This window comes from Lates calcarifer, linkage group LG10, assembly GCF_001640805.2.
Source record: "Lates calcarifer isolate ASB-BC8 linkage group LG10, TLL_Latcal_v3, whole genome shotgun sequence".
NCBI lineage: Eukaryota > Metazoa > Chordata > Actinopteri > Centropomidae > Lates > Lates calcarifer.
The window spans coordinates 21,506,278-21,649,528 of record NC_066842.1 but is presented as its reverse complement, the minus strand read 5'-3'; the positions used below and the strand labels follow the sequence as shown (position 1 = coordinate 21,649,528).

The 143,251-nt window shown below is 40.1% G+C and overlaps 8 protein-coding genes and 3 non-coding genes across 21 annotated transcripts in view; 6 read left to right on the top strand and 5 right to left on the bottom strand.

Annotated features, from left to right (window-relative positions):
• Window positions 1-8,963, bottom strand: part of znf423 (zinc finger protein 423) — a 144,566-nt gene extending 135,603 nt beyond the window's left edge. The window contains exon 1 of one of the 3 annotated variants that reach the window (XM_051073570.1): window positions 7,658-8,963. In XM_051073570.1, the coding sequence (XP_050929527.1) occupies window positions 7,658-7,697 (40 nt within the window). In that variant the 5' untranslated portion in view covers window positions 7,698-8,963. The remainder of the gene's footprint in view (window positions 1-7,657) is intronic. The other 2 variants (XM_018703549.2, XM_018703550.2) reach the window with 2 other exon arrangements.
• A 16,678-nt stretch (window positions 8,964-25,641) lies between these two features.
• si:ch211-216l23.2 (uncharacterized protein LOC565061 homolog) lies at window positions 25,642-37,198 on the bottom strand. Its single transcript, XM_018703523.2, has 9 exons — window positions 36,991-37,198; window positions 36,725-36,811; window positions 35,439-35,512; window positions 34,888-35,011; window positions 31,341-31,540; window positions 29,338-29,616; window positions 29,007-29,174; window positions 28,346-28,588; window positions 25,642-28,146 (listed from the first exon to the last, which is right to left on the bottom strand). Exons 1-9 carry the CDS (start codon window positions 37,050-37,052, stop codon window positions 28,109-28,111), a joined length of 1,275 nt encoding a protein of 424 aa, XP_018559039.1. The 5' UTR covers window positions 37,053-37,198; the 3' UTR covers window positions 25,642-28,108.
• Window positions 37,199-38,156: 958 nt separating this feature from the next.
• On the top strand, window positions 38,157-61,857 carry cnot1 (CCR4-NOT transcription complex, subunit 1). Its single transcript, XM_018703520.2, is given in 50 exon segments — window positions 38,157-38,312; window positions 39,929-40,225; window positions 40,352-40,459; window positions 42,161-42,259; window positions 42,523-42,591; window positions 42,757-42,811; window positions 44,225-44,428; window positions 44,599-44,767; window positions 45,169-45,295; window positions 45,639-45,749; window positions 45,994-46,164; window positions 46,347-46,474; window positions 46,842-47,082; window positions 47,242-47,361; window positions 47,729-47,851; window positions 47,992-48,143; window positions 48,391-48,541; window positions 48,792-49,005; window positions 49,415-49,540; window positions 50,052-50,176; window positions 50,316-50,602; window positions 50,687-50,765; window positions 50,906-51,151; window positions 51,277-51,417; window positions 51,518-51,697; window positions 51,970-52,086; window positions 52,193-52,303; window positions 52,471-52,548; window positions 52,922-53,099; window positions 53,605-53,738; window positions 54,255-54,551; window positions 54,680-54,820; window positions 55,207-55,311; window positions 55,516-55,635; window positions 55,956-56,150; window positions 56,269-56,411; window positions 56,544-56,652; window positions 56,865-57,034; window positions 57,212-57,443; window positions 57,539-57,682; window positions 57,684-57,788; window positions 58,265-58,428; window positions 58,606-58,723; window positions 58,856-58,957; window positions 59,270-59,443; window positions 59,603-59,752; window positions 59,865-60,045; window positions 60,364-60,496; window positions 60,608-60,742; window positions 60,924-61,857. Coding segments are annotated over 49 exon segments (7,143 nt in total). The 5' UTR covers window positions 38,157-38,312; window positions 39,929-40,123; the 3' UTR covers window positions 61,003-61,857.
• Window positions 61,858-62,573: 716 nt separating this feature from the next.
• Window positions 62,574-66,713, bottom strand: setd6 (SET domain containing 6, protein lysine methyltransferase). Its single transcript, XM_018703521.2, has 9 exons — window positions 66,568-66,713; window positions 66,034-66,114; window positions 65,615-65,759; window positions 65,389-65,530; window positions 65,059-65,253; window positions 64,757-64,898; window positions 64,368-64,548; window positions 63,239-63,375; window positions 62,574-63,112 (listed from the first exon to the last, which is right to left on the bottom strand). The coding sequence occupies exons 1-9, from the start codon at window positions 66,592-66,594 to the stop codon at window positions 62,774-62,776; spliced, it is 1,389 nt and encodes a 462-aa protein (XP_018559037.1). The 5' UTR covers window positions 66,595-66,713; the 3' UTR covers window positions 62,574-62,773.
• A 576-nt stretch (window positions 66,714-67,289) lies between these two features.
• Window positions 67,290-67,361, top strand: trnap-ugg (transfer RNA proline (anticodon UGG)). The gene has a single exon. It is a non-coding gene; the product is annotated as a tRNA-Pro (tRNA).
• A 1,106-nt stretch (window positions 67,362-68,467) lies between these two features.
• trnap-agg (transfer RNA proline (anticodon AGG)) lies at window positions 68,468-68,539 on the top strand. The gene has a single exon. It is a non-coding gene; the product is annotated as a tRNA-Pro (tRNA).
• Window positions 68,540-71,110: 2,571 nt separating this feature from the next.
• Window positions 71,111-71,182, top strand: trnap-agg (transfer RNA proline (anticodon AGG)). Its single transcript has one exon. It is a non-coding gene; the product is annotated as a tRNA-Pro (tRNA).
• A 1,278-nt stretch (window positions 71,183-72,460) lies between these two features.
• On the top strand, window positions 72,461-81,462 carry bbs2 (Bardet-Biedl syndrome 2). 3 transcript variants are annotated; one of them, XM_018703553.2, is made up of 19 exons: window positions 72,461-72,569; window positions 72,850-72,934; window positions 73,118-73,252; window positions 73,469-73,696; window positions 73,868-73,993; window positions 74,306-74,368; window positions 74,544-74,621; window positions 74,873-74,977; window positions 75,333-75,419; window positions 75,581-75,716; window positions 76,041-76,180; window positions 76,424-76,553; window positions 76,649-76,820; window positions 77,464-77,593; window positions 77,779-77,898; window positions 78,400-78,537; window positions 78,641-78,753; window positions 79,048-79,196; window positions 80,209-81,462. In XM_018703553.2, the coding sequence occupies exons 2-19, from the start codon at window positions 72,926-72,928 to the stop codon at window positions 80,313-80,315; spliced, it is 2,166 nt and encodes a 721-aa protein (XP_018559069.1). In that variant the 5' UTR covers window positions 72,461-72,569; window positions 72,850-72,925; the 3' UTR covers window positions 80,316-81,462. The 3 variants fall into 3 exon arrangements, with proteins under 3 accessions (XP_018559069.1, XP_018559073.1, XP_018559070.1); XM_018703557.2 differs by lacking the exon at window positions 72,850-72,934 and having other exon boundaries at window positions 73,131-73,252; XM_018703554.2 differs by lacking the exon at window positions 72,850-72,934.
• A 1,440-nt stretch (window positions 81,463-82,902) lies between these two features.
• Window positions 82,903-88,682, top strand: b3gnt9 (UDP-GlcNAc:betaGal beta-1,3-N-acetylglucosaminyltransferase 9). 2 transcript variants are annotated; one of them, XM_018703559.2, is made up of 7 exons: window positions 82,903-83,197; window positions 83,936-84,360; window positions 84,470-84,589; window positions 85,390-85,749; window positions 86,041-86,282; window positions 86,374-86,629; window positions 86,721-88,682. In XM_018703559.2, exons 2-7 carry the CDS (start codon window positions 84,253-84,255, stop codon window positions 87,063-87,065), a joined length of 1,431 nt encoding a protein of 476 aa, XP_018559075.1. In that variant the 5' UTR covers window positions 82,903-83,197; window positions 83,936-84,252; the 3' UTR covers window positions 87,066-88,682. The 2 variants fall into 2 exon arrangements, with proteins under 2 accessions (XP_018559075.1, XP_018559074.1); XM_018703558.2 differs by having other exon boundaries at window positions 82,906-83,197; window positions 85,387-85,749.
• A 3,107-nt stretch (window positions 88,683-91,789) lies between these two features.
• Window positions 91,790-103,557, bottom strand: phaf1 (phagosome assembly factor 1). Of its 3 annotated transcripts, XR_001963973.2 has the most exons (17): window positions 102,247-103,557; window positions 101,977-102,059; window positions 101,397-101,480; window positions 100,975-101,018; window positions 100,538-100,617; window positions 100,345-100,439; window positions 98,585-98,682; window positions 98,155-98,267; window positions 97,754-97,890; window positions 97,378-97,461; window positions 96,479-96,561; window positions 96,276-96,319; window positions 96,091-96,140; window positions 95,151-95,209; window positions 94,898-94,970; window positions 93,781-94,421; window positions 91,790-93,548 (listed from the first exon to the last, which is right to left on the bottom strand). XR_001963973.2 is itself a non-coding variant. In XM_018703560.2 (16 exons), the coding sequence occupies exons 1-16, from the start codon at window positions 102,308-102,310 to the stop codon at window positions 94,326-94,328; spliced, it is 1,287 nt and encodes a 428-aa protein (XP_018559076.1). In that variant the 5' UTR covers window positions 102,311-103,557; the 3' UTR covers window positions 91,790-94,325. The 3 variants fall into 3 exon arrangements, 2 of the variants coding, with proteins under 2 accessions (XP_018559076.1, XP_018559077.1); XM_018703560.2 differs by having other exon boundaries at window positions 91,790-94,421; XM_018703561.2 differs by having other exon boundaries at window positions 91,790-94,421; window positions 98,585-98,649; window positions 102,247-103,556.
• A 665-nt stretch (window positions 103,558-104,222) lies between these two features.
• Window positions 104,223-138,780, bottom strand: cbfb (core-binding factor subunit beta). 4 transcript variants are annotated; one of them, XM_018703576.2, is made up of 7 exons: window positions 138,172-138,764; window positions 137,475-137,561; window positions 131,267-131,383; window positions 116,109-116,225; window positions 115,750-115,845; window positions 114,217-114,282; window positions 104,223-108,715 (listed from the first exon to the last, which is right to left on the bottom strand). In XM_018703576.2, exons 1-6 carry the CDS (start codon window positions 138,247-138,249, stop codon window positions 114,253-114,255), a joined length of 525 nt encoding a protein of 174 aa, XP_018559092.1. In that variant the 5' UTR covers window positions 138,250-138,764; the 3' UTR covers window positions 104,223-108,715; window positions 114,217-114,252. The 4 variants fall into 4 exon arrangements, with proteins under 4 accessions (XP_018559092.1, XP_018559091.1, XP_018559090.1 ...); XM_018703575.2 differs by having other exon boundaries at window positions 104,223-108,720; window positions 138,172-138,760; XM_018703574.2 differs by lacking the exon at window positions 114,217-114,282 and having other exon boundaries at window positions 138,172-138,780.
• Window positions 138,781-143,251: the final 4,471 nt, after the last annotated feature.

Here is a 143,251-nt window from a genome sequence, read left to right as displayed (position 1 = left end):
TCTGGACACACAGATGAATCCGCACACACGCGCACACACACACAAACACACTCCATATAATAAAAACCTAACCAAGCCTACCAGATGATATGACCTTTTCCTATCCATTATTTCAAACAAAGCAAAATTTTCCCGACTAAACCTGATGAAGGGTGGTTGTTAATCTGGATTTATCAAGTCAACACCATTAACCAATGTTGGTTGATTTCCCACAGTGTCACACAAGCTTTCAATCATCAAAAAGATCACTTAATAGCCAGATGCCAAACTTACATGCACTACATTGAATAACCAGTGAAACAGAAATGTATTTCAGCCATAAACATGCAGTTGTTTCTACCTTTCTGATCACTTAATGAACATCAGAAGTTTCCTTAACACTCACATTGTCCTCAGTGACCGAAAATGTACCTTCATGTGTGTGTGTGTGTGTGTGTGTAGCAGGATTTGTTGTTGTGCATGACATTCAATAATAGCAAGAAGAAAAAAGTATACGGAATACAAAGGGCAACGGGAGGGTTAAGGTGTTGAGGGAAAAAGAAAGTGAACTCTGGTGAAAAACCTTAAGTTCTTCCCTAAGAATTCCAGCCAAACCTAACAGTGTATATTTGACTGCACTCTCCTCTTTTCAATAGGCCTTTTTCATAGCATGTGACTGAAGCACAGGTGTTACCAACACCATATTGGCTCCATTGTGTTCAAGTGCCCCAGTAAACTATGATAGTGTGAGAAAACCTGCACTACACGGGACCTTGAAACTAAGACAGCTGAATGGAATTCAGCCATCATAAATGTTATTATTTACACCTGTGCTTTTTCCCTGTCTCCAGTGAATAGAGGCATATTCTACTTGGTTACATTCTACTCACTGAGCCTTCAATTGTGCAGTAATTTGGTTCTAATTGAGAGCAGATCAACATGACTCCTGCTCCATTCGATGCATGGTACTGCTGGGCTCCACCAATCACCAATTACATTAGCTTGTTTTGTCCTATTAAAAAAAACAACTACCAAAAACTCAAATCCACCCCCTGCTGAAGAGTCAATGGAATTTCTAACAAAGCTTTCAGAAAGCCATTTAATGGTTCAGCAAGTCTTAATGCAAAGCCAATACAAGCCCTTATAAATGAGGTGCTCGATGTGAGTGTACACACACTGATTGTGCTATTGCTAACACTATTTATAGCTGCACAAACAGAAACAAAATAAGCTGTCAATTTCTAGTATTAATAAAAGCAAAAGGACATTTATGGTGCCTTTAAATGCTTATGCACTCAGATGTACCTGCAAAAAAACGTATTGTTGTCTTCAAGTAATCCAAGCCACATGTGTAGTGGTTCTGAGTTTTATAAGAGCCAGTCGTACTATGAAAGTCTCTGTGCGCTGCCAAAGGGTGACATTAAAACTGATCTAATGGTAAAGCCAGATGGGGAGAGAGAGGCAGAGAGAGAAAGAAAAATAGAAAGGAGAGTGAGAAAGGGGAAGAGAAATGAGAGATTAACTGTACTCCACTATACACACCACACAATCTCTCATACTGCTGCTGCTGTCAGATACTGGGATAATACTAGGTTCCACAGCACTTATTATGAACAAAAATAACAAGTGCACTTGGACCTGCCGTCATCATCCCTGCACACATCGTCCAGCAATTGGCACTGGTCAATTTTATTTTGCCTTCGTAGAAGAATCATAAGTAGATTCAGCAACCATCAAACTGGCTTGTAACTTGATGACATTTCCCAGTACAATTAATTTTTACCCACATTTGGCGGGTTGGCGGTTGTTAATTTCAAGTCTTGAGCAGTTAATTGACAATAACTTTAACTCCAGGCAATGAATAATTAATATCCCAGAGTCTCTTATTACATTTAAATCACATACTTACATGAAATACCGTTTAGCCCTAGCCAGTGAAAAAGTTAGACAGTGTAGAGTACAGCCGAAATGATTAGTCCATTATTTGATTAATCAAGCAACAAAATCTGCAGCTATTTTTATTAGAAATTTAATTTCCTTTTCGTACATTAAAATAAACTGAATGTCTCTAGATAATAGACTGTTGGTCACAAAAAAAGCAAGCTGGTAAGCTGTGAATGACAATTTTCACTATTTTCTTACGTTTTTAAGAGCAAATGATGACTCAATCAGCAGACAACTGTCAGCAGATTAACTGATAATGAAAATAATCTTCCTGTAGCTTTTTCTGCTTCGTAACAACAACAAAGTTTGACATTTTTTCAATTTCTAAAACAATAAGCACAAAACTAAGAAAAAATAAAAGATTAAGGTGACTGCCATATTGCTAAATTAGTACAGTGGATAGATAGCAACACAATTTCCCTTTTAAAAAAATCATCATTCTTTCTCATCTCATTCCCAATGTTGTTGTATTGCTGTATTTCAGAACAACAAAAGTACAACGTAGAAGTCAACAAAATAACTTTTTCAGTCAGGAAATATCCAAATAAGTATCTGATCAAGTCAAGTTTTTGTATTTCACAGTTTTCAGTGATGGGAACAATTTGGTCAAAAGTAAAGCAGTTTAAGGGTGAAGACTGAGCTGAAAAAAAAAAAAGAAAAAAAACACACAATTCTTTCCTGAGTACAGGAGCATGTCACTGCACCTGGTCTGGTCGGTGAAAAGTGAGAGATACAAACAGAGGAAGCGAAGGATGTAGAAAGGAGGAGATTGAGTGGAAATTATGCTATTAGTCCAGAAGAGCTCGGCTCAACACACACCAACAGTAAACTCAACCTCCCCCTCTCTCCCTCTTGGTCAAAGGACTCACTTGGCTCCACTAACCATAAACAACACTCTAAACAAACCAAATAAATGCTAAAAAGTAAGTGCTCCTTCCTTTCTCCCTGCTCCAATCTTCCCTGCCCCCCCCCTCTCCATTTCCTTGTCATATGCGCTCAACTCCCGTTTAATGTCCTGCAAATGAAGCGGATTTATTAATGTGTAATTAAGTAATAATCATCACTACATAATGCATGAGAGACTCAAGGGGCTAAGAGCTAAGAGAGAGAGAGAGAGGGAGGGAGAGGGAGAGAGAGAGAGAGAGAGAGAGAGAGAGAAAGAGAGAGAGGAGAGATAGGAGACAGCGAGGCTGCCAGAGCAGACAGAGAAGGAGATTTTTGCTGCCTCGCCTCACTAAAGACACACATTAAAAACGGATTAATCCACTGAAATAATAGTTTGATAAGAGAGAAGCCGCGCTCTCTCGTTTCTTCCTCCTGCTCGCCCCCTCCTTTTCTCTCACCCCATCAGCTAGTTTCATGGCCAATCATCGTGCCATTAGTCCATGTTCAATTAACAGACTGAAATTAGTCAAGTCCCCCTACTGTTAACAAGACCTAATCACTGTAAAGGCTAGACTGGTCAAGTAATTCCATCAGAAGAACTCAGCTGCAGTGGTGAAACATGCATGAGCAGTAATATGAGGACCAATGCTGCTGTTTGTCATAGTTTTGATAGGGATTTTATATTGTTATATAGTTTCATTAAATGGGCATATATAAATATGAAAGTACCAACTCAGTAACCTTAAATTGTACTGAATTAGGAATGAATTGATACTGTCACGAATGAGTGCAATATTTTTCAGTTATTACTCTATCCATCCTTTATTTTTTACCTTATTGAAAACTACAATCAAAAAGGAAGCTGTACAGAACTGCATTTGCAGCCTTTATAAAATGTGAACAAATGGCAAAAAGTAAAACAGACCCTGAAAAAGAAGGACTTTTGTCTGTGAAATCACAACAAACTTGCAATAATTTATTAATATTACTTCACCATTTGCAAACAGCTTCAGTACTGTACAAATGACAGTACTCTTCATCACCTGTACATCATGCTGATAGAAAAAGTCAAGATGGCGGCGCGTCCAGACGCAGCGGCCCAGCGCTCTTCACAGTATTTTCATTGTTTTGGAACAGTGACAATAAAGACTATTCTATTCTATTCTATTCTATTCTATTCTATTCTAATCTATTCTATTTATAAAATCATAACTTCTATTCATTAATATAAACTGTTATTTGTAGCAAAACAAGGTTACTGGTTAGAAGGTTAATTATGCTGTAATTTGGGTCTGAAGTTGAGTCAACTCAACTCAACAACCAAAGGTTTGACTGAGTGGGTAACGTCTCTGATCTCCCTGTTCAGATAAATTGGGACAAATTCATGTGACAATAAAACATCCACATATCATCCATTAGCTATTTATTTCATTTCCAGAAAAAAAACTCTTCTTTCCGGGCCGGGACCGCTCAGAGTCAGTGCAAATCTACAGCAGGAAATGGACGAGGTGGGACTTTGTGCTTGTTTGTGATTGTTTTAGCATGCCTGGCTGGCCAGTAAGCCTGTGAGCAAGCCAGCCAGTCAGAGTTGGGTGAGCAGGTGAAAGACGGAAGAACATGAAAACACAGATAATCCCCCGGCGACGCTCACCTCGTCCTGGCCTCCATCACTCCCTCCCCCTCTGCCCACTCACCTGCTATGTGCCACTGCACTGCCCCCAAACACCTTTCCTCTCTCTACCCTTTGCCCTTCACTCGCTCTTTCTCCTCCATCTCTATCTGCCTCTCCTACCACCCTCTCTCCATCTTCCCCCAGTGCCAACTCTTGCCAAGCTGTCAGAGGGGCAAGGTGTGGAGGGGAGATAGCAACACGCATGTACACACACAGATGCATGAGTACACATATACAAAGCACACGGTGCTTATGCAAGCTAGACCACAAGGGCTATGTTACCTTTGCTGCACACACACAGAGTGGTGGTCGTCTGCCTCAGCTTTGCTTCGCTCTGCTTCGCTTGGCTGCCTGACTAAAGCTAAGCTCTGGTTATCCAGGCTGCTGCTTAGTGTGTCACTAAGGCAGCCTGGTCTCAAACACACAGAGAGGTACACAAGGCATGCATGTCCATGATGCATGCAAACACCAATGTAAGAATGTAGATCTTGCAAGCATAAGCATGCACACGCGTACACACACACTGACAGAGCAGCGACAGAGCAGCAGTGGGCAAATTCATTGGTCCACAGCAGCTGATCTGTTCACTGACAAAGTGCACCGAGCATTAACAACACTACAGCAGGAGGAAAAACAATCACATTCAACCACATCATTCAAATCAGTTCAACTAGATATTCATACAACATCACTCGACTGCTGAAACAGCAAGCAGACTGATAGTCGATTAGGTGATTTACAAAATTTGTCTGATTTAAGAACTTATCATACATTTGCTGGTTACAGCTTCAAAAACGTGAGGATCATCTTGCTTTTTCCCGTTTCAGATATTTATAAATTGAATGCTGTTTTTGTGTATTTTATACTGTTGGTCAAACAATTTAGAGACAACAATTCAGACTCTGATAAAAACCTGAATCAAAAACAACAGTTGCAGTCCTTCACTAAAGAATGTATTTCCATTTCCCATTATTTGCTGTCAAAAGCAATGGGCCTCCAAACATTGTGGCCATGGGTAAATGATCTATTCATTTTTATTCACACAGAAACAACAAATATGAGAAATACAGCCTGAAAATGTGCCAACATACCAAAAGTAAAAACATTTTCACTCAACTGATAACTGTGACAATTTCTAGGTCATTTTCTGATCCTGTTAGCTGAACACGAGATTAACAAATACTGCCAGTGCCGGCGTTAATCAATATCACGTTATCTACAAGAAAACAGACATGTTGCCATTTGTTCATGTGTACATCCATCAACACCTTTACAGTTTATTTCGTGGCTAATTTCATTTTAATGTCTAAGAGTGTAAAGAAAGAAGGGAAACTGTGGTGGTAACAGATTGTGACGTAAAATCCTAACTCAACCCAAGACAACAAGTAAGATGTAGATGCATCACAGTCCATATCATCAAAATGATTTACAAACTAGGATGCTTGCCAAAACTAGTTTCAGTTTCAGAGAGTCTCTTTTAGTTCCCCTAAAATTGTTATTGCCTGTTGTTATTGGCTGCAATATGTAGTTGATCTTTTCACTCCAATTCAAATTTTATTACAGATATAAAGACGAGCTGTGTCAACTAAAAACTGAAACCGGCCTTACAGTAGATTCCTGAGGAGGCTGTGGAATCTGTAGGTTACCACATCACTCACAATCACATCCTCTTTCCTGGACTGAACTGAGAAACGACTGTTCCGTAAACTTGTCAGTTCCCTGTACATATACCAAAGCCCACAGTAATAGATGTTACAATCACAAAGTTATCCCCAAGTGAAGACCATAACACACATCATCAGTATTTCATATGTGGCATGTACATAGCCTCCTACTACAGATAAAATGAATCCCACACCATCTCAGACGAAACAGCCCTAAACTTCATAACTTGCAGGAGAAGGTGAAATCCTGCAGTGAGGATCATGCTGCTAATCAAACCAACCACCCAGTCTGAATCACTGTCAGAAATCTGCTTTTTCCCAGTGAGTCACACAGAGAGAAAGCCTATATGGTGGGGGGAAAAGGAGGAGGGGGTGGCAACCACATGGTCAGCTCGTCCCGTTGCCCATCTGGGTCCCATAAAGGAAACATGGAGGCCAAGGCCACCACATGCCCTCATGCATGATGCCCACTCACCCATGCACAGCAATGAATACTATTTTATGGGAATGGAAACTGAGGCTTCATTTTGCAAGGATAATACATTTATTTTTGAATATAGGGATTTTTAGAAATCCTTCAAACAATTTGTACTTTAAGGAATAGTATCTGTCACTTCTGTGCTCAACCTTTCAGGCCACTGTTTTAGAAAGGGTTTTTTTTTCCCTCTTCCTCTTTTTTTTTTCTTTTTAGAAAAAGGAAAATGTCCAGATATAAATATTCTAAAATATCAGATCAAATGCATGTGGGCCTAAGTAGCCTACAACCTGGCAGTGTGCCTTTCTTAAATTGAGGGGGATTTCAACATTTGGGCTTTAAATCAAATTGTTCGTTGTTTTGGTGTAAAAAGAAATGTGAGGGACTCGAAAGACGTAGGAGTGGGGGCTAAGTTGACTTGATGGGGTCAGACAGTCAAATTTACTACAACAAAGCAGCAGTGTGCAGTTTAGGACAAGTGAAATAAATCACAACAGGGGAATAATCCAGATTACACTGGCCCATTAACCAGGTGAATTACAAGTTGCTCCAAAGCACAATCCAGCAATCCGAAACGCGACACAACAGTGTAACATCTTTCCTGCTCTGACAGTGTGGCAGCTAATTGAAAACAATTAGCCAGCGGACACAGAAATCACACTGTAGCTCTTTGAAAGCTTGTTTCTGACGATGATGTGATTATTTGAAACAATAAAAGGCAGTAAAATTAAACTATATGATTAGTTTTACATTTTAACCGTCTTAAACAGTGTCGTGACCAATTACAAACAATTAGTGACCCAAAACTAAAAGTGACCTTATGCACTAATTTTTAAGGTGAGACACTGATTTACCTTTGTTGTAAAACTATACAGAGAGAGCCTGCAACCCCCTGGGAGGAAATAAAATTAAATTAACTAACACAATGCACCAGAGTTGGGCATGAAATCTTGGTCATGGCTTTAGTCGTTGGTTTCATTCCTTACCCCTGACTTAAGTGTCCGTTCACACGAGGCACAAAAATAAATAGTTTCTTACCTTTAACGGAGCGCGGTTTGGCCTGTTTTCGTCTAGACATCTCTGGTCTCGAACTGCTTTTTAAATTTTTATTCTCTAATTGTTTTGTTCCGTTCCGTATTTTCGGCTAACCATACAAGCGAACACAGTCGGGTTATCTTTCCTCCTCCTCCACTTCGCTGCTGCTTCTTCGCCTGTTGCAATGCGGCAGCTTGAGTCTCTGAGTGGGGAAACGGCCGTTAGTCCAACGACAACAAACCAAACACACCGGGAGTGAAGCGGCTCGGAGGCGACAACTCGGCTCTTCTGGTGCGTTTTCTTCTTCGCTGGACGCTTTGGCTAGCACAACCTGTAGAATAAACGGAAACAACTTCCCGTTGGTGTTCCCTTCTTCTTCGTTACAGCGTGCCGCGACGCCAACAGCTTCGCTTTTTATGTTTCTTCTCTTTCCCCCTGCACGCGTTCTGCTTCTCCCGTGCAGCCTGGGCGCTCGTGCAGCTCCGACTTCTTCCAGCACTGGCGGAGCGGAGCGCGAGCTGCCAGCCACGCGCGCGGCAAACACCTGAGCAGGTCCCGCGCGGTATTAAGTAAAAGTGACAGCGGCACCGTCCGAATGCGAGGTGGCGGTGCCACAGCGGTACGTGACGGTCCAGGTGAGGAGAGGCGACGGAGAATGTTTTGGGAAATTGCTTTCGAAATGAAACGTGGTTTCTTCCCTCGCGCTCCTGGCTTCTTCGTTGGGCTTTTTTTTAGTTTATCGAAACTATTTCAGTCTGTTTGGTTTTCCTTTTCCCTCCTGGAAAGCGGCACCGATCCGAACCGACCAGCCTTCTATGTTCCGTCCCGCTATTCTACACTAGGCAGTGGTGGTGGTGGTGGTCTGGTGGCATGGACATTGCGCTCTTCCCCTGCATCTCCACCCCGAGGGGAATACTGCTTTTACTACCCACGCTTTCTTTTTGTTAATATTTCCCAATGCCCTACCGGTGGTATTAATAGCAGCCTAATATTTCTACCAGTCTAACCCTTCGCTAGCCTCTGTCTCCCTGCTTTTTCTTTGTCCTGACTCTGGCTACCAGTCTCCCTCCTCCTCCTCTGCCTGCCTCTGCTGGCGGGGCTGCGGCGCAGACACACATAATAAAGCCAAGGCAGGCAGTGCTTGGCTGGAAATGTAGCCGCGTCCCAGCAGGGGGATGTGAGAGAAGGGTCCCGGCGGGGGAGCGCTCTGATCCCGCAGGGAGCAGCTCGGCACAGCCCGGGTTGGCTGAGGCAGAGAGGCAGGAGAGAGGCAGGCAGGGCTGATGAAGAGAGAGAGAGGGGAGGCAGGGGGAGAGTTAGGCAACAGCGCCCAGCTGTGGCCGACTGGCACAACTACAACAGGGATTCAGAGAATACAGAGGGAAGAGACAGAGGGAAAATGTGGGTCGGATTGAAGTGGGATGTGGAGGAGGTTCTATAGGTTAAAGTGTGTAATCAGCAGCTCTGACAGTTGACTCAACAGTGATTGAGCGATTATGTTAAGAGGTGTTGCGGTATCTAGTTGTGAATACAGATACTGCTCAGCTGTGGAGGATGGTGCTATCAGCCAGAAACCAGTGTCACTATCTGTTATTCTCAAACTGCAGCAGCACATGACAAGATAGTGTTTTCTATCTCCGCATTAAACATTTTTCTAGGGTCTCTGCATTTAATAGCACATTCCTCTCATGTATGGTTTTACTTTGGCCAATCACAGACCATCTGAGGCCATGACTGAAAGTGATCTTCCATGCGTGTGTATCTAAACACATCTTTGATTTATACACAACAATGCAATGGCTGTGAATGAAAATACTGTGTGATGAGTGGACAGAGGACACAGACTATTTGGTGGTAAGCAGTAAAGATCTGCCACAACATACCTGGAGTTACAGTAGAGTTTAAGGAGGTCTTCAAATCTCTTAGCCCCCTATTTACAGTAGTTTCACACCAGTACCTGATGGAAACAAATTTTTTCTCAGAGTTTTGTTTTGACTGCTTGATGGGAATTCATCCAGAAGTTGTGCAGCTGTTGAAATGTCCATGTTGTTGCAGTTTGATGGTTACAAACTGAGTTCGAATCAAAGCTATCTTTCTCTTCTAGTGCCTGTGTTGTACTGGGCTTGGCAAGCTGTGGAACATAACTTCACCAGATTTGACCTCATAGCTGTGGTCAACCTTCAACCTAAGTTTATTTGAGGGTCACTTGTATCACTAACAAAGTATGTGTTTCAGCAGAGCAGCCATTAGTGTTCTTTTCTACAAAAAATAGGCAAGTGAGTTTCAGTGTTTTGGTTCCAATATAGGTTTTTGTGATTTAAACAAGAAATGGTTCACATTTGTCTTATAATTTAACAATATAAAGACCTTCCAAACTGCAGATATTCTTCATTTAATATTGTTACATATCCTGCACAGAAAAAGTGTTTTAGTAACAAAATGTTTTATAGGGACACTGAGCGATGTATGAAAGCCTGCAGGCCAGTTCTTCTCTCTCACCACCATCCCAGTGCAGGTATGAGTTTGAATTTGATGTTTTGCCCCTAACACATTTTTATATTTAGAATCTTAATCCAGAAATTCAAACAAAGATTTAAGGTAGGAATTACAATGCCCAGCTTCCAGGAAAGAAAGACATGGAATCACCTGGCAATGGTTCCTTCCTTCCATAAAATTTCTTCACAGTATTTTGGAATGTCAGACATTTTTAACTTGAACTGCTCCCTTTTTTCTTTTTTCTTTTTTTTTGGGGGGGGGGGGGGGGGGGGGGGTGTCCGTCATGTCACTTATTTGTGTTGGATTGATTTCTTATGACAGTTTCTGACAGGATTAGTTTAAGCCTATTCATTTTGGGGGAGCAGAACCTATCCGTGGGTAATGAATATTTTACACCCTTTAGATTGAGACCACATGAAACCTCTGTTTCCATCCAGTCATGAGCATACAAGAGCATAGACCTTTGTGTTGCAGCAATGTAGCATCAAAGGTTTAAAATCTGTTGAGCCATTTCCTAAAAAATATTTCTGTGTGTCCTCCATTGCCCTTTTCTGTGGTGCTTTTTTTTTTCTTTTAAGTACTGCCTTCGCATTGCAGGGCACTTTCTTTCACAGTGAAAATAAATCGTTTGACTTACTGTATAAACATAATTCAATTAACCACACAAAAGTGTGTGTGCACATGGTCATGCATGTGTGTCCATAAGTGTGTGTGTGTGTGTGTGTGTGTGTGTGTCTTCTTCAAAGTTCCTTTATTTCCAGTAAAGAAAAGAGGGACACGTCTGTGTACAATATAAAGCAAACAAAGAGGGAAAAAATGAAAATCACTGGGTGCTTTGTTCTTCACTCTCTGCTCCAACTGAGCGCTCTCTGACCGCAGCTGAGCTTTTCCATGCCCCCACCCCCCACCCCCACCCCCCTCTCTCTCTCTCTGTCTCTCAGACTTTCCCTCTGCTCTGTCTCTCTCTCTCTCTGGTTGTCATGGATAACTGGGTAACGTGGAGCTCCCTGTGCTGACCAGCAGGACCACTACCCTCCGCAGATTGACGCTCCCTGCCCCCCACCCCACCGCGTCCTCCCGCGGAGAGACAGAGCAGCCTTCAAGATTGACCCCCCGCCAGGGTTTGGGAAAGTGGGGGGCTCTTGTCTCTGCGCCCTCCCCTTATCCCCCACCCCACCCCTCATGTCTCCCTCTGCCTCACCCTCCAACCTTCACCTCTCCCTGCCTATGAAATGAGTGCACGCCAGGAAACCCGTGTGTGCATTTATGGGTATGTGTGTCTGTGTGTGTGTGTCTGTGTGCGTGCCTGCATAGCTCCCCCAGTGTGACTGCCGCTGGCATAGAGGGGCAAAACCCCTCACTCAGTGGTTGGTCCCTCCCCCACCCCTGTCCCCCCTCCTTGTTTCTGCCGGTAAATACAAAGAGTGGGAAAAAAGCCCACATTACAAGCTCCTTAAGGGTCAAGGACAGGCCCCACTCTGAATAGCTTCTAAGAGTCGTATTGTTGAATCACATAGCTAGCGATTACACCCTCTGTCATCTCTGCGCGGATTTGGCTTTTTTATACACACAACAAGAGAACATCAAGTAGCAGCCACTGAATAAGTCGGCCAACAGACATGCAGTGGGAACTGATACAGACAGGACATCAATGGAATAAAACAGGGGCAGATGTAGAATTACAGCCCCAAAAATGGGGATTTGGCTTAAAGATTTCATACCTTAACAGCAGTCGTTTTTACAGTGATGTGGAATGTGAAAGCACTGAGATTATGACACAGAAAATAAGGTGCTGCTGTGGTGAGACTGTCTCACTAAAAAAAAAACACCTTTGATCCACACATGCATACAGTAATGCCACCATGTCTCATGAATTTAACAAGCGTTATCTAAACTCTGTTACCACAGACTCAGGGAGACTATTAGTAGTAATACCACTGAATCAATCAGAACCACTGTTCAGTGGATATTATATATAGGGGTTTTGTTTTCATGATATATGCATTAGACGTGGGGTATAACTCAACTGAGTCACATGTTATCTGATGTCCAGAAACATAGGTGTCATTACTGGAGCATGTGTTAGCTGGGTTTGAAGAACTTGAATTTTTTCTAACACAACTAACACACAAAGTATTTCTGTTTCTTTAGTGCTCTTACATGAAAGATTCTAGTAAGATACACATTACTGTAAAGACATCCAAGTCGCAAACTTGAGGTTCAGCATCTCCCTCAACTGTATGAAAATCAAAGTTAACAGTAATTGTGGAAAACTGCAAGAATCCTCTGCACTACCAATTAATGAAAAGGGCCTCATCAGCAGATGTATTTCTCCTGAGTGGGACTGAAATATTTAGTGAATAATTCAAGCTATCTACCATTAAAGCTATTAACTTTCATGGCAAATTGGGTGATACTGTGGTTAAGTGTTGCTGTGCATTTGCCTTTGTGTGAAGCTGTGTATATAATTTCTGTTTTTACTGTTCAATTTGTCCATGATTATAATTAAATGCTGTCATTTCTTTTTTTTTCTTTCCAAGTAGTTGTCAGGAAGGCATGGGAATTTTTATACTTAGTTGTCAATAAAGAGCATTCCATTCCATTCTAATTGGGGATGTTTGCCCAAGCAAAATCCTACACCTACATTAAATGTATCTTCCTCAAATAGAAAATTGTCAGCAATACAGCTTCCAATGACACTGTTTATTTTGAAGTTAGTAATATACCTCATACCTTCAACAGAGTACAAATGAGATACATAAAAAACAAAACAGCAACCTTGTTGCCTTTGACTTATGGCATATTCACATTAACCTTGGAAAATAGCTTTTGTGTGCACACAGCAATGGAGGCATTCTGGTGTGTTGTGATGAGGGTGCATAGAAAGTTTTGTTGACCCGAGCTGTGCTGACCTTTGTGGGTGCAGTCAGTGTCTGTTGGCCACAACCTCAACTAAAAGATGGATGAATTACTACTTAGTTGTGTTTCTGAATTCCCAGAACTGTGCAATAACAAAGTAGTCCTCGTGTACAGACAAGACAAAAAACATTTTCACTCAGTGAAATATCAGCATGTAGATGCACCAACTGGGTTTATTGCAAAACACTTTTTGAGTCCCTCAAACACGCTGCAACCAACATCAGCACTGTAGCTATGGTGATGCCATTTGGCACAACACTATCATGTCTAACGCAGTGGTAAATACCATACTGACCAACATGCAGCACAAGTCTCTTGTGCCTTTGTAGTGTGCATATGCCCTTCCCAGTTATTTCTAGACAGCTGAAATTCAGATTAAAGGATGAAAAAAAGATGTAATCAAATGTGTCAAATGTTTTTGAAATCTGGTATTTCACCCCCATTTTTGTTTTTATTGGCTAGCTTGTTTCTCATTGTTATTGAACATTGCCATTAACTATTAAAGTCATTATGAGGGATTAACTGTTTTACCTTGACACCACACTGTAGTTGTATCAACAAATCCCAACAATTGATGTATCCTACTAACAAGTATTGTGTATGTTTCCAAAATCTGACAGCTGAGGTATAGAGGACCAATGTTGTCCAAGAACTATTAAAAAAAACATCATTGAGCCACACTGTTACACTGGGTGACATGTTTTTTCAATACAAAAAATATGGGCACTGTAGTTTATTTATAAACAGCTCCATTTTCACAGTGTCTGGAAAGGAGTTTCTTTAAGGCAGAGGCCACTGCACATGCACAGGAACATTGCTCATAATGTAAACCACTGCCAGTTTTTCTTTGCCTCTTCAACAAGCACTAAGTTGGAGTGTTCTGTATGTAGTTGTGTGAATGTGAGACAACATGACTTCTTGTTGGATCCTGTGTAATGCTGTCAGTTTATTGAATTGAATGCTCTTTATTGTCATTATACTAAAAGTACAACGAGATTGGAGTTGAGATTATGTTGTCCACCCCAAAGAAACATGACACATGAGAGTACATACTCTCCCATTTTGCAGCTCTTCGAGTACAGGCTTCAGAATGTCCCATATATTCATTTTCATTTTATCGACCAGACTCTGTCAAAGATGTAAAAATTTCTCAAAAAACTTTTGTCCAAACTTATAAGTGTTATGAGATGTAGCTCAACAAGGTAGTTGCTACTCTTTAGAGAATGTGAAATCTCCATTATTAGCCTGTGGAGCTGTTTCTGAATAAACAACAGTGACCATATTTTCTGTAATGAAGAAACATGTCAGTGAGTGTGGCTCACTAAAGTGTTTTTAATAGTTTTTGGGACAACAGTGGTGCTCCATGGCACAGAGGAATAAACTAAATAAAAGATGCATTCATTGTTGGGTTTGGTCTTTTCATGGGATTTGTTGACAAAAAAAAATGCTCATCTGGTACGTATTAGCTCATTTGCTTTCAGACTGACCCTCATACAAACTAGTCATTTTCAAGCATACCCCAGTCTTTAACCATCTACATGTTACACCATAATCACTAAGGTGAAAAGAAACCGTTGTCAGCTGGAGAGGAGCTGGGTGCTTGAGAGAGTTACCAGGGGACTGTAGATACGGTCAATATGGGCAGATGACAATTAGAAGACAGATGGGCAGAGTTTTTCAAGAGAATAACCAAATGGCAGGGATAGGTGCAGTTGTTCATGGAGGTAGCCTAGAGGGCAGTGACATAAGCCTGGATGTTGTGTGCAGGACAAGGGACAGCTAGGGGGACAAGCTGGGGAAGGCAAGCAGTGGGCTAGTTGATTCAGATGCTGGTTGGAGGCTAGCAGAACAAACACTGGCAGAGGGGTAGCTGGTTGGAGGAGAGCAGGTCCGAGGCCAGCCAACTGGGGAGCAAGCTGGAGGAACAGAATCTGGAGCCAACTGAGATACAGGCTTGAGGCTTGCTGACTGGGAAGCAGGCTGGAGTTTAGCAGGCCCAGAACCAAACAGAGGGCTAGCTGGTGAACTATGAGGTTGCTCTAAATAGGTGCTAAAAGAATCTATGGAAACACTGGAGGTATGCAGGCCAAAACTGGAAGATGCATAGGTGACATCTTCAAGAACAGAACAAAATCTGGAGCAGGAAGAATGCCATTTTGTGGGCTAACTCAAGGTCCCGCTTCCAGAAGTACATTAGGAAGCTTGGCTCTTCCTTTGAGAAGATGTCTTTATTGACACCAAAATCATCCCTGGAAAATTGCCAAGCTGATGAGTCCTGAGAGCTGAAGACTGAGTCTATACAGATAAGATCATACTTTCAGAGTTCAAGTAAGAATAGAAGGCCCAAATGCAGACACCCAGGCAGACATGTTCAGTTAGTCTTTTAATGGAAGGAGAATAATAGGCTATAGTAATAGGCTTAAATATATTTCAGACCCAAAAAAGTCTCAAGAGACAAGACAGGTGGGCAGGTTAAAAACAGGTCTTCGGTTAAAAAGGTTGAACAGGAAACAGGAACAAGAAGAGGAGCAGGTCTCAGTCAGGATAGAGGGAGCATTATGACAAGCCTAAGGTTTAAGCAACATAAATGATTTGGCAGAGGACATGTGGAAATGAGCTGACAGTGCTAATGGGAAATGGGAACAGGGGTGCAAGTGGGCAGGCAAGGTCAGGTGACTGGGTCAGATGACTGGGACAGGTGGTTGGATGGAGAATGGCTGAAGAATGCTGTACCTGAGGGAAGTGAGAAATAAGAAGGGGCCAAATTGAGCATATTTATCAGGGATAAGTTATTTCTGTTTCAGGTAATTGAAAACTGCAAGTCAGCACTGTGAGAAAATTATTTCAATTGTTCTTTTGTCTCTGGTTGGAGGTGGTGGACCCAAGCCTCATCCATGGTTATGAACTGCTGAAGAAATCCACCTCAAAAATGGCAAGATTGTTCCTTGACATATTGTACAGAATCTGCTTCTCATCAGGCCTTAGGAGTATCAAGACCCAACAAGCCGACATCTTGGTTATTTGGAGTTTGTTGTAACTGCATGGACACGTTTCCAGGAGATACCCAACTCTATGGCACAGCACCTTTGTTTTATTTGTCAGTCTGTCAAGATCATCTCATGGATCTTGTCAGTGGTGTGTGTGCTATCAGTGACGGGGTCATCTTCTCGGCTCTCTCTGTCACATGTTGCAGCGCCCATGGTGCTACCATGTCCTTGTGGATCTCCTTGACTGATAAGCCTTTGGAACCATGGTAGCGGATGACTGCTCACAGGGTGATGTTATCCATTCACTCCATTTAAAACTTGCAATTTTAAATGGCCCGAAACAAAAATACTGCATAGGTTATTAACTTCAAATTTTCTGCATGATCACTCAAAGAGTTGAACTGCATTTGCTTGAAACAAGAGCTGTATAACTTATCTGTTTGTACATTAGGCCATAAACTTATCAATCAATCCTTATAAGGCCCATTGCAGTAAAACAGCTGGCATCAGGGTTTGGAAGTGTACAGAGTGATGTACACCTATTAAAGCAACTATGTAACAACAGGGCAGTGAAATGTGAATGATTATAACAGTGTCACATTTTTGTCATTGGTCACATGACACTGTGAGCATGAGTGTTAGCATCCTCAGCAAACATTAGATCCATTGGAAGCTGATCCTGCTAAGTGCAGAGTCAGGGTCACACACTGCTGAGAGCTGACTGCAGGGTCTCCACATCAGTGTGAACCTGCAGAATAACTGCACAGGTTTAGTCACTCCTTTTCTCTTTTGTTCACACACACACACACACACACACACACACACACACACACACGTCTCCATCTCACTGGTATCAAAGCCTGACATTCCTAAAGTGAGCAGGTAGCACAGTATATTCTCCATGCCCTCACAAAGCACTTCTGAACATTGGTCCATTGTGCCGCTTGCGTGTCTGCCACTTGCGGATAGAGTTCATGTTATATTTATGTAGCCTAAAGCACACTCTCTCCCTATCTTCCTTTATCATTCTCTCCGTTCCTCCCTCCCCATCTCTCTCTCCGTGTCCTCTGCTGTGTTGAACTCTCGCCAGCTCCACTAGGTCTTCCCTCTGCAGACAACAATGTTCCATCTCGTTGCTTTTGCCCTAGATATCAGCTATTTTTACATGGAATAATTAGACATAACTGATTTAAATACTGCAAAGCCACATTCTTTTGTCTCCACTTAATGTGGGCTGGGTGCACAAAGATGTAAAGTGCATCTGTGTGTGTACATAGCTGTGTGTGTTCTGAAGTGACTGCTAGTTTTTATGCTGACTTCTGTAGTGGTATGGGCATAAGGTATGGTGATCTTATGCATTACTCCAAACTTATGTGAATTTAGATTTTGAGGATTTGTGCATGCATATGGTGTACCCACAAATCCACAAATGTGCGTATGTATGCATGAGTGATTGTGTGTACTCACAGGGGGCGGTAGCAAGTGGTGTGTGTGTGTGTGTGTGTGTGTGTGTGTGTGTGTGTGTGTGCGCATGCATGTGTGTGTGCCTGTGTGTGTGTGTGTGTGTGTGTGTGTGTGTGTGTGCCAGTGTGTGTGTAGGCTGCATCTGAAAGTAAGAACAAGGGAGAACATTTAGCCTGCGGTTACTTATTAATAAATATTCAGTGTGGAGACACAGGGAAAAGATCAACATTATTTTTAATATTTGTTTTGAGCATTTGTTAAGCCTGTTATTTTATACCCAGTCTCACCTGCCAACCGCAAGGTCTTTGTGGAGGTATTAGTCTCTGTTTGTGTGTGTGTGTGTGTATATGTGTGTGTGTGAGAGAGAGAGAGTGAGAGAAAGAGAAAGGGAGAGAGGGGAGACTGGCTGTTACAGGATTCCAGCTGTCTGAAGTCTCTATAGAAACAAAATATGATGGTAATGATGATGATGTTGTTGTTGATGATGATGATGATGGTTGTGGTGATTAGGATTTTGCTGATGAAGACACTGATTTGACTTTGAGAATGATCACTATTTTAATCTTTGTGGTTATTGTTGGTATCGTTATGATGATGACACTGTTTGTGATGATGACTGCGATGATAATGATGAATGTCTTATAGATGAGGGATGGTACCATTTGAGAAATAACTGAGTTGTGGTATCTATTGCTGATGTGGTGGACAGTTTCTTTGGCAACGTGGGCAAATAAAGGCTCAAGGTATCAACTAAATGAAGTGAGATTAATTTAAATTTTATTTACAAAGTTAGCTTCACTTCATTTGTTTTAACATCTAATCTAATCTATCTAATTACAGAGTATGTGCCTGAACATGGTACATCTGGTGGCTCACTGTGGTGCCTAGCTGTCAGGCCTGAGTCACTGAGTCTCAGCTTTTGAAATGTTGTTGTCATAAAGGTGATGCTCTATTTAGGGTTTTTTTAAAAAGTCAAAATTTATGTGATAACCTCAGGAGAAGAAGAGAAGTAATAGAAATAGAAGCAAAAGTTAACACTGGTGTTGCTTTTCAGTTCTGGAGACAGCTATTGGTGAGTAAAGAAATGTTGTTGAGTTTGATGTTGAACCTTGCAATGTTTCGTCTAGACTGGTAAGTAAACAGCTAATATCGGCTATGTAGCGGTAGTAAAACTTACATATAGTGCCTATTGTGACCGGTGGGATTAAATGAGTTAAGTATCAGGTCTCTGGCAAATAAATTAATTGTAATCTTAAGTGTGGTTAGTTCACTAATGATACAGAAATTTACATAACATTTCTCTTTTCTATATACCAGCATAGGAAGCATGATAGACAAGTTCAACATATCGTCATAATATTTTATTTTTATATTTTATTGTGGCCCGCCCCCACTTCAGAAACCGAACACACACCATTGGCCATCATCTCACACACATTTCTTCAATTTAAGACAATAAGTCTGCTGAGTTCCTTGGTTCAGCCAAAGGAATTACGAAACCATTTCTTTATGTTAGTTTTGAACAAAAGTGAGAAATTGTGTGTGTGTGTGTGTGTGTATGTGTGTGTGTAGTGAGTGTGTATGCATACACAGCACACAACGACACATCTATATTCCTGTGTGTGTGTCTCCATATCCCAGGGTTCTGCCTGTCTCAGTCATATGGGGTTGTTGAAAAGAAACAGTGGCACCGTGACAGCACTAGAGCAAAAACCAAATTGACGTTCTTTCGTTCTCTTTTTTCTTCGTATTCTCCCTTCTCATTGAGTGCTCGGCTCCGAACAATGCCACATTTCCCCCAACAATCTCTCTCTGTGGGGAACCCTCCCCCTTCTTCCTAATTTCCCTCCACCTAAACAGAAAAGAGCCCTGTTAAAGAGCATCATTAGTGCCAGGCCATTTTTTTGTTTTCGTACTCTCGGAAGAAAGAGGAAGTGTTATCTGTGGCGGACAAACTTAACCCAATTAAGATCTGGTGGGGCGTAGGGGCTTGGCTCAGGACACAGCTGGGGCTGCCAGCTTGCCAACCAGGCACACAGCCAGACAGTCAGCCAGACAACCAGCCAGGCAGGCAGGCAAGTAGCCAGCCGCCCACTCAGTCAGCCAGTCAAACAGTCAGCCAGCCAGGAAACCAACCAGCTGCCTACTCAGTACACCCAGCAGCCTGGCAGTCAGACAGCTAACCAGCCAACAAACCAGCCTGCCAAACAGTTAGCCACGCATTCTGTCAGGTAGCCAGCCCATCAGACAGCCAGCCTCTTTACCCTATGAGGGGATTTTGACTTCTGTTTAAATAACTGGTTTTGCAGTATTCTTGTTGACAGCAAATAATCTCAGCAGTATTGTGTACACAGTGTGTGTACAGTGTATGCTTGTATACGTCAGTGCCAACTCTTTGCAGGAACAAGAAGAGCTGGTGAGGAAGCATGGGCACTGAAGTATATAAATTAGGTTACTGGACAATGTGACACAATAACAATTATCATATCATTTTTCAGTTACCTTTGTGTTTGTGTGTTTGTTGCTATGTCAATCATAGATTTTAAAATATCCTGCATTTGTGTGACTTTTATTAACCTGTTCTAAGTAACTGAGTTAGTGGTCACTATAGTCATCCCTCTGCCCCAACTGGCTGTGAAGCAATTTCTTCATAGAGTCAGCTGCTCTATAGAAACCACACTATGAAGAAATCAGTTGAAGCTAATATGAGGCTTCAGCAGTGTAAGCCAAATGGTGGTGGCATCTTGGTTTATTGTCAGTGTTCAGTGTCTTGGCCTTGACTACCTGGGATTATCGCTTACTGGGTTCAGCAAGAAATGTCCAGGAACGAGAAGAGGAAAGTTTCTAAGAATGACACCTTGCTGAACTGCCAAATCCTCAAATTAACTTTGGTTTAACTTTGGAATTAATTTTTGCTTAGTTTAGGGACTGTGGATATTTTCATTATTTCTGTGTTCAGACTGAAAACATGACTTGTATTTCTATACATTTTGGGAGCATATTGTTTGAACATAATTGAGGGAAAAGTACAGAACATTATTCCAGCTGCAGCTGTTCTATTCTTCATCATGACAATTGCAGGTAAACAGCAGAAATACATTAACCAGGCCAATGTTACAAAGTAATCTGAGCTAGCACACATTTGACTGGCCAGCCCAGAAACTCTCTGGATGATGATGTGTTGTGGCAAAAGTTGTGCCAGTTCTTCAGCAGTTTGTGTTGGTGGGGGCGTATGGCTTCAGGTACTGGTCAAATATCAGACACCAAAACAAGTAGAGAGGTTTATAATATTACTGGAGCGATTTTACAACTCCAAAAACTTATCATAGTGGCTTTTTTTTTTTTTTTCTTTTGAGGCAATCACAAAGAAATTCAGCATTCCTGTTACAAAGCAACAAGATAGACTAAAATAATCTAAGATATACTTGAAAAATCTGAACCCTATCTTTTAACTGACAGTGGATTAAATATTAAGTCCCCATGTCAAATATTCTGACTTTAATATAATATATTATATCACAAAGGTCTGAGATATGTGCTCTTCACAGTGCTCTTCATTCATCTTTCTGGACCTCTGGTAGCGTTAAATGTTAACACATTTCTTTAAAGGCTCATGGAGGCTTAGAGGGCTAAAGTGAATTTTACTGTATGTGCTAATTGCAAAATTAACCAAAGGACAAAAGACCCCTTGTAATATGCAAATGTGGATTGAGACTGAGACATCATCACCCCATACATGAGAGTGTATGCCCCACATACATGCAGACACACACACACACACACACACACACACACACACATACAGCAGCATATTTCAAAATCATCAAACCTTCTTCCCCTGGTGCCACACCTCACTACTGGCACACACACAAACATGCTCACCCCATGATCCTTACACAAGTGCCAGATACACACTCCAACAGCCAAACATGTTGATAATTAGAGCCTTGTTATTGGAAGGTGTTATCACAACAATTAACACCCTAATGTGTGTATGCATGTGTGTGTGTGATGACAGTGATGGGAGGGAAGGTGCTGGTTGTCATATGTGTGTGTGGTTGCGCATGTGAGTATGTGTAAGCCTTCATGTGATGCTGTGTGATGAGGAAGTGTGTGTGCATTCCATTAATTCAACCATGCAGGCCCAGTACACACACACACACACACACACACACACACACACACACACACACACACACACACACACACACACACACACACAGTAAGGGTTCAATGTAACAATGAAACAGTTTCTCATTTGATGAAGTTCCTGTGAATTCTGACACAACAGCAGCAGGAAGAGGTGGAGTGATAGATTCTGATTGATATCCAGTGGAGAGCAGAGAAGGGGGAGGACATTTGGCTGGTGGGCGGGGGGCAAGGAGAAGAGGAGATGATAGGTAAAAAGAGGGAGAACAACAAGGGAGTGGGAGATGACAGAGGAAAGTCAGGGTGTAAGAGAGATTTTTTTTAACTGTGTATTTTAATCACATATTGGCACTGTTTTCTATTTACCCTGTTTTTGCTTTAATGATTCGAGACTTGCAATAAAGACGATGAAAACAGCAAATAAATGACTTGACTCGAGAGCCAAGGGAGTGGAGGAGGTATGACAGAGGGATGGGGGTTCAGGCAGAGGTGGGAAAACAGGAGGAACAGTGTTGAAAAGATGGGGAGGTAGAGGAGTGTGTGTGTGGGGGAGAGATTTAATGTATTCAAACTGTGGTTTATGGTTTATGAAGCTTTAAGATTTTTGTTTTTAGTCCATATTTTTACACCTTAAGTAAAAGTGAATTTCAGAATGGGAGAATTGCCTTGTGGCTTTTAGTCATTTACATTCCTGTCTGTTTACAGTTCCTGCATTTCTCTAGTGTTTAATGTCACTGACGGCTTGTAATAGTTTAAAGATATATTCATTTTTCAAAGTAATTTTTTGTAGGTTTTTGTATTGATTGTTTGATTGGTGATTGTTTATCAGGTTAGAAAAAAATCTGTGGAATTTTAGGAACTAGTTTAAAGTCTTTTATCATCTCCATATTAAAGTTCCACTAGCAGTAGTTTTGAATTCATGTCATTTTTTTAATAACCTTTGGAAGCACTGTCAACACTCATGATCATGCCAGCAGTCATTACTATATTCGCATTCACATTCACATTAGTCACCTGAAGAAATTTTACTCTCATACCAATGACAAGAAGAAAGCAAGAAAAAAATTTGCTGTAATAGCCTAGTGTGTATGTGTGTGCTTCTGTGAGAGTGTGTGTGCCTCTATGTTTTATTTTTTACTCCACTACTGTTATTTGATAACTTTAGTTACTACAACAAATTCATTAGGATTTATAACCATAGGTTAAGACAATACTTTACTGGAGGAAATTCACAAGCAGTATATAAAGTAACAATTACTCCCAACTTCACCACCTGCAATACTGAAGTGATATACACATTAATGCATCCATAATTAATAATCAATAATCTGGTGATATGATGTAATACATTATTCCGGAATGAACCTTTCTGCAAAACGAGTGCCTCTGTAAATAAGAGATTTCAGTTTTTAATTTTTTTTTTTTTAGTTCATGTTTTTACTTCGTCATAATGATCATTGAGTGTAGACTGAGGACAAATTTTTTTATCAGTTAAAATCAAATCTACAACACACCAATGTGTGACAAAAGTGAAGGGGTCTCAGTACTTCCTGAAGCCACTGTATATCTACAGTACGTGACTAGTAAAACAGATAAAACATTTGCATGATCCTAAAACTACAACTACTTGGCCAATGAAATCATTTTAGAAGTGACTGTCTCTTGTAGACATTCCTGTAAAAGCAAGAAAAATACTTCAGTAAGATACTTAAAATATGAACTTAAGATACTTGAACACCAACAGTATGCTGCTGTTTTTCTGCACATAAACAACTTTCACATACAACACACAGTGTCCAATCAAAGTGTGTGTGTGTGTGTGTGTGTGTAGGCTGGTGTAATGAGGTGGAGACGGTTGTCCATTACTTCCTGAGTTGATGGGCTCCTCGCAGCAGTGCACCCACAGTTGGAAGAGAGGAGGAGGAGAATACCAGACACATTCAGGCATATTCACCCTCTGTGTGTTTGTATGACTGCGTCTCAGACTATACAGCAGTTTTCAAAGGAGAACTTATTAATTGCTTTTTATACAGAAAAACACATTAAAGTGGTATTAATTTAAACTATATGACTAGAAAACAAAAAACACCTGGATAGAAATGTACAAGAGGAATGCTGTTTGTATTAGATTTGAAGGAGTTTCGTACAAGAGTGCCACAGTTCCTCAGGATGCCTGAGTTTACTTGTTTCCTAACTGGGGTTTGCAGACCCGGCTAACCCACACTACATGCATCAATGTGGAGCATATTTTGCATTTTCTTCCTGTACAGTTTGCTAACAGCATAAATCAGATGATCCAGGTGAAACCAACCTAACATTCTCAACACAGAACGAGCATTTGTGAAGCAGGGCACTCGTTTGTAAAATACAAAGACCAGTTTTGCTGCACACACAATACAAAGGCTTCTAGAACTAAATAAGCCTCATAGAGCTGATTAAAGAAAGTGGAGTCAGATTTACCATAAGATTACATACTTCATGATTAACAAACATTAAAGATATTTTTGTATGGTATAAAAAAAAATATGTGTGAAGATTTTCTACTTGTGAAAAATTACCTCGATTATACACTGTGAGCAAGGACTATAGGTATGTCTACCACACTAGCACTTTTTGGCATTTGTTATATAACTGCAAACAGTTTAGTGGAATGTATTTCTGTAGCATGGGTAGTACTGCTTACTCCAGTCAGGTCACAGGAAGGCAGTCTTTGTAAATACTGAGAGCAAGTATGGTAAGAACTAAAAAATCCTAATAGGCTGAGGACTTTAATTTCCATGTGTGCGCAGCTGTAATTCTGTCCCACTGGTGTATGAGGAAAAAGAGCAGGTGTATGCTGCCATCTAGAGTTTAAAAGGCAATACTTCATCCCAGAAGCCTTTTTCTACACCTGGTCAGGGCTATAACCTGCAAACTCACACGGGACACATACTTCAGTATGTTCTTTGTGTTGTTTTTTTTTAACAGTACGGTGTTGTAGAATTACTATTACTAACTGCTTTTGCACATAGTATTTTTCCACCTCAGCAGATGGGAGGAGTTCTTGGCTTCACAAGATCATGAAATTAACTTTCAGAAATATATGTCTTTAGATGAAAATCTAAATTATGAGAGAGATCAGTGAGTTTAGTATCCTGAATCCTCAGGTGTGTGCTGGTGCTTCACTCTCACAGGTGCTCTTAATTAGGTCAGTGTGAGGGTGCACAGGCCAAGGTTAACTAACAAGTGTCTGAGCCTCTGTAGTTTGGTTGAACCTGTTGAGGAAGATAAAACTTTCTCATTCTTTCTTTGTTTTCATCCACACAACCTCTAAAACTCTATAGAAACTGAAGGTCCCACACACGTTTTCACTTACTGTCCATGGCTGGACCTCTTCTCAGGACTGTGTGAGCATGTGTTTGATGGACACTTTCTTCACTGTTCTGTTTCTTTAACTTACCTACTTACCTACCCTGAATCAGCTGGGTTTCTGTGTAGAGTTTGCATGTCCTACCTGCACCTGCATGGGTTCCCTCTAGGTACTCCAACTTCGTCCAGTCCAACTGCAGATTAGATTAATTGGAGACTCTAAATTCCCTGGAGGTGTGAATGTGAGCTTCAGTGGTTGTCTGTCTGACTGGCCACCGGTCCAGGGTGTACCCCACCTCTCATCCAATGTCAGGGCCAGTGTGTGTAATCAGACCCAGCTGCTGTTTAGTCAACTTAGTATTGAAGAGTACATCATGAAGTCAAAGGAACATTTCAGACAAATCTGCAGCTTAGTGAAAAGTGTAAAAAAGATAAAAAGGCCATTTCCATGCCACTGAATGTGGAATATGAAATCGGTCTGGTTTCATCTCTCTAACTAAATTAGATTAACTCGTCTGAATTTTTTACTCTGACTCTGACTGTCTTTCTGTTGCTGAACATCCTGACAACTTTCCGCAGTGATTAAGTGCTGTAATACGTCAGTCAGTGTTCACAAGGGGTGTGTATACTTAAAATTATTAGATTTTTATTCCTTATGGTTAATTCTCTTTTGAATAAAAGAAAAACTACAGAAACACTCATCAAATCAAAACAACATTAACACTGCTGCACATCAAAGAAAATATGACAACTAATCCACAGTGCAAAGTTGTTGAACATTTACAATTTATATTTTTTTTTTTAAAAAAGAGAGAGAATACAGGATTTCAACAATATCTACAAAACAGAAGAAAATGTTGAGCAGTTTAAAAGAAAAGTCTTTCCTCACAAATGACTGCTTGTTGCGGAACCTGTGATCTTTCACGTTTTGATGGTTAAAACAAAACATGGAAGGCTTCCCAAATGGTTCCATAGCACGGGAAATAAAATCTTGCAATCAACACATTCAAGATTTCAAAGAGGATTTCTCACAAACATTAGTACATAAAGTACAAGCTGTGATTCACTTGGTAACTGGATTGGTGCCTTATCTGAACTCTACAAATGCCATGTGAGAGTATTGCAAATGAAGGTTAACAACCAAACCAGAATATGCTACAAATTCTAGCAATGAGTCAAAATGTGTAAAACCAATCAACAGCACAGAGCCAAAACATTTACAGTATTTAATTGTTTGTAATGGAGAAAACCAGTTTTTTTCCCTGAATTACAATAAGCACAGTTGAATGTGATTATCTCCTAACATATAATCAGAATTTTGAAGTGGAGCTTTCCTGTACATTTTGTATCAAAATGGTCATCAGAATTAGACGTCCTAACTGTGAAGACAACACCAATTTGTTCACTTGGTTTTTGCAAGAATATATAAAGAGATGGCAAGCATTTCAAGCTGCCTCTTATGCTTTCATGTAACACAAAATGTCTCTTTTAAATCTGGGTGACAAAATAATGGTTAGAAAAAGATGTCAGAACAAGCATGCTTTAACTGCCAAGGTATATAGTAGTTTTTTGTTCTTCGTGTCACTACTCTCACTTGAACAAAGTATGAAAAACATCGTAAGGAAATACATCGTGAATATGTTTAGAAAGACGGCACACAGGAAGTGAAACTGAATGTAATAAATAAGAGGATTTGTCATAAAAGCAGCCAAAAGATGTGTATGAAACTTTAGAATGAGAACTATTGTACAAAACTCCTTCAGACAGTTTACCTCTACTTCTGTCAAAAATAACATTAGATATAAATAAAATAGAATTTGAGCAAAAAATACAGCTTATAAACACAAACTTTGAATTAGTTGATGTATTTCTCTCCTTAAGAACGCCTTGTGAAATTTTAAGCACCATCTTGAAACACCCTTTACAGCATGTAGGCTACTTGCTATATTCATGATATACAGAAAAAATAAAAGACCTGATACCATCATATTACCACTAACACCCTTTGCCGTTTTGTCACTTTACATGTAAACCAGCTGTTGCATTGTTTTCCTGTTTTTCTTATGCATTCAGCTTACAAAGCGAGATGTTCAACGTTTATCCTGTGCAGCATGTCACATTGTGGAGTCTAAAAAGGCAAACTGGAAGCATAGAACACAATTTTTAAGGGCTGACTGAGTGAGAAGTGTAGCACATCATAAAGAGAAAAAAAGTTGGACGTTAACAAATTATCAATCACAGGAATACTCTGTGCAAACCTCTGTCAATCCATCCACAATAATACAATGATAGCAAGGTGCGATCAAAAAGTTCAGAGACTGTTTCTGTTGCAAATGAACACAGGGCGGCACAGTAAGAAGCATGCAGCAGGTGCGTTACATTTTATGATCAACATTGGCACCGGTGTTACACCTGTTTTTGTGACTACTTGCAGGTGCGCATTTCACCATGGAGCAGAAGCAGTACTGTGTCAAAGTCTGCAAGGATCTCCATCAGCACGCCCGACATGACCCAACCTTCATGTCCAAAGAGAGCTGTGTCTACAGCTTTGACCCAGATATCAAATACCAGCCTCTGCAGTGGAAGAGTCCGCACTCTCAAAGACTGAAGAGGGATCATCAGGTCATGAGTGTGGCGAAGAGAATGCCTCTTGTTTTCTTTGATATTCATGGGGACGTGCACGGTGAATTTGTCCTCCAGGATTAGACAGTCGGTGTTGAGTTCTACTGCACTGCTCTGAGATGTCTGAGGGGGGACATCTGGTGCAAATGACCTGAACTGTAGCGTGATGGCCACCGGGTGCTCCATCATAATGAGCCGCTCACAGCGTGTTGAAAACATGCAGGCCTAAATCAGGTATGATTTTTACTTCTTATAAGCACAGTCTCAGAACCTTTTTGCACCTTGTATCTAACATTAACAGCTATCATTTCTATCTCACTGAATGTGGTTTTCTACTTATGCAGGGGCCAGGAGTCATCTCTTCCAGAGTTAGGTGAAATGGCACACTGCTAGCACTTGTAGCCTGTTACAATGTGTGTGTGTGTGCATGTGTCTGTGTGCGTTTGTATGTGCATGTCTCTGTCATTTCTTAGTGTCGGGGGCCACTTGGTCGTGGAAGAGGGGGACCTGATCAGAGGAAGAGAGGAGGAAAAGAGGAAAAATTAAAATTACACATACATATAACATCATGTTAAAATGAAATTTTCTTTGTGTGTAACCACTATCTTGTTTTAATTCATTATATATATATATATATATATATATATATATATATATATACAAAAAAAAACAAAAAAACTATTTCCAGTCAAAAGAAAAAACCCACCTGGAGCAGAGAGAAGTGGAGGGCGAGAACTCTTTAGGGAAGGAGGGGTTCCTCTAATACCATGAGGGCCTCTGGGGCCTGGATGGTACGGAGGATGGGGTAGTAGGGGCCCACGAGGCACAGTGGGGGCACCGTAGGGGCTGTGTGAGGATGGGGGGCCTCGTGAAGTTGGGAGTCCTAGTGATGGACCAGGAGGCCGATGCAAAGAAAGCAGTGGAGGAGGTTTGGTTTTGGGATAAGAACCTATAAAAAAAAGGAAAACAAGAAGACATGACAGATCATATGTATGCATGCATGCATGTTATTTACATGCATGAGAAGTCAGTTGCTTTCCAAAGGTAAAGCCCCATTACCTAGTACAGGAAGAGATTTTTCTTTAAAAAGTACAGAAAAGGAACCACTGGAACCATGATGGAACCATGATGGAACCATGTGAAAGGTGTAATCGGAGATGGATATCTGACAGTACAACTGGAATTAATTTAAATGCCTCTGACACTAGTGCAAAGAATATAATGTACAAGGTACTAGGAGTCTGAAAACAGGGTGGACAGAGTTGGTTTTCTTTTGGTTTTCAGGTATGTGGTTCCTACACCCTTGACTGTTTTTTTGATTCTTTTTTCTGAAATTTTCAAGCAAGTAGTTGAGTCTGCAGTCCCACCTGGTGAAGGCAAGAGAGGTGCAGGTGAAGGTGGGGAGTGGTCCACCATGGGTCCGCCACCACCTGCAGACTGAGGTTGAGGGGGTCCAGGTGGAGTAGGGAGCAGAGGAGGTGGTTTCCCCAGTCCTGGCGGTAACATGTTCCCTCTCTCCCCCTCAATGTTGGAGGCTGGAGAGAGCGAAAGAAATAAAAATGACATCACAAATGGGAGGGAGGATATGACCCAAAGGGAGAGAGCAGGAGAGGATATCAGGTGAACGATGCAATCAGTAATGCTGACACGGCACCAGTCCTAGCTTTTCTAGGCACTACAGCGTAGTCAGCATCTCACCTTGTATGTGTTCCTGCCGGGAACGGACATATTCCGAGATGGTTTCCAGCTCCTCGGAGTAGAGATGCACCCCTTCAGCTAATAGTGAGAGGAGCTGGCGTGTTTCAGAGGGAACACTGTAGCGTTCAATCTTTTCTCGATCTAGAAAGTCATCCAGCAGCTGTGATGCCTGTGCTGCAATGTCTGCGGGGTCCCTCGGTGGGCGCTCTTTGACGAGTCCGCGACTGTACTCTGCTGCAACAAAGTCCATGGCCTGGTCTTTGGGCATGTTGCGATGGACTGGGAGGGAAGGGAAGGGTTAACAGTGAGTTGACAGGGGACTGAAGTGGGAGAAAGAGGTGAAACAAGACAAACCTAAATCTGTAGAAGCTATAAAATCAGGGAGTTCTTATGGGTCACTCAGGTCATACCGAGAAGCATCTTGCTTAATGTGATTTTGGGATCAGCAAATACACCTGATAAACTGATACTTTGGTAAGTGGCACTTTTAATAGTTGCTTTTAAATGTGAGTTGTGGTTTGTTGAAAAAGGAGGTGGCAGTGAGGGGCATGCAATTTGTGTAAAGATGTACATTTATCAGTAACTTTATTGAATTATATTTCTGGACATAACATTTTTATGTGCATTCAGATGTGATGCCAAAGCACAATGGAACTTTAGATGATCTGTGTATTTAAATGATCTAAAATAAATCGTTTCTTTATTGTATTTGCTTTAGGACATGCAGTCATTGATTTTATTTTTGCTTGAGCAGAACAAACTGAAATGTATTTAGGTTATTTTTTGGTTTTCTTTTTTGTTATTGTGAGCAACACAGAACAGAATCATCAAAGAACAATTATATCACTTCGATGTTCATGCTTTATATAATGCATATCCTTCTCCGTATTGTGCAGATTTGTTTGTGCGTGGTATGTGATTTAAAAAATATCAGTTTTTATTGTAATAATTGTAGCAGGGCTGCATAGCTCTGCAAGCTATTTGTTCATTTGGTTTTTGAACTATGCAGATATGGTATAAATATTGACTATATCACTGTTTCACAATGTGAATTTCACAAAAGTTTCATATTGGGTCAGCCTAATTCAAGGGAAATTACACTTTAGTACAACCAAAGTTTTATTTTTGTAGCTTAGACCATCTGTTCTATTGCTTATGACAACAATGTACTCTGAGAACATGGTAATACTGCTAAAAATAGTTCCAACACAGCAACATGCACGAGCAGCCAGATGATCATACAGACTGTAAACATGACAACATTTTGCCCAGATTAGCATCTACTGATAATCCCTTATTAAACAGATGAACTGTGAATGAACAATACAATAGTCTGTCTCATTATGACACCATTTTCTTTATTTTCTCTTGCAAGTAGTTTGACTAACCCAAGGGTTTGTTTACAGTCTGACCGCTTACATCTGTTGCTTTTTTGGACACATTTTTTGCAATGCCACCGTTTTCAGAGAGCTCTGCAATTACTTTTGGGACTTCGAATGTTAACTGTTAAAAGTGATGACCTGCACTGCAAAAATATAAAGCAAGTTGTAAAAACACATAATTTTCCTTGGACACACATACTTTTCTACCTTCAGACTTTATTTAGTTTGTTAAATATGTAATGCTATGTAATGCTGGCCAGAGGATAGTCTAGCCAAGATGTGGACATTATGTGCATTGAAATAATAATGTGTGGATTTGATTGACTTGAGATGACTTTTAAATAATGAATATAAATGTTTTAGCCACAGAGACCATTTTATAACTGGTGAGTGAAGAATTGCAGCTTTAGAAATCTATATGTTGACGTTTTAATGGCAGTATTTCCTGTTTTAGTTTGATTTACACAAAATCGGCACTAGATTTTGTGTTCAAGGATGATGTATAGTAAAACAAAACGTAAACCGTATTAGACCGTTGAACTGAGTCTAGAAGAGGGGATGGAGGGCTGTAACTGAGGTGGTCTGGGTAAACTTGAAGGAATACGAGGGGTACGAACTTACTTTTGAGGGATTCTGAGAATATGATAACAGTGCAGGAGGACAGAGCTATGTTTGTCTGCTCCACCAGAATACATAACGGGGAGCCGTCTGCTCGGACATCCTGCAGGGCCCGGGTCAGGCCTGATTCCGCCTGAAGGTAGAGCATTTCCACTGACAGGCCACGCTCCTGCAAGCACTGGCTTAGCGATTTGGGGTAATCCCTTTGAGAGGAAGAGAAACACTTTGTTAACTTGACATTTCTATATTAACTGACTCAACTGGCATGTAGAGCAACCTAAATTATATCGCTGAGAGGAACAGAAGGTTATTTCTTAATTTAAAATGTGCTTTTCCAACAAAAACGTTCCCACGAGTCATCATTCCTTTTGGTGTTGGATTCCGTGTGTATGGATCTTTGATTAGGCAGGAGCAGGTGTAGCATTACATAGAGCTTTGGGTGGCACTAACACAAGTTTTTGGATCTCACATAGATGTGTTGTGTTAAGTGTTGTAATATGCGTTTAAGTAATATATCAGGTAAAACAGTGGTTTTATTTGTACGGCAGATTTAGTAGAATTCATTTTAAACTTGTGAAAAAACTGTCCTTATGTCAAAGGAAAAAGCTACACCAAAACTTTATTAAACTTTTTTACCAGCCATAGCAACTACTGGCAGTTTGCATTTTTCAGACCACTCTGCTGAATGATGGTGGTTGATATAGTTGCAGTGAGATGTCTGGATCTGGGTGAGTTAGGTGTCATTTTACTTTATACCTTTCTAAAGCATCAATGATAAATGTCTTTTTTTTTTTTTTTAATTCCCAGTGAATCATGGAGGAAGAGCTTCTTTCCAGACTCAAACTTTGCTCCAACATTCAACCATATATTTGCAGATCTGTGAAGAAGCATAGGCACCAGTGGTGGTAGATATAGGAAGCTGTCCACTGACAAAGCAGGAGGCAAAGCAGTTTGAGAAAAAATGGGTAAACAGCCATATTTAATCAGAAATGTGAGTGTTTGGAATGTACCAACCTCCAGAGGGACAGAGGTAAAGAGATTTATGTTGCAGTGGAGTGGCTTGAGAAGTTTCTCTGAATGGATCACTACTGGAATTCATTGTTAGTGAAAAGCATCTGAGCAGACGACAGCTACTTACAGCTATAGCTACAGAGGTTTTCAAGGAGGTTATTGCTTTACAACCTGCAATACATTTAATATTGCAGTTGCGACTGCAGTTGCAGATACCACTCTTTAATGGCACATAACTTTGAGTATTAGTTAATGGATAATTTTTCCCATAGTTACAAATAGCCTTTGAATAAATGCAATGTGGGAAAATCATGCTGGCACCAGAATAAAATTTGACATCTGTGACAGCATGAAACATATTTGAGACAATAATTGGAGTCCAAGCATAATATGCTTTTAAAAAGGGGGAAAAGAGGAAAAGAAACATTGAACATGAATTTACAGCAAACAAATGATTTAAATCCAGTGAACACAGCTTGTTATTATACATGTATATTCTCAGCTAAAAAGTATAATGAGTATTTGTTCTTGTGCTGCTACAACCCAAGTTAGGGTGCTGGTTAGTTAGCAACTCTAACTGTGTCACAGCAACATGCAGACATGCAGGCACAGCTGCCATATTTGGCACAGCTCCATAGTTGCCACCTGTGTGCGAGTATCTTGTGCATGAATTACATTTTGATATTGCATTGTGCAGTGAGTGTAAATGTTTTATGTGCTTCGACCACTACTGCTTGCCTACTACAGAAAATGCTTTGTGTAATGGGGCGGGGAGGGGGGCAGATTTATTTGTAGATGTTTGTTTATGAGCTCTGTGTAGTATCCACTGCTGAACAGCCAAAACAACAACTCAGATTATTTTTTATCATTAAAAAACATTTGACTTGTGTAGCATGTCACTGGTATGGGACAACAGCAGCTTTTGATGAAATAAAGTTATTAGTGAGAATTTGCGATTCAAGTTGTATTTGATGTGTACAGTGAACATGAATGTTATGTAATGACATTTCAATGAGTGGCTGTATTATAGAACTTTGACAAGGGGTGTGTGTGTGTGTGTGTGTGTGTGTGTGTGTGTGTGTGTGTGAGTGTGTGTGTTTGACACTGCTGGAGACATATCACTTACTTTGAAACTGCATTAAAACAGTAGCTTAGATTACATTTTAGAAATGAATATTAGCTTATTCATGATAGCTTCATGGAAAGTGATTTCCCTGAAAGTTTGACAACTGTTAAACCATAGTGTAACTGCATGATACAGAACATTTTCATTTATAAAGAGGAGGTTATAAAAGTCAGTGCTGACAGCACACTAAAACACAGCTCTCAGTGTTCATAGTGTCTTTATGTGTGAGCCACAAATGGTAGACTGAAATGTGCCTCTTAAAACAAAAGTGGTGCAGAAATAAAAACTGCTTATTAAATGAAGTGGGTGAATTTTTGATCTGATGTTTGTGGTGTCTCTCTTTATTGGTGTCTTTCTGGCAAAATATGCTCCTGATGATACCAGGACCACAGAAAGATAGAGGTTTTATTTTTTTTGTTTTTTGGAAAAAAAAAACAGTCTCAAACTGGTTTAAAAAGATTTAAAAACATTTAAGGAAAACAGCATGAATCGTTAAAAATTACTGTTGTGAGGGAGAGAGAAACAGGGACCTTGATAGTGATCATACATCAAAACTAATGTGACCAGCATAATCATTTCACACAATACAGAAAGAAAACTGAGCTTGTCAAGACTTTCAAAAGGTTAACCTGGGCCCCTTTTCTTTGTCATTGTCTTTGTCGTTATGACTGATGACGATTTTCCACCTCATTGTATAGCTTGCATACCTGAGGATCACTGCGATTATTGCTGTCAAATGTACTTACACACAGGGTCAACTGGTTACGTTGAACAGTTGAGTTCAACAAGTTCAAAACTGCTAGCCAACTGCTGCCTGTAGTAGGGCACTACTCCCATAACAACTACCTATTGATGAGACAATCCTTATTAATGACTCAGTAGTCTGACTACACCAATTCAGGACGTAGCCATGATAAGGGAGATACTGATTACCAATTAAATATACAACAAACACAAAGATTAATTCAAATCTTGGCAGATGTCAGGCACAACTGGATAGCGCTTTATCGTGTCAGGGATGATCTTAACCAAAACTCATAAAATGTTGATGGCCTTACCTTAACCTGGACTCTTTAATCATCAGAAAAATGGCATGAGGTATCCCCCATTCAAGACAACAAGCACTTGCGTATAGCTGCTCTTAAAGGCCCTATCCATCACAAATGCCAGTAAAACCAGAGAATCGGGGTGAGTCACTCCAGCCAAGTCTCAACAGGAAGAGTGTGTGTTGCATAAACACTTGAGCCCAAATACAAAAACCAAATGTTCTGACCAACTGACCCTGCCCAAATGATATCCATCAGTCTTGTCTCATTGACAGTCCGGTATAAACTACAACACTCTGCATGTAAAAGTCCCCAAATTTCCACCTCAGCTGCTTGTTCATTTTTATTATATTTTACAAGTACTCACAGGCACTGGTTGGTGACAGAGAGGACCACGCAGTCGGGCGGCTTCCTCTCCTCCTGAACCTGTCTGTAGAACCTCTGATACAGGGCTTTACGTCTGTCTGCTGGAGTGCAGCCCTCTGGCTTGGCTGCAGGTTTGAGGATGGTGACAGAGTTGGGAAGTAAATGGAGAGACAGAGTGGAGAGAACAGAAAATAAAGGAGAGAGGGAAATATGCAGATAGAGAAATAATATTTTTGGTTAATTCACAATTGCACTACTCATAATGAAATGGTATTTTAGCATTTAATGCTTTTTGTGTAAAGTGGATACTGGTGTGCAGCGTAACATGAGAGGAGTTATCTAAGAGTGTAAACCAATCAGATATCAGTTATTGAACAAATGTATTTCTGTTTGATTTTAGATTCAGTGACACAATTACAAAGGATGTATTTCATATTTACACTGATTATAGGTTGGTGTCATATACTCATATTAAAAAAGCACAGAAAAAAACAATTCACAGGTCCAGACTTCTTGTGTGTTTTTAAAGAACATATTTTAAAAACATCTCACCAGTTGGCTGATGCTTGTATGTCTCATATTTTGCACTTCCACTGAAGTTTTGCATTTGCTCTAGTTCTTCATAACTGAAAGAAAAGAGGTAAACAGGTGCATCTTTAACACTACATTGTAATGCAGAAGGAATTCCTATGACATTGAATCACTAGGTCATTCTACTTGATAACTTGATATGATTAAAGATGTCATAAACACTTATAGATAGATATCAACATCTGCAGCTATAGCAGTCAGGAGTGAATTGCTGAAATATGTGGGTTTCTCAAGGCGGTCCCAACCTAACTGCTGCAACAAGCAAAGGACACAAAGACTCTCCTACAAAAAAATGTTTTCAAGCTGTGATATCTGCCAAAGTTTAGCAGGGTGAACAAACATATTGCACATGCCACAATTAGCATTTAATTTTTTTAAGTTCATGGAAGTAAAAGTAACATTTACATTTGAATAAAGGCTCATTCTTTAACCTGTGTGCTGCAGGGGAGGCACTTACCTCTTCTAACTTCAGAAATAATGTTATTTGCCCAGGGCTGGCCAAACCTTTGCATACAACATTATAATGTAACACAACCCGTTAAAAGTATCAGAAACATTTTATTAATATAGTGTTATTCATTTAAACCATCAGACCCAGTTTTTACTAACTTGTATTTCAAATAGAAAGGCTAGGGTTCAATATCATTATTTTTCTCTGAGGCAGTTACAGGAATAGTTTGTCTTAGATTTAACCCAAAATAATAACACATAACTCAACTAGAAACAACTTTAAGTGGAAATGTTCCTTTAGTTAAAAATGTTCCAATTAAACTGTCCACAGTGAGGTCAGGAGCCTATCTTAAATGATAATGACATTAGCTCTGGAAAGACCTGTTGTTGGTTAGCTGTTCAGATATTATTTGCTGATTTATTGGGGGTTAACACTTACAAAAAACCCCAGTCACATGCATTTTCTTTATAGGGTTGTCAGCTGAAGAAACACTTTGAACTTGTTTTGACTGTGTTCACGACCCCAGCATGTTATGATCTTCCGTTGTTGTCTTGAACTGCGCTGCGTGATAACACATTTAAAACAATGTATTGTGCTTTCGACCTTGTTTAAATACATCAGAGTCATTGTTGAAAACAAATTATTAAGAAAGAGTCGCCTCAACAGCGAAGGTGTCTACTCAATCACTGTAACTGGATTATAGTCAGTTATACACTAACTACTACACAAAAACTGCACATGAATGCCAGTTGTCAGAGATAGTGGCTTTGAATGATGTGAATGTTGAGACTTGTACCTGTCCAGGGCATCCTTGAGCTCTTCGGTCCTCTCCTCCCTGGTGGGATAAGGAGCTGGTCTCCGATACAGACGGAGCTGTTGAGCACTGCACAACACAATTGGTTTTTTTCAGGGTCGTGTCAATGTAGCTAACATTTAGTAATGTTAAGTGATTAAAAGAGAAAAGATATCGGGTAGTGAAACCCACACAGTTTTGTGTTGTGGCTGCTGCCTAGCATGCTAGCTGCTAATGCTACACTTGCAACAGTAGACCGCACGGCTTACCTTCCATTGGGGTTAGCTGGTGGCCGCCGGGCAGCTGCAGATGATTTCGCCCAAGACGACATGTTATCTGCACTGCAGCTTCACCGAAATAAACCTAAACTTTTAATCGCAGGGGGAGGAAATATTTTCCCCTAGCGTTACTCCACCAGTGCCCCCACTACACCCTCCCTGCGCCGGAGGAGGAGTTCTTCTTCTGGCAGCTACTGGTCTGACTATGGTCTGACTGTGTAATACCGCCACCTACTGGTCTGGGATGTTAATGGTAAATTAAAATCGAAACAAAATTGACGGCTCTAAGGTTTTTGTTCTGTTTTTTTTTACCCAAAACACACTGTCTTCTGGGGATTATGTATAAGACATAATCTTGCTGACTGTGGGTACCTGTGGTATCATCTCCCTTACGAGGATTTATAGAATAAGAATTAAAACACTGGCCCACCACAGGTGATATATCCAACTCTTCTGTGAGGCAAGCAGGGCAGTTTTTCTGCATATTTACACGAGGTTTAAAAAACAAACTGTGTCACAAGAACACTATCCTCTTTTTTATCGTGTAGTGTTCATGTGTTGTCAAGTCTGTGATGGATGCCTTTGCGCAGAGAGCATGATGTCTGCGTGTAATTTGAATTGGGTGTATCGATGTACATAATTGAAGCAGGGGATCAGGACGTATACATGATCTGTGTATCAAAAAAATCAAAGTCCACATGTATCACGTAAAAAATGTAATCATGTTTGAATTATTATTTAAGTATATTATTATTTCGTAACTATAATTACACTTAATAACTAGCCCTGATTCACGTGGTATAATATAATATAATATAATATAATATAATATAATATAATATAATATAATATAATATAATATAATATAATAATGCATAAACATCACGTACAAATCTATATTTACAAATATACCCTTAACATCAGGGTTATATTCAGGATAATGGAACAAAAAAACACACGTTATTTTTTCCTGTTTATAATACGAAACAACAAAAAGGCGATCTACAAAGAACAAAAAAGGACTAAAACCTCAATGAATAAATGTCGGCTTTGCCAACCCCCAGTAAACCTCAAAAGGAAGAGGAATAGGTGGCAGTAAGCTTGGACCAGGTGTCTACTGGCGAGTACCTTGGTGTGTCGCGCGGATAAGCTCACGCACTCGTCTCGACCCGTGAGCGCGCCGCGGCAGTGACAGTCGCCATTTTATTTTGAAAATCAAACAGAACTGGAGGCACAGCGACCCTACTATTTCGTCAAGTTTGATGTGAGAAACAAGAAGGGATGAACATCTAAATTACTTTCTTGGAAGCACGGTGAGATTTGTAATATATTTAGTAAACAACCGTCGACATCTTTATATGTTATACATAAGTAACGATATTAATACGGAGGATGGCCGTTAGCCACCAGCGCGGGGTAGGTGTATTTGCTGAAGTGCAGCTGTCATATTGGTCACATCAAGAAAGTAAGAAATCTTTAATTTAGCCTCATTTCTCGGGTAGTGTTGGTATTTTCTGTTAATATATTTGTTAAATTGTCACTGGAGTCAATGTTGCCCCTGACTGGGTGTAACGTTTATGCGTCGTTGCGAGACAGCAATTGCAACTATAACGTTAGCGATTCCACAGACTAGTCGGATCCCGTAGAAATAAGCTAACGTTAACAAGGCTCATGCTAATGTTAGCTGGCAAGATCGCGCAAAACCCATCCGCAGTACTCGCGGCCTTCAGGCTCACGGCCAAGGCATGTGTAAATATTCCTAGCTCTTAATAATTGATTGGTAAGTATTGTGGCCGTTAAAAATTCTAAACAGCACATTATTAATTGGTATTGCCAATTCATATACGCCAACTTGAAGAAGGCTCATGTTGCTAATGTTAGCTTCACGTTAATGCTAATTTGATAGCATTAGCTCGTAGCCAACAGGGAGTTGGTAAGAGGTTAACGTTAGGTATTGACCAGGAGCAAAATATACCGATTAGTAGACATATTGAAGTGGAGAAAATCCCACAGTGAGCGTTTACAGATCCTACGGTTAATGTTAACGCTAGCTAAATTATTCAGCGGACATGGTGGCTAACGTTAACTTAAACTTCTCCCTAGCAAGTGTTTACCAGCGTCATGGTGATGTTAGCTTGGGTTAGCTAAGTGACCCCGCTTGCCAGAGTATGGTCCCCGAAATGCTACATTTGATTTAAATCCATTAATTAACTTAGTCACACAGCGTTAAGATATCTGATAAGAAAATGACCCGTCTTAACGCTCCGTAACACACCAGATTGCTAGCGAGTACTTAACTGTCAAGATTTGCTAACTTCAATTAGCTTGCTCTTTGTTTCAGTGGGTAATTTCTCAGTTTCTGTCCATTACTCATTAGGAATTCCTGTTCAGTTGCTCTTAATACCACGTTCTATCGTACTGGTTGATAAAACTGCCGTCGGGATTATGCTTTTGTTAGCAGAGAAGTTGGTTAGTTTGGAGAGAAACTTAACTAGCTTTCAGTCAGTGTGCCAGGTATTAGGGTATAGTCGAGGCCTAGTACGGGCTACTGGCACGACGAGTTTATATTAAGTCTACAATATCTCCCTGAAGATAGCATACTTAGCCGCAAAGCTTTAACTTATACTGACCGTATTTAATAATGTATTTGCACATAAATGTCCGGGTAGAAGACTAAAATGCGTTTCACTGCACGTCCTGGTCTGCCATGCACGTAGGCCTCAAAGCCTGTCACAATATTTTGAGTTGTCAATGGATGGATACTGCCCTGCATGAGTGTAAGACATAACAAGTCTAACATACAGCATAACAAGTTTAGTGCAGTTTATAATATAATTGCTCTGTTTTTCTTGCTTTTCTATTTGTTGCTGTTGTGAAATGGTTTTATGCTTGTATAAAGTCATTTTAAACTTTTGTTGTTTCTTTACAGATGCTGGACTTGATTTTATGCTGAAGGACTCTACCTAACACTGGGAGCCGCTGATCGGAAAACCCATTTGGAAGCCGACTTTTTTCACACCTTTTTGGGGGGGGGGAGCAGAAGTAACCTATCACTGAAGTGACTAAAGGGGAATAATGGTGATTTTGCGCCGTGCTCGGCCGCCTGCTTCCGCCCCAACCAGCAATGAATCTTGACTCGCTCTCGCTGGCTTTGTCTCAAATCAGCTATCTGGTGGACAATTTAACAAAGAAAAACTACCGAGCCAGCCAGCAAGAAATACAGCATGTAAGTGGCATCAAAGACATCAAGTACATTTTCTGACAACAGAGATCTTCTAGTTTATTGATATGAAGTGTCTGGAAATAGCTCCTTGTATCTGAATATACTGATGTGTTCCCTGTGCTCTCTCAGATTGTAAATCGTCACGGTCCTGAGGCAGACAGGCATCTACTACGCTGTCTCTTCTCCCATGTGGATTTCAGTGGCGATGGTAAAAGCAGTGGCAAGGACTTTCACCAGGTAATTTTTGATGAGAAACACACTGATAATTTCTTGTCTCTTTTTTTTTTTTTTAAAACTCAGATTCTTGTTAGTTGTGTTGGTGCAGAAACTAATATAGTTTTTATTTAGCAAGAAAAAAAGTTTTTTCAGGGGCAGAATTTATTATTCAGTTTCTTTTACCATTTATTATTAAGGATATTTGCAGAGCCAGGCAACTGAAAATGCATTAATGTAAGGTTTAAGCATTTGTAAATGAGCACTACCTAAGAGGATACATAAGGCTAACTTCTTTAAAGTAATGATAAGTGAATGATTCCTAAAAGGAAATATCATCCATAAATCCCAGAGTTTATGTAATAGATACCACCCATAATAAATATGGTTACAGTTAACTAAATAAATACTATAAAAAGTTCTGATTTTGCTCTGAGGACTCCTAGGAGTATTTACAGAATATTGAAACATTTTGGTGTAATTGCAATCCTTGAATGAAACAGTCGGCAAGCAAACGTTTGTCTTTTAATATTGAAGATATTCATAGAACTATTTTTACTTCAACATATCAGCTGCGATAGTTTCACATCTCCTTCTTTCATAAGTGTGACAGTTTCAGATGAGATGGGATGAAGCAACTGCCACTAGGCAGGTCTTCTGAAATCAACCATTGATTTTAAAAAATGTTAACTAAATGAATTATATTATCACAATACTTTTTTTTGTTTTGCATTTGCAGCAAACTTTGTGAATTTATTATTGCTAGTTGAAATTTAACATGGCCTTCATGCTAAAATTTTCCAAGGCCATGTATAGACAAGTATGAATGAAATTACAAGAAGTTCTCATTTGCCAGCAAAATATGGTAGAAACAAAGTATGGCTGTGCGTTATTGCGCTAATGGCTGCAGCATTAGCGATTAGCTCAACCCTGATATGTGAGACATCACAGAGTTAGACAGACCTCTTCATTTCTCATTAACTCCGCTGTAGTTGTGCTGTTGTCAGTACAAGTATTCACTGTGTATTTAAAATACAGCTCTCAGACAAAATCTGATAGATTGGACATGTACTGAGACACTTTATTTTGGTGAGGTGGTTGTTATTCAAGTGGGATTACTTAATTTCTCTGACGGAGTCATCCCAAAGGGATCAATAAAGTCTAGTCTAAGTCTAAGGATTCATTTGCCATCCAACATTTCAACACTTCATGCCATGATTGGCCAGCTGTGCTGAAGTGAGAGAGAAGCGTCTCTCTCTAATCTTTTTTATTTGGTACACAACTATTTGTGGCACTTTTCACATGAACAACTAAGTGCAACATTATGAGTGTCTGAAAATGTATGTAGTTATCCCTGTTGGTATCAGCCCCTCTCTGTGACAGCTGTTTTTGCACTCCCTACCCTTACTAAAAGTCAGTGAAACTTTAAAAGTTACTGAAATAATAATAAAAAAAGGCTGTTGGTATTAGAATACTAGTTAAAAAAAACACACACACACACACACACACAGCTCGCTCGGGCCAGCTTATTCCTTCTTTGGGACAGTCTTGACAATAATTTTCCACATTATGCTCATGGTAGAATTTTCATGGTTGGTTAGACGTGATTTAATACTGCATGTTATTTCTTATCGAAACTTACTGTCTTATTTTGCTCTTCACCTGCTTCTGTTCTCTTTACTCTCTTCTTCTCCTCGGTATGTTTTGCTTTTCAACTTGCCCAAGACACAGTTTCTGATCCAGGAGTGTGTGTCGCTGATATCAAAGCCAAACTTTATCTCTACTCTGTGTTACGCCATTGACAATCCTCTGCACTACCAGAAGGTAAGGAGCAGATGTGAGAATTTCAGTATTATCAGTGCAGTAACTTGAATGGATATCAACCCTTACTGAAAGGATGATTCTGAGTTTAGAGAAGACATATTCCTAAACACAAGCAACTGTTTTAAATGTATTTATAGGTTACAATTAGCTAGATCAGACATCTCAATTAGAAATGGAAATGGCATCTACAGAAATATTGCAGGTGTGTACGAATAGGACAAAATAAAATATTTACAGTTCATGTTCATTAAATTGCCTTTCAGAGTTTGAAGCCGTCGGCCCACTTATTCACTCAACTGAGTAAAGTTCTTAAGCTCAGCAAGGTCCAAGAGGTAAGCCAACTCTGCAGTGGGTTTCATTAATTACCTAAGGGGACAATGGTCATGGTTTACAAATATTGATTGTCTACTGTCGTATGTTTGTGCTCAAGACTCTCCATCCAAAATGAAGAAACAGAATTTAGAATTTCTCTGTCATTTTTTTCATTTATTTCCCAGGTCATATTTGGCCTTGCTTTGCTCAACTCCAGCAACACAGACCTTCGCGGCTTTGGTAAGTAGTTCTGGTAGACCCTGATACATTTAAACCTGTAGCAAACATGAGTGCACATCTGAGTAGTAAGTAGGGCTGGGCAATAAAGGAAAAAATCATATCAAGATATGATTTTTCATATCTGTTGATAACAATATATATTACAGCATAAATCAAATCACCATATCTGTTGAAGTTAAAGTTTCCTTTTACTCCTAATTGAGATGTGAAGATACCATAAGGTCAATTTTAGGGCTGCCCCCTAAATGTTGAATGTTTGATGCATCAGCCGGGAAGACCCTGATTCAACTCACAGAATGTCAGTGGATGAGTTGTTACACTTTTTTTTTAGCTGCCTCACAGTTCACACACAGCAATGCAGGAGCAAAAGAGCAACAGGCTATAAACTTTAAATAAAAACCAGATCTTGTCTTAAAATGACCAAACCCCAAAACTAACTGTGGAGTTAGATACCTCACGAAAATCACAGAGTGACCGCGTGTTGCAGGCAGTGTGAGTTACTCAGATTTTTTTCCGCTCCGGTGTTGGGTGGAATGAGTTCTATTGGCGTTGTTATCAACCATGTCTTATGTCTATCGAGGAAAAGCTATATTGTGACATATATCATCATCGTTTTATCACCCAGCCCTAGTACTAAGTTATCAGAACAATTTCCATTTTGCCAATAAATCCTTTTAAGGTAAAACACTACAAAACAACTTCCAAGCCCATTTAGTGGGAAGATTTCTTGGCAGAAATATGAAAAGCATATAAACCTCCTTTTTGTCCCCACACAAAAGCCTCGGATGTTCCACATGTCCTTGTTGTGTGGTATTCATTTGAATTATTTGAACACAATATTCTTTTATGTTCACTATGGCCAATTTAGCAGTCTTTAATTATTAAATTTATTTTTGATATGGAGTGTTTGTGATCACCAGTTAGCACCAACAACAAAAGATAGACTGAAATAAATAAATAGTATGGATGTTGTTAAATTTTTTAAGTGTACTGTGGTGTTAAACCACTAGCCATAATAATTCATCTGAATTTTTAAAAATCAAAAATATGCATTGAGGGTTCCTAACATCCCATCCCATCCCAACAATAAGGTATGTGGACCATTTTCCACACACCCATTAAGACACTGAAAATGGTACTGTGTCAAAAGTAGTTTAAATGTCATGAGCCATAGTTTAAATGCTGTTTAGAATAAAGTCTATAGTGTTTAACGATTTTTCAGAGATTGTGCTTGAAATTCATCAAAGACTTGGACAGACATGCAGTGTCTATGCATGCGGACAAGTGGTGTGTTAGTGAAGTTGTTTTTAAATGACCACATCACTTTATTAATAGCAGTGTTAGGAACAACAAAATTGTGTCAGAAAAGCAAATTGGTGTTGTCTTAACTAGTTGTTTTTGTCTGTTTCTCAGCTGCACAATTCATCAAACAGAAACTTCCGGACCTCCTGCGGTCATACGTTGACGCTGATCTTGGAGGAAACCAGGAAGGTGGCTTCCAAGACATTGCCATAGAGGTCTTGCACCTGCTGCTCTCCCATCTACTGTTTGGCCAGAAGGGAGCCAGTGGGGTAGGGCAAGAGCAGATTGACGCCTTCCTCAAGACACTTTGCCGAGGTATGGGGGGATCAAAACAGATTTGTTGCAACCAACCTAGTTATATCTTGAAGCATAAATATATTTGCAATTGAACAATATGGCTTTGGCAGGCTATATAGAACTCAGATTCTGTTCTGTGTTCTGTGTTGCTATGCCACATTTGTTTACTTATTTTTGTGTTGTTTCAGATTTCCCCCAGGAGCGCTGCCCTGTGGTGCTCGCACCACTGCTGTACCCTGAAAAACGGGACATTCTCATGGACAGGATCCTACCAGACTCGGGGGAGTTAGCTAAGACCATGATGGAGAGTTCTCTTGCAGAATTCATGCAAGAAGTTGGCTATGGCTTCTGTGCTAGGTAAATTTATGTAAAAATTCAACTACAACTAATGCATTCATAATATATTTTAAAATGGTCCTGTTTCTACACATCCATTAAATATAATGCCAGTGAATGCAGAGTATTCACTTGAAAGACCATTTATGGTCTCAGACTAGGCAACAGTTGGCTGCCAGGGTGCTACTGCATGCATAGTATATGACTGAGACACTGAATACATATCACAGGCACCGTTTAGTTTTGCCGTGTAACAGATCTGGTCACATGAGAAACATGAAAATATTTTTACTAACATGTTTTGCAGCAGTATAAGTTGTAAAAAAAATTTTAGCAAAATCTGGTCTCATTCTTAATAGAATTTATAGTTTAATAGATTTGAATTGATATTGTAGTCAACACTGACCTGTTTGTCTCCCTAGTGTGGATGAGTGCAGAAACATAATCCTCCAGTATGGGGTGAGAGAGGTGACGGCCAGCCAGGTGGCCAGGGTCCTGGGCATGATGGCTCGTACACACTCTGGCCTAACTGATGGCATCCCACTACAGGTGAGTTGCTTATGGAGGAGCCATGGACTGCCAAAAGTCTAAGGTCACTTTGACTGTTATAGTTTGGAAAAATATACTATAAAAGGAGTAGGAAATGGGTTCTTATGGAGATTGACACAAGCAGCTCAGATTTAAACATATAGTAAATGTACAGGATATAAAATTATAACTTTCACTTAAGAGAGACTAAAGACTAATGACTGTGTAAAATGAAAATGACTCAGTGTTGCTGACATTTGATACAATAGTTGTAAAAAAATATTGGTTACTGTTTGTATGAATGTACTGGTGTCTTAACATTTCAGCACACCAAAGCTTAAATGTTCTGTGTTTTCTTTTACAGTCCATCTCTGCTCCAGGCAGTGGTATCTGGAGTGATGGTAAGGATAAGAACGATGGCTCGCAGGCTCACACATGGAATGTTGAGGTTCTCATTGACGTTGTCAAAGAAGTGGTAAGTGACTTTTAGCAAGTTCAGTTTATTTCAAATTGTTTGCCATAACTTTGGCTGCGTAATGTTTATTATTTTCTGCATACTACCACAGACAGCACCCCAACACTGGCATTTTATAGAATCACTCTGGGATTGCATTTTTTCAAATTCTGCATCAGTATACAAGATAACACATACATTAGCTCTGATTACTTTCAGAAGCGACTGAGGTTTCACTTCAGTTTTTTTTTTATCTGTACCCCAGAATCCCAACCTAAACTTCAAAGAGGTGACGTACGAACTGGACCATCCTGGCTTTATAATCCGGGACAGTAAAGGCCTGCAAATAGTGGTGTACGGCATTCAGAGGGGGTTGGGCATGGAAGTCTTCCCTGTCGATCTCATCTATCGGCCATGGAAACATGCTGAGGGACAGGTAACTGACTAATGTTTGATCCAGCAGAATGATTATAAGTGTTTAATTGTTGTGGCAAATTTGGGAATAATTAGCTGCCAAAAATAAGAGTAAAGATAAAATGGTAATTATGTCAATAAAGGAACTGTGCAGTTTGCAAAGTAGTTTAGTAAAATGTCTAATTGCTTTGTTTCTCTCTTCAGCTTTCGTTTATTCAGCACTCCCTGATGAGCCCAGAAGTGTTCTGTTTTGCTGACTACCCTTGCCACAATGTGGCCACTGACATTCTTAAGGCCCCACCAGAGGATGACAACCGGGAGATTGCCACATGGTATGGAGCTTATAGCTTGGCCACTGTGTAGTAGGGTTTAGTAGTTGCAGACTTATTACTGTGTTTAGACTTTGTTGCCATCACTGTCAACATTTATTTGTTGTTTCTTTACATTTTAATTCAGCTGCACATTTAAAGCAATGCTTCATTCAGCACAGTCTTCATATCCTGTAATGTGATAGTAAATACCCACATTATTAAGCAGGATGTCCCACAGCCTGTTGTAGTAGAGCCACAGTTTGATCCACTGAATATGATTCAGTCTTTGAGCTATTACTTCACTTTAAATGACATACGATTTGCTGCTGGTTTGAACCTTTGATTGCCAGTATAATATGTTTGACTGAGTGTCACTAACTCTTTACAGGAAAAGCCTGGACCTGGTTGAGAGCCTGCTCAGGCTGTCTGAGGTGGGCCAGTACGAGCAGGTGAAGCAGCTGTTTAGCTTCCCAATCAAGCACTGCCCAGACATGTTGGTGTTGGCATTACTGCAGATCTCCACCTCCTGGCACACACTGCGCCATGAACTCATCTCCACCCTAATGCCCATCTTTCTGGGCAACCACCCCAACTCTGCCATTATCCTGCACTACGCCTGGCATGGACAGGTTGGTGCTGGATTCTGTCTTACTGTTAATGAAGAAGTCATGTTTTTTTCTGTTTTCCCCTGGTATTTTGATTATTTGTTGTCTTATTTGCTCAATAAGTTTTGTGTTTTTGCATCTATTATGTACTTCCCAATAAAATCCCGATGTTTCTTTTTCCAGGGACAGTCTCCCTCCATCCGTCAGCTAATAATGCATTCTATGGCTGAGTGGTACATGAGAGGGGAGCAGTATGACCAAGCCAAGCTGTCTCGCATCCTGGATGTGGCCCAGGACTTGAAGGTTTGCCAGAATAGACTAAACAATCATTGACATGAAGACCACTTTGAATTTTCAGTATGAAGTAGAGCAGTCAGCAAATGGCAGCAGAGCACATGGGACTGATTTGTTCCTCTGTGTTTTTTATGATTTATTATTTTTAAGCAGCATTTCATTAGAAAACAAAGCATAGGGACATAACGTGTGTCCTGTGCGGAGAAAAATATATATATATTAAAAAAAGACATTGACAAGTGAGGTTCTGAGATACTTCTTATTCTCAGAGTTAATAGTAATTAATAATAAATGTATGATATTGAATTTGGGCTATCGTTAATTGTTGGTATGTTTTTCATGATGCTCAGTACCTACATATGTTTCTTTTCTCTAGTCTCTATCGATGCTGCTGAATGGTACTCCATTTGCCTTTGTTATTGACCTTGCTGCACTTGCCTCTCGCCGTGAATACCTCAAACTTGATAAATGGCTGACTGACAAAATCAGAGAGCATGGGGTATGTCTTTTGATTTGAGTGTAGTTATTACCAAAAAGCAGTATGGATTTTTGATTACTTGTTCATGTCATTTTATTTTAAGCATATTACCCTGAGAACATTGTATTTTACAATAATTTTATGTTATGTCCATGCATCAGGAACCTTTTATCCAGGCGTGTGTGACATTCCTGAAGAGGCGATGTCCATCTATTATGGGGGGTCTGGCCCCAGACAAGGACCAGCCCAAAAGCGCCCAGCTGCCTCCAGAGACCTTAGCCACCATGCTGGCCTGCCTGCAGTCCTGTGCTGGGTGAGAGCCGATTTACCCTAGTGTGCTTGGTGTTTTTAAATAACTGTTTGTTGACCCTCTGAATGAATGTCCAAAAATGTCAGCGCTGGTCAAAATGAAGCATTGGTTATATTTGATAGTGTTTTGACCGTACAAGACTAACAATCTTGAGGAGTTTGTATATAACTTGACTGAGACAGACACCACTCTTACTTTTCCATACAGTGATAACCTTTTAACTTAATGAATTTTTTTACTTCTTCCTCAGGAGTGTGTCCCAGGAGTTGTCGGAGACGATCCTGACCATGGTTGCCAACTGCAGCAATGTAATGAATAAAGCCCGGCAGCCACCACCAGGGGTAATGCCAAAGGGACGTGCCCCCAGCACCAGCAGCCTAGATGCCATCTCACCTGTACAGGTATCCTCATATGAAAGCCAAATCATGACTCCACGTGCAAACTTTGAAATGCCTTTTTAATGTTAGAAGTCACTGTCAACACAACTCATGTGTATTTTGTACTTGCTTAAAAACATAAAATATAACTGATTATTGTAATAGTTCTGTTATATGTCCTTGGTTTTGTAAAACATCTGTGGAGATCATGGATATGTTGCTTGAACATTAGCAGGTTTGTACCAGTGACTCTTCCTCTCTTGCTCTTCTCTAGATGGACCCTCTGTCTGGCATGGGTTCCTTGAACTTGGGGGGCACAGCCACCTCCCACACTCAGAGCATGCAGGGTTTTCCTACTTCACTGAGTTCAGCTTTTAGTAATCCCCAGTCCCCAGCAAAGGCTTTCCCACCTCTCTCCAACCCCAACCCCAGCACACCATTTGGGGGCATTGGCAGCCTGTCCTCGCAGCTCCCTGGTATGGACTCTGGTACTATGCTATTTGATTATCTTCTTTTATTGCAAACAAATGTTTATACTAAACACTCTATACTATACTGTCATAGCCATTTTAAAGAATCTTTGGATTCAGTAAGAAATGAGACTGGAATAATTAGTTGCATTACATTTGTAGTTAGTTACACTAAATATTGATGTAAATATAACGTATACAGTAAACCTAAGGAAACTGTGGCATAGCTTGGTTTAGCCTAATAACTTTGTATCATGTGAACTTCAGTCAAAAGCCACCAGGAAAACATTTTGTAAACAAACAAATTTTGCAGAACATCATTTACATCATCAGTACTTATATTGCATAATATAATGCACAAAGGGTAGCAGTTCGGAAGATGAAGTAGGTACGGATTAAAATGATTTGAATGTTGTTTTACTTCTAGGTCCCTTGGGCTCCGGCATTGGTTCTGGTATTGGCTCTAGTCTGGGGATGCCAACAGTAAGCACCGATCCCTTTGGCACCAGGAAGATGAGCACACCAGGCCTGAATCCACCTACCTTTCAGCAGAGTAAGATGAAGGCCTGTAAGTGGTGGTGGTAGTGGTGTGACTGAGAGCCCCGCCTTGCGCTGCTCAGCACTGTATTTCCTCTGCAATTGTTAAGATTATCATCCTGATTTGCAAATTTGTTTGTATTACACCTTTGTGTGCTACACCAGTGCCGTTTTCAAGATTCAATTTCAACATTTTGTGCACTTCTAGGTGGCTTTCATTTCATGCCATACAACTTAGACTTAACTGCCATGCAAACTTTATCATAGAGGAAATACAGATCAGTCTTCCATTCCTTGTCTGCTTATGCTGACTGCCCCACTTTGGTGTCAAATGTCTACTTTTTAAGCATCAAAAAGAGTTCTAACCTGCCTTGATCAGTTAGAAACCTTTTAGGTGCCTTATGCATCACTTGATTGTACAATAATTTTCATAAATGTGTGAATTACTTGGCACAATCTGCACCATTGGTAGAAAACTACATTCAAGTAAATGAAAAACTAAGAGCCTTTTTCCTCTCTCCTCCCAGCTGACCTTTCTCAGGTGTGGCCTGAGGCAAATCAGCACTTTAGTAAGGAGATAGATGACGAAGCCAACAGTTACTTCCAGCGCATCTACAACCATCCTCCTCACCCAACTATGTCTGTGGATGAAGTATGTATCAATATTATTAATTTGCTCCTTAACAAAATACAGACTAACCCAAGAAAAATTGATCAGTTCTTTTCATCCATATTCTAAATAATGTTGCTGCTCTTCAGACTCCCTCATCTCTCACTACATTATTGTCTAGGTACTGGAGATGCTGCAGAGGTTCAAGGATTCAACCATTAAGCGGGAGCGAGAGGTGTTCAATTGCATGCTTCGGAACTTGTTTGAGGAATACCGGTTCTTCCCCCAGTACCCAGACAAGGAGCTGCACATCACTGCCTGCCTTTTTGGTGGAATTATCGAAAAGGGTCTTGTCACTTACATGGCCCTTGGCTTGGCCCTCCGATATGTCCTTGAAGCCTTAAGAAAACCCTATGGATCCAAAATGTATTACTTTGGGATTGCTGCCCTAGATAGGTTTAAAAACAGGTAATGACATGTTTTCTTTTGTAAAGTGAGTATTAAAACAATAACGGTCAACTTGTGTCAAGCTAATATATCTTATGTTTGTAGACTAAAGGACTACCCTCAGTATTGTCAACACCTGGCTTCAATTGCCCACTTCTTGCAGTTCCCCCACCATTTACAAGAGGTAATCAGGTTTCCTTAATTTATTTTTGTTGACCATTTTTAAACTCTTAGTTTGTCCTGGCTCTGACTTCGGAACAGGCATCCCACATACAGATAAATTAAATCTCTCGCTCTGCACCTTCAAATATCCTGTGTGTGCAGTATATCGAGTATGGCCAACAGTCACGGGACCCTCCGGTGAAGATGCAAGGCTCCATCACAACACCTGGCAGTTTGGCACTGGCACAAGTTCAGGCTCAGGCCCAGTCGCAGCAACCCGGTGGCCCCAAACCCCCACAGCCTGGTCAGCCCAGCACCCTTGTCACCACCACAACAACTACAACCACAGCAGCTAAGACCACCACCATTACAAGACCAACACCCAGCAGTTTCAAGAAGGATGTGCCTGTGAGTTTGACTGATGACCCAGCAAGCTAATATGTTTCTTGTCAATGCTTTACTATTGGTTGTTTTTTCTACATGGATTTAGACACCAGTTTCAAAGGTGTAATTGTCCTTGTTCTTACCTGCAGCCCTCCATAAACACGACCAATATTGACACTCTGCTGGTGGCCACTGACCAAACAGAAAGGATTGTAGAGCCTCCAGAGAATGTCCAGGAGAAGATTGCTTTCATCTTCAACAACCTCTCTCAGTCCAACATGACACAGAAGGTAAAGGGACACTGACAAAACATTGTGTATATCAATAGTCCAATAAGCTTTTTTGTAGTTTGGGTAGTAGGGTTTGTTAAACCATAACTGCTTTTCTCAGGTTGAAGAGTTGAAAGAGACAGTGAAGGAGGAGTTTATGCCCTGGGTGTCTCAGTACCTGGTGATGAAGCGTGTCAGCATTGAGCCCAACTTCCACAGTCTGTACTCCAACTTTTTGGATACTCTCAAGAACCCCGAGTTTGTCAAGATGGTCCTCAATGAGACTTACAGGAATATCAAGGTAAAACAGCTGGGGATACAATGGTAATTTTAGGTTTCCAAAATCTAAAGAAGTGCAAACATTTTTTTATTATTTGCCACACGTTATACTTTGCCTAGAGAGGCATTTCACACTTGAGTCTCCCACATTGTACATCTGTCTTTCTACTATCAAGTCTTAAGACACCTCATTACCATGCCAGATAATTGTTTTTTGTTCTTACTTGCCACAGCACTGCTGAAAAAAAGATTGTACTGACATTTCCCTCCCATCTATTTGTTTTTTTTTTTCAGGTTCTCTTGACCTCAGACAAGGCAGCTGCCAATTTCTCTGATCGCTCCCTGCTGAAGAATCTGGGCCACTGGTTGGGCATGATTACACTGGCCAAAAACAAGCCTATCCTCTATACAGTAAGAATTTGTAATAAGTTTGTTCACTCTGTGGTATCATTATGTGTTGAGGCTCCTGTCAGGTTTTTCAGCTGGCTATATGTATTTTTTTTTCTCCTTTCCTCAGGATCTGGAAGTCAAGTCTCTGCTACTGGAAGCCTATGTGAAAGGCCAGCAGGAGCTACTTTATGTGGTTCCCTTTGTGGCCAAAGTTTTGGAATCCAGTCTACGGAGCATGGTGAGCAGCGCAGGTGTAGGCAAAAGGCAGACAAAAATACCTTTTATTTATTTATGTATTTTTTTTGTCAAACGGTAAATAAAGGTGGCTAAAATGTATCTGATTTCACATGATGATCCCTGTTCTCTTTAATGTGATTTCAACTAATGTGTGTGTCTTTGCTGTAGGTTTTCAGGCCACAGAACCCCTGGACCATGGCCATAATGAATGTCCTTGCTGAGCTTCATCAGGAACATGATCTTAAGGTAATGGAATACTCTTCCTAGTTTCCACTTAAACCCAAGCAGCACTTAGACTTATAGTATAACTTATACTCTTATACTATTAGAGTATAAGTGCAGTCCATTGAAGCCATTGTAAATGTTAGGTTAGGTGACAAATATGCACTGGTCTTGCTACATAAAAGTATTTAACTTGATGAATATAACGCAGCCTTATCCAAAAATAACTATTTAATCTCAAAGTAAATAGATTTAAACCTGTTTGTGATTATGATATGTTTACCGGTAACTACAAAAGGACCTGGTGAAAGGTAAAAAATAAATAAATAAATAAATGAAAAATGTATCAGTGACAAGTGTGACATGTTTGCTCAGATTGTTCTCTTGTGTATTGCAGCTCAACTTGAAGTTTGAGATTGAAGTTCTGTGCAAGAACCTGTCTTTGGACATCAATGACCTGAAGCCAGGAAACCTGCTAAAGGACAAGGAGAAGCTAAAGAGCCTGGAGGAGCAGCTGTCTGCACCAAAGAAAGAGGCAAAGCCCCCAGAGGAGATGCTACCAGTCTCTACCACAGGTGGATGCTCCATATTTGTTCATTTTTGTGATGTTCGCCTTAACCTACACCTACATCTAAAATATGAAAGTACACAGACACCGTTTGCCTTTATGTGTTATAATAAGGTGCCTAGGTGTTCTATATTTAGCTGTGGTTAGGGAATATTACCCCATGTGAAAACAAAACTGCAGTTAAGACTCTCCCCTTACAAATAATTGAAGAAATTAACCATCACCCTTCCAAAACTACTTGACTCAGTGGGAAGAACTTACATTCATCTTTATTAGATTTGATTTTGAACATGAGGTATATAATTTCATGTATCGGTATGCTTTGATTATTATTACAATATTAATTTTAGCTGTATCACCTACCCCTGTTTTGTCAAATCAGATCTGTGTTTTGCTCTGTGAATTGTTGCATATTTGCTTTCTGTTGATGTTGTTTGAACAGTCTGCTTTTTCTTGTGATTTTAATCAAATAAGCGTTTTGTGACCAACAGGAGACTTTGTTCCATTTGCAGCTCCTCCCTCAACCCCAGCTGCCACCACCACAACTTGCACAACCACCGGGCCTCCAACCCCACAGTTCAGTTATCACGACATCAATGTGTATGCCTTGGCTGGCCTGGCCCCACACATCAATATAAATGTCAATGTAAGTATTAAGCACTGAGCATTGAGCATTGAGCAAACCATCTTTGTCAAGATCACTCCAGAATTTACTTAATATAGGTGTCGGACCAAGGAAAAACATATGGTTCAGGTTACAAGAAGAAGCATCTTTCACATTGGTCTGCAGTATTTGGGTAGATCTCTGATTTAGGAAGATGAAAATTGTAACCTTGCATAAAGTGTGCTGTAACATACTCTGTACACAGCCTCATCTCCTAAATCTACTCTCAACTCCTGCTCCCAAACAGTTCAACATCACATCAGTCACATCAATATGTGCTTCCTATCCCACAAAAAGGTGGCAATGATTTGGTCCACAGATTTTAAAAAGTTTGGGCAAACACAAAGGAATACATAAAAATGAGAGGAGAACTCTAGAAGTCATTCATTTTTGCTCCATTAATTTCACTTTTTTTTTTTTTTTTTTTTTTTTTTTACTTTTTGAACATAATTTATCACTCAACTTTTGTCTCATGCCTCCTCCATTCTCTCTCTTCAGATCCCTCTGCTACAGGCACATCCACAGTTGAAGCAGTGTGTACGGCAATCAGTAGAGCGGGCTGTGCAGGAGCTAGTGCATCCTGTGGTTGATCGCTCTATCAAAATCGCCATGACAACATGCGAGCAGATCATCAGGAAGGACTTTGCTCTGGACTCGGAGGAGTCCCGCATGCGTGTCGCTGCCCACCACATGATGAGGAACCTGACTGCCGGCATGGCCATGATCACCTGCCGTGAGCCCCTGCTCATGAGTATTGCCACCAACCTTAAGAACAGCTTTGCCGCTGCTCTTAGGGTAAGCTGAACACCTACGTAAACACTTCCGTTCTTAATTGCTTGTGTTCCACAAGATAGAGAGAGAGCTTTCTTTTCCTGTGCATCATCCCTGTTTCTTCAAATTTCTTAAACTCTTTATTCTCTCAGGCACCAACCCCCCAGCAAAGGGAAATGATGGAAGAGGCTGCAGCCCGGATTGCTCAAGACAACTGTGAATTGGCTTGCTGCTTCATTCAGAAAACAGCTGTGGAGAAGGCTGGCCCTGAAATGGACAAGAGACTAGCCACGGTGAGACTTTAAGAAGACTAGCACAACAGCTCTAAATATAAATGCATTTCTGATGCATGAACTGTTGCTAGTGTAAAAATGGATTAAGCCATTTTCATAAGGTCAAGGTCAAAGGGACATTTGTCTTCTGATGTCTGGTAACTCCAACTACTTCAGAACTATTCATGTTGCTCTTGATTGGGCACTTTGGATTTTTATTGTTACCCAGACTAAAGAAAATACTGGCATACCTCTGCTTCAGAAGTGGACTATTCTGTTATGATGCAAGTGTAAATTGTAATTTTGGCTCATCTTTTGTGTTATTCAGTTTTACATAAATGTTTTTAATATATTTTACTTAAAAGGTAAAGTCTCAAATTTCTTTATCTGTTTTCTGCTCTTATTAGGAGTTTGAGCTGCGGAAGCATGCGCGCCAAGAGGGACGACGTTACTGTGATCCTGTTGTTCTGACTTACCAAGCTGAACGTATGCCTGAGCAGATCAGACTCAAGGTAAGATCACTGTAACATCCAGTCATGCAAGTATCAGGGGGAAAAAAAGTCATTTTTGATTCAGCCTATGCTAGTTGCAGCTTAAGACATGTCATTATTTCTTGTCAACACAGTTACTGGGTCTGTCCAATAGGATGACGATGATTCAGTGTCATCAGTTGGTGGATACAGAATTTAGTAACAAACTGCATGTCTGTGTTGCAGGTGGGAGGAGTGGACCCTAAGCAACTGGCTGTGTATGAGGAGTTTGCCAGGAACGTTCCAGGTTTCTTACCTAGTAATGATCTCTCACAACCCACTGGTTTCTTGGCTCAGCCCATGAAGGTGAGTTATTTATTTTTTTCTGTGATTCCCAAAACAAAACTTAAGAGCTAAAAAGATTTGGAGAGGAAAGTTTGAAAGGTCCTACTGTGCTAATTGAAAAAGAATTATGAATGTTTGTCTATCTCTGATTTGTACCAAAAGCAAAAAGATTACCCTAGATAATTTTTGTTGGTCTTACAATACAATATGTAAAAATCTAAAACCGCCAACACTTAACTAGATGGTACTTGTGACAGTGTCAGGAGATTTTGGTCACAGCTTGGTATTGTCATTTTAAACCGACAGAACTTAATTGCACCTCTCTATATCTCTGTTTACAGCAACAGGCATGGGCCACAGATGATGTGGCTCAAATCTATGATAAGTGCATGGCAGACTTGGAGCAACATCTTCATGCCATCCCTCCCACTCTTGCCATGAACCCTCTTACCCAGGCCTTGCGCAGCCTGTTGGAGGCTGTGGCTTTGGCTAGGAACTCCAGGGATGGCATCGCTGCACTTGGCCTGCTGCAGAAGGTAGGAGAGTTATTTTTTCATTGCAGTGAACGAAAAATAAGAAATAGAATAACAGGCAAGGTCTAGGATTAATTTGTGTTAGCCTGTGTTTTACTAAGTTGGTTTCTCCATTTCCCAGGCTGTGGAAGGTCTTCTAGATGCTACCAGTGGGGCTGATGCTGACTTGCTGCTCCGCTACAGAGAATGCCACCTGCTGGTCCTTAAAGCCCTGCAGGATGGACGTGCCTATGGACCACAGTGGTGCAATAAGCAGATCACCAGGTGAATTAGAACACTTTTGACTTGATATTGTTATATTCACTGTGATGTTTTACATAAGGTGGCTCCATAAATGGGATATTCTGTAGTACATAATACGTGAGTCTAATTTGCTTGCTGGGTTTGTGTTTACAGGTGTCTGATTGAATGCCGTGATGAGTACAAATACAACGTAGAGGCAGTGGAGCTTCTGATCAGGAACCATCTTGTGAACATGCAGCAGTATGACCTGCACCTGGCACAGGTACACACAGTACATAGTGTCATCAGTTAGCATGAGTTACTAGTTTGTTTTCTACTTATATTTCATTTTGGGGCTTGGTACTGTTGGTACACAAAAATGATGACGATGCATAAGAGATGTGTGATTCAGTTGCTCATTTGATTGTTACTTTGATTGCAAAGTAAAGCCTCAAGTGCCATCACTTAGTAATGTCAATTTTTGTTTTCTTCCAGTCAATGGAAAATGGATTGCACTACATGGCAGTAGCATTTGCCATGCAGTTGGTGAAGCTGCTGCTGGTGGATGAACGCAGTGTCAGCCATGTCACAGAGGCTGACCTCTTTCACACAATTGAGACTTTAATGAGGACCTGTGCACACTCCAGAGCCAACGCACCTGAGGGGTAAAGAACTACTACAATGTTAAAACAATAAAATGTTTTCATTTGTTGTGTCTGTATATGCTTGACATATTGTGCTTATGGTTTTATTGTAGATTTTCTGCCATGCATAAACCCTTTTATTTGCTGCATTCAATAATATTTTAAAAATAACTCTGTGCTTTTTTTCCTTGTCCTCAGTCTTCCCCAGCTTATGGATGTTGTTCGCTCCAACTATGAAGCCATGATTGACCGGGCCCACGGTGGACCCAACTTTATGATGCACTCTGGGATTTCACAGGCCTCAGAATATGATGATCCCCCAGGCCTGAGGGAGAAGGCAGAGTACCTCTTGAGGGAATGGGTGAATCTGTATCACTCAGCTGCTGCTGGCAGGGATAGCACTAAAGCCTTCTCTGCCTTTGTTGGCCAGGTAAACGCTTATTTATCAGTTAAGTAGAAATGCTCAAAAACCATGGCATTTGTTCCTCACATTTACCTCCTGTCCCCCCTCTTTTCTCTCTCCAGATGCACCAGCAAGGCATCTTGAAGACAGATGACCTGATCACAAGATTCTTCAGGCTGTGCACAGAAATGTGTGTGGAGATAAGCTACCGGGCACAGGCAGAGCAACAGCACAACCCAGCAGCCAGTGCAGCCATCATTCGAGCCAAAGTGTTACCACAACCTAGATGCCTTTGTTAGGCTCATAGCCTTGCTGGTCAAACACTCTGGAGAGGCCACTAACACAGTGACAAAAATCAACCTCCTCAACAAGGTACAGCAGCATGACATAATATACGTAATGTTTATCTGTTACACAAAAGTAACAAGTATAAACTGAGGAGAGATAGTCTAAAATGCAATAAATGAGGGATGTGTGATGTATGAGGGAGCTTCAAAAAGTTTGTGGAAAAAGGACAGTTGGAAAAAACAGTTTAAGTTATGATGTTTATTTTTGTGTTGCAACATGCATTTAAGGGTTCATGTTAGAACATGTTATGACACGTTAGTACAAGAACGTGCAGGTGCATTGAGATCAAAATCCCTGCATATGATTTTTAGCTATGTACTTTTTCCACTAACTTTTTGAAGCCCCCTTGTAGATATTTCCTACCTTTTGACAGAGATATAAATTTAATACAGCTAGCTGGTTAAAACCTAGTTTGAATGACTAGCCTTTCTCACTTGGAAGGAACAAATTAGACCATGTGTACATTTTTATTCTAATTTTGTTCTACATTCTGCCTCTAGGTGCTGGGTATTGTAGTTGGGGTGTTGATCCAGGACCATGATGTCCGTCAGACAGAGTTCCAGCAGCTGCCATACCATCGCATTTTCATTATGCTGCTGTTGGAGCTCAACGCCCCTGAACATGTCCTGGAGACCATCAACTTTCAGACGCTTACCGCCTTCTGGTAAGACATCCACTTGGATCAACCACATGCAAAGGGTTACCTACCACAGAGGAACTGCAGTCAGTTGGCAGATTAGAAAGCTGATAGCTAGTGCTGATATTCAAAATTAAGATGTTTTCAGTGTTTTTGTCTGTATGTTATCCAAACTGTGGATTCACTTTATCCTCTCATCTGCAGCAATACCTTCCATATCCTGAGACCCACCAAAGCTCCTGGCTTTGTGTATGCCTGGCTGGAACTCATCTCCCATCGCATCTTCATTGCCAGAATGCTAGCACACACACCACAGCAGAAGGTAAGCAAGGATGAGACATTTACTTTTCACATACTTTTAAAAGCTTACATTCTTTATTGTTCATAGACAGATCTTGCTGCTTTCCTCATGTTGTGTTAATTTCGGTCTAATTGGACTGATGTTGTCTTTCAGGGTTGGCCCATGTATGCACAGCTGCTGATTGATCTCTTCAAGTACCTGGCCCCTTTCCTGAGGAATGTAGAGCTCAACAAACCTATGCAAATCCTCTACAAGGTGCTCTGTTCTTTTTCCTTTATAACAACTGCCTGTATCAGACAAGTTTGACAACAGTGAAACCCATGTTTCTGGTAATTTTTGTTGTATTAGTAACCTTGGAATATTTGCAGTGCTTTGATACCTTGATAGACCAGTGTCAGTGCCATGACACTTAATAGATGACAGCCTTTGTCTACCTCTGTTCATAACTTGTGTGTGTCAGTCTAGTGGTTAATGTCCAGATGTTTCCTGTTAAATGTTTTCATTATAAAACCTAAAACTCATCTCTTTGCTCCCCCTGTCATTTTGTTTTGTAATTGGTTGTTTCAGGGCACACTGCGAGTGCTTCTGGTTCTGCTGCATGACTTCCCAGAGTTCCTCTGTGACTACCATTACGGCTTCTGTGATGTTATCCCACCCAACTGCATCCAGCTCCGCAACCTCATCCTCAGTGCCTTTCCACGCAACATGAGGCTCCCTGACCCCTTCACACCTAATCTCAAGGTAGACACACACGCACTAACATTTTCTGATTTTCGGATTACACACTGAGTGACAGCTGTGTGGGAAATAGTGGTGCACGTTTTCAGTCCAGATGAGTAGAGGACATCGATTAGAATGATCTTATCAATCTGTCTCTCCATTAACACCCCTCTTCTGCAGGTGGACATGCTGAGTGAGATCAACATTGCTCCCCGCATCCTCACCAACTTCACAGGCGTTATGCCCTCCCAGTTCAAGAAGGATCTGGACTCGTATCTGAAGACTCGATCACCAGTCACTTTCCTGTCTGAGCTGCGCAGCAACCTGCAGGTAGGACCAGTGCCCATCTTTTTGAAGTTATCTTACTATTAGTGTTACTATACTTCAGTTGATGATCATACAATTCTATTACTTTTTTTTTTAATTCCTTTTTCTCTCCCAGGTGTCTAATGAGCCAGGAAACCGCTACAACATCCAGCTGATCAATGCTCTAGTGTTGTATGTAGGCACACAGGCTATTGCTCACATCCACAACAAGGGCAGCACCCCCTCCATGAGCACCATCACTCACTCGGCACACATGGACATCTTCCAGAACCTGGCCGTGGATCTGGACACTGAGGGTAAGGTGGCAGCCTACAAAATAAATCAGTTTTTCTATCAAATAGTAGAACAAAGCTTTTTGCGGTTGGTTCAGGATCAGTCGGCACTAAAATCTTCAGTCTCCACATCTGCCATCTCTAAAGACAGTTTTACATTATATGGGATGTCCCTGACTTCTGTATGGGTTGAAATTACATTTAATATTTTGTGGTATCTAAAACACAAGTGTTAGTCACCGCAGGTTGTTTTGGTGTAAGGATCAAGAAGAAGATATTAAGATGTGCTTTAATTGACCAAAGCAGAGCATTGATCAGGTCTCTGCTGCCTTGTTTTCTCAGGACGTTACCTGTTCCTGAATGCGATTGCCAATCAGCTGCGCTACCCCAACAGCCACACTCACTACTTCAGCTGCACCATGCTCTATCTGTTTGCTGAGGCCAACACAGAGGCCATCCAGGAGCAGATCACCAGGTGAGGCCGAGTCTGAGTTAGATTATCTCGTGAGAAGGAATATATCCAACCATCGCCAAGTTGACGTACAAGGGCTGTTAACTAAAGCACTGTCCTCCCTTCCCACTCCAGGGTTCTGTTGGAGAGGCTAATAGTGAACAGGCCTCACCCATGGGGTCTCCTCATCACCTTCATCGAGCTGATCAAGAATCCTGCCTTCAAGTTCTGGAGCCATGATTTTGTGCATTGTGCCCCTGAGATTGAAAAGTAGGTTCAATATTTGACTCATTTTACTTGCACTTAATACAGTAACTGAACCTGCAGAATATTAAAACTCATTGCTGCTTTAGGGTGAATGTTCATAATAAAGTGATATCAGCCTTACCTTCCAGCTTTTGTGCTGCTCCTTGATAGATGTTCACGTCGCACTTCTCCCCTCTGTCCTCAGGCTGTTCCAGTCAGTAGCCCAGTGCTGCATGGGACAGAAGCAGGCCCAGCAGGTGATGGAGGGCACCGGTGCCAGCTAGCCTGTGAACCAGCCAGCTCATAGCCCTCGGGAGAGATGCCGCGGCCTTGACCCACTCCCCCACCACACACACACACACCTCCCTCTTTTCTGTTGGCACTGGATAAACTGGCAACCACAGTCATTTGAAATGTGGATGAAAGGACTACTGCTCACGGATCTAAAGATTTAGATTTTTGTTTATCCCTTTGGGGCTGAATTGAGATGGAGAGTGGATTGGGACATGCTGTTTAATATACTTTTTTGATGCTTTGATGTAAATATTGAAAAAAGGGAGAGCGGGAGAGTAAATAAGTGGAGAACAATTCACATGTCAAATAAAATGTATCCTGACATGTAAACATATTTTCACTCACTACCAAAGTCCTTGGTTTGCTTCCCTCCCACACAAATCTTTTTTCTGACCTTTTTTTGCTTTCAGAGGCTGAATGGTAGAAGATGAAAAAAAGCTGCCTGCTACTTTCATTTGATTCCTTTTTATCCCTGAGTGGGACAAGAAGATGTAGTTTAGTCTGCCAGGTGGGTGGGGGAGGGGTCTACTCCTGGTGTGTCAGTGTGTTGGTGGAGACCATTTGCTCATGGTTTGCCCATTTCAAAATGGCTCTGGAAGTCTCTCCCTGGCACTTGTAAAATTGTGCAAAGTGATGGTGACATCGTATCTTGACAATTTGTACAAAGATCCAAATTGAAGAACAACAATAGAAGGACCAATACAGCCCATTTTGTAACATTTTGAATGTTTTGTAAATGTATTGGTCCATGTGTTGTATTTTGTAGTCCTTTCTAGTTTGCCTTTAGTTCTTGCTACTTAACTGCAGTATGCATACATACAGGAAATAAAGCATTCAAACTGCAACGCATCTGTGTTCTTTGAGGACTACAAGAGTAAAATGATGGTGCTAATATACCAGCTGTTTCAATAATGTCACATGGTATCTTTTAGTAAACATAATTCGTATAAATACTCCCTGTATTAGTTTTCAGACTACAGGTCAGTGTTAAAAATGAATTGTTTTTAACATTTTGATTAAGGTTTAAATCTTGTTTTGATTATCACAATCCCCCCCCCCCCCCCAAAAAAAAAAAAAAAAAAAAAACTGCTGTGTGTCATTAATGGAAAATGTGTCATGTACATTCTGAGGACTGCATGGCCTGTCAGGGCCTTACAAGACTAGAAAATGTTACAACTCAAATCCTAGAAGCTGTATGTTGTCCAGTGTCTTAACCAATATCTGCATTGGTTAATATTTACTCAGTTTCAAAAACGTAGTAATAGATATGGAAAATTATATTTTTGGTCATGTTGATGCCAACAGGTTGTTTGCATTAAAATGCACAAACTAATTCAGTAAAAATACAATAAATAGAATGAGGTGAACCAGTGACTGAGGCTGTTCTCAGTCACTAGTCAGTCCTGAATGTGACATTACCTCAGAATCCCACAGCTGCAGTTAAAGTCATCTGTCTTTTTGACATGAGGCGGATGTGTCTGGGCAGTTTGTACCTTGCAGATGAATGCTTTTCCCATTTAACACAGAGGTAGTTGCAGACTATAGCAAATAAAATCACACATTTGTCATCATAATACCTGTTTTCTGTACAGGTAAAGACAAAACATTTTAATTATCAACACAGTCAGTAGGAGTACAAAACAAGAACTGCTGAAAATAAAAAAACATCTTCAGGGGAACAAATTTGACAGTGTTTTGAAAGAAGTTTTTAGATAAAAAAAAAAGTTTCCACTAAAGTCCCAGTCCCTGTCACAGCTGTACTCATGGCTTAGTGAGCTCCATCAGTCTGTGCAGGATGGTCCTCTGTCCAAATTTTACCTGCAGTGCATTCTGCTGCCTGCGGCTCAGTCCAGCTAAGGCTGCCTTGTCCTCTATCAGTGCCTGGTCACCATCCCTGATTTTCTCCCCCTCGTCACCGTCTTCATAGGACCTCAGAGTTATACGGGCGGCTTCATGAATCAGCCCTTTCCACGAAGCCTTTAATCCTGGGAGACCCTCATTAGAGAAACCGAGTGAAATCTTCTCTTCTTCCTCATCATCTTCCTCCCATCCTTCATTTTCTTTGAAATCTGAGAACTCTTCCTTTGACATACACAGCACCTGAAAACATACAAAGCAAATACTCATCCCTGACAAGGTGGTCTTTCAAGTGTTTCCCAGGGATTTGTTAAGTTTACAAGCGAAAAGACCATTAGTGCAGCACTGCTGTATGTACTCGGTCCTCACCTTGAGTGCAGTATGTAGCTCTGAGTCGGTGAGGCAGCCCTGTTTACCAAAGACAAAGGCTCCTTTCTCTGGCATCATCTGACACAGCATCTCCCACTGCTCCTCCACCAGCTGCCGGTCCAAATCAGACTGAATACCTGGAAGTAGAACAAGAACATAAGAAACAACAACAAATCTGAAGGGGTTGAACTCTGACAGTCTGTGTATTTGTTAATAGCCACTGTAAACTATGATTCTGATAATAAAATGAATTCTTGTCCTCTGAATTTACTGAGAAAATACAATGTCTGCATCTAGGTATGTAGCTAGGTCTATGTCTATTTCTACCCATACACAAATACAGATACAAGGACACTCCCCTGCTAGAAGCTAAACTCGAACTTTACAGAAATTCATACAGCTGCTGGCAAACATCTGTATCACACGAACAAATCTGCAGTCTACTGTCAAACTGATTCATCTCAGTATTATCAAATGAACCAACCATTACTCCTACAACATGACCCAATAGACAAACATGGAAAACACAACTAATATGTTTTTCAAGTGCCACTGAATCAAAATAGCCAATGAGGAATCACAGATCTTATTATAGGTGAAACTCCTCTGTACAGTTCATTTGTCTGCCTGTTGGAGGTTTGGCAGGTTTGGTTTGGAATTAACTGACTCCAAAAGGAGATGAAGCATATGTGTTACACTACACTGCAGACTAGACTGGTAACTGTTTGTCGGATACACGTTCAATAGACCTGCAGCTGCAAGAGCTAGATACTGTACACCACAGGTTATTAAAGCATGATATCACAGTTGCAGTGAAGATGCAGCCATGAAACCCTTTCATGAGTAAAGCTCTCTCTCCTCCTCCTCGCTCTTGAATAGCCTGACCTTTAATGTTTGTGCCATGTTTACTGTTAGAACATTTTTAAGAGTGTATGTATACCAAAGGTTATAAATAAATTGTACAAAACCCTGAATATTACACAACATTCTGTATTCAGTTTCTCTCCACACTCCCAACTCTAACAAACTTCCAGTATCCCTGAGCACACTGACTTATTCAGTCTGTTACACCCTCTCTCCTGTAAGTCCTCTATAATCTCTCTACAACTGTCTGTCACTTGTCAATCACCTTGTCTGACGACTTTGTAGAGGTTGGTGATGGGGATGTCAGCAGTGTCGTTGATGTTGCTTGGATAAGGTTCGGTGAAGCCGTACATATGAAGCAGCTGCCAGTTGGCCATCTGCCCGTAGGTGTTAAACACCTCCTCGCCTTTATGAATGGGCCGCACGCAAACCATCTTCAGACTGTCCTGAGAGAGATGGGAGTGCAGAGAGAATGAAAAAGGAATGAGAAAACAAGAAACAGTGAGAAAAACTGGAATTTTAAAGTGCTTCCTCACTTCTCATGTATGTGCCTTCATAGATAAGCTGTTCTGGCAAATTAAACAATAAAATATCACATCTATACATCTGAAATAGAAGCAGTCAATTAATATTAAAGTGGGTGTGTCAGCTCACTGGTGTGAACTCCAGATTAGCGTTGTGATTAGACACGTGGTTTAGCATGTCGGCCATGGGAACCATCATTGGTGGATTGGGAGCCTTCTCCTCTTCCTCGTCCTCGTCTTCATCATCATCCTCTTCCTGTGGCTCTTGGAAACTACACAGAGAAAGAGGAAGAACAGGGGGGTCAGGAAGGAATGGACGAGGGAGATGAGATTTTAGAGCTCAGGGCTGAAGTGGGGGGTGGGGTGGGGTGGGTGGGGTTTCAGACACTTCATGTGCATGAGTTTACATGCACTTTTCTCATGCTCACTGACCTGTAGGCCATGACAAAGGCCACCAGCTGTGTGTACAAGTCCAGTGTGTGTGTGTTGGGGTTCCAGAAATCAGGATGCTGGATGATAAAAGGCAGGACCACATCTGTGTATTCCCTACGGATGTTAGCCAAGTCTGTATCCACAGCCTCTGGAATACCTGTTCCCCTCAGCAGTCTGCTTCTCTCTTCATTAGACCTGAATATATGGGCTGTAAGTTACTACAGCGAAAGCTACAAAATTCACACTTCATCAAAGCTGTTACAGCATCAGCTGACTGACAAGTGTTCTCTAAGGATGAGACTGAGACACTGATTAGAAATGATCTCTTACCAGAACATAGGGTGATCCAATGTCTTGAAGTCGGTCCAAAGAGAGAGGTAAGGTTTCCAGTGGGACTCTGAGGACGTGTGTTCGTACAGCAGAGTCAACAGCAGGGGAACCCAGCCTGAAGAGCTCTCCAGTGATGACTTCTCTGTGAAGGAAAAAGAGAGTAACACAGTGGTTACAGACAGACGGACGACGCAGGCAAAAGCGTCTTTGTAATTGTAAACGTTACCTTTCTCCAGGAGGGCAGACACTTTGGTTGTTCCCTGGTGGAGAAGAGCTGATCTGGGGATAGTGAATAAAACCTCCCCCTCTTCTATGTTGTCCTTAGCCAGCATCCCATACTCTGCAACGGTTCCCTCTTTACTCACATACACCTGCAGAGAGAGACATCCATCCTAAAAACCTTGACCAGTATAGTTACAGAGAATGGGTTCAACTCAGGAAGTGGACAGTCTTCAAAACGTAATAATCATTCTGAATAATGATTCTGTTTCTGATGAAAAAATGGAAGGAAAACGATTGATAATAAACTGCCTGACTGTCAGACAGACAGACACAGAGACTGATTACCTAAATGAATTCAGTGTCATAGTACTCTGTCTGTCTGTCTGTCTGACAGGCATGCTGGTGCAGTTTCTGACAACATACCTTATTGCTGAGTACCAAACCGACTCTACTGCACCACCGCAGAAAATTCTCCAGAGGACTGAGCTCTGAGCCTTCATCTACCTGTCAGCAACAGAGTCACACAGAGAAAAACTTGAGCATAACTTATATGATCGTGAGTGTGTGACCTCATGTTACGGCGCACTTGGTTCACCCTGTTTAAGACAGAGCCAACTTTCACGTTTTATATTATTAAAACACTAGCTACCTTCAATGATAACCTATATGGTTTCAAATTAATTCAATAGTGACAACCTCACCGACATTATAGAAGCTAATATGTACAAATATCATGCTATATACCGACAGACTAACGCCACTGACGACTTTGGCTTAAGTAGCTTACAACTTCAACACAGCCCACTGACAGACACCCCATCATGCACCGCTAGCAGCTACTCACACATATAGCTGTGTACAGTGTAGCTAACTTACTGTCTAGGCCACACAAACGCAAATACACAAATACATCATATATTATCCGCAGAGTTAGATTTTAACTATTAAAGCCTCAACCTTGGGTCGTTTCGCTTCTGTTGCCATTTTGTGAATGATACCAAGTCAACAGCTGTGCAGGCGCCGGAGCACTGGTAGCCAGCTAGCTCAAAGCTAACTTCAGCATGCGGACACAAGGGCTATGAAAAACTCTGGGATCATTTTGACCTGAGCTATGGCTGGCAGGCAACAGATTCTCATACAATGGCACAGTGGAGTACAGTGGAGAAGTTTAGATTAAGAAAACTAAAATACTAAATACTAAAATACATATCATATATCCACATATCGGATTTTTAAAGTAAATTAAATTACGGATATGAGAACTTTTTTGTCTCTGATGAATCCTTGTCTTTATGTTTGAGATGTGTTGTAATAACATTTAAAATAATTTTAAAGATGTGAAGGTCCGCACAGATTAAGGTTAATATTATTATCTTAATAATTGGTAATATCTTAATTTTAACATCGTTTAAGTGTAGCACTCTTATTCTAAATGACTTTGAATTGTTTGATATTTATCAAATTTATTTATCAGTATTTATGTGAGTTACTGTCGTTACAGTGTCGAGTGGCCTGTTTAAGTTTAAGTATTCATATCACATGCTTGGTGGTCAGTGTAGTGTTTTCCCCGTGATGACCACTACCCGGTGCTGTTCAGTCAGATCTCAGATTCTAGCCTGCCACATCACTGGTCCAACAGGTTGTACACAGCCAATGCCTGACTTGCTCTGGTACAGTCAGGCTCGTTGGTCTAGGGGTATGATTCTCGCTTTGGGTGCGAGAGGTCCCGGGTTCAAATCCCGGACGAGCCCTGGTTTTTCACAAAGGTCACAGGGGTCAAAATACACTGAATCCACATTGACAGCCAGCTCTTGCACGCATGCAATGTAAGCCAGGTATTCAAGTCATACAAGACATTAACTTCTTCAATGGTTTACCTTCTGTTTAAATGACAATAATGGGCAATTAGCTAATATGCACATTTACTACTCAGCTCAGCTGATTATAGTTCTACTAAAGCCTTTCAAATAGGTGTTTTGTGACAAAAAATTGGATCACTAATTACTTGACCACTAACACAGTTCATGAGATCTTCTCCATAATGAAACCTGAGAAAAGGACAGGCAAAGCTAAAAATAAATATGTTTCTGAAATAATACCCTAATCTGCAACCATAAGTCAAAGGTGTCCCAGGCTTTTACATAAATAACTTCAACTTGTGCCTACCTTTAACAGCCACAACTCATGGTTAACATTAAGTCCAATGCAATAAAGAAGATAAATACATTAAATATATATAATGCAAAGTGAACATGTCAGGGTAAAACACTGCCACTAGCAACAAGCCAGGGTTTGCAAAGATTGTCCACTGAGATGGTGCGGTAAAAACTGACGAGATGAAACCTGCAGACACAGGCAGAAAAAAGGAAAAGATGCCATGTCACATAGCAAATGCTATCGCTGTTTTATGTGTTCTCCCAAGTGATTCATCTTTGCTCAGGAGGTGATACTGAAATCTCATTTACACCAACCTTCAGGAGACACTGGCAGTGCTGTCTGTCATGCTTAGCCAAGCTCATGTGTCACCACTTTACTACCACTGCAATCAGCATTTTTAAAATCTGCTGTAGGGATACCAGTGGAAACAGTCAGATGGAGAAACAAAAAGGTACAAACCCTTAACAGAGTTTAGAGAGAGCACAGTCATATCACACTCTGGAAAAGGGGAGTTTTGAACTGGAGCTCTGTGAAGGTGAGGCTGGTCACCGGTCTGTGAGGCATGCACAGTAAGACGAACATATAAATTAGACCACCAGAGGGCGTTATGTGGAGCTCTAAGTTGCCACATCACCAGTCTGAAGTTTCTATCACAGGACTCAGCAGCAAAGAAACACAGATGTGACCAGCTCTGTTTGCTGGCTCGTTGGTCTAGGGGTATGATTCTCGCTTAGGGTGCGAGAGGTCCCGGGTTCAAATCCCGGACGAGCCCTGCTTTTGACCTCTGGGGGTCACACACAGCTGAGAAATAGATGTACAGTTAATTTCTAAAGTAAAAAGAAAAGAAAAAAAACTTCAGCCTATGAATTTTAAGTTGTACAACACCTGCATCACAATGTAGTGTACATACAACTGAATATATGCAGATGAAAGAAGTGCACCAACAAACAGGAAACCATTATCACTGAAGAGTACTGGCACTAAATCCAAAGTTTTACATTTAGTTAAGTGTGGTTAGTTAGTTATTAGGAATTTCATCTAGTCCTGACATGACAGAAGAAAACTCCAGATTGTTGAGTAATCTTGCTGAGGGGGTTTAAAGCTGTTTAAATGGATGCGATATGTGGCCCTAAGATGTTACATCACCAGTTTGAAGATTTAATCACAGACCTTGATTACACAGAGAGACACAGATATAAACAGCCCAACAAGTGGGTTGTTGGTCCAGTGGTATGATTCTTTCTTAGGGTGTAAAAGGTCCTAGGTTCAAATCCTGGATGATCCCTACTTTTAATCTCCGGGGGTCACACAGAGCTGAGAAACAGTTATTTCTAAGGTAGAAGGAAAAAACAAGACGTCAGCCTATGAAATTCAACTTGAACAAAACCACAATATAGTGTACATACGAGTGGAATATATGCAGATGACATAAGTGCACAAGACTGGCTTGTTGGAGTAGGATTCTTGCTTTGTAGGGTGCAAGAGGTCCCAGGTTCAAATTCCAGATGACCTCTGCAGAAACTAAACTAACTAAAAAGTTACTTTCAAAGGAATGGAAAACACAAAGCTGAAGTCTATCAGTTTAAATGCATAATATTTTCACACTGATGTTATAAATGAGCACAGAAGGAAAACATGAGGAGGATGAAAAAAACCCAGGGAGCGGAGAAACAAATATGACTAATCCAAGGATGCGAAGGAAGAGGTGAGAGTTTTTCCTTTTATACTTACCGGCCCTCATGCAGGTAGTATCAAGTGTTCTAGCCTCACCTGAACTGAACCTCCCTGAGGCGTTTCACGTCATGTCTATAACAAACGAGATTGAAAAAAAGTACATTATTTATTTATTTATTATTTTAAAGCACATGAACAAATGATTGGCATGTCAGCAAAAAATAATGCAGACATTAAATAGCTGACAAAAAAAATGTAAAGTCACAAGTTGCATATGTGGATGTCTCATCAGGATCATCAGAGGTGTAAACATAAACATCTTACTGTACTGATATTTCCTATAAGTGCTGCGAGTAGAAGCATTTAAGTGGTTACTTTGTAAGTGGCAGCTGGGAATTCCCTTCCCCTCTCGGTATTACTTTACTTACTTTCTGCTTTCTCTTACATGTTACTTTGTGGTTATAGTTATTATATCACTTATCACTTTTGAGGTGGTAAGGTCACCACATTTTTTACCTGTGCATCTTTATCTTGTTGCTCCTGATCCACTTTTCTTCTCTTGAATTTTGTGGCATTTGGGCTTTTCTCATTTGGTAGTTTTCTTGGTGGACTGAAGTACTTTGAACTGGACTTGGAGTGACAAGTAGGGCTGTCTCACTTGTTCCAGTGTTCTTTGTGGTCATCATCTGGCCTGCTTGAACCGAAGGTTTGAATATTTTTAACCAGAGTCTGCACTGGCAGATTGTGTTGCCCACTGTGCTCACCATATCTTCCTTATATGGTGGCAAACATTTTGGATATGAGCTCTGCTGGTCTCAGGTATTGTTTCTTCAACAGAATGGAGTGTTTGGCCAAACCAGAGCTCAGCATGGCAGTTAGCATTCCTAGTTTTGTCTCTTCTTTATATCTCTTGTTTCACAGGTTGCACATTTTCCATGGCATGAGATAAAGCAAAATGACAATGGCAAAGTTTATTCACTTATTTATTTTGCTAACTGCATCATCTGACAGAATGTCACACTCTGCTTGGTCCCATCTGACTTGAAAAGCATGTGTGAAAGGTGACTTATCAACAATACTGTTAGAATACTGCAGTTTTCTCACTGGTGCCTTCCTCCCCTCCCATTACATGCCCACTTTCTTCCAGCATCTTGTCCTGGGTTTGCAGAACACATTTGTTGAGGTATGTATTGCTCTGTTTTACCAAATGACTGCACTCCTCTGCATCTGCATCAAAAAGCACACACATATGATAGAAAACCTCAAGGGCCATCTGCATACTTCTGCAGTTGAGGAGGTAACCAAAGCTGGATGGTGCATACTCCTTTATGCCTGTCTCCATTTTTTTTGCCAAATACTTGTGACACAGCCAGTGAAGCTGGGAATCAGTTCTGTTTGTTCAGACACTATTTCACAAGCTCTGGCAAGGTACACAGAAATGTTCTCCCTGTTGAAGGATATAAAAACACTGTGAATCAGAGCTATTTGTCTTTTTGTTGTGCAAGACAACTCCTTTTGAATTGAAGACAAGCATATCAAATGAGACCACCAGAGGGTGCTGCTGGATTGGATGAAATATAGAGTCCCAAGTTGCCACATCACCAAGCTTAGGAGTCCAGTCACAGGTCTCAGCTCCAAAGAAATACAGATGTGAACAGCTGTATGTCTTGGCTCGTTGGTCTAGGGGTATGATTCTCGCTTAGGGTGCGAGAGGTCCCGGGTTCAAATCCCGGACGAGCCCTACTTTTAACCTCTGGGGGTCACACACAGCTGAGAAATAGTTGTACAGTTTAATTTCTATGGCAAAAAGGAAAAAAAAAACCCCACAAGACTTCAACATAAGAACTTCAATTAGTACAAAACCTACATCATAATGTAGTGTGCATACAGGTGAATATATGCAGGTGAAAGAAGTGCACAAACAAATAGGAAAACTTCACTACCTGGAGAGCACTGGCACTATGTTAAAAACAAATATTAATACATTTAGTTAAGTGTTCAGTTAGTTATTAGGAATTTCATCCAGTCCTGGCATGACATGAGGAAACACTATGTTGTCGAGTAATCTTGCCACTACAGCTACATGACAGTGAATCATGCGGGGGGGGGTTGGGGCTGTTTAAATGGATGTCACATTATCAATTTGAAGGATTTAATGACAGACCTTGACTGTACAGAGAGATGCAGATGTAACACATGCCAACAACTGGCTTGTTGGTGCAGGGGTATGGTTCTTGCTTAGGGTATGAGCTGTCCTGGGTTCAAATCCTGAAATGAGCCCTGCAGAAACAGTAGCTATTTCAAATGTTCATTTCTAAGGCAAATGGAAAAGACAATAGGTGTAGTCCATAAGTTTAAACTTCATAATGTGTTCATCACTGATAATGTAAATGAATACAGAGGGAAAACTTGAGGAGCATGAGAAAAACCCAGAGAGAGGAGAAAAGAATATGACTAATCTGAGGATGCTAAGAGACAGGTGAGTTTTTCCTTCTGTGCTTACCTGCCTTCATGTAAGTGTTCTGACTTCAGAAGACGTTAGACATGGAAAGTTCATGCAACAATTTGTAAATAATTAAAAATAATGTTCAATCCATTGACCAAGGACTCAAATGTAATTTAATAACACTGATTACAAATTAAAGTTCGTAAACAATGAATGTTTTCCCCTTTTAAATTTTCTTGCTTCTTTTTGCTAAAGAAATAATAATAAAAGTTTCTTTTCTCTTAGCTGAAGTGGTAATTATGCGTGAAACATTTTTTAACTTACAAAGCTAGAGTTATTGTACCGTGAGAAACTAATGGGTGTGACACACCTGTGTTAAATGTTCGCTAGCCAGTCAATTTCGGATGTTTAACATCCGCCGAAGTTCTTTTCTTTTTCTGTGTAGTTTCTGTAATTCCATTTCTTTCTTTGATAAATTAAATAAAACATTAAATAAAAGGTTTCTTATGTAATGTTTATACTTTCACTCCTCAGACAAAGTTAAGCAGAATCTTTTATTTTGAAAACAGCAGACAGGAAAAGGTTGTTAGCAGGGACTCTACTGTGACCTCCTACAGCTAGCTCATTAGCTGGGCAGCTCTGTTGAACAAATATCTAACAGTTACAGCGGAGGTGGGGGCAGGTGAGATTGTTCGCATAAATTGGTATGGTTTCTGACAAAAACTGTGATTTAGTTTTTTTAGTCTCGTCAGTACTTAAAGATGTTACCGGTATTCCTGAAGCCAGCGACGTTAACGTTTTCGAGTTAAGCTAGGCTTGCAAGACAGTGATATCAGATATAGGCGACCTTATTTCCTTAGAATGATTGATACCGTACTTGGTACTGATACAGGGCTTACGATATGTTAAAGAGTCATGTGTGATTGATGTATTTTTGCTGTATAATTGGCATTCTTGTTCAGCAAACGACAGGGAGGATTAGCCAGAAAAGCTGTAGCTTGCTACCCTTTGTTGCTAGGCAACAGAACTCACCACTGGATGTCTGAGGTAAAGCCTGTAATTACATTAGTGTAGCAAAATCACGCATTGTCACTTGGTTGTATGCAGGCTACCGTGTTTGCTAATGCGCTTGTTTTGCCAGTCTTTAAATTACTATGTGATATAATGAATTCCCTCGTATTATCTGTCGTTGTCTGTCTGCTGGTCTCTTTTTGGTTTTTGCCTGATTAGAGATATCTATTAGGCACCATGTTGGTCCCAATATTCACTCTGAAGCTGAACCACAAGATTAACCCTCGAATGGTGACTATTGGGAAATTTGACGGAGTCCACCCATGTCTTACTGCAGCCACTCAGGCTGGAAAGGTGAGTGAAATGAACATTGTCACTGATCCAGCATAACTTTGGTGACTTCGACAATGTCCAAACAGTAGATAGCATACCATGTTGTCTGAGTACATGATAATTGAAACAAAATAAATAAAATACCATACCTGCTATACTTCATACTTGTTATGTATGATATGTTTTAACATAAGATATGTTTTCATTTCATACAATCACTTCTCTTTCTCTTTAAAGGTTTTTATCCACAACCCTCATGCTCGTGGTCAGAGACCTGTGGCCCACAGATTGAGCCAGAGCACCCAGGATTCTGACATCTCCCTGCTCAACATCAACCAGGCAGTCACTTGTCTGACAGCAGGAAAGTTGGGATCAGACACCACTGGAGACACATTGTTAGTAGGGTCCCAAACCAACCTGCTGGCCTATGATGTCCATGACAATACTGATATATTCTACAGAGAGGTGAGTGGAGTTGGGAAGAAAAGGGGGAGGGCTTACTTTAGAATGACAGTGTGTAATTAAAAATAGGAGAGTAAATGGAAAATGATCTAAGATGCAATGCTTTTCACACAGTGTATGAGCCTGGCTTTCCTTTAAACACCTTGTTTCCATTCCTGCTGTGTGTGGATGTAGGTGACGGATGGGGCCAATGCTATAGTGTTGGGGAAACTTGGGGACATTGCTTCTCCTCTTGCCATCATTGGAGGGAATTGTGCCTTGCAAGGCTTTGACTATGAGGGCAACGACCACTTTTGGACAGTAAGAACTAAGACAACACACAAGTCAGACTACTTCAGTTTGTCTTACATACAAATTTCATTGAGTAGCTCTAGTCAAACTCAGATTCAGACATAGTTTGGGTAGAACACAATTCTGCACCAAAACCAACTTTATGCACTGCTTAAATTATAATTAAAGTATGATTATTCAAATGAGTTACATTTGCCTAATAAAATTGCATATTTGAATATTTATTTTACATTAGTATATAAAATAAATATTCTGCAATTGCTTTTAAACCCTGTCATCAACATTTCTGTGAGTCGTAATCATGAAGTGTCTTGTTCTCAGGTAACTGGAGATAATGTCAGATCTCTAGTGCTCTGTGACTTCACTGGGGATGGGAAAAATGAGGTGAGTCCTGACTGGCTGGCAGTTTGAGACACATGCAGTCCACTGTTTTCTGTAGCTCACTGTTCACAATTCTGTCAAAAAACAGTAGATATGTGTTGAATTAAAGATTCTTTCATATTAATATGGTAATCTGTTGATTGAAAACACGTCATCCGAATGTGCATTGTGTTTATAGCTCCTGGTAGGATCTGAGGACTTTGACATCAGGGTGTTCAAAGAGGATGAGCTTGTGTCTGAGATGACTGAAAATGAGGTAAATGGATGCAACATATTGCTCTTGCTCTTGTTGAATGAAAAGAAAATGAATTTGCTCTGACTATGACTATTTATATTTTTTGTAAAGTACACTGACTTGTGTTTTGTACAGGCAGCAGTAATAAAAAATAATTGCTATGATCATTGCACTGGTAGTCCTGATATGTTGTAGACTTTCTTTTATGCTGCACCGGAGTAGAGCAACCCTTTTTGACATGACAAGTGTTCCTTCTGTCCTTCTTCATACAGACAGTAACATCACTGTGCCATATGCATGGCAGCAGGTTTGGCTATGCCCTGGCTAATGGTACTGTTGGAGTCTATGACCGCACCGCTCGCTACTGGAGGATCAAGGTACCACAATGATAATGTGTTTTGGGACAAGATGGGCCAACCTTTTTAAGGATAAACACCAGTAAATTCAACTAAAATCTGACATCTGGTGGGTTACAGATACTATGTGTGTAACATTTCTGTCAGCTTTTCACACTGACAGCCTTAGGTCTATTTGCTTTATGTTTGTGTCCCTGTCTTCTATATTTTTATCATACAGACTATCTGGTATCTGACTTCTTTTACCATTTTAGCCCTCATGAGCATGGTTATAATGGATTAACTCCTCACTCTTAAAGGATTTGCCCATATTTTGAATAAATAATCCTTCCATTTCCTATTTAATGATGTGTTTTCTCTCCCCACTTCTTCCCAGTCTAAGAATCATGCAATGAGTATCCATGCCTTTGACCTGAATGCTGATGGGGTTGTAGAGCTAATCACTGGATGGTCCAATGGAAAGGTCAGCACAAAACTTAGCAGGTCTGGTGTCTAGAAAAGACCTCTCACACTTCAGGAATGTGACTTTTCATTTCATTGCATTTGCTGGGCACGAGAGGTGATTCATTTTTACAGTCTTGCTACCTGGCATTAATTTGTGATCACATTCCTATTTTGTTCCAGATTGATGCTCGTAGCGACCGCACAGGCGAGGTCATTTTCAAAGATAACCTCTCCTCCTCTGTGGCAGGAGTGGTGGAGGGAGACTACAGGTTGGATGGACAGAAACAACTCATCTGCACCTCCATAGAAGGAGAGGGTATGTTGTGTGAGAGGACATGTTGGAACTGATTGGAATATGGGCCATCACATACATTCTGGGACAAATGCATTCTTAGGGTATGTCTCTGTGGTTGTTATATATAAGACCTTTACTGTATATACCTATATCTATTAATGTTACTACTAACATATCACTGGTCAAGTGTTAAGCAACTGTCATGAAGATGAAGGTTTATATGTGTGTGCTCACAAACCTTTTTTAAGGGCCAGTTAACCCAAACTGAAAACATGAATCCCTCAACTACCCCTAATAATATCTAATATCTAGGTTACCATTATTGTCAATGTGTGTATCCTGTAGTTCGTGGTTACTTGCCAGCCAGCAAGGATCTAAAAGGGAATCTCATGGACTCCAGTGCTGAGCAGGACCTTATTAGAGAGCTCAGCCAACGCAGACAGAATCTGCTGCTTGAGCTACGAAACTATGAAGAGAATGCCAAGGTACACATATTTATGTATATGTACATAGTATGTTCTCCATTTTTCATCCATCCAGCCATTTCCTTTCTGAGAAGTCTGAATGTTTTATACCCTTTTTGATTTTATTCATCATCTCTTTTTTGCCATATCTGTTTGTTTCAGTGACAACAGACTTTATATAGACCATCACAGGATTCACACTTGATATTAGTTTGTATATTATTGTTTATGCTAACATCCACACAAACTGTCATATTGTTTCAGGGTGTGTCAGAGACAAACAGTGGGATGGGTGTAATACCAGCCAACACTCAGCTTCAGACTGCACTGTCAGTGAGACCTGCTACAGAGGCCCAGAAGGCTCATGTAGAGCTCAGCATTTCAACACCGAATGGTAGTTTTTTTAGCATTTGAGCTGATCATTGTAAACACATCAAGGAAGTAAAGTAAATACTAATAATCCCTGAATCTCCTCCTCATCCTCTACAGAAACAATTATCCGCGCAGTGCTCATCTTCGCAGAGGGAATATTTGAGGGTGAGAGCCATGTTGTCCACCCCAGTGCCCAGAACCTGTCAGGCTGTGTCCGAGTACCCATTGTCCCGCCAAAAGATATACCAGTGGATCTACACATTAAGGCCTTTGTTGGAGGGAAAACTAGGTAGGACTTGTGTGGTTGCTGTTATACAATTTTAGGTAATTTCATGAATTTGTGGTGCCTTCCAGGTAGGTCACACATGCAGATTCAAAAAGCTTCTGTTCATTGTGATTAAGCCCTGGCTTTGCAGCCCTGTGCATACTCAAAAAGTGCCCAGATACACTACAAGGGAAAGTTATGAAAGGTTCAGCTTTATACAAATATCCTGTGATGCAGTGTAAGCGACAGCCAGATGAGAGCCAATTGCGTTAATTTTGATTCCAGTGGAAAAGGAATAACAGAGTTGGTGAAGGCACTTTTTTAACCATGAATAAAATGGAGGGAAAGCTGATTGCTGCAGTCTTTAGCTTCCCAATTCTGTACAATGTGTTACTGGAACAAAAAAGAAGAACAATGTGTGGTAGCAAAGCACAAGCATTGTTTGTGTGTCTGATGGAGGCAGATACACCAGAAAACAACTGTCCAGTTGTGGGATGTAAATTACATGCTCAACACAAAACACCCCCAGAACTACAAATTCATGAGAAGCCAGATACGGGCAACTACTGTATCTGAATGTGTGAACACACCATTATAAATTATAATTATTATAATTATATTTTTATAGTAATTTTATTTTTCTCCCCATCTTTTTTGTCCTCTCCAGCACACAGTTCCATGTGTTTGAAATCACTCGTCAGCTTCCTCGTTTCTCCATGTATGACATCAATTTTGACTCCTCAGCTGCTCCGCCAACTGGAAGGGTCACCTTCAACATCAATGACCGACCACAGCGGGTAGGCTGTCTCATTGTCTCTCTGGGAGACACAGAACACTAGAAGGAGTGATTCTGATCAGTGCCATGCTGTCTTGAAGGCAATAACCTGCTGAGATGTTTGTTAATTTAAATGTAGTCTGATTTTTCTGGATTTATGTATGTAATTGTTAACATGTATGTTTCTGTGTGTGTGTGTGAATGTAGGTGGTGATGTGGCTGAATCAGAACTTCCTGCTTCCAGAGGGAGTAGAGAGTCCTGATGTTACCTTTAATTCACTACGAGGAGGGGGACTATTGTCCATCAGTATGGCCAGCAATGGACAGGTACGCACAAACACAACAATGTCATGTGTTTAGCTAGGTTGTGTATTGTTGTTAGCTTTTCTAACACTAACCACAACAAGCTTTAACTTTACATAAAAAAGAGAATCAATGTACTTGAGCTTTATGGCTGAACGTGTACACACAAAATCACAGTGATTTAAAGTGTGTGGGAATACCAGTGATTTCAGTGGGACTGGTTGTATAAACCAACAGTCTACATTAAAAACTGGTGTTCATATAAGCATTTTAATTTTCATATTTTATTCCAGTCTGAACAGAAAGAGAGTACAGAGAGTAATCAATTATAATTATAATGCTGTATAGGAAAGAATCAAATTATACCATACACAGTACTAAACTTGTCTTACATTAACTTGTCTAATACTTGCACTTTGCTGATCAGTGTACATGTGCTTATACAAAGTTAAAATAATTCATGGCTGTTAAGTCAACTAAAATTAAAACTCAATTACATAATTAATTCCTAATTTGTCCAAACAGATCACTCTGAGAACTGATGACATTGACCTGGCAGGAGATCTGGTCCAATCACTTGCCTCCTTCCTGGCAATAGAAGACCTGTCAGCAGAAGCAGACTTCCCTGGATACTTTGAGGAACTACGCACTACACTCACTGAAGTTTGTTTAGTCCTTATTATGAATACTTTGCAGCCATGAGGTTTTTTTTTGCTTGTTGCTTCTGTGGTGTAATAATATTGGGTCTTAAACATCTGTATGCCAGGTGGATGAGTTCCACTCCGTCCATCAGAAGTTAACTGCAGCTATGGCTGACCATTCCAACTACATCAGGAACATGCTGGTGCAAGCAGAGGATGCTCGCCTTATGGGAGACATGTGAGTTACCACAACATTCATAAAGTACAACTTAATTCAGTGATAATATTCTAAATGGATCCCATTCATAGCAGCCCTGGTGATCTGTCCAGGGTGTACTCCACTTCTCGCCCAGTCTCAGCTGGGATTGGCCGCAGCCCCCCGCAACCCTTAAGGATAAGCGGCATAGATAATGGATGGATGGCTCATTCATAACCCTTGAATGAGAAAGAAAGGCGACACATGGATGATACTCACAGTTGTTAACCTTCCTTTTTTCCATGTCTTCTCTCTTTTTTCTTCTGCCTCCTGTAGGACAACTATGAAGAAGCGTTACAGGGAGCTGTATGATCTAAACAGAGATCTTATCAATGAGTATAAGATTCGCTCTAACAACCACAATGCACTACTAGCATGCCTGAAGTCTGTCAACCAGGCCATACAGCGGGCTGGTAGACTCCGAGGTAGGCCAGTGTGTGTGTGTGTGTGTGGTGTGTGGTGTGTGTGTGTGGTGTGTGTGTGTGATGCACTGTAACGATCACAGTCCCTTAACTACAATATGGTATATGGGCTGACAGGCTTGGAGTGGAGCCTTTGTACAGGAGAGAGAGGATGTGTGTGTCAGGGATTGTCTGGGACAGTCAACATTGTTTGTGGTTAGATTTTTGGGATGCAGTGCATGTGTGGATGTTTGCTCTGTCTGGTGTTTACATGACTGGACATTGTCCCTTGTAGGGCATTACTAAGCTCCAGCTTTTGTGCACATTGTGAATATTCAAAGCTTTTTTGATGTGGGTGGGGAACTGCCTTTTTTTTTTTGTAAATAAAACAGCACCTTTATAATGCTTTTATAGCATGCAAATGTTATCTTTCAATCATCTAATTAACCTTGGATGCAACATGTCTCCAAGTCAGTTAAATGTATTCCAGCACATTTGAGTATGGCTGGAAACACAGCCTAACTCCCTGAGTGGAAAGCCTTTTTTTCACTGCCTCCTGTAGGCGTTTTTCTTGGTAATTTACAACATGTTAGTCTTTAGCTGGGAATGAAGAGAGTTTTAACGGGGGAACAACTGAGAAAAATGAGCTGTGGCTGGCCTAACACCTGGCTAAAAACATTCTGCCTCAAAACATTGACTGGGAAAAATAACAGCATCCACTGACAAACCTGGGAGTTCTGTTGAGAGACTTGTAGCTGTTAAAACAGTGGCATTTATCCTGTCCATGGCAAAGATGCAACAGAACAAAAATTGTTGAACACATAATAATGTATTTAGCAAAAAAGGTATGTAGGGAAAAGCTTAATATGAAAATAGCAGGCATTGTATTAGTGATTTCAACAACAAATGGTGATGAGTAGAACTTTGAAGCTTAAAATCATTTAGTTCAGCCTTTATGTGTTGTTACATCTTGCATACCTGTCTGTCTCCCCTTATTTATCTAACTCTCTCTATCTCTGCCCACCCTTCTCCTCAGTGGGTAAGCCCAAGAACCAAGTGATCTCTGCCTGCCGAGATGCCATCAAAAGCAATAATGTCAACTCACTCTTCAGGATCATGAAAGCTGGCACTGCATCCTCCTGAGGGTGGAAGGAGGGAGGTATGCACGAATGGTCCAATAGATCAAAATAGAGAGGGATGCGCATAAGCATAACTGATGAGTACCGTAATCTGTTTCAAGCGTGGCACTAGCAAGGACGAGCCTGGGACAAGAAATATGTGTGGACATATTAGGACTCTGAAGTGGGGACACTGTTGTAGCCTTAATCCATCTTTTTCCGTGACTTAGTTTTCAGCAACAGCAACACTGGCACCAGTTCCTTAAAACTTAAAATTCTGCTAGCTCAGAAATAAAAATGCTGACCACAGGCCTAGTGCAATGGTAAAATTGTCATTCATCTCAGTCAGGCTCTGTGGCTGTTTGGAGGAGCTGATTTTGTGCAGTCCTAGCTAGATAAGAGTCAGAGTTAGTGTAGGAGTCAGCAGGTAGGAGTGACACAGCTGTTTAGAGAGTTCAGCAGGACCAAAACAGGAAGTGGAAACTTTGACCAAACCATCATTCATAAGCAATGGGACAGATTGTCTGAGTACAGTGGTGCTTTAGAAGAATTCATTGTAATTCATTAATCCAAAAGGTTCAGCATATTGCTGTTGTCAAAAATAACTGCAAAACAAAGATTTTTATATCAGTTATATACTTGCATACTGTATACTGTCTGACAGAAACAGGAATTAAGAACAAAGAATAAGTTAAGCGTGATGTCTGTTAAATGCACTACAGGTGGTCCAGGTGATGCATAATTGTCTAAGAAATGTTTAAACCTTAAATAAGTCATCCAAACAGTCTGTTTCCACAAAGAAGGGTTAGGGCTATGTGCTGGATCTGCACCCAGACTGTTTAATTCAGCTGACAGTGATGTTTAGAGAGAACACAGCTGGAGCAGGACAGAGAGCAGCTCCCTCTCAGATGGAGCATCGGGGTATTGACATCACTAGTGGTCCTGACAGTTCTGTGAGACGGCTCACTCAGATTCAGCTCTCTTCTCCCAGCTGTTGTGTATTTGTGTGGTGTTTGTAGCCAAAGACAACTATTTTAAATTAATGAATGTCAGCGAAGACCAGTGCTGTGTGTTTAACTTGTTTACCTTTTATAGATTGTACACAGAGATTCTAAATGTAATGTTATGTTTGTGGCTCAAACTGTTATTAAATTAACTTATGTTTTAAGAGATTTTATGTTTCTGTTGACTTTCTTGCAGTATCATGAGGAATGATTTCCTTTTCAGACGAGATGATTTACTTAGCTGTTTACTCTGAGTATAGCTCTTGTTGGATTTTAATGTGGAAGCTAGAATTAGTGTGTATAAAAACAGTGAGGCCAGGCCTCTTCTGCAAAGAGCAGCCAAACATTTTCTCTTTTTCTCATATTGGATATCTTCTGTTGTCTAATGGCCAGTTTCTTTTTCAAAAAGTGCAACATACGATTATGCACTATGTCTATATATGGATCTATATATCTACATAGTATAGTTTTGTTCTGTTCTGACTCTGCCTTTTCCACCTGAATGTCCTTACTTTCTGTACAGTCCTGATTGCATACACACACGTCCAATCACAGTTGTATTCCTTAGGTGCTACATATGGTTTGGTGACCCAGTCTGCAGTCATAAATTACTATAACTGATGCTCATTCTGTGCACTCTCCAGTGTGGCTCTGTTGCTCAGTGAGATATATATTATGTGTAAATATATAATGACTCATTTTAATGGAACTGAATATTGAAAATTTTTCATTCTCTTATACATCACAATTCAGTATGTTGTCTGCTTGCAGCACAACAAAGCCAGACAGAGCAGGTTGAAAGGGGCTCATTCACAGTCTTCATCATCTCATGCTACTTCACTTTCATCTTCCTCTTGCCATGTATGTCACATTTCTATTCTTGGATCTGATCTCTGAATCCTTTGTAGAAAGAAACAAGACAAAGTCATAACTCATGTTGTGACGTTCACTTCCACACGTCCCCCCTTTTATTTACCCCTCTCTGTTCTATCCTCCTTTTCCATCCTCCCCAGTTGCTGTGTTGGCATCTGGCTCTACTCAGCTCCAGTTCAAATCACGTGGTCAGGTTTAGAGATGCAGATGCTGCATTCATGTGCATCTAGTAGGCTCCTTCTTCTGGCTACTGTCTTGTTAATTGATATGAATCCAAGTGTGGATGTTTGAAGTAGCTGACTAGGAAGACATTGCTGCATTCTAACAATACTATAACTCAATCTTATCATTTGTATCATTAGTCTGATGTCATCAACTTTTTAGGATGTTAACTCTTTTAAAATGGATGACTTTAAAATTCTGTGACTAACGTTTTATTTGAATGCTGTTTTTTTTTAAACATTTCATATATATATGAGGTTGTTTTAACAGTGTGCAAATATCCACATGCTGGTAAACGCATATGGATGTCAGACGTTAGCATACATGACATAAATCATCCCGTTTGCTGTCATTTGATTAATTCTCTGTCCTGTTTTGTTGATGATAGAGGTCGAGAGGTACAAGAATTCAGTCAGTAGTTCATTTTATCCATAAAAACACAAAAAATAACCCAAGCTTACCCAGGTGTAGGCTCACGTATTTTCCGTTGCTCACCAGACAGTGTGCTATTTCCTGCAGCACTTTAAGGCAACATGAGCGCAACAGCTCGTAAAGACGGGCTCAGCGCCAAGTCAGGGATTGTGTCCCATCTTCTGTGCTCCTTCACGGACACGCACTCATGAAAACATCATCGTGACTGCTTTCTTGCTCACTCCTCTTTACTTACTGGATCTTTCTCTCTGAAAACTTTGGAAGTCAGTTTCTTTAGTGTGTTAGTTGCTCAGAGCAGAGAAGGAGCCTTCGGGAGGAGTTTCAGACATCCACAGCGCAGATGTTTCCAGTTTGACCCCATTCTCCGTCTCGTCTGGTAAGTTTGAATGACTTGAGTTAATCAGGTAACGTTTCTTGCACTTTGGTAGTTTTGCAAAAATCGTTGTTGTTGATGAGACGAAACAAGCGGCATATAGCCTGCATGAAGCAGTTTGCGGATTAATTCCACACTCATCAGATTAAGCCATGCGTGACAGACAAACTCTGCGATGAGTTCGCCACATACACAACAGGGAGTTATCCATATTGTCAGCATCATTAAGTGATGTTATCTCTGATTTACATGAATGTTTGGACACTGTTTTCTTTGAAATAGCTGGTACTCTCTTGTTCACTTACATAAGACACAGACACTCCCCCTCCTGAGCGGAATAATGAATCGATGGGAAATTTGGAATGGGAATCGAGAAAAATACAGGCCCTCCTTAATGACTGCTATCAGCAAGATCATGTTTATGACTTTATATCTTCAAAGCTCCAAACAATGTAATCCATGGTACTGGGAAGTTAATAACAACAGTAATGGGATGGGGGGAAAAAATGATTGGCTGTGTCTACATGTCTCTGTTGTGTATAACAAATGAGAGTCTGCTCAATTATGTCACAGAAGAAAATTGTATTGCATCAGACAAGGCCAGCTAGACCTTTACAATCAGGGCGTAGACATTCAGGTCTGTTTACCTTCCTTATAAAAGCAAAATTATGGAGGAAAGTAACGATACTCTGCAACTTTGTCCTGTTTCAGTCCCTGATTGTTGCTTTCATTGTTGTGCAGATGTCTCAGAAGGAGGGGAGGATGAAGACAGACACAGCAGCCACACATCCAATCATATGAGTGATATGGAGGGGATGTATTCATACAGAAAAGTGGTAAAGTTTGAGGTAATACTCTGCAGTGCAGCCAAGAGGAAGAAGGAAAATCACCTAATTTCTTCATTAAATTCTGCAGAGTAACCTGCAAACCCAGATCCAGCTGGTAACATCTCTAAGCTGTGTATCAGTCCTGACTATTGGCTGGAAAGCAGTATGAATGGTAGAAGCCCCTTTGCAATGCATTCCTGTTCAATTCTTTACTGAGGTCAGTGTCACAAGATGCTGAGGAAGATGGTGACGATGAGGAGGTTTCTCCATGTGAAGGGAGATGTGATGTGCACGATGCTGCTACTGGTTCTGTTCTGTCTGCTGCTCTATGCTCGCCAGGTAAGCATGGAACCAATTTAGGTGCAGAGTTTAACGTCATGTTTTTTTTTTGTTTCACAGTTTCATTTACCATGTTGCATCTGACCCCAACCCATGTTTCTGTTTCCAGGTTGTGCTCTCCTCTGGGTGGGACAGACCTCTCTGGAAGCTGGAAATCCATGGCTCTACCAGCTCCAGTCGGACCCTGCTGGGAGCCAGTGGGGCCAAAGTTGGCCAGGAGTCTCAAGGGGTATGACCTAAGCTAATTTATGTGTTTGCATGTAGGTATCACAGTGGAAGTGGCTTTTTCTCCCCTAGCATCATGAGTACATTAAAAATTTTCAGCAGCAACGTTTTTTTAAAGGCTGGTTTGCCACATTTCAGCATCATTTGAGAATTAACAAGGGTCAGCAAGGAGTCAGTATTAAAATACATAAACTAGATCATTGCATCAGCAACAGCTGCATGATTTCTGCACAGCAGTACTGTAGTATGATCAGACAAATTAAGTATGAATTGATGAGATCCCTCTGCATAATTGCTATAGTGAGAGATGACTTTAAGCAAAGATATTAATAGATTAACATGTTTATATATGTATGCTATTTCAGTCTGGATCAAAGTGGTGGACTGACCAACAGAGTGACATCCCCATTTATAGAGCATACACATTCTGGTCCCCATTTATAAGGTTAAGGAAGTTCAAATCCCACATAAGAATGTGATGCTGTTTATGCTTATAGAGAGATAGCACTTTCACATACTGTCTACTGTGGTGTTAAAATCCACAGGCAGTATTAGAACACTGTACAGTATGTGCTATATGAATATTCATACAGAATGTGTTGAGTGCATCGATGTATGTACACACAATATGCTTGTATTTCTGTTTGTGTGAGGGTCCATCTGTAACTTCTGTACTTGTTTATCACACAAGCATTTTTGCACATAAGTTGATGAATGTTTACTATATGCTCATTAAGATGGCATTTACTTGTTATAATTAAGGTCCCCTGTCTTCTGTCTTACATCATTTTTCCTAATTAGCAGTTCCCATCCAGCTCTTCAGAACCACAGCTGCCTGCCTGTAAGCCCCAGTCCAAATCAAAACCTCCTCAGGCCAAGTCCAAACCTCAGGTCAAATCTAAGGGGAAATCCAAGTCGCGACGGAAGAATGCTGTGCCGACCAAGACTGCTGGCAATGCCCTGCCCACGATGCCGCCATTTGACTTTGAGGGCTATCTGAGAGAAAAGGACAAGAGAGACTTTAAGCTGCTCATAGACCAGCCAGAGAAATGTCACATCAGAGAGGCAGAGGAAGGAGGAGGACGAGGAGACAAAGGGCCTATTACTGCTCCCTACATGCTCATTGCGGTGAAATCTGTTGCTGCAGATTTTGATAAGCGTCAGGTAAATTATGTAATGTTGTGTGTATACCATTGCAAAAAAATAATGTATTTGATTTATATAGTGTATGATGTATTAGTTGTGAATCAGGACAGAATTTAGACTGTATTTGTTTGGATAATAACAAGTGTTTGAAAGTTTAAAGCTCCTACAACATTTCAAAATTAATGGTGGATATGTGAATGAGTTAATTGTAGTGACAGGCTCACACAAAATTATCTTAAAGCTGTTTTTTATTAGCTAGTTTCTTAGACAGTGAAATAATATCTTTCTCCCCATGCTGGATTCTTTTAGGTGGTACGTCGGACATGGGGCAAGGAGGGACATTTTGAAAATGGTGTGTCCATTCGTACTGTTTTCCTGCTGGGGGTTCCCAGGAATCAGACTGCTCTGCCTCTGTGGGATCGGCTCCTGACCTATGAGAGTGAGACCTTTGGAGATATCCTTCTTTGGGACTTTGAGGACACTTTCTTCAACCTGACACTGAAGGAAACACATTTTCTGAAATGGGTTAACAGCAGCTGCCCTCATGTCAAGTTAGTCTATAAAAATGCACTGAAGAATTTATGGGATTCTTAGCCTGTGACTCATACCTGATGCTTGCTCGTATTTTCTTTTGTCACGCAGGTTTATCTTTAAGGGCGATGCTGATGTGTATGTGAATGTGGAGAACATACTAGAGATGTTACAAGGTCAAAAGTCAGATGAGGATCTGTTTGTCGGTGACATTATTATCCATGCTAAACCCATTCGCCGGCGCAGTTCCAAGTACTACGTGCCAGCGTTTGTGTATGGAGGGGGTTTGTACCCGGATTATGCTGGCGGAGGAGGGTTTGTCATGTCGGGACACACAGCTCGGAGACTTAGCTCTGCATGTCAACAGGTACTTCAAATTAAAGAAAAAAAGTTTCGCCATTTTTATATGTCTACTTTCAGAATTCTTTGATCTACAATGGTCTTTTTGCTCCTTCCAGGTGGAGTTGTTCCCCATTGATGATGTTTTTCTGGGAATGTGCCTCCAGCTCATCGGGGTCAAACCGTCACGCCACCAGGGCTTTCGGACCTTTGGGATTCCCCGACCATCTGCAGCACCCCACCTTCAGACATTTGACCCCTGTTTCTACAAAGAACTCATGGTTGTTCACAGCCTCAATGTCCCACAGATCTGGCTCATGTGGAACCTCCTGCACGACCCCAAACTGAGCTGCCACAACAGGACAAGTCTGACGTCCTGGCCTTTTAAGTGGAGAGGAAGGACAGGAGAGGAGGCGGGAGAGGAGACAGACTATGGTGAGAAGCGGGTGTTCATCATGCATTAGTGACTTTCTGCAAGACTGAAGGGGATTTGCAAGAGCCTTACAGAATGGTTATAGCACAGGATCTGCAGCCAACTTGAAATGACTGTTTTGTGTTCAAAAGCACAGTTGAGTCATAGAAGAATTTGTCCAAGCTGGCAGATCAACTCGGGGGAAATGAATTGGCAAATATGCTTGAGACTTTTCAGTAAGGAATCCCGAAGAGAATTTGGAGCTGTTGCCATCAGAGCCCCATCTGTCTGTTGATACAGTGCTTGTGAACAATCACGCAGCAAGATTTTGATTTGCAAAGAAGATTGTGTGGTGACTTGAATCTCTCTGGACTTTTGAATGTAATCCTCAGAATGAGGTGTGTTTCAAACAGAGACACCTTAATACTGACACGGACAACATGACTAAATGTGGTTAGCTGGTTTAACCCAATCCCAGTTTAAACGCCTCTGTGTGTCTGAGACCACTACTGTGTTTACAGTCTGACTCTCTTTGGCCTGTGTGGACTGCTGATACTGGAAATGGCTGTAAGCACTGGAAACGTGGGCAGACGGTATAGAGGACAATTTTGTGTTCTGATGTGAATGACTTGCAGAGATGTTCCTCTCTTCCATGTTATACTGGATAGAGGCAAAAATGGACGGTCACATTATCTGTTCCCTGGAGGAACAACAGATGAAGCCTAAATGGAAACCAGCTGCACAGTGGGACCCAGCTGGGACCACAGTACACACACACACACACACAAACAATACTTCTGCTGAATGAGGCTTGTGTACTTAAATGTGAACACTTACTATAATGATTATGATGATGATGACACTATAATTATAATGATTTGATTCGCTGTTTTCCATTCTCTTCAAATTTTTATCTTTACCCTCCTCATCTTAGTGACTGCTACTTTAGCCACTAAGTGAGAGGGTAATTGTCAAAAAAAAAATAATCATTCTGGCTGTGTAAGAGCAATTAAATATTACGACTAAGACGCTGAATTTCACAAATGATGCCTCAACAAAATGGCTGCAAGAAGTTTGTGTTCATATGAAAGCCTTTACTGTCCTGATGTCTGTTGTTAAGCCACACAACATGGCTCACCTGAATGCATGCATGCAACTATAGTCTATGATATAAACACAAAGTCGTTTTGATCAGTGTGTGTAGTGGAGTTTCAGTTCTGGGATATTGGATTGTTAATTAAAACAATTATATGTGCTTCTTTTTTTTTCTTCTTTTTTTTTTTGAAAAACGTCTGGGAAACGTTCCTCCAACACAGCTTCATTTCTTAAGGCGGAAATTTCTGATGTGATCACTGCATGCATGTTGCTGATGTCCATACATGCTGGCATAACAATAAGGCAAAGGTGTAAATAAGTAAATTGAATTGAATTTATTGATTTATTGGAAGAGGGAACTCAGGATTTCACATGGAGAGAATACATTTAGATTTCAACATTGTCAGTTTAAAACTGTCTCTGTCTTTTTGACCAATAATAATTCTGCCAGGCTTAGATACAAAACAGATGCTGGGGTTCAGCTCATGGCTGAATTCAATTTTGCGTTATAAATTTGAGGTTTCAAGGTTGTGTAAACTAAGAAATAAAAGCCTCCCAATCTTGTTCACATCCACATTTTTATTTTTTATTTTTTCCATATCCTGGTTGCACACACAGAAAATGAACTTTGATGTCAATGAACAGTGAGCATTTGATTTCATAAAAGTCCAAATGTTGCATGTTGGAGCTGTTAGAGAAAGCACAGCAGTAGCTCATCTCAACAACCATCATCAAACACTGTCAAAAAAAATATTTTGCTGGAGCGAAGCATTCAGTCAACCTAATCCTTCTCATTGCACTACATGGTATTGTTATTGCCTTTTTTTTCAGTGGACATGCTGAATAAATCTACGTACTTCTTCATACACAAAGTTATAGTATTCAAAATATAAAACGCCACATTCCAATGAATTTCACGAGTTTTAATTAAGTATAACTGCCCCATTTCCAGAAATGGGCTTAAAATGAATAGAGTCCACAAAAAAAAACAAACAAACAAACAAAAAAAAAAAAAAAAAAACTGAGAGGGGTAAAGGGGGATGGGCAACAGAACATATGATACCAAGGACAGATAATACAAAGCATTAATATGAGATTAACATTACACTGAACTGAAGCTGTCCATTATAAATTACAACAATCTGATTATGACAATCACTCATTCCTTCCAAAAAAAACAAAACAAAACAAAAAAAAAAAAAAACAGATTAAATTGAAAAGCCACACAGACCTCCGTATTAAAGTTCACTTGTTTTTCTATCTTAAAAATATCAGAAAAACAAAGATGTGATATGTCCACCTGAGTTTGGGTGAGATTAACTACCCGGCTCCCCACAGCTCCTCTCTCTCTCTCCATCTCTCAGTAATAATGCATCATCACAGCAATGGCCGTCTATGTCGCTGGGCTGGGCTTACCAAAACGGGATTCATGTGGAGAATCATTTTTCTCTGTCAGCATCTAATGTATGTGTCATGCTGGACATTTATGTATATTGTCCAAAAGAAGCCTCTTGATTTGCTTCATTCACTGTTGTTTCTGTGTCTTTTTTTTCCCAATCATCTTTGACCCATCTGCTTCCAATGGAGCAAAGCTCGAGTTAGCCCTGAGATCTTTTGGGAAATGACCAATTTCTTCAAATTCAGCAGAGGGTGGAGGGAGACAAAGAATGGTTTTCATTCAGGTTTTAATTAAAATCCCCCTGTCGGCACACATCTATATTTTAACAGATAACATCTTCTGGATTACTAAGTTTGGTTTTTCTTGGCAGAACTGCCCTGCTAAAGTCATGTATTCCACAGTAACTATTAAGGGCTGTGAACATTTACACATTGATCTGGGTGTTTAATGTAGTTATAAACACACACACCACATAAAACAGATCAAATACAAAACATTGAGATGGTGAAAACAAATTCTGAAAACCCATCCTCATTTTAGGAAACCCAACCCAACCTGCCATTCTCTGCAGGTAACAGGAAAACTAAAATTACTCAGACGGCCATAATACCATGTTAGCTTGTTGATAATGCTCAGTGACACACACACACATACATACATACTGTACAATGATGCAGTTCATATGCATTCTCAAACTGTATGTACAAGGAGTTTCCTTTTCACAGAGGAGATAGAGACAGAAGTCAAAGTCAGGCTCGGTGGGAGATGAGGCACAATGTTCAACAGTTTTGTGTTTTTTTCTCTGGATTTCTCATATTTGCTCGCACAAAAGCAAGTGGTAGTAAAATGTCTGAATATAGCTTTCATGACAGTTATATTACATCTGTTTCCCTATACAACTCGGGGGTCTCCTTTTCAGAAAAGTAAGGTGTGGAACATCTGTCTTTCCTGGCTCCAGAAACCACTTGGGAGGGAATGTGGCTACAAGAAAGCTGTAGTCAAAGAGATATTTTTTTCTGGTGTAAACACAAGGACATACAGGCTAGCAACATGCCAAAGCTAGAATCCAAATCTGATTCAAAAACATTTCTATAAGAACTCTCTTCCAGTCCAAATGTGAAGAAGGATTATTGTTTTCCTCACCTATATCAATGGAGCTTTTCTGTATTTTCTGTGGATCGAACATGAACACTCTGCAGTAGCAGTTCAAGCGGAGCTGAAGCAGGGCTTTGTACTGACACCCAACACGTCTGTGTACTTGCAGCCTTAGCATTGCACGTTAAAAAAAGTCTCAATACTGAGTGGTCTGGAATTTAAAAAAAAAAAAAAAAAAAAAAAACTTTCCAGTGATTGTTAATGAGTCAGTTGTGAGCAGACACCTCCTCCTGAGATTTCATTAGAGTCAAGGAGGAAATATTAAGACACTCAGCTGATGAGTCAGCTGTGTCTGTACCAAGCCATTAAGATCATGTAGATAAGAAGACACCAGAATAAGAGCACACAACTATTTACAGCATTTGTACATTAACATTAACTCCAAAAGAATTTGGGTCTGAATACATAAAAAAAAAAATGAAGAACAGTTTAGGCTGTTCTGAGGAATAATTGGATTTACACGGCTTAGAAATCCATTTCTTCAACTGCTCTTTAACTTGGTTTTCTTGTGTTCATGTGTACAGCGAGAATCCACTCTTATTTAACAATCCAAAACTTCAGAGCCATGCTGTGCCATAAAGGTACTGTAAATAAAGACTATTAGTGTAGTGATTCTTAAAAAAGTTTACTGTTGATTAGAAATTATAATTCATGGAAAATTTTGTTTTCTTTTGATATTACTATGAAAATGTTTTCATACTGTTTATTGATAATCAGATTTAAAGTGCAGCTAACTCACATGTGTTGCCCACTGGTTTCAGTGAGGGATAAAATGAATCAATCAATTTACTCAGCAGGGGTTGTGGAGGGCCATGTACAAGATCCTAGTGATGAAAACGTGCAAAGTAAAATAACTCACTCAAGCAAGTTTGAATTGAAGTTTGAATGTCAAAACTATAAGACGCTACCTCAAAACAAAAGACCCGGTTTTTTTTTTTTTTTTGTTTTTTAAGTTCCATTTTGGGGAACCACCTGCATTTAATTCTCAACAAAAAACAAATTTGTCTCTGGTCAGCACTTTCCACATTATGTCATGTATACAGGCCCTGACTTCAACCCCGAAGCAACTGTGAAAAAATAAAAACAGATGGCATTTGTATCAAAGGACAATGAAGAGAATATGTGTATTAAAATTAATACACAGTTTATTCAGTTGCTTGTAATTAAAAAGAACTTAAATTTATACATTGGGAGGGAGATGCAAACTGTAGTCATATATTACGATGAAGGAATGACTGATGTTCTGAGTGTACAGAATCCACATAGAAATAGTGGTAATTCTTTAAATTACAGCTCTGTGACAACAATAACCACTGTTATTGAGACACACTCACAACAGGGACGAGACTAGTTGTTACTATTGTTAACGTGTCTCTAACCGAATCCAGATGAAAGACAGGCTGATTGGTTTCAAAACACTCACATAAAATCAGCCATTTTTCCCCTGTGTAATTACTGTCAGCAGTTAAAGAAACCAGGAGCTGAATTTAGAGGCTTTACCACAGCAGTGACTCTGATGTGCAGATGTGATGTGAAGAGAGGAGAAGGCCAAAAAAACGCCTCTCTCCATTGGACAGGTTCAGACAGGAGATTACAGTGATAATGTCGGCAGATCAAATGAAATCATCCTGAAACGTCTTTGGCTGTAGCATTTGGCAATTCAACAAAGAAATAAATGTAGACATTGCTGAGAGATGAACTGCAATGCATCAATCAGATGTAGAGATGAAGAAAGCGCAGAGGAAATAGAGGGAGAAGATTGTAACACAGAGGACATGACTGCAAACACCATGCACCACAGGAGGACCCCTCCTCTGTCCAAACTTTTGGATTAAAAAAAAAAAAAAACCAACACACATACATTCACACACACACACACACACACACACACGCTCTCTCTCCAAATTTCTCCATGAATCCATCTCTAAGCATAGCGCACAATCAACCAGTCAAGTAAAAAGGTGTGTATTAGTGCAAATGAAGAAACAGATTTTAAAAACACAAAGCGTAATGAAAATGGTCACGGTGTGAACGAGGGACAGAGGGCAGAGAGAAATAAAGAAATTGTGTGCCAAGTCGATGCCCCTCATAACATGCAGGATCAAAGAAACACAACAGTTTCGCCAGTTTGTGCTTGTAATAAGTCTCTACCTGTTCAAAAACATCTGCCAAGTTCATGCAAATTCTTGTGTCATGCCTGTGATTTTCCATACTTGTGTAGCGCTTAAAAGGCTAAAAAAGAAGAGCCAGCTTTTATGTATTAGAAATACATAAGGACACAGTAGTGAAGGAGTTGAAATGCTGCGTGTGTGTGCTTGAATTGAAGTCTTGAAATAAAAATTTTAAAAACCAGCAGTCTAACACATGCAGATATTAATTTATGTGAGTGTGTGTGACGCTAACGTCCAGAGCAGCAAGTAACAGGTTTGGGTTAGTAGAGTGCTTACTGTTGTTATGTGTGCTTGTGTGTGTGTGTGTGTGTGTGGTATGTGTGCGTGTGTGTGCGTGTGTGTGCGTGTGTGTCTTTGAGGGCACCACAGAACAAAGTTGAAGAACGAGTAGGAGGATGAAGAGGGAGACAATAATTGGGGAGGTGATGTTGGATGTTTGGATCATTCTGCTTAAAAGAGGCTTCACATCTTGTTTGATTGGCCCGTCTGTGCAGCGGGTCACCTTCTGGGCCACGTCTCTCTCCACACCCTGGTGTGTTTGGTTCTTCTCTCATACAACCAAATCTGGATTCTCATCTTTTTTTCTGTTTTTGGTAACAGTCCTCTGCAGCTCTCGGTGAGTTTGGCTCTGATGTCTCTTGGTTGGACTGGGCTGATTTGGTTCTTGTGGTTTTGGATGAATCCGGGTTTTGGACTGAGCCAGTCGGGTCTGGTTCTGAAGTTGTGGCAGGAAGACAGGCGGCACTGGTTGAGCTGGCAGTGTGGTTGGTTGATGTATAGGCAGAGAGTCAAGCCAGGGTTTGTTTCAAGACTTTGGCCACAGCAGTTTTCAGCAGCAGCCATACTAAGTTCACAACTCTACCACTGATGTTAAGCATTTAGAGTTTTGAAGCCGATGAATTCAAATACTAGCTGTCTCACCACAATGTTATGGAGGTTATTGTCACCTTTTGGTGGAACCGTGCCGCCCAAACTACAGTCTGGACAAACTCTTCTTCTGTGGTCCTGGGCGGATGCAGTCACAGGATGGAGACAGGAAACAGCTGAGGCTCTACCAGAATGCAGATTTCTTCACCGTGTCAGTTTGCAGCACCAGAGTGATATTCCCACACAACCAAGAAATAATTTCATCGGTTTCATTTCAAACCATCTATGCTCCAGCACTGCGACCACGTTAACAGATCCTGGGCATCACTGGATAGTCAGAGTTTTGATGAGTGTGCTGGCTGGGTGTGTCTGATTGGAAGAATAAATCTTAGTACCCACTAGGAAAAGCTGATTAATGTCAGGTCTGATTTGGTTGTTTCGGAGTCATCTTGGGTTCTTGGGTTGTGTTTCTGCTTAATGTTTAGCATCTGAGCTGGGCATTAATAACTTAGTTGTTCTCGGTTAGGTCTGCTTGGTTAAGAATCTGGCTCTGGATTAGACGTTCAGTCAGAAGAGGTACTAGATTCAGGACAGGCCAGAATGGGATGTGGTTCTGGTTACTTGTTCAGTGGGAACTACTGCTGGACTCAGGTCGGGCTTGACTGGCAGTCCGTGGAGCACCGTAGAGGGTCACTGATGCTATGTGGTTATTCTGCATCACCTGGGAAGTGGAAGTCAGGTCGTTGGTGTTACAAAGGTATGGAGTTAAAGTATTCAGAGTATTCTGTGTGCAAACAAAATGTCAATTTTCAAGGCTTTTGGTTAAAAAACACAAAAACAAAGAGCAGCAAAAAACCACAGTTAATTCAAGTCTTGTATGAATTTGTGATGCCAGTAGTAGGCTATTAATAAGAGTTTAAAAAAAATCACAGTTTCTTCTATATCCTGTAAAATGTTCAAATGAAACTGATTACATACAAATTAAGATGCCGGGAAAAATTCTGTTCCTCCTGAGTGGAGAATTTAAATAGTCATAGCTGCTGTACCTCAATAAATCTGGAAAGTGGTTATGGAGATTTCTTACTCAGTGTAATGTAGCCCCTAAGACAATCTATGTACTAGATTTTAATTAAGGCTGCATACACATTGTCAAGGCTGTAATGCTAGGCATAACTTCAGAGACCAAAGTGTTCTGACCTCAAAGATCATCCTCTGCAGTCCAAAACAGAAGGTAGAGCCGAATGGATTGGTATTATTGGCTGAAGAGGACCTGTCAAACACAAACATATAATAAAGATACTCATCTGGATACTGTCCCAAATGTCTCATAAAGTTTGCTACAGAAACCCTGCCAATGACAGCACTGAATCATGCTCACAAAGGATCTTAGACTTCTGTGATCCATATTACAGTAACTGTGCACATGCAAGATCATGTGTATGTTCTTTACCTGTGGAGCACTACAGGTTTTTCCATCGGGTGACCAAGCAGTTCCTGAATCTGATCCCACTGAGAGAGAAATAAGAGATTAACAGATAATTCAAGAGAAAACATTTTTGAGATTAGATGAAAAAACGTTTTATCCACTGTCAACACAGATTTGTGTCACAAGGTGATAGACTAGACCTGTATAAAAAGGTTGACTGGTAAAATAACAACAGAACTGTGTATAAGCTTCAAGGTGATAGTGTTAAAAAAGAACTTAAAAATGCTACTGCTAGTATTTACAGTGGCAGGATGCATTTAGATAGTCCACTGTGGATTTTCCCGAAGCAAAATCAGGGAAAATTAGGGGATATTTTTGGTGGATAAAAGTGATATCACAGGACTTTTATTATATTACTTCCTCTGTAGTAACATAGCTAGTGGAACTGTAGCTACAATTTATAACAGAGGTCATATTATCCGATTCCACTAAAACTTAATTTGGAGAAGTCTCATAATTGCCAGGTCTGGGGCAGATCAAGGCTCCAATGATCCAAAAATTACTTGCTGTAGTTGCTGCCAAACATTAACGACCCAAACAGTTGTAGACTGGAATTAAACAGAGCATTCAAAAAATGTTTGGCTAGCTTATAAAACATTATAAAATCACGCAAACTACCATGTTTATGGCATGAAATACAGGGTGCGTTGGTGATGCTGAGACCAGGTTTTAGAAGCAGTGATGCCAAAGAAGAACAACTGAAACATCACAACCCTATAATCCCCAACAAAGACATACAAAGTCTTGTAGTAGAAAGCTGAACTCGCTGAAAAAGACACAACGGCAAGACACCATGTCAAATCACAACATCCCTACACAACGCCATCTTGTGAAGATTACAACAAACCAACCTCTGACTTCAGTCAAAATGTAACCATTCTTATAAATTCTATCCATAACTGACCTTGCTGTAGGTGGTTAAGATGCAGTCCTCTGTCTGAGAATCAGTTCCTTCTAAAGTGCATGGAGACAGAAACAGAGAGACAGACATTAGATGAGAGGAGGGTTAAAAAAACATCACAGTATTCATGCTGGAACACAGAAGCCACATTCTTGATGAGATGGATTTGTAACTGAAAAATGTCTCACCTTTTTTGATGACTAGTGGAATCTTAAAGTCGCATCGATGATATCTGTGATGTGAGAGAAAACACAATCAAACGTCTGTAAAATAGGGACAGAAATGCTACAATGGCTGAAGAAAAATATAGTCAACTATTGTGGAGAAAGACAGAGGTAAAGCAAAACTGGGTAAAGGAAACATAAATAAGTCTATTCAGTAAGATATTTACATATTGAAGTTGTAATGTCCAGGGTAGTTGGTATGGAGGACAAACTTCTTAACCAGGTGAGTTGTCGAGTCAAACAGGATATCCTGAAAAATAAGAAAGCACAATTATCAAAACAACATTAGCAGTCCTATCTACTGCAGTGGGTGAGCAAATGCAGATAGAGGCAGGAGTACACCCCCACACCCATTCATATGAGGGAACTGTGCAGTGAAGCTCTAGCTTCTTTTTCAGAGGATCTAAACAGTCACTGCAGATGATCCATCTGTTTACTTTGCAGCCCAGAATGTCCAAACAGGTCTGGGAAATTAAGACAGTGACACAAAAGGTCACCGGCTGAAAAATATTCTATATCAAAGTCACAGACAAGCATAAAAAGGACACAGGTTTGACAAAGATTTTGTCCAAGAATCCAAATGAGAGAATATTTCTGTGTGATACAACTGAGAATCAGATTGTTCACTAAGTGACCAGAAAAAATAACACCCTTGTACAACTCACCAGATCAGCACATACATTACTACTATCTATCTTGACTCTTACACAGAAGAAAAGGTACAATTCAATACTTAAGCTGAATTCTGATGCAGCAACCTTGACAATATCCTTCCTCTGTTGGTTGATTGTTAAAATGATTTTCACCAAAAAGTACATCAGCATGAACCAGCTGGGCGTCCAGATTTATGACTTAATTTCTAAATTACATCAAAGATGCTCAAGTGAGTCCATTTGGTCACCTCAAACCAAACTTCCTGTGTTTGCCTGTAGCTCTAAAACAGATAGAACTATGGGTATAAAAAGCCTAAATACAAAAAGTAACTACATGCATATAACAATATAGAACACAGACACAAAGAGTACAAATGTGAACACACACACAAGTCTAGGCAGAGCATACGTACCACTCCAAGGGTGAAGTAGTTGAAGAAGTAGTCGTTACATTTAGAGGGAACCTGCTTGTGAGGTGATGGAGAGTGGATCTTCATCTAAAATAAACAAGAATTTTCTTTTTAGCTAATTAAGAAGAACATGACAATTTCTTATCATATTCAAGTAAAACATACTGACAACTAGACACATTTTAGTTAGTAAAAGATTAAACAAGCAACATGCCAAATATAGCATGTCATTGATGAACCAGTCAGGGTTTGAACAAACTATCATGATCCTACGGGAAAATTAAGCTGCAGAGAGATAAAGGCAGATGTAGATCACAATGGATCTCAGTGAAGATAAAATAAGTATTTAACAGTGAACGTGTAGTGAAAGAGTTCCTACCTTGTCCTCAGACTTGTAGAAGACTTTATGTGGTGAACCCAGAGCACCAAGTACATCCTGACAGGAATCTCCAAAGTAGATGCTCCTCTCTAGGGACCTCACTTTAGCATCAGCCATCACACCAGGACCACAGCCTCCTGCAGTCACACATAATCACACAACAAGAGATAAATGACAAACAAGCACAAACATGTTACAGCTACAGTAGAAACACAAGTTCCTGTCAGGTACCTGCAGCTAAGTCTGGGTATGTCTTTGAAAAGGCTGCATAAACAGGAAAAACACTTTGGAAACAGGTTGATTGTTCTCATGAATATCATTTTGCAGTACTTCAATCCTTTCCATAAATGTAGCAGTCCCATCCATTCCTCAAGACGCATAGACACAGAAACATATGTTACCTGCAGTGAGAAGGCGGAGTTTGAGCCCCAGGGGCCCTGCCCGATCTCTCAGGACATCCACACACTCTGCATAGATGTTGCCAAGGAAACAAGCCAAAGGCATTGCCGGAGCTCTGAGGATACAGAGAGGAGAGTGTTTGTGCCCCTTATTTCTGGGCTTTATTAATTCTAAGGTTTTGTATTTGTGTTTCTTTTATCTTTTTGTTGCTGGTGTTTTTATTCATAAATGTGTATATTATAAAGAGTAGTATATACAAACAGCAAGTAAATCTGGCAGCAATTGTCAAAGCTGTCACATTAATAGCCATTAATCAACAATCATTTACTGCTTCAAAACACTCACATATTTGTCACCATGTGAGATTAAACACTTCTAAACATTTTCTATTGTTTTCTATTCTGTTATGTTGAGCATTGTGTGTGTATGTACCTTGTTTCCTGCAGGTTGTTGCCAGTGTAGATGTGCATCCTCTTGACCATGGCCCCATGTGGAATCTGCAGGGAGGCCAAACCCAGGGCAAAGTTAGGCTGCCAAGGCAAAATAACTGGGAGTAGTACAGGACTGGAATACATTGTATTTGTACGTCCAAAATAACATACATATTAAGAAGACACAGCAAAACAAATGTTTTACAGAATGCCATTTTAACAACCACAGAAAGATGTGATGAAAATCATAAAGCACAGAGGAGTAAAGTGTCACAAAACGCACTGACTGACCTAAATACCTGTGTTCCAGTGGGAATAACTTGACTATGTTTTCACTGATTGGTGACATTACAACAACTTGGGTCTCTATCAGGTAGCAACGTTTAATCTGAAAGAGGTCCAACATCCAGTCAATAGTCATTATGACTCAGCAGTAGTTGCTTTAATTATGTGCAGATTTTTTGTGTATTTCCAAGTTGCATTCATAAGCACCAAACAACAGATGCAAAACAGCTGCAGATGCTTTATTCTTATATTACATAAAAGGAAAATCGTGGAGGTTTAAAGAAATTTGGTTTATAACCTTTTTTCTGAAAATATTTTGAGACATCCATTTGTCATCATACACACTCATGACAGAAAGGAAACAAAACACAGCTGAGTGTTATGATTTAGACAAAGAAATGCAAATCTCTTAACTCACACTAGAAGCTGAAACTACCATGTCTGCACCTGCACACAACTACAGATAGCAAGCAAGCACTAGCTGTTGTTTTGCTGAATCAAACAGAACCACTCAAACAGTTCAACATGCGCCCCTGGATGTATTGGATGGTTAATTTAATAATCCTAACGAACAGATCTGTTGGAGCAACATGCCTTAGCCAAAGTCAAACAGCTAAACAAAAAGATGTGATAAGCTGCAAAAAAACTTGTCGATGGAATATCACTACATGATTTGTCTTTACAGTAGTGAGCTGCAGAAAGGGGTAGACAGCTGAAGACATTCACAGCTGTACAATAAAGAGAGCACATAGTCCACAAGAGGCCCTGTCTAATTATACAAACCTCATTCCAAGAACAAAGGCAAAGACCTAACACATTTCTATATTCAGCAGTATGTACATACATGCAGTTTGTTTGTCTTGAAAATCTGAACAGTTACTGTTTTGTATCTGCGCTGTCTCTGAGAATTTAATGATGAATTCATGTTGCCTGAGCTAGCTTTAGTCCCTGAACTCCCTACTGCAGTCAGAATTTTTACTGCTTACATAACACTGCAATGAGTCTTTGACATCTACATCTATATCAACAGAATTCGTACTTGGTGCATTTTGAGATCTGTCATATTGTAGTTCCTTTTAATGTTTCAGAAAAGCTGCCAGAAACGTTTTGCATCCTGGGGTGTGATGAGGATCACATCTTTAAGCATTTTGGATCACTGAGATCCAAGACAAAAAACTTCTGTGCCCAAGATGAAACAAGCAGCAAGACAATCACATTCTCAACATGCATATCTTTATTCAGTCCCACAATATTTATTCTCACGATGCAGCAGCATCAAGCCAACAGGGATTCTGGGACGTGCTCAGAGCAAACACAGGGCTTGACCTGACCTCGGACTGTCTGTATAAAGGGTGATCACTTAAATTCACAAGGCTGACCCTGTTCCCTTGGGCTGTGAACAAACCACCACTCAGCTCTTTTTTAACTGGCTGGCAAGCAAATCAATTAAAAAAAAAAAAAAAAAAAAACCCTCACCTCGTATTTTGGAGCTTCATTCCAAGAGTCCAGTTGGAAGGAGAAGGACAGTCCTCGAAAGTTGAGATGGAACAACTGCTCTGCTGCATTGTAAACTGGAGGGAGAGAAGTGCAGAGGACACAATTTCATAAAGAGGAAATGTAAGATCAAAATGTATGTTTATTTGTGAGTGTGTTTTGCTTTGTAGAGTACCTCCAGGGTGTGTAGCTCCAAATGACTGGTCTATTTGCTCTATTGTGGGGGCAATGGCCTGAGAGTTGAAATGGACTCCACTGAAACACAACACACATGCAGAGTCAGTTATATCTGTTAGCATTCATATAGGCTGTACTGCATTACTTGAGAAGCTACTGCCAGTTATGTAAAATAGATTCCACCAAAAGAAAGATAATCTTAGAGACACGGCATAAGGCACACATTAATGCAGGCAGACTCCACTGTTGTAACTTCATTCACTAAGCACATGAAGGCCTATCTGTGAAGAGCTATGACTTATAGTAGAAAGTGATCTCTGTGGCAATATGAAACAGATATATAACAATAACAGCTGAGCTGGCTAACATGGATTTCATCATCCAGCCATTATTCAACAGGTTTGTAAACTCCTTCAACTTCATATTTCAACTCACCAGTATTTCAACTTGACTTTGCTCAGGTCATACACTTCAATCACCTGTCACAAAGACAAAAAACATTTTAGGGCACAAAGCAAATGGTAAGTTAAATATCATTAAACAAGACCACCTTTGCTAACTATCAAGAAGCTGTGGTGAGCTGCTACTGCTAGAAAAATATATTTTGTGTGCAACTCAAAGTTCACTCAAACCCTATTACAATTTATGCCTAATATTAACTAACATATAATAAATACGTTATTGAAAGGCAGTCACTTAAAAAGGATTTGGAACTTGAACCACACTGAGGATCTCTCTCTGAGTCTCTCTTTATGTGTCTTTGAGTTTGAGTCTCAGTGCCCACACACCACTGGCTCTGCTGCTCTCTTACAGCATCTCTTTTATATCGCCCACTGGTTTAAGTCAACAATTTTCACCTTGAGTCTCTGATTCGTGGCATCAAACAGCAGTTTAATCCCATCCTGAGTCAAGTTCAGTATGAGGTCATGGCTGAGTGGTGTCTGGAGGGGAGATAAACAAACTAATTAATTAACAGACAAGCAGGGGCGGATGTGCCCTCACACAGATATGCACATAGGCAGGCAATAGGAATCAGCTCTTTTTGCAGATGACTTAAGGAAAACAGGACACACACCAATACTATGATCGCTGTACACTATATCACGTCAGACATAAAACTGTTTCATTTAGTATCATTTATGTAGATATGAACAATTAACAAATAAACAAATAAATAATAATAACAAATAACATAAATTGAACTAGAATTTAAATGTAACCTTATTGAAACTGGAATTTTAAGAAATTTAGCTGAAATTGTTGTATAATACAAATATGTGGGGTAAAGCAGCTAAAAATTACTGCTATCACAGCAAAGCCTCAAAAATCTTGTAGAATTTGTACTGCTGCCAAAAAAGGGATTCTCACACAAGCTGATTAACATTTTTGTGTATGTGTGAGAGTGAGAGGGAGCGCATAATAATTTGGCAATCTTACCTGTTCACTGTATAGCACCTGGACATTCTTGATGATGCGGCAGTGTTTCTGAAGAATGGAGATGGCCTGGGCCAATGGCATCCCTGAAAACATAGCAATACAAACACACACATACACATATGCAGAAATGAATGAAAGCAAGAGTATTTTTTTAGCTTTAGAATTCAACAGGCAAAGAAGATACTTTTAAATGTGGTTTTTAACATTAATGAATGACTCATTGTGTCATTGTCTTATGCTGAAATGTTTAAAATGTTTTGCAATACCTACCTAAGGCGAATTCCCATTGCTCATTTCCTAGTGATCTCTCAGGCACCACCTCCAGATCCAGCATTGGCAAGTAGTGTGGGGGGGGGTAGCTCACCTCACCTCAAGACACAATGGGACCCTCTGAGGGACCCTTTCTCTCCACTTGTCTCTGCCTGATCACAGTACTGTCTCACAATAGTTTCAGCTGACTACTCTAATTCATAACTCTAGATACTTATTTTTCTAAACCTACCGAATTCATGAGTGTGAGCATCAAGCAACTACTCAATCTGTGAGTTACAGTAACAGGTTACTTCTTTATCACATGTCATATGTTCTTGACATTAAAAGGGTAAGAAATGGTAAAATGTGTTAAATATTTGAATTGATATCCACAACGCCACCTAAGGCCGAACACCTAAGGCTTACAGAAATACACAAGTTTTAAATGACAATTTAACAAGTCACCCAGCGAAGACTGACAGCTTGCACACAAACAAATTACGCAACCTGTCAGCAAACCTAAAACGCACAAGGCCAGCTGTCAGTTAACCTACTGCCTGTTTGTGGGGTTTAAAAATCGATACAGAAAAAACCCCAACCTGAATTTATTTAAAGTTAAGTCACGAAAAAACAAGCAGACAGATCGGACTTGTCCAACAGGCTTCGATTTAATAAATGAACAATAACTTGTTCGGCTACAGTGTGGTCTCCTGTGTATCCAACAGACCAAGAGCACCTGATCCGATGAAAAACAGCTAAACAATACAGAGGCACGGACAAAATTCCTCCAAGCCCGACTACTCTCACCGTTAGCTATCGTTATCTATCACTGTCGGGCGGTTACGAAAGCATCAAAGCTTGACAACAAGACTGTTTCTTTGCGCTATGGGCTAATGTTAGCTGACGAGCTAGCTGCCCCTTTCGCGTACTGGAACTTAAGTATAAATATAAATAACGTGTATGCAGATAAAACATCTAAATTCAAGACACTGAAAATTAATATTGCGGTTCAGACTGGCACGACATAAACAAAGGAAGCACGCCAAGCCGTCGGCTGTCTTTGCTGTTTTTCTTTCTTCCTTCAACCGAAGGTTCAAGCTTTAGAGCTAGCTCTTCTGCCGCTAGTACGCAAATTCAAAGTCCTCGCGATGAGACGCTTCCCTTGTTACTCATAAACTCGTCAGTTGGTAAATGCCCACCGTGTCCCTTTCTCGGGTTCAATGTGTCTTCAATGTCAGAAGCAGATAAGAGCAACACAGTGTCCAAACAACAGCAACTTCAGGCATCAACAACAGCCAGCAGGATCAGCTGATAATTCAACTTCCTGTGTACGACGCAGGTTCTCGGGTGACGTGATGACGTCATGGTCAGCTGGCTCAGTCGACAAAGAAGCCGCGGTAAACTTAATGTAGCAGCATTTCTGAACGTGTGTGACTACTTTTCTCCCTGAATTTGCCAACTTCATCACCACGAGGGAGCTCTCCTCTTCTCAGATGGCTTCTTTCTGTAGCATGTCTAGACTGTCCTGATGGAAGGAGATCTACCCTTCTTTGTCTTTGTCTGTTTTATGCTTTGTATAACAGTCAGATCAGCCTTATTTATTCACACTTCTCCAGTTGCATCTACATTTACAGGTAGTTTCAATTTCATTTATCCTGGTTTTGAGATGTCTGTCTCTGAGATTTCCAACACAGATGGAAAATCTATATATCACATTATCAACAGTTTAACCAGGAATACATTTCTAATTGTGTAGTTCCAATTCCATCAAATATTCAGATTCATAGCATTTAAATGGGAGCCTTCTTATCTCACATCTTATAATGTGTACGTTAGTTCACTCTCACATTGTCTTGGCTTACTGGCAGCCATTGTTAATTAGTAACACACCCCCACAGGTGCAAACTGCACACAGTAATAACAAAACAAATTGGAGAATAATATAGATGTCAGTCAAGTATATTTCAGTTTAAAAAACAAACACACACAATACATGAATTCATACATGTTTATTATGAAAAACATCTAACATTTTGAATTGAATATCTCATATTTCAAATTCCTCTGAGAGGACAAGCTCAACCCTAAAACAGAGGAAAAGACAGACCACACACACAGGAACGAGAAACTTACAGAGTGTGTACAAGCCACTAGATATCACAGAGTTCTTCTTTGGATCTCTAAATAAAACCAAAGTATAAATAACTTAAACAAATAAGAAGATAAACAGTTTCTGTAAAAAAAAAAAAGAAAGAAAGAAAAAAGAATTGAGATGGTTTGCCTTAATGCCTGCATTAAGAAAATTGAGGGATGGAGTATCAACTAAGATGTTTACATGGATTTACTAAATAATGGTATAATGATACACTGGGCTGGTGTGGGGTGTGGTCACCTACTTATGACAACCTAGAAATTTTACATAGTTGGTTGTTTACAAGTGATTCCTCTCTGTTGTTTAAATCCATAAAGATATATTTTCAGCTGAGACCCATAGAAGCAGAGGAGGGAATTCTGGCACAACTTCATCTACTTCCACGGTGCATGGAGAAGGGAAACAGCCTGAGGAGATAAAAACTCCAGCAACATTTGTAGTATGAAGAACAATTTCATTGTTGTTAGACTGACATGTTTCGGCTTGTGGCCTTCATCAGGGACCTAGGGACCCACAAGTCTAATGAAAGCCACAAGCTCTAACGTGTTGATCTTAGAATAAAGTTTTTCTTTATACTGTAAGTGTTGCTGGAGTTTTTTCCTCAGATTTCATGAGACCACCAATGTTTGGTGGTGTTATTTCTAAGATTCATCACCGTAGTAATAGCTGTTAAAGTAAACTTTGTGGCAGTGGACAGCTTAGCCCATTGTTGAAGTAACTTACAAAGGCCATCCCAAACCATCCTGTTTCTGACACCTACTGTACATCTTGTCTCTCATTGTACTGCACTGGTTCATATCCACTATCAGTTTCCTTTAGTCTTAATACTGGTAAACCAGTGACTGAAAATGCAGTTTTCTACCACCATTTACACTTCACGAATTACAGGTTCCCTGATCCTTAAACATTTTCTACCTCATGGAAACATAACAGCCTCTGTTAATGTAAATCTATGACAGCTTTAACCAACATGACCTGAGCCTTATCTTGGACCAATTTCATGCTCCCAAATGTTTTAATTCCTTCCTCTACTCCTTTACCTTTTCCACAGTCATTAATGCCACTTCACTTATCATCTGCTGGTTAATCACAATACCAAACTGAACCCAGACCACAAAAATCAACTACTTATCATGCTGAAGGTGCCCTTAGACAGAAAGTCTGTTTCCCACATTCTTCAACTAATTAAGCACCGGGTCACACGCTGACTTTATGGGATCAGTACAACACTCTGAGAAAAACTGAAACATTAAGCTTTCTTCCCCAGTCTCCCAAATCTCTGTGGGAAAAATATTAACTGAAGCTACCAGTAAGAAAGTTACTTTTCTGACCGTGGGTTGTCCCAGTTACATCCTCCAAAATGTCAGGATGAAAATCCTGCTGTGTTTTTTTTTGTTGTACCCTGAGCTTGACTGATTTGGCTCGAGATGCTGGGAGAATGGGGTTGTAGAAAACTTGACAAATTTGTTATCTTTACAGTTTAAACAGTTCCCTTTAGTTATTTTGCATTCTGAGGTCTTTAAAAACAATATAACCTCTCTGTAGCCTGTCAGGCTGGGATCCTGTCAGCAAATTTATTGATAATTTATCGCTTCTTTTTCACCTTTTTATTTTAATTTCAACTATTGTTTTTTTTTTTTTTTTGACAACAACAACATTTCTTTACGCCAAAAGAACTTACCGAAAATTGTTACAAACACATGGCTATCAATGTACAAAAAAATCATCAGTTTTCTTAGTTCATGTAAAGTTCAAACTTCTTAATAAGTCATACTGAGAAGAAAGAAAAGTATGAACAAAAGATTTTTCTAGGTTATAATAATTAGAATAAAACCGTTGAGTGCAGTAAATGTCACACACTGGAAAATGAAATGAGCTTCTCGTTGCACAATATAAAAACATTGTCAGGGCTTGAGTCAATCCACATTCAATGTATTTAACCCAGGAAGTGGATTTCCTTGAAGAAAAAAAAAAAACAATAAAAAGAACATTAATAAAAAGAACACATGAAAAACAAAAGCGACAAAAGTCCTCAAAACTCCCAAATGTCTGGAGACATTTTGTAATTTTCATCTTAACATAAAATAGCCTACCGCTGCTTCTACTAGTTCATAACAAAGCTGAAAGATGGACAAATGAATACATATACAGAGAGAGAAGTAATATAAAAAGTAAACATCATGACTTTCACACAAACAAAACGATAAGATAACAAAACATACCATTTCATTACACTAGTGCTGTAACAGGACAGGGAATAGTATTTAGACTGCATTTAGGCATTTCCAGTCCTTCAGTGATAAGGAATCTGTGGGTGATTGATCGATCAATAGCGTGTATAATATATAGTTGGATCTGTACCATAGACTATACAGTCTATAATCTGAGACAATAAATTATTAATGTTGATTGCAATCCAAATTTTCTGTAGCAGAGGTGACAGCAGTATGTGTATGGTGTGACTTTGAAGAGATCGTGAGCTTACGTCTTGGCTGATATCCATTTAATTAGTAGTATGTTACAACAGTATGTTACCTATCATTGCTGTCTGGTAAAAACCACTTAGCTCCAAACATCAACTTCTTGTGAGCAAAGGAAAAAGCCAAGTTTTTAAGCTTTGTGAGAATACATTTTCTGAAAAAAAAAAAAAAAAAAAAAAAAAAAAAAAAAAAAAAAAACAGAATTTGCCAGATGAATTAGGAAATTTTTCTCAGGCCATAGAGGAGCACTTGATCCTTCAGTTTTTCTGAAAAATTCAAAATCACCAAAGTCTGGAGATACATGGTTTCCCTGTACAGTGAGTCGTGTTATGACAAACCTGGGCTCTGACAAAGTTAGTTACACTTCAGATGAGTGCACAGATTGACATGAGGGAAAATGTGCCATAAGAATATGGATGCTTTGTGCTCTTTTGAGCATGCTGCTGGACACACATGATGACATAACCTTGAATCACCCACTTATTCCTGATCAAAGCGCCGTACAGAGAGTGCTCTGACGATAAATAGGTTGCATAGGGAACAACAAAGAACATAGGTAGGCCTGTGTTTGGTTTCATGCATATAAAGAAAATCCACACGGAGAACAAGACTGATTGTATCACATAGTGCAAAACCCCTTGGAAGACAAAGGACGTTTGAACTGAACCCTCCCCCCACACACACACACAAAAACACCCCATCATTTCCCCAATTGCTTCCAGAGCCAAAGATAGCGGAGTTTGCAGCAGTGTTAACTGTCCCGCCTCCAGGTTGTTGCTACATTACCTGTGATTCTACTTTCATGGACATGTCACCATAGTGATGTTTAGAGAAATAATTGAAATTATAGTACAGCAAACACTTCTGAACCCTACAACCTGGCAAACTTCTTTCTGGATGCTCTCCACACATCTTTTTAAATGTAACTTTAAGTCTCTCCCTCTTTAATCCCCTGCCTCCCTCCCCCCTCCCTCCCCTTTCCAGCAAAGTGAACTTTGGTCTCAGAAAACAGCAGGTTTCAGGAAGTGAGCTGGCTATAGTGGGGGGGTGGGGGGCATGTTCACAAATGTGAAGTGTTGCACAACACTGAACAACACATAATCAGCTGTCAGCACCTCATTTTTGATGCATGCTCTACTGGTAATCCTGACCAATAAACCCTGATCGTGACCCTGAGCCAAACAAAGCCTCCATCTCTCTTCCTCCTCCCCCCATTAATGACATCTTTACCCCCTTGCGACCCCTCTTCCTCTATTTTCAACATCTTGTATTAATAGAAAATATACTTTTGGTACTTGAAACTACCCCTGCCCATCAAATCCTTTTAGACCTGGGCAAAAAATATCTGATCTTTCCTTTTATATCTGAAACTCTCATCTGACTCAAGAAACAACTTTGTCTCTGGATGTGTCACATTTACAATATAATGCTAAATCAACTGCTCATGTTTCTTCCTCTGTATTAAAATATATTTGACTACTTTTTGCCCAGGTCTGTTGTGGCCTTAACCCTTTTAAACCCTCTTTTCTATGGCTTTTATTCACTTTCAATTCAATCAATTCAGGAAGTTTATTTTCTTCTACATTCAAATATTGAAAAAAAAAAAAAAAAGTTTGGCATGTGAAAATGATCATATCAAACCTGTTAGGAAATAATGATAAACAATTGATCTGCAACTGCAGTTTGGGTTGACTTTTCTTTTCAGTTGATTGTGTTGAAAGTGAATGGACTACCAGCCCTGGTTTCCTCCTCTTCCTCCTTCCACTACTTCCTCCATCATCATCCTCCTCAGCGCATCTTGTGCTCCACGTCAGCGTTGGCCATGTTTGAGCCAGGGCTGGGGTCCTGCTGTCGTCTGGACTGGGGAGAGAGAGAGATGGAAGGATGAAAGAGGGGAAGAGATGAGAGAGTGATGGAGAGAGGAGTGAGATTAGACAGATGAGAGGACAGGAGGAATGAGATGTGAAGGGATAGTAAGAAAGGTATTAGAGAGAAAAATACAATAAGTTAAGTACAATTTTTAAGAAATAACAAGAGTAAAGATGCATCTGAATTCCTGCTGACTTAATATCAATTACATACAATACACGTCAGCATTCTCAACATCAGTAACAGTATGGTTGATATAATGGTATTTTTACTGATTATACCAGTACATACATAATTATTAATGGCTTATAACACCCTGTAACTTTTTTACAGCCTCATTAGCAAGCAAGATTGGACTAGCATATGTAAGTCACTCAACAGGATCCTAGCTAAAACAAAATGTGACTACCAGATGTGTAACTAATCCACTTTTATCATCACCGCTCTTTAGGATTGAATGGAAATGTAAGTGTAATTTACTTAAGTGTTAAGTTTAAGGTTAACTTTTTTTAAAAAATATATAAATTTGACTGTACACAGTTTGGTTCCTAGGTTAAAAAACCTCCTCTACAGTCACAGGCTGATATAGGAATACAAAAAGAAGCTGCAGTTCCCCAGATTGCCACTAGAGGAAGCCAGGGAGCTTCATATTAAGCTATGTGAGACTGTTTACACACTTTACTGATGTTGATATTTTAGTCAAGGTAGCTGGCAGACAGACAGGCAGAGAGGCAGACAGACTGACAGACATATAAATTGGCAGACATAGCAGGCTGTCTGACACAGATAAACACAGACACACAGACACACACACACACACACCACACACACACACACACACCAAGGGATCATTAGGTCACCATTAGAAGCCATCAGCATGACAAGACTTTTAAATATATTTCATGACTAGGTACAGTGTGCGTGTGTTTGTGAGCTCGTGGCACGACCCGCTCCTGCTGTAAAAAATACTTGTGGTTATATGTTTACACTTAAGTGATAGCTGAGGGAATTTAGCAGGGGTCGGGTGAGATGGAGAAAGGGGGAGAGAGAGAGGTGAGAAAGTGCGGGCAGAGGTGAAGCAGAGAGCAGAGCAGACAGAAATGCAGACAGAGATAGTAAAGGGGTTGCTTAGTTCAACTGGAATGTAGTTTGTGTCATCTCAATGACTCACCATAATAGCAACATACACAGAGTCACATGGACACACACATACAGTATGTCATACTACCATTTTGACTCCTCACAGCCAGACTGACTCCAGCTTCTGTCTGTCGCCCCTGGAAAGCTTTCTGTTGCTTTATCAAAACTGCTGCTATCAAATATTCATGTGTGTCTCCATTAGAGTGACTTGATTTTGGATCACAATGAACTCAACTCTTAATTGTTGGCTAGAGCACCATCTGTACTTGTGTGTGTGTCCTCCAAGTCTCCATATAAGAATGAAATACATAATGGATGATTCTGCAGCATGTTCACAGCCAACATCCAGTGCCAGTGGAAGAAGTAGAGTGATGTTGATGTAGTGAGGTACAAGGTAAGAATGTGGAGGGCTGAGGTGGTGAAGAATTTGGCAGTTGAAGAGCTGCATATTTCCTTCAGGAGTTAGTGGAGATGAAAAACAGAGCTGAAAGAAGAGTGAATGTTGCCAGGTTAACAGACACACATCTCCAAATGAATGATAATGTTGCTGCCGGATAACTTGTCAGCAACTGTTTGCTCATAAGTACTTTCAAAAGTTGGCACTGTGTGTTCAAAAATGCTCTCATAAATGTAATTCTGGGATCTTGCAGTAGAAACAAATTACGAAATGATTTATATCAGGTATGATGTGGTGAGTCCCAAATGTTTTCTGCCATGTCCCCATTTGGAAATAAAAAACAACAACAACAAACAAATAAAAATGAATTTGCTAGCATCAGGGCATTTTTTACTTATTGTTTTCCAAAAGAATCTGATTCATAGCACAGGTGGAACTGATAACATTAACAGGTGATACTGATGTGACTAGTTACACCTCTGTTCAAATGTCTGCTGTGAGAGAGGCCTGCTCAGTTTCACTGCACATTATTTTCTCCTGATCATGTGTGCTGCAAGCAAGCCAGAAGAATTCCTACTAAACATATTTGTTTTAGCAAATATTCATTTATCTGTTTACACTTTACTACTCTGGGACTGGACAGATTGTAAACACATTCAATTGATGGACAAGATTTTAATACAATTCCACTATATAAAGAAAACAGTCTGCAGCAGTGTGACTGTGAACACACAGAGCTTTGAGTGTAGTGTTGGTTGTTCTAGAAGGGAGTGGTCTTTGCTAATCATAAGGGCTGGGGAGCTTTCTGTATTGATCTACACAGATGGAATCTTGCTGGGCCACTATAGACTGCTTCACCACAACTCAATACTGGAGAAGTATGTGTGTGTGTGTGTGTGTGTGTGTGTGTGTGTGTGTGTGTGTGTGTGTGTACGTGTGCATGCCTCTGTGCGTGTGTGTGTGTGGCAAACGTTAGAGTAGATCTGCTGGATCTGCGATTTTCTGAACATATGTGCCTGTACAGTATCTGAATGTGTCTGTGAATTTGTGTGTGTAAGTCAAAGCAGGAGGTCTGATGGCGATCAATACTAATGATATATTAATGCTTTCAGTGCCAGCTCATCATTCACCACCAAATCTCTTTCTGCTGAGCACTTGGAGTGTGTGTGTGTGTGTGTGTGTGTGTGTGTGTGTGTGTGTGTGTCCATGCACAGTGGAGTTAAAAGGCACACTTCTTCTCAATCTATTGCTTTTCCATCCATCATTCTGACAGGTACTTTCTGACCTTGAATGACTGGAGTATCACTGCTTTTGGATGAAAAATGTTGTAGCTGCCAAAATGACAGGGTTTCAGGAATTGAGAGGGAAATATCTTTATATTCAGTGAGCACCTACAAAAAAAAGACATTAATGTTTTTCTGCTGAGCTTTATTATAGTGAAACCTGCACAAGCCAATAAACATCAGAGTGCCATAATTTTCCATGGCAGCATTTTTAAAATCTAATTCTTACTGATCACGTATCAATAGTAATCACAGAAGTACTACAGCTACTGATAACCTTTACCAAACTGCAGGCAGGAAAAATGAATTATATGGTGCCCCCCTTTTTCCCATGCCTGGCCTTACTTAACTCACAGAACTCACAGTTCATGTCTTTCTTTGTCTCTGTTATTCTCTCTCACTCCCTGTTCTGTGTGCTGCATTTCCTCTTCTCAGCTTGATTATTATATATTATTTATTTACAACAAAAAATCAAAATGTACATTTCAAATTTAGACTGTATGTAGGTGGAATCATTTCATTTAAATTTATTCTATGGAACAAATACAAAATGAACACAGACCTGGTGACGTCTGTCTTTATCTGATAGAAGAAGTTAACTGTGCCATTGAATCACATACAGTATAGACAGGACAGAGAGATAAAATCACCAGCTAACAAGATAAAGAGAGTTATAGAGAGAGAGAGAGTCAGAAGGAGAGGTGGAGTTCAGACCACAGAAATGCAGAGGCTGAATCTGTGCAGCTATTCAGCAATGCTCATCAGTCACACCCAAAGAAACATCTCAAGGCAAACCTACACGATTGCACAGTGACTGTTGTTTCTAACGGTCTTAACTCTAACATATGGTTCACAGGGACTAATCATCTGCAAGACAATAGAAGTATTTCCATAGATTATTTTCCCAGGCTTTTATTTATTTATTTATTTATTTCAAATATCAACTTCATTTATATTCTTCAGCATTCAACATTAGACTATTTGCGCCCCACTCTATTCCCTCTGTTGCCTATCCACAATCCATACAAGTCACTACTGCTGACACGTTGATGACAACATAATAAACAGGTAATAAAACAAGCTCACACACTCAAAGCATTTCTTTGGAAAACTAGTCAAGTCTGAAATACTATGTCCATGTTTTTCTGCATTCCAAGTTCACAGTCTCAGTTTATGAATATAAGACAACAGCCTGAAAAGCACAGCCTGAGGGTGATTCATGTTCCATCCTACTGTAAGACATCGGAGTAAAAGCCCTTTAATGTCTTTCTTAACCCTGGAAATTACACCTAGAGAGAGCTGTAGAGCTATTGTAATCTGTCCTAATCAGCAAATAATACAGTATAGGTACACATATGCGCACACATTCTGGTATGGATACTAGTATTTCTGATGTGAAATGAGAAGAGCTTCTTCAGAGATACTGATTGACTTAAACTTTAATGTACTGCTTATGACTGGTATCTAATTGCTTTCTCCACAAAACTGTGTTCACTGTTGCAGAAAATGCACTTACTCAGATTTTTCCTGGTTTTGATTCTGTGCACTCATCAAAAAGATCATGCTATTGGTGGACCAGAAACAAACAAATAAAATATATGTAAATATAAGGTGTTAATTAGTGAGCATTAGAGGAGCTGAGCTGGCACAAAAAAATTTATTTTCACATTGGAGAGAACCAGGCTAGCTGTTTCCTCCTGTATGCTAAGCTAAGATAACATGAAGGCTGTTGCTTCATTTAACACACAGCCATGAGAATGACATTAATTTTCTCAGCTAAGTCTTATCAAGAAATTGAACACACATGCAAAATGTGCCTGATCTGACATTGTGGCCTTCATGTAAACTTTTTAAACAGAACTATTACTTTACTGTAGGTATTCACAGCAAACCAACTGTACGATCTAGTTAAACAATGACTGTGATGTATGAGACCAAAACATAAATTGGGACACAATTTCCATTCTTTGATGCCCAATGTGAATCTAAATAATTTTTAGCACCAAATCTAAGGACTTTTTAACACACTGTATGTGATTTTTTTTTAAATATAGTGGTGGTGGTTATATTGATTCAGCAAGAGATACAAGGTTTTCTTTTTCTCTGAGAGCCTCAGGGAAGAAACATGAGATGAGTCAGATGAAAAACGACCTTCAATAAATGCCTCTCTTTCTTTCCTGTCTTTCTGTTCTCCTGATCTGTGCTTCTCTCTCCCTTCTCTGTTCTTTTCATGTGCTGAGTTTCTGTCTTTTTTTACTTTCTAATTTCTGCAGGACCATGTGCTGCAAAGCTGTGGTAGGTCTTGATGTGTGTTTGTGTGAGTGTATCATTGTAAAACTCTGCAAACTAGCTTTGAAATGGTCGCATCTTTCTGTTTCTGCCTCTTGCAACACAAGCATTAAAACAAGCATGAGCAGACATACTATATATTCATTAGAAATGCATGCACATATGTAAAAATAAAAGCTGACTGTGGTCACAGACAGAAAATAACGGAACAAACAGGAATGCACATATACAAATTAAACACATAGACAAACACACACACGCATGCGTGCACACACACGCACACACACACGCACACACACACACACACACACACACACACACACAGGGTGGTTTAGTGCATGACAGTGTGATAGATGGTGAGAAATGAAGGACACAGACCCTGTTCTTTTCTGCTGGCTGTCTGTCTGTGTGTCATCAGTCCCAGATTTTAGAAACCACAGGGTCCTAAAAAATAAACAATTTGGGGTTCATTCGTAGGGCGTCAACTTAGGAGGGATGCCACTGATCTCCCCAAAGCCTTGCTGGGAAAGTGAGTTTGTCTCAAATAATTAAAAGCATTTGGGACAGTTATAAATTTCAAACCTACAGCATGTGAATTTATAAAATATATGACACTGCAAACAGCACAAACTGTTAAACAATTACATTGTCAAAAACTACACACAATTTAGGAGCTGATTTGGACAAATTCAGAAATAATTCTATTTTATAATGTTGTAATGACAATGTTGCATCAATTAGATTTCACTCATTTTTCAGTTATATCTAGGCACAAAGTGAGTAAACTACTTTCCCTTCTGAGGCTTTCAGGACACCTGACAAAACTGAACCAGTCATTCAATAGTTCATAAATATTAAATCAAATCAAATATCAGATTAGATTTATTATCAAACTGATCATGCACTAAACCTATCATTCAAACTGTAGAAATTCTATTTAACTACAAAATAATTGAAGCACACAACCACACATCACACAACCCTAAGCCACCCCAAGCAATAAGCAAAGAAAATCTAACTGGAAATTTGATTCTGTCGCTTTAATAAAATGGTTATATATATTATTTTATGTTATCTTATTTCTTTTTTTTGCCATTATACAAGATTATGGGAAATGTTGGTTCTTTTTTAATGAGTGTCTCAAAGTGTCCGTGAGAAATTTCAGCTGATGCTGAGAAACTCTTTGCTCAATTTGACATTTTGCATTTTAGTGAAACAATTTTCTGACTGGGTTGCAAGCCAGAAACTGTTAAAAAAATAATAATAAAAAAAAAATGTAAGAAACTTGCATATCAGAGAATATTAAATTTCCAGTTGGGTAAGTCTAGTCTTGCAAAACCAGCCCACAAACTTTAAATTTCACTTTGCTTACTGTGGTCTGCCAAGGCTCATAGGCACAGGCATTTGTTTGTGACAAGAATGATTTCATATAACTTGTACAATAGACAAAATGCCGACATGAATCCTTTCTGCATTTGATTGGCCAAATGAGCTGAATTGTCCCATTTCCAAAAGTAAAGCATGACAGGTGTTCTGGAAATGTGAAGTAAATTATTCATTTCACATTCTTGTTTTTTCTGGCCTCCAGTGATACAGAAGTGTGCTCAGGGTGTGTTCAGTACAACACTGAGTCTTCACTGTTGGGTGTGGTTACAGGTAGAAGACAACACCCATCAGTCATAATAATTCTGGTCAGAGCTACAACAGACCTGAAGTGAAACAATGTTTTTCAGTTTCATAGTATTTTTAGTCACAGTTTTGGGCTGGCTTTGCAAGACCATAATAGGTCTAGTAAGGAAGCAGGTTTGTCCTGTTACAGATGGAGCTACACAGTCCAGTAATAGTCCCATTGTCTTAGATAGCAGACATGAACAACACATTTAGAGAGACAACAGTCCCGGGCCTTCTCACCTCTAGATCCTCTCTGTGTGATCGGTCTCTGTCTTCAAAGTCTCTGGTTCTGCGTCGAGCCTCTTCAAAAGCTGCCTGGGCCAAAGCATCCTCATGCTTCACACACACACACACACACACACACATACACACACAAAGAAATTAACAGTGGGAGTGCTCTGTTTTTAATCCATGATAAAGAACTCACAAGGTTATGACAGAAGAGTAATGTATGTAAAATATATTTCCCTTAAGCAAGACAGAGATACAGACGTGGTTTCAAGAGGAAAAGAGGAAGAAGAGGCAAAAGGAGGATGTGGAATTTCTTTCTATGTGCATGCACTCATGCAGAGGTATCACTGTGTGAGAAAACACGTTACCTGTGCCCTCTCATCGTCATACTCCAGGTATCCCATCCCATCCAGTCTCTGTAGGTCGATCCAGCCTCTCCAGATCACACACACCCCATTCAAGATCATGGGGGCCTTTAAATAGACCTGCAAAGAGAGAGAGAGATAAAGAGAGAGAGATTAATGCCAGCAACAGTTAATCTGTACAACATTACTGCTGCGCTGTACTTTTTTCACATTTGAAACTTTGCAGCTAGCAATGAATGTGTGAGAGCATTTGTTTTGTTAAGTTTAAGTTCCTCTGCTCTTTTTAAGCAAATCTAATGTGTTAAACTAATAGGGCAGCACGTCATAATGAAAGTAAATGTGATTAAAAAAAAACAAAAACAGATCTGATGTTTTTTTCAGAATCACACAGGGATGCATTCACTGTTTCTCATGACTCCGGCAAAAAGACTGGCAGGCACATTGATCGTACGTTAGCCTAAGGCAGGAGCAGCAGCTTAATATATCCTGGAGTTACACACAAAATTACGGATCTTAAATCAGAAACCATCAGCTCTGTCTCCAGAATAATACAGAGCTCTGTGTTTGGGAGATGGTGCCCTCTCCCTCCTCCCCCCACTGTAACTGCTGTGAAAAAGAAAAACCACCAACTACGTCAAAACCTCTCCAGCACAATTGAGCGTTGGAATAGTAAATCACACGCGCGCATACACAGAGACACATTGATGTGCATTTACATACCATATGTGTGCATGTGCACAACTGGATGAGGTTTGTGTAACTTGTGTGTGTGTTTCCTGCTGTAACCTGTCACTCCTGTTTTAGTGGAAAGGTTAGTGTGTGTATCGGACTAAGCGAATCCAAAATGATTGAATAAAGTAAATATCACATGCCCAAAAACATTTCTTTCTTTTGGCCATTTATTTGTGCGTGTGTCTTCATTTTTATTTCCATTGCCCTGGGTCTGTGCCTTACTCAATGGCCTTATTCACACAATGGCAGCTAAAATATGACTGTGATCTTTTAAACTTGGGATGACTTCATCCTGTACAGCTTTCAGCCCTTGTTATTTATTGAAAATAAATGTCCTGTTGCTCAAGTTCTCATGTGTCTTCAGTTAAGTCTGATAATAAAAAAGTACATCAACAACATCAGCCGATCAACAGTGGGCTGCCTGCGTCAGTCCTGTTTGACCTTATCTGTCTGTGAATGAGCGAGAACATAGCAGTGAAATAGCAGTGATAATAAGGGGACTAAAAATGCTTACTTATATTCTATTAACAACTTCCTTGTGTACAAAGAGCAGTGTAGTCAGACAGCGGAGGGTCAGGCTTTGTCTTTCTCCGCTCTCCTCGTTATGTTACATGGCTATGGCTCTATGCCAGGAGGGCTGCAGAGTAACCACCAAATATGTGAACGTGTGCGTGCGTCTGTGTGTATTTTCATGAAGCGAGGGAATGTGTAAGTCTGTGGGATCACAGAACCATTTCTTTGTTTAGATTTGCCAGTCTGTCTGAGCTGCATGATAAATCCACACTGGTGCAATGACGGCTAAGCTGTTTCTCAATGTTTTGCAATAACATATTTTGCTTAGGGAAAGTAGAAGTAAAAAGTAACAGGTCTGTCTTATAACAGTTTCAAAATACATAAAACGTCCATCAGTTGACTTTCAAATAGGCTGTATCAGCATGTTACTCTTTTTTGTGCACTTAAATCTGTACTGTGACATTAAGAGTCCAGTATCTACTGTACATTGTTATCTCCTACATTTTTATTATTGAATACCTAGTGGTATGTTTGGAATTTCAATGCCATTTTGCATCTAAAGATGGCTTGATTAACTTCAGAGCTGTTGTAATCAATACTTTAATCAATAATGGATCACATGACTTTTTGTACTTGAAACAGTTCACTCATACATCAGGTGACAAACCTACAAAAAGTAATCACCTGGTCTGAATGATCTCCTCAGCTCAGTGGAGTGTTACAGCATCACTCTCGCCACTCTCATTGGTTGTTTGTGGCCATAGCAGGCAGCTGTTTTAAGCAAAAATAGCTCTAAAATCCAACTGTATTGTACCTGCTCAGCACCAACAGACACAGTTAGTGACAAGCTGGTGAACATAATGTTGCATTTGGTAGAGCCAGATATTTCACTTTAGGAGCTGGTGGAGACCAAGTGAGAGCTAAAAGAGGGCAAATATTGGACTTACATTTGCCAGTTTGACAGAAAAATACAAAATGAATGCCAGTGTTGCTCCAGATCTGCTAAATATCTAAATAAGCAACTGTTTGCTAACAAGTTTTCCATATCAACTTGTGTTCACAGCTTGTCTCTGCTTCCCTCAAATTTCCAAAAAGCAGTTAAGAGACTTTGTGATAAGGCGGAGGTGATACTGCTTCATTTTGGTTTAGACCATTCCTTTGGCTTAATTACCTTCCCTCAGATGTTTATCTAAACTCTGTCAGACTGAGAGATGCACAGACAGACAGACAGACACACACACACACACACACACACACTTACTTAAACAATTTTAGCATAGGCTTTCTAATATAGATTTTCACCTTGTCTTTCAGTCAAACAAAAATCTGTCCTTTAGCACCAATATACCAAGACAAATTCCTTGTATGTGCAACTTACTGCATAAGTCTATTCTGATTATGATTCAGATTCTGATTCTGAAACATGATAAAAGACTTGATAGAAGATATGGTAAATGAAGTGGAAATAAGCAAAAATCTAATTTGCTCTCTTTCTATTTCTTCTCTTTCTCTCATAGCCTCTTTCCCACGACAGTAAACTTCAGACAGTGAGAGGCAGTGAAACACAGACAGTCTGTTTTTCCCAGGGTAGAGAGCTTTTAGGTGGTATTTTTATCTGAGTAAACAAGTATTTAGGAATAAATTAACTAAATCAAACACTCCCCCCCTGAAACGCACACACACAAACACACAGTTGACTGGATTATTCTGTGTGACACTGGGCGATCGCCACGTTCCTGCATTTTTACTCAGGCTATTTTTGGACACCCTCTCACAGGGACCTCTTTTACCACAGCTACCCACACTGCACCGGGGTTGCAGGGGAGACCGCACCCCAAGAGACTGTGGGTTTTTGTGTTTATTCGCATGAATGTTTTTCTGTGAGAGTGTGTGTGAGTGTGACTGTGTGTGTGTGTGTGTGTGTGTGTGTGTGTGAAAGAGAGAGATGTGAGGGAGAAATGGCTTCCACATCTGCGGGGCTGCATGGTGCTTTTAAAAGAAAGCTTCATTCGGCCTGATAGGGAAAACGTGTGTGTGTCTGTGTTCGCATGTGTGTGTGTGTCTGAGAGAGAGAGAGAGAGAGAAAGAGAGAGAGAGGGGAAAATATGTAGAAATGGCCCAACCACAGACTTCCTCTGAGAGAGAACCATGTCAACCCCCACATCCATTTACCAAGGCACACACACACACACACACACACACACACACACACACACGTAGACAGGAGAACTCTCACACACTGCAGCACACTGTGAATAAGAAAAGCAGCAAGTAGGGTGAAGTGCAGTGGGAATTTAGATTCGCTTTAAAACTGAGTGCAAGCTTAGATCAGTAATACTAATCTAAGCTTGTAATACCTCGTGGTGGTGACCCAGTCACCTGACTGTGACACTTTATGTTGAGTTTTCCCATAATCCATCACCTTTCTGTATGGTCATGCATGTTATGTATCTTGCATCATTTTGTCCTGTGATTCCGCTCTGAACATTCAACATCACATTTTTGTGGACAGTCTTCTGTATCACATGTTTCTGAAGTTCCATGACAGGCATGATGTGAGTATTGCAAAATATCAGAGCCTAAATTTGGTTTGATTTTTGTGTTTTAATTTCAACTGAGGAAAGTTAATACAACGGCCCATTGGGATCACAAAGTCCTTAGCAAAGCCAGTGGATGGAATTACAAATATAAAACAGTTCAGTTCATGTTTATGAAAGCTGACTTTTGGCAGTTGCAAAGATTGTACCTGACAGCAGCTACCAGCTGCAGCTTTGTGAATCACTGTGAATCATTTTCTTTCTCTGAATGGTGAATGTTTGCATTTTGTGAATTATGAGCATCGTTATCTTCAGAATTGCCTGTCTTATCTTATTTTCTTCCATTTTAACCCGACAGTGGTGCTCAGCAAAGACGTAAACACACGCTGATACACTCAGCCTTCAGCTGGCGAGTCAAATCTCTCCCTTTTGATGTAAACCTCTCCAAGCCACTGTAAGTGCCTCCTACACCGTGTGTGTGTGTGTGTGTGTGTAAGTACGTGTGTGTGTTTGAGAGGGAGAGAGAGAGAGAGAGAGAGAGAGAGAGAGAGAGAGGCTGAGTGTGTGTTGGCAGACAGTGTGTGACGCAGATGTAGAGGGATGTGTTGGCACAGTGCCTCTCATTGAGCCTGCTGCCAACCATCTAGTCAGCACAACTGCCCACTGCTGCACGCACACACACACACACACTGAGAGACACACGGACCAGTGCCCACGAGGTGTGTGAACACAATGGGCATCTGTGTTTTCAGTCTCGTGAATTGTGGCAGTCTGTCTCTCCCACACACACACACATTCAAATAAACAACACAAAGACTTCACCATTCTTTTTAATTCCTCTATTACAACTTATTATATTCCTGCCTCTCTTTCTTTTTTCTTAAATATACATAAAGTGTACGCATTTTTTTTTTTTTACTTCATCTCTCTCTTTTGCTGTGACTGTGTTTGTGTGTGTGTGTGTGTGTGTGTGTGTGCTGTCTAAGCTGGAGGCACCAACTGATTTAGAGCAGTAATTATGTTATTATCTAGAAGAATGTTACATCAATGACTGTCACAGCATCTGGGAGGCTGTGTGTGTTGATTACAGTCAAACAACAGCCAACAGAGCGTGTGTGCATGTGTGTGTATGTGTGTGGATCACTTAGATTAAAGATGAGCTCTAGCGTCTGTCTGGAAATCTGGGTGTGTGTGTGTGTGTGCGTGTGTGTGTGTTATTCACACAATAAATGTCTGTGTGTGTGTCTGAGTCAGCAGCTTGTCACAGACAACTCACACTCTCTCACTGTCTTTCTTTCTTTCTTTATCCCATTTCTATCAAATGGGATAAAACACAGTCACTTTGGTGCTCATCCATGATTTACTCTGATACAAGATCATGAAGTACTTGAAAGAAAATGATAAAACTGCATCCATCAGGGTAGCTGCCCGGACAATACAGCACTCAAGTGCATATCACATTAATCATTCCTGATTCATCCTCCCCACCTCCACAGCACACTGAAACACACACAGATACACAACAGCCCTTTCACTGCCAACAACAAAGACATAATAACTCTGCTCAACACAACTCCAGCATGGACCACATATTGTCATCTCTGGCAGCTGCAATGAGAGAGAAGGTAAAAGAGAGGAAAAGATCATGAGGAGGGACAGACAGAGAATAAGAGCATCTGAAATTCTTGAGATTTTTGTGTGAAAACTATTTTAGCCAAAGTACAGGAGAATTTAATGAACTTTTTGAAATATGTGTTAGAGACAACTCTTTTTGGTGGGGCTGGACAATATTGATAAGTCTTTTGATTTATAAAATGTTTTTGAATAATACCAATACAGTATAAATCGCAAAGCAGCACATAGACAACAAAGTTTAAGAAGTAGTTTACAAGTCACATAAAGAAAAGGCACTGTGAAACCAACCAAACTATACAAGAGAATCATAAAACAAACAACTTTTTTTTTTTTTGGGCTGCAGTGGCCGTGGTTTCTGATTGACATTTTGGGTGGAAACGATAACTGTCAGTTAGGTATTGCTGATGATGAATGGTAGACATTAGAAAGTAACAGCCCAGCTGATTATCAGAGCTACGCTGTTTCAAATACAACTGAATTATTTGACAATTTCTCACTCTTTTTCAACTCCCGTACATTTATTTAGTGTTGTGAATGAATGTAAGACAGGGAAAATGATGAAACATGACTCTGGTTTCATCATGTCACAATTGTTTTTGTCAAATGGGTTTAGATCACTTGTTGACATATCACTCAGTTTTTCATTTCACAACCATTTTTACTGCTCCATTTCTAAATTCACGTGGATTTTCATTACCTGCATTTTTATCAGTTAATTTTTATTACTTCCACCCCTCATATTAAACTCTTAGTAAGTAAGTAGTAAGAGTAAGAGACAAATAACTAGCAAAAGAGAGTTGGATAGAGGTGAAGAGACAATGTGAGAGAGGAGTATGAAGCTATAATCAGTTTGTGTATGTGTGTGTGTGTCAGGTGTGACAGCAGCAGGTGGAGATAAAGCACGTTACTGGCCTTCTGTTCCTAATCCCAGACTGAATACAGCCCAACGTCCTCTGGCCTATTGTCTGACATACACACACACACACACACACACACACAGACACACAAACAAAGACACACCACCTGCTAGCAACGTAAGTATAATAGCACGGTACTCTCCTATTGCACGATCACTCTCTCCTCTTTTGACCACCCACCCTGTAATTAGAAAAGCTGCAAAACAACAAACACAAACACTACATGACACACACTGACAGCCAGGTCATCCAGACTGATGTCAGATGTGTATGAGTATGTAGTTTACATCTGAAGGGTAGGAACAAGATGTAAAAGAAAGGCAATGACCTGCAAACATCACAACCACAGCTTACCATACTGTGTGTTGTTCTATAGAGATCAAGAAGCCTTTGTTTTTATTCATAATGGACGAACTGAACTGAAAGAACTAGCTGCAACAAGGTATCACCACTCACATGACTAATATTTCAGTTTTATCATGTCAATATACTGAGCTCATATTTTTATTCATGTTCACTGGCAGTTTGCGTTTCCATTGTGAGTTGAGTAAATGGGCTCCAACCGACCCCGGCCCTGGCCCCAGCCCCAGCCCCAGCCCCGTCTGAGTCTCTAACTCCCTGTAGACACATAATGTGCATTATTGCCATGCAAAGTTTCTGTTTGCACTGGAGGGCCAAAAGCCACAGTTTGTTCCTATGGCATTCATAGGCATGGAAATATCATGCAAATCCACTGCATAGGCTGCAGATAGCGTTACAAAACCAGAGAGACGGAGGAGACACTTGCGCAAAAGATCGCATTTCAGTTCCAAATATGCAGAAACTCATTAACTTTATAAAAAAGCTATCAATCTTCACTTCTTTTGGTGAATTACATATTAGTGTAAATTACTGGATTACATTCACTTTAACTGATTTCTTTTTCAGTCTGGGAAATAAGATAAGACGAGCTCACAAAGAGGAAGTCAAACGCAGATAGCTGGATGGACAAATCACAGGACACTGGAGAAAAGTTATCACACCCTCTGACCTATGTTTAGGCCACTAAAACACCTGGTCAAGGTTCAGGCAGGGACGACTGTTAAATGATTGTTGAGTCAGTTATAAATATTATTCCGGCTTGACGACTGATTGCCCATTCATGTTCTGTTCAGTTAGTTGAGTGATGTTAAACAACTCAAACCACATGTCTCCTGGTTCAGTTGTAGCTCATAATTTTCGTTACAATTTACAACTTTCAATATGTTTGTTTGTTTTCCACTGGCATCAGCACCATTGGCATCAGATGTGTGAGAGGAAGAAATGATTATAAAAACAAAACTGGTTGAAAATTCAAACAGCAAACTGCTGGGCTCTGTTAGTGAGAGAGATGTTACTATTTTATAATCCCCTTCATCAGGTTTTAGTTCAGAGCCAAAGCTCAGCTGGTTTGCCTCCTTGCTGATTTGCTGAGTTTACAGTTTGTGTTGCCCTCATTACTTCATTAACTGTCCAAATTTAGCATTTTTCCTGTTTTTTCAATTTCCTGTGTGGATTACTGTATAAATTAAGGCAAACTATTTTCGATGAACGTCCATTTTGGTACAAGGACGAATGTTAATTTGTGTTCTCCTGGGATTTCTCTGGTTGCCTAGCGACACGACTATAATCATAGAGTTCACATTGCCAATTTTGTTGTCTTTGAATTTACTTGGTGAGTCATGACGTGCTACTTTCTGACTGTCAAAATAAAAATAAAAAATCTGTGTTGGTAGAAACAGTTGTAATGTGTGTATCTCCAGGTGAGCTGTTTTGCATACTTTGGACCAGTTCAGCAGATAGTTACTGGAAGAGAAGGACTAAGAATAGAGGAATGAAGCTGACACACAGATGCAGGATTTCACACCAGACTGACCACTCTCTCTGCAGTTTTTCTGTCTGAACCGTGTACCTTTTTCCCCTCACACACACACACACACACACACACACACCGATCAGCCACAACATTAAAACTGGTAACTGGTTTTAATGTTGTGACTGATTGGTGTACATGCAAACAAACACACACACACACACAAACACACACCACCTTTCTTCTTCCACTATGTCCACACAAATGCAAAGAGATTCACTCAAACAAAAAGATACCAACATAAAACACTGGGACACAAACAAAGAGCATATAAACAGACGACCCTGTCTGTATGCATGCTGCAGTGCATTATGGGAGTGGGTGTGGTCATTGATCTAAGGCCTCGAGCAGGAAATACGATACTCTGTGGGAGGAGACGGACAGTGTGTATGTGTGTGTGTTTGTGTGTGTGTATGCGTGCCTACAGGGAAGAGGTTTTGTGGTGCATTAACGACTCTTAACGTGGAGACTCCGACTGTCTGTAAAGCTCATATGAAAGTTCACTTATAATGATTTAAATCTAAAAATGCTGCATTAAAATGTACTGAACAATCATGTAGGACGCATTAGATGTAAAACACAACCCTGCACACACACACACACACACACACTCACTCACACACACACACACACACACACACGCACACACATACACACATGCAGTCGGATGCAGAGCAGCAGTAGCAGAGGGAACCAATTAGTGGTCTGGCTTTGATGATGTCACTGACAAGTCACGCACTGATGGCACAGCTTCCGTTCAGAGGGAAACATAACACCACACACTGTGCACATGCACGCGCACACACACACACACACACTTGATGTTGATATGCATGTGACAGAGGAGACTCCTGGAGGCTTAAAGCTGATGAATAAATTAGAGGGCAACAGACGTGTCAGATACGAAATGATTTTAGAGGATTTGTGTGTGTCAGAGACAGAAAGTGAGTGAGAGAGAGAGCAAGAGAGAGAGAGAGCGAGAGAGATCACTGTCATCTACAAGAACTTTTAATTTTCTTTTGGATGCTTTGAGTGTATACAACCAGAAGTCAGAATAAATGGAAAACATGCCTAAAATCTGACAAAGTATAAAAATGTCAACATTATGATGATGCACATTTATCAGGAATTCAGAAATCTCTCTCTCTCTCTCTCTCTCTTTCTTTATGCTGAAACCTGAGAACCTCAAATACACAGAATTGAATACACAGCTGAACTATTTTGCTGACATTCAGTGGAAGGAGGTATCAGTCATGTTGACTTTTTGCCATGTTTAAACACTGATTGAATATGGTGCTTTCCAGAGACTGGACTGCTGCTGCAGCTGTGGGAGGATCTGAACAGTCACCACATCATAATCTGCTACAGTCTGTAAACCAAAACATCTTGCACCCATTATACTGTACCATCTGGCTCCAGTATTGATTGAATTGGAAGTGCTCACCTTGAAACAGCTGTACTTTACAACTTGTAAGTATCCTGTTTAATTTGCCAAAAAAAGTAAACAGATTTTTAGAATTTTATTCTGGTACTGGTGCTTTAGTTTCTTATTCAGATATGATCAATTTCAGCTGTCAAGTGTAAGAATTCTACTTCAACGTATGAAGTGTTTTATTAATGACCGTCCAGTCCTGTTCCGTCCTGCACAGTAGAGCAATAGTTGTAAGTTTGTTGTAGGTGTGGAGCTGCACTGCTGCAAAGGTACAATAAAATATTTACACAGTTCACTAACAGCTGTGTCCACATTTGCCATATTTTCTATTTTCATTCTTTTATCCACTGGGACAATAATGATATCTAATCATGTGGTGTAAAGAGCAAAGAAGAGAGGTGTAGTAGGAAATAAAAGTTAGTGACATCTGTGTAACATTTTAATGCCACCAGAAGATTTTCTTAAAAATACTGAAAATACTACTTAAAAGACCATATGGATATTGAGCCCTTACAGTTGATACAAACATTAAAAATCAAACTTTTTATTCATCCATCTATCTATTATGTATACTGCTTATCCACAAGGGGGCTGGAGCCTATCCCAGTTGACACTGGCGAGAGAGGGTACACCCTGGACAAATTGCCAGTCTATCACAGGGCTGACATATATAGACAAACAACCATTCACACTCACATTCACACCAATTCACGGCCAATTTGGAGTCACCCATTAACCTAACTTGCTTATCTCTGGGAGGAAGCCTGAGTACCTGAAGAGGACTCACAGAGGCACAGTGAGAACATGCAAACTGAGTGCACAGTACTAACCACTGCACCACCATGCCGCCCTCAAATTTTTTATATTAACTGAAACTACTAATGTGGGGGTTGTTGCCTGACTCTGCAGTTTCATAGGCCAGACAAAGTTAGCAACTAGCTGTAGAACAGAGGAGCATTTCGTCAAGAGCCAGATATTTCACTCCGGAGTTGGTGGAGAAGAAAACAGAGCTAAAAGGAGACTGGTTATTGGACTCTCCACACTTTTTTACTCTGCATCTACCTGACATGTATATAAAGAACTTTGCTAAGATGTCTGCCCTAACAACTTTTTGAAATAATATGCCAATTCACAGCTTATTTCAGGTTTGAGCAATATAAACAAGATGTCATGATCAATACAGTAAGGAAAAATACATACACAGAAAGTGCCTACCTTTGAGAATGAATGAAGCCCTACACATGTGTGTGTTTCTGTTCTGGGTTTTGTTTTGTTTCTGATAGTCCACCCCCCTCCATCATGTAGCTGTCAGACAATCATCTGCTTTTCATTCACCCCCTCCTCCATGACCACTAATGTCTCTTTGTCTCTCTCTGCTTCTTTTTACGTCTTTGTCTCTACTGTTTTAGGTTTTGTTTACTGTTGTATATGTGTGTGACTGTTGTGTGTGTGTGTGTGTGTGTGTGTAGACTTGCATATATCAGTGTGTACGGCTAGGCAATCAGTCTGGCGCCACCATCTCATCAGCATGCAGGGGCAGTGTGCAAACACACTTACTGTTGCGCACTAGCATGCGCACAAACGCACACAAAAACATACGCATACACACACACAGTGAGACTACTTTTAGCAGTGAAACTTCCAGAGTAATTCCTGTGGGTTCAACCTTATTATTATTATTAACCTTGTCTAAAGTTACATCCTCAGATATGACTTTCCCAACAGCAGACGATCTGCACTGGAGACAGTTTCCAAACCAAATCTCAACCTGTTTCAAGTGTTTTCATGACAAAAAAAGATTAATGGCCAGAACATTTAGCTCTGTTAAGACCCCTTAACCTTGACACTTAAAACTGAAAATGTAATGGGAGCATAATGAAAATCAGCAGTAACTGCTCCTGAGCTGCTGTCATGTTAATCAATTTAATGTGTTTCACCAGCAGTGACTCCACACCCAAGTGCTTTATTTTATTTGGATTGATTCTAAAAAGCTGTAGCATATTGAGTGCAGCATCCCTGGTTAAAGTAAACGTTCAGTATAGGCTTCAGTATAGTTTCAGCCCCCCAAACTCTACCACACACACACTGTGGGAATGGGGTACAAGAAAGGAAGGAAGGGAAGACCAGTATCTGTTACCTGCAGAACACAAGAAGCGATGCAGTTTGTATACTCAAAAGAAACCTCAGACAAAACAAAAACTGGAAGAATGAATGAAGGAAAGGAAAGAGTGTTTGACAGTATGGAGATCATTTGCGAAACATTAACGAACAAGTGAATGCAAAATCTTTTACCATGAAAAGCTACAAGAACCACAAGAATTGAATTTTATAGCAGAATGCATCTCATTGATGATAAAAGTCAAAGTCACCTGTCAAAATGACAATGTTTATTGTCCTAATTTCAGAGCAAAACAATGAAACTGTATCAAATAAACAGTTACACATAGTTAATTAAGCACGACAATCTTTCATCCTTTTATTTGCTGAGATGAACATGAGTAACAATGTGCTCAGGGGGTGCACTGCTGCACAGTGTGGGAAACAACCATCATTTTAGCACTTACTGCAGAGATACCCATGTGGATATGATGTCCATGTGCATTTCAGCTACAAAAATTAAAGACTCTAAAGTGAATAAACTACAGCAGATTGTTGCCACTAAGGTAAACCAGCTGCTGATGATACAATTCATGTCCAGGACAGGGTTAATGCTTGCTAGCAAGTTAGCAGCTAGCGCTAAAATTAACCTCCTCCACAGCTGGCTCCCATTAGCCTGCAACGACACTAAAGCCTGTACTTCTACTCTCTTTCTCCCTCTGTCTCTCAAACACACACAAGCACACACACATTATATTTAGCCGCCAAGTTTAACCTGGCTGTGCTACCCTTTTGGTTTTGGCACCGTCTGTGTTTGGAAATGAAGGCGGGAGAGAAGGAGGAATGGAGGGGGCAGAGCGGATGGAGGGAGGAGAGGATAAAAGGAGGGAGTGGGGGATGTACAGTGGGAACGAGGATGTATGCAAAAAAAAAAACAACATAAGGAACGGAATAAAGAGGGAAGAAGGGAGGGATGGAGGAGAGAGACGTGCAGTGTGGATGTTCATATAAAATGCCACAAGAATAACAAACAGAGGAAAGAACAGGGAAGCTGAGAGAGAGAAAATATGTAGGGAAAAGTAATAAAAATAAAGAAAGAGGGGCAATAGCAGTAACCTGGTAGTTTGGTCTGAATCATAGCTCATGAGCTACTGTCTCATCCTTCTCTACTGCTCCTCAGTTTATCTTTTTCCCAATGAAGCCAACCTAAAGACATGAAAATTCATCATCATTTTTGCTCCATTATTCACATTTATGTCCACTGCTACACTGTACTGCAATTGGCCAATAGTGTTTTATATCTTGCAGAAAAAAATGGCAAAAACAAAAAAACAAAAACAAAAAAAATAGGAGATGAAGAATCAAAAAGGGATGTTTTTTTCCATTTAGCATTTAATAGTTTTTGGGTTTTGCAAACAGTAAAACGCTGTATTGTATTGCAGGAGATGAAAGTATCCCCAAGGATCGGAGATTTGGGGCGTGTATGTGTTTGTACGTGCATGTGTAGTGACAGTAATTAAGAGAAGAAGTTGCAACGTACACAAGATTTCTGTCTTGGCCTGACAGTTGTATTCTGCAGGGAGGTCCAGTGGGATCAGGAGGCAGGGTTTGTTTGTGTGTGTGTGTGTGTGTGTGTGTTTCTTTGAGTGTGAGAATGAAATTAAAGCTGGAATCCTGGTAGAGCAACTCTCTAAATGTACACTGTGCACACAATTAAAGGCTCTACAATGGAGCAGCTGAGTGAAGTTGTTCACTTTCTTCTTTTTAAAGTACATTTCACTGGAAAACCACATTGTGCACTTGCTTGTCCTTTTTTATACAAGTAGGATGTAAACGAATATTACATAAAAGTAAAGCGTGAAACCTTACACTACGGGTTTTGTTGGAGGAGGATGAAAAAAGATCAGTGATCTGGTGTAACTTACTGTGAGCAGCATGACTTATGTTATTCAGTTCAAAAGATGATTATGGATGAAAAGAGCAGACTGTCAGCATGTTAAGATGTGTGTGTGTGTGTGTGTGTGTGTCTGTGTGTGTGAGAGAGAGGGGGAGAGAGACAAAGAAAGCTTGGCTTTAGCTCTACAAAACAACTGTGAAAATGCTTTACATTGACAGCTCCTGGCCTCATTAAAACCAGCACCGTTGAGGTGACATAGAAGAGGATATCGTCTTACACACACACATATACACACACACACTGTCTGAGCCATACGCATGCATTCTTTCTGTCTTTGTCTGACACCCATAAACACACACACATACACTGTTCCCAACTATCAGGGCACTTGTGTTAAATAATTAACAGTGTGAGATTAGTCCGTCAGCCTTGGGGCATGGAGGTCCATCGATTCCCCAGAATGCATTTTTAATGAGCTGCCAGCCGGCATTCATTTCAGCTGGCCAGTGTCCGTGGAGGGCCTTCAGACACACACATACACTCGCAAACACACACACACGCACACACACACGAGTCCAGGCTTTGCGCCAGGGGAGACAATTAACATACACATAAACACAGCAGCAGCACCACTGTATTGTACAGTGGATATCACCTTGACAACTGCAGCAGACTAGCTCTCTTTAAGTTGTGAAACTTTGACTTTGTTTTTAAATGAGTATGAACATTAATGAACAAGTGTTTTCATCAGCTTACTGTTTTGTCACAAGATGTTCAGCAATGATTTCACCAGTCTGACCAGTGCTGTGCAGTATGTTTAGTGGGTGGTATGCCACAGCTGGCATTGTTTTAAAAGCACAACAGAGTGATGCACACCCAACACACAGAGGTTTAGAGGTTTAAAGGCTCAACTCTGCAAGCTGATTACAAATTGATTGATCACCTCAATTTGTCTTTGAGTTTAACTTGACACCCAAATCAATGTGCTTTCTGTTGAGGGTTGTACGCTTGAACACAACCTACATCCTGACACATATGTCTGATCATGAGAATGAAGCGTGACACTTTTACTCTTGCTTCTTTGTTTTTTTGTTGTTTTTTTTTTGGTCTTTGTGTTAGTGTCATTTTCATTTCATGAAATGAAAGAGGAACAGAAAGCAAAAGAGTGGGCAGAGACGTAGGTGTTTCTGCAAATGCAATTTTTTTTCCTGTTAAAGTTTCACATTGTTAAGTGTGACAACAGAATTGGATGAACCTAGAGCACATGACTGAATAAAGATGTTTTTGAATCCATCTGATGTTGAAATGAAAGATTTTGCCAACTGTTTGGATGGTTTAAGATGAAATTTGGACACATTCATCAGAATATCTGTTTTCACTGTTGCCAGTCTGTCTGCTGCAACTCAGACTGTATGACCTTTGCAACAAGTGAAGAGCAACAGAGAGAAATGTGTGTCTGTGTGTGTTGTTGTGTTTGAGGGGTTGGGTGGATATCTTGCACTTGTCCTACCTTTCCTGTCTCTCTTTCAAAGTCAACGTATTCCCTTGTTGGAACCTGCCTCTGATCTCCGTGCAGGTTAGCTGGAAAGAACTGGAGAGAGAGGTTGGTACCTGTAGCTACAAAGGCCTGGAAAGAGAGAATGAGAGAGAGAGAGAGAAAGTCAGTCAGTTCTGCAGGACAGGGCTCAAGTGTTTTTTTTCATACTCCCATTAGGGGGCAGAAAGATTACAGAATAATACATGTGATACATGATTGGTCATTAAAATCGTTATAGCTCACAGAAAACTGTGCATCAGGCAGACATAAAGCAACACTGCAAACACATTGGTGTTTTTAGCCAAAAGCCTGGTATGCACTAAAAGATTTTGTAAATCTTAACTGATTTAGAAAATGTGAGAGACTACACCCATGACGATAAATAATGTCAGCTTTCATGTTCTTATAGTGTGTGGTGTGCAACGAGAGGCCCAACACAGCACACCACACACTAACAGATTCTGTCCCCCAACAACCAGAGTCTTGACTCTCAAAACTCGAACTCTCGTGCAGTGAATCGCGAGCATGGCGGACAACGAGCAAGGCCGTGGGTTTTTTCTTTGTTTCTTTGTTGTGCTTCTGTCTTCAGTCAGCTTGCTTCCTGATTGACTATTGTTCCGTTCCAGTGTTTGCTTAGCTTTTCTCTGTGTTCCCCTCACATGAGAGGATTTCTGATCGTAAAGACTGAACAGGTTTGATATTTCCGATTTCAAACGACGGACGGCCCTGATCGTCTTCCGAGCAGGTCAGGGAAGGTAAAATCTCTCTTAACTCAATTCACACCACAAGAAAATCAAAAAAAAAAAAAAAATAAAAATGGCAAAAGTAATCTTTAGAACTAACAAACAATTGCTGACTTTGGTTGGTAGGAAGGACTCGTGCCAAAAATCGATCCGACTGCCTCGTAGTGATCTCTAACATTTTACTGGCTTCATCAGCCATTTGTTCATGCCTGTGCCATTTCATGGTGGACAGGTTGTGCACTGTGAGCTTGTCAGAACCTGTCACAGTTGCCTATGGTTTTATATGGAGGTTTGATGAGAGCTGTGAGACTCAAACAATGAGCTGAAAGAAGATAAAAGCAGTGTATAAGGCAGCAGAGTGAGGTATTGGCTTAAGCACCATGAACCACCCTTTCACATTAAGTTTTATTAATGGTAAAACAGCACCCCACTGACTTTACATTTTAAAGTCAGCTTACTATTACGGGGAATATTACACAGCCTGTAAAAACAGCTGTATGTCTTCTGTGGCTGTGGAGGAGCTTTGTCAAATCTGAAAAAAAATATTTAAGTGACCTCATTGGCTTATCTAAGATTGGGCTTTGAAACTACAAATGCAATACTAAAGTGCTGGAGAGCCAGTTTAAAATCAAAACTATTATTCAGTGCGGGTTCCAACACATTTTTATCTTAGATTAAGATTTGGAAATGCTGATTTACTGAAGTAAATGCAAGTTATGGTTTCACAGAAATGTTTCCAGAAGGTTCTTGTATACCTAGCAGAATGTTTGAAAAAGTTTAAATGTCTTATTTGGGTCTAAGCCTGGAAGGGTTTAAGTTTGAGTCAAAGTTGACATCAAAGTTGTTCTTTTTCTCTTTTCCTCAACACACCCGCCCTCTGCCTCTCTGTTTCTTTTTGGTTTAACCACTCTCTTCTTAGAACAAAAGCACAGAGGGAACCACTGGCCTGTTCCCCTCACACACATATAATCATATCATTTTCTGATCTCTGTAAAATGAGTCCTTGTTCTAACGGGAGACATTTCTCTTAACACCCCCCCACCCCAAACACACACACACGTTTCTGCACACACATGTACAGAAACACAAATAAATGCATTTCTCTATTGCAGTCAGAAAGCAATGAATTACAGAGAGACAGAAAATCAAGTTAGAAATGGCTGTTTTTAATGCAGATCTCTGTGTGTGTGTGTCCATTGTCTTTGCGTGTGTGTGTGTGTGATGAGTTGTGTTTGCTGGGACAGATCAATACTAAGGGCATTAGGGCTGGGACTGAAGCTAGAAGCATATGAATTATGCACCCTGTCAAATCTGTCCCTCATCAGAAAGTGAGAGCACGAGAGAGAAACACTGAATGAAAGAGACGAAGGAAAGAACAACACTGAGCGGAAGAGAGAAATAAAGGAAGGAGAAAGCTGAAAATTACCAAGTGTGTACATGGACACACAAAGAGAAAAATGTCTCTCATACACACACAGAAACGAGAGCTCAAAGAACACTCGAGTCATCATTTCTGCTGTATTTGAAGTATTGGATTACAACCATCTGATACCAATTTGCTGCCTACTACTGCTGGAAAGAAAAAGAGGGAAGGAGAGGCTAAAAGAGGAGAGCGATGGAGGGAAACTGAGAGACAAAGGAGGAGAAAGAAAAAGAGAGTGAAGCGGGGAGAAATGGAGGAAATGAAAAAGAGGAAGAGAAATGAAGGGAAACAGGACAACGGGGGTAAAGATAGCATGGTGAATGTAAAGAAAGGGTGGAAGTGAGATGAAGAAAAGACAAAAAAGAGCAGAACAAAGGAAATGAAATAAAAGGAAGTAAACAAACAGAGAGAGAGAGAGTAGGAGAGAAGCGGGAAAAGAGAGAGACCAGCACAGCATGAAAATCAATAGTAGTTTAGAAAGCGACTCATCTCTAATGAGCTGAGCAGAAGATAATTTACTTTGAATTATTGTCCCATTTATCAAATCAATCCTGAACATTTTAGAGTTGTCCTGTGATTTGAGCCACACGATGCTGTGTGTGATGTTTTCAAATTCCTGGAAATAGGAGTATGTATAGAATATGGCTAAAAAATATTAATAAGGCTGTAATTTTTTTATGCAAGACAAAAGTGCCAGTTTGCATGCACTGGATTTTCATACATTTTATATATTTATTTTTTCATATTGTTTAAATAAAAGATACGCAACAGTATACAGTATAAAGACATTTAGTACATTTAGTATTTTTGCTACTACAACTCTTAAAAAATGGAACAATGAAAGCAAAACCATGAAAAGAAATATATTTAGACAGTATGTCTCCTCTAACAAGCAGATGAAAACATGAACCCAATACTGTAAATATGTAGTATAAAACGTTTGTCTTTTATTTTCTGGTGCCTTTAACAGGCTTTTTAAAATTTACTTAATCAGCCTCCTCTTCTGCAAACCACAGGTTCTTCTAAACTTTCATGTCTTTTTTTTTATTTTATTAGACTCATTCTTGAATTTAGCCTAGAACATTATGGATAAAAGAAAGCTGAAAATATTTATGAGGATACAAATATTCAAAGATTCCCTCCAGACATTTAAAAATAATCTGATTGGAGCAATAATTTGTATTTGATATATATTTTTTCCCATACGTAGTTCATTGATCTGGTTTAAAATGTTTAACATTATACCCGCTCCAGCCTCCTCACAGACAAATCCACAATCAACAAATGTGCCAATAATTTTTATTTCAAACTCCTTCACTCTAAGTTGCATATTGGTCCATGCTGGCTTCCAAACTAGTTGTGATGTCACAGCGTACACAGCTTAAACTCAGATTTTGAGTGAGCACAGAGAAACTTTTTCTCTTTAGTAAATGAATGCTGAAATAGCCTTCTAGTGTAAAACCCTGCACACACATTAGTCTACACTATGAAGCACAAACATTCAAGTGGCGTACCAATAAACAAAATCCATTTTTGAGAGGAGGGGGGCTTTAAAAATTACAGAAATTCCTTGTTGAAGTTTACCGCTTAGTTTCTTTTTGTTCATCTGTCTCATCTATAAAAAGTGATCCTTGACAGAATGTTTGAGTCTCATTGTGTCTGATACTTGTTCACACGGACCATGAAAATAGCAGGAGGTCTTTAGCGGCGTCTGGCCGATAGATAAATCAGCGACCTGATGTCACAGCTGCCGTCAAACCATTAAAACCGTGGCCATCAATTCTCACAGCAGAAGAGGCTTATAAATACAGTGAGGACAGACAGACAGACGGACGCATCATGTCCCACTAAAAGACGGTAAAACTAGATGTAGCCCCCTCCCTGCTGCCCCCTCCTGTGATGATGACAGCATGTTTGTGAAAAATACCTTCAGGATGACTAAGACAGCAGAACTTGCCATGTGTTTGTGTGTGTTTGTGCCGGTAGCCTAAAGGCCTTTCGCCTGGTCTCACCTTTTGTTGAGGACATGATTTAGGACGTTTTAAACAGACTTCACACAGTAAGTGAATAGTAATTACATAATGACAATGGGAACGTGTCCTGACTTGTTTTAAAGTAATAAACTGCTCATCACAAACACTACACCCAGGATTTTTTAAAAGAAAACAAAAAAGGTCAAATAAGTTCAGTGCTACTTATGGAGAAAACTTCTCTGCAGAGAAGTGAAGACAGTAAAACATGCAGATGTACTGTGTTGATCAAGGAAACGTTTCTATGACTTTTCAGTCCAAAGGCGACTTTTCATCAATGGTGGAAAATCACTGAGTACATTTATTTCAAGCGCTGTATTCAAGTACAATTCTGAGGAACTTGAGTATTTTTATTTTCTACAACTATTAAGTTTGCAAATTAATATTCTAAAAACCTTTGGTGTGCATGTAAAATATGTTTTCATGCAGTAAATCAAATCACCCAGCAGGGAAGAACTTTTGCTAGAATCAGCTTCACCTCACACCAGCTAAAATATCAAAATGCTGCTTGCATGTGCATGAGTAATAATAATCCAAGAGTATAATAATAAATACAACTCTGACAGAGACCTGCATACTGGGTATCTTTACTTTTATAGTGTAAGTAAATTTTGCTGATCATACTTAAATTTCTTATATACACTGGACAAAAAAGCTCAATAAAAGTAATTTCAGTCTTCACATCAGCTCATCTGATTTTGAGAGGCATCCATCTCAAACTTGGACGACTGGTTGCATTTGAAGGCGCGGTGAGAAACGACGAGTGTGGTTTGGAAATGGAGGGAGACAGATTCAGAACACTGACACTCTTCAGCTGTGACGCTGTTGCCACAAACGAACTCTTACTGCTGCGACTACTGACTGGCTGCTCCTCCATATATGAAAATGAAGAAAAACATTTAAAATGTACAATGCATTCCGACACAGCACCACAACAGACTGTAGATCTGAGCCAACACCAAAACAACTCAAGTCCAAACAAAAATTGGGCTGCAAGTAATGATTACTTATCAGTTGATCTTAATGATGTTTTCTTAGTTATTAATCAGTAATTCATTTTCTATAAAATGCCAGAGAAAAAATGAGGCTTAAAACTGCTTGTTTTATCACATTTTAGTAAAAAAAAACACACACACACACACGCACACAAGAAAGAAAAACAGCAAATCCTGACCACTATGAAACAAGGGAATGTTTAGAATTTTTTGCTACTATAGAAAATATGATATTAACAATTAATAGTATTTGTGGCAGAGCTGTTATGTTGCAATTCTGGTTATCATAAAGATATTTCAATTTTACTTTTCACTCAGAGTACATCACACTGTATCCACAACATGTTGTCAAGTTACTGTATATACCGAAATTAGACATGACAGGTTATATTTACTTTAGGTGACTAATTTTACGCCCAAAATTACAGCCCTAACAGTGTTTGTTGAAACCATGAAGGGCCTCAGTGATAACGTGTTAATGTGTGCTTCCACCAGACAAAGCAATGATGGCTGCAGAACATAGAGGGGAGAAGTGATGAGCCTGTAAGTGAAGTTAAGCCTGGTGGGTCTGCATGTCTGATAACACGTCTACTTCCTGGTGCAGGGTCACATCAAAACATCGGTACACACACACACACACACACGGTCCATGCATGTGAATCTACAGTATGCTGCTGCACAAAGTGATATGAGCGCAGTGTTCTCATAATAAGGGTTCATTTGTCTGCTGAAATGGAGACAGCCCTGAGATTAATACTCGCCACTGGATTTTCCTTTTGGTGTGGTGTTTCATTTAACAAAATACAAAGCTGCATTACTCATAAAAGACTAGATTGGACATACAGTATGATATCTATCTGTTTTTCATGTCTGTGTCAGTGTCATGTGAGCTTTACATCCTCTTACTATCAGTAATTAGCACTACACCCCTCATCTTGAACTTGAAGGAGAAGACAAAGAATAAGAGAATATATTTAGTTTTGCACTCACTACTTCTGACCGTCCGTCCCTACAGGCATTCTGGAAGCGGGCTTGTCTCTCCTCATGGGGCCGGTCTCTGAACCCAGTATATTTAATCTACATAGAAAATACAAAAAGAAACATACATTTTATACAGATACATACATCTTGTACATTTTAATATACTCTGAGTATGTGACATGTGTTGGATTTGAAGTATAAACCTCTCCAAATGAGGCTGTCTGACAGAGAATGGCGATGCTCATTGCCAGCAGCAGTAGGCTGCAATTTGAAGATAAGCCACAAGAATTTTGATTTGAGGCAAAAGGCATCATTCTTTGGGCTTTTTTTTTTTTATTTATCAGAAACTCATGTAAAACCTAATACAACAGGAAAAGAGCAACTGCAGAAAATTCACTTTGAGGCTAATCTGAGCATTAAATAGAGAACAAAAATTAAAAGAGAAAAATATCAAGGAAGTGTAAAATATATTTTCCTCAATTTTTGAGGAAATACAAGTCAAACAACTGACTGCAATGCACCTCTGTAGGCTACCAGACTTGAATTTTGTAAGGAACTGTAAAATAAAATGAATGAGGTAACTTGTATGAAACCTCAAACAATTCACCCCGCCAGCATGCTTTTCTCCTCTAACGAGCCTTCTTCTCTCTTTATTTCCGCCGTCTGACTGAATGGATCCAGTGTGTAGAGACACAGTCAGACTCACCTCACACTCCCTGCTCAACTTGCGGAAAAACTCCTCATTCTCAAACTTGCTCCTCTGGTCCGGAACTACCCGCGGCATCTTCACCAACACTTCTCGGCCACTTGAGTTTCACTTTTTTTTAGCCTCTTTTTTTTTAAAAAATGATCCCGCACAGTAAAAGTTCAGCTGTGTTTCTCGCCGTCCGTCCCTCACTCAGCTTCTCTTAGACTCAACTCTCTTCCGTGTCTGTGTGTGTTTTTTCTTCCCTGTGTGGAGCAATGTGCTCTCTGCTGCTGGCCTCTGTGATTATGACTGCTTCTCTTATTATGATGATCTGCCCCCTGACTGCGGTTCTTGCGCGCTCCGGGTCGCCTCTGGCTCCAAATGGCTCTTATTAAGTGACCCACTGCGATAGATAAAGCTCAATTTGACCGTGTGGCTCTCTCCCCCTCCCTCTCCCTAACTCTCTCTCTCTCTCTCTTTCTTACTCACTGTCTCTCAGAGTCTCTCTACCTCCCTCTCTCTCTCTTTCTCTCTCTCCTGGCGAGCGTGCGATCTCAAGCAAGTGGCAACAAACGAGCGCTCTCCGTTTGTGTCTGTCTTTAGTCTACCTGCAACTTTCAAGTGCTCTTCCTCAGTAGGTCTGTCGGTTATTGGTGAATTAGCCCGAAGACACCGGGGACATAGATACTGCATAAAGCTGATAATCTGGCGGCTTTAATTAAGTCATGAATCATATGGCACAGAGCTGCTTTAAGCTCCGGTGGCACAAGAGGAAACGTCTGCCTGGCATGTAGGCCTAGTCTAATTTACATTTTTAAAATCCATGTATGAGTCAGTAAAACAAACATAAAAATACCTGTGGCAGTGGCTAAAAAGCAGCGAGCCATAGATTAAAATGAAATAAATATGAAAAAGGTACCAACAACAAACAGCTAAAAACATGCATTAGTAAACAGCTAAACAGCATAAACAACGATATTACATTTAATCTTTTTCCAACTGTTGCTAATGTAGCGACAAAGCTTTTAATCACTTTGCTGGTTCTTTGAAACACTGTGGTGAAAAGTCAAATTTACGGCCGTTTGGAAAAGTACTTGAAGGCATCAACAGTCTACTTCCTGGCTCCGTCGAGTCGCTCTTGTGACTGTACACCCAAAATACCGCCCTCCTCCCCCTCCCCCTCCATCGCCCCCATTCACAATAATAATAATACTACTACACACGTTACTCGGGGCTGTCACCGCGCATGCGTCTGCTCTGGACCGCAGGAACTTTATAGGATCCTTATGTGAGAAGTGAAAGAGGGGGCGGGCACACGGTGTTTGTGATTCCCTCATAAAATAGTCGTGCAGTGATCCAAAGTACAACCCCCCCGCCCCCCCAGATCTGACCCGGAATGTTTGGAAAAGATGTGCTGCACTATAACTTTACTATAGAAATGACAGAGGTGATTTCAGACTGATTAACAACTATTTCTCCAGTCATACTTCTTTTAAAGTCAGTTTGTAAGAGTGACACGCCTTTCTGAAATGTTCTGCCTGAGGACACTGAGCTTCACATCAGTCAAAAACTCAGCAACACTTTGAGATTTTAATGTCTTGTTGCTGGAGTCTTTTTATAGGCCTACTGACATTTTAAAGAATGTGCCAGGCTGCATGAATAAAGTTCACTGCCTTCCACACAGGCTATTATTATTTTTCAGTGGAGGGAAAGTAAATTTACTCAAGTAATTTACTCAAGTGTTAATACTCAATTTTAAGATATTAACTGAGTATTTTCACTACAATTCCACTTCACTTACCTGACAATATATTTACCAGCTACTTTGCAGATTAGTATTTTACATGCAAAAATTATGATCAGTTTATAGAATATGATGCATTTTTAGAAATAATATAACTTAGAAGTAGTTAAAGAAATGATGCTGATTATGTTAATGAGCACATAATAAAACACTAGGCACTTTAACTTTTGTAATTTTGATACTTTAAACTTGCACTAACTGATTTTTTTGGTCCACTGGGACCAGTGGAGACAAGCTGTAAACACACTGACATATCATCACTTTTTAAAGTTCATATAACAAACCTGTTTGCAGAAAGTTGTATTTACACATGCACGTCCAATAATCCCTCTGCGATATAGCTCTGTTTTTGCTCTCTATTAAATCCTGAGGGAAATATCTGGCTGTTTAGTTGCTAAATGCTTTGTTCACCAGCTAGTTGCTAACTGTGTATGTCTGCTCTCTGGTGCTGCACAGGTAGTGTACAGTGGCTTTTTAGAGGTTGTTCACTGAAAGCAGCTTCCTGCAGCCAAAAACTATGCAATGAAAGCAGCGAGAGTGAACCAAAACAGTAAAGTGGCCTGGACAGCCTAACAGTTAGCAGAAGCATGCCATAATTCTCTGTAAAGCCAAGAGGAACTGCAGATTCAGGCATGCATATATATATATATATATATATACACTTCTGTACTTCTTCCACAACTGTCATTATGACAGCTTTTTCAGAGCAGACATTTTGACTTGGCATACTGTGGCAGGAAAAGCACAGGTGGTGCTAACAACATTAACAACGGCTCTGCTCTATTCAAGTGTCCCAGTGACTCATGACAGTGTGACATTGAGCCATGATGCACAATTGACCTTTTTCACAGCGTTTGGCATTTTGGCATTTGGAAAAGCATAGGTGTAATTAATAAAATTAATTACGACTGCTTGCCATTTAGGTGAACTAGTTCCAGGGTCCTGGTGCTGTGCATGCTGACTCACTGACATGCTTTATTGGTACACTTAATAAATCTGAGCCATTGCTAATGAAATTTGTTTCACCTGTGCTTTCTCTGCTGTGACAAGTCAAAATGGCTGCAGTGAAAAAGGTTTGTACCAAAAACTCTGAAACAGAAGATCTATCACCTCCCATGAGTTTTTTGTGAGTAGTATAGAAGGGCAAGTGTTAGTAAATGTAATATACCTGAATGTTTCAGGAAAGATAAAGCAGTCTTACAGTTGACAGAGTTGTCTTTTCACACACAGACTCAGAGACAATTTGTATTTACAGCACTACAGCCAAGACATATTAGCACTTGCAACATAATAAGGAATGAATGTTTGATTATGCAATGAACGGGCGGATAAAAACAAGCCCCTGAAATGTAGCACAGCTCTTTTTTTGTCATCATACCTACACAAACACACACACACACAAACACAGACACACACAAACATGTGCACTCACAGAGTAAATATGACTATTAGACTCCCAGGAGAGTTTCATAATCACACACAGATCTTAATTAAACTATGAACAAGAACCTGCAGGTTGAAAGTGTGTGTGTGTGTGTTTGTGTGTATGTACATTTTCATGCAGTTTATCTCTGTTGTGACCTGTTGTGTTGTTTGTTTTGTTAGTGTTTGTGAGGCGGTTTGTGTGTGTGGAGAGTCTAGAGAAATACATGTTTGGTTCAAAGTTCTCCTGAGACAAAGTGAGAGACAACATAAAATACATATAATTAAGCTTTGAAAACACACATACACTAACAGAGCAGAACTGACGTCTTTTAATTATGATTGTGTTTCTAATATTTCATATTTTCACGTGTTAGTGAGAATGAGATGCATGTTATTCTTTAACATGTATAAAACTAAAAATGTTTTTGGCCTACTTGTGGTGCATCTGTGCAGGATGACACACTAAATGTTTTAATCATTACTTTTCACCCTAATAAGATTTCCAGGGTTGGAAACAAGGCCTTGGGCTGCAGCATATGCTCTGAATACTTTTCATAAAAAGAAACACTCCTTTTATGACTCCCAAGCCATTGATTTCCACCAAATCTTCTTCCATTCAGATACCCTGGAGATGACACACACACACAGAGCTCATTACTTTATTGCCTCAAAGTGGCCATTTGTGTGTTTGTATGTTAGCTGCAGGCCAAACAGTGCGTGAGTGATTAACAACAGTAGCTGGTGACGCAGTAAAAGGTTCATTAATTAATCAGATAATCTGTGGTTGCCATGGTGAACAGTTCTGACATGCAGTCTGGTCACATCTTCACACAGCACACTGGGCACAGCTAACTTTAGTTCATGTCATTTTGTTTTAAAGTCTCTTCTTATGTGTTCATTGTCAAGTCAAGTGTGAAGTTAACTTTAGTTCAGGTTAGCTTCTATAAGTTTATTTATTCTGAAAAGACTACAACAGTTTAGTTTGAATTTTAGGTCAGTTTATTTTAGTTATTTGGGTTGGGTTCAGGTTAGTTTTATTTTTACACTAGAATTTTGTCTTATTTACTTAAAGTGACATTAAGTTAAGGTATTAAATCAAATTAATTTTAAATAAATTTGACATTTACTTGTATTTAATTCAGATTTAAGAGTTAAATTGAATTTAGAGATGCCACAGATTTTTTTAAATCTAAAGTTTAGAATACAGCAGTCTAATTTGGTCTTGTGTAGTTTTAGGGTAACATGACGAGTATCATTTAATTTTAAAAACATAAAGAGAGACTCTCTTTCTCAAGTAAGATTAACTCAGTTCATATATGCATATTAGTATTTCTGTAAATGAAGAAAACACTGTGGCTGTAGCTCCTCTCCACTCTGTATAACACAGATGTGCTCTTCCTTTCTCTTCTAAACAGCTGATCTCATGTCTTAAAATAATTTGGCTGAAACATTTTCGCTTGGAATGCTCAGGCTCATGTCCTCCTGAATTTCTGGGCCTGTTAGTTTTTATCTCTCTATTTAATTTAATAAAAGTCAAGTGTAAAGAGCAAATGCCCTGCAGCCTCTTAAAGGATGTGAAGATGTGCAGCCTCTGTCTCAGTGAAATGACATTAATGATAGATTACTGCACAAAAAGCTTGTTTTTTTGCTGATGTATTTCAGGCTGAAGGTTTTGGACTAATACTGGCATACTGGCACATGGGAGGCAGAGCGGCCACTTGTCTACAGTCTACAGTTATAAAATCCACTTTGAGAAAGAACTTCATGCTGATCGACTGGTCTTTGACATTTTATGAAGCCAGGAAAAGTTGTGTATTTAAAGGTGGTATATGTAAGTTTTTGCTACTGCCAACTACTAGCCAACATTAA

Coding starts and splice junctions, on each gene's coding strand:
- b3gnt9 (XM_018703558.2), top strand. CDS start 84,253: ATGCTGAGGAAGATGGTGACGATGAGGAGGTTTCTCCATGTGAAGGGA. Junction 86,283..86,373: donor AGCAGCTGCCCTCATGTCAA/GTTAGTCTATAA, acceptor TTTGTCACGCAG/GTTTATCTTTAAGGGCGATG. Junction 86,630..86,720: donor TTAGCTCTGCATGTCAACAG/GTACTTCAAATT, acceptor TGCTCCTTCCAG/GTGGAGTTGTTCCCCATTGA.
- bbs2 (XM_018703553.2), top strand. Junction 74,369..74,543: donor CTGGGGATGGGAAAAATGAG/GTGAGTCCTGAC, acceptor TTGTGTTTATAG/CTCCTGGTAGGATCTGAGGA. Junction 74,622..74,872: donor CTGAGATGACTGAAAATGAG/GTAAATGGATGC, acceptor TTCTTCATACAG/ACAGTAACATCACTGTGCCA.
- cbfb (XM_018703573.2), bottom strand. CDS start 138,249: ATGCCGCGGGTAGTTCCGGACCAGAGGAGCAAGTTTGAGAATGAGGAG. Junction 137,562..138,171: donor AGTTGAGCAGGGAGTGTGAG/GTGAGTCTGACT, acceptor TTTTCTATGTAG/ATTAAATATACTGGGTTCAG. Junction 131,384..137,474: donor GGGACGGACGGTCAGAAGTA/GTGAGTGCAAAA, acceptor CTCTCTTTCCAG/GCCTTTGTAGCTACAGGTAC.
- phaf1 (XM_018703560.2), bottom strand. CDS start 102,310: ATGCTGGATCTGGAGGTGGTGCCTGAGAGATCACTAGGAAATGAGCAA. Junction 98,683..100,344: donor ATGAAGCTCCAAAATACGAG/GTGAGGGTTTTT, acceptor TTGCCTTGGCAG/CCTAACTTTGCCCTGGGTTT. Junction 96,562..97,377: donor ACTACTTCACCCTTGGAGTG/GTACGTATGCTC, acceptor CTTATTTTTCAG/GATATCCTGTTTGACTCGAC.
- si:ch211-216l23.2 (XM_018703523.2), bottom strand. CDS start 37,052: ATGTCGTCTTGGGCGAAATCATCTGCAGCTGCCCGGCGGCCACCAGCT. Junction 28,589..29,006: donor ACCTCTCTTGCCTTCACCAG/GTGGGACTGCAG, acceptor TTTTTTTTATAG/GTTCTTATCCCAAAACCAAA. Junction 28,147..28,345: donor TCCACTTCTCTCTGCTCCAG/GTGGGTTTTTTC, acceptor TCCTCTGATCAG/GTCCCCCTCTTCCACGACCA.
- setd6 (XM_018703521.2), bottom strand. CDS start 66,594: ATGGCAACAGAAGCGAAACGACCCAAG. Junction 63,376..64,367: donor CTACAAAGTCGTCAGACAAG/GTGATTGACAAG, acceptor TTCTACTTCCAG/GTATTCAGTCTGATTTGGAC. Junction 63,113..63,238: donor AGCTACATACTGCACTCAAG/GTGAGGACCGAG, acceptor GTATGTTTTCAG/GTGCTGTGTATGTCAAAGGA.